Source organism: Tyto alba, unplaced genomic scaffold (genome assembly GCF_018691265.1).
Source record: "Tyto alba isolate M040663 unplaced genomic scaffold, T.alba_DEE_v4.0 Super-Scaffold_14, whole genome shotgun sequence".
Taxonomy (NCBI): Eukaryota; Metazoa; Chordata; class Aves; order Strigiformes; family Tytonidae; genus Tyto; species Tyto alba.
The window spans coordinates 4434414-4578592 of NW_024881276.1; the positions used below are offsets into that span (position 1 = coordinate 4434414).

The 144179-nt window shown below is 40.2% G+C and overlaps 3 protein-coding genes and 1 long non-coding RNA gene across 10 annotated transcripts; 1 reads left to right on the top strand and 3 right to left on the bottom strand.

Moving 5' to 3' along the window:
* Positions 1 to 4150: 4150 nt before the first annotated feature.
* LOC104356647 (arylsulfatase D) lies at positions 4151 to 29303 on the bottom strand. Of its 6 annotated transcripts, none has more exons than XM_042788976.1 (12): positions 28955 to 29303; positions 26704 to 26810; positions 23766 to 23835; positions 22734 to 22874; positions 21814 to 21935; positions 20769 to 20891; positions 18837 to 19260; positions 17639 to 17775; positions 15676 to 15810; positions 12486 to 12648; positions 11341 to 11462; positions 4151 to 4809 (listed from the first exon to the last, which is right to left on the bottom strand). In XM_042788976.1, exons 3-12 carry the CDS (start codon positions 23816 to 23818, stop codon positions 4439 to 4441), a joined length of 1791 nt encoding a protein of 596 aa, XP_042644910.1. In that variant the 5' UTR covers positions 23819 to 23835; positions 26704 to 26810; positions 28955 to 29303; the 3' UTR covers positions 4151 to 4438. The 6 variants fall into 6 exon arrangements, with proteins under 6 accessions (XP_042644910.1, XP_032856070.2, XP_032856068.2 ...); XM_033000179.2 differs by lacking the exon at positions 28955 to 29303 and adding an exon at positions 26894 to 27102 and having other exon boundaries at positions 20790 to 20891; XM_033000177.2 differs by lacking the exon at positions 28955 to 29303 and adding an exon at positions 26894 to 27102.
* A 716-nt stretch (positions 29304 to 30019) lies between these two features.
* Positions 30020 to 45814, bottom strand: LOC104361299 (arylsulfatase D). The gene is made up of 10 exons (XM_033000186.2): positions 45733 to 45814; positions 39304 to 39453; positions 37905 to 38026; positions 36865 to 36987; positions 34975 to 35398; positions 34097 to 34233; positions 33765 to 33899; positions 31726 to 31888; positions 30920 to 31041; positions 30020 to 30466 (listed from the first exon to the last, which is right to left on the bottom strand). The coding sequence occupies exons 1-10, from the start codon at positions 45735 to 45737 to the stop codon at positions 30099 to 30101; spliced, it is 1749 nt and encodes a 582-aa protein (XP_032856077.2). The 5' UTR covers positions 45738 to 45814; the 3' UTR covers positions 30020 to 30098.
* LOC116963448 lies at positions 45554 to 50117 on the top strand. The gene is made up of 3 exons (XR_004408175.2): positions 45554 to 45679; positions 48762 to 48860; positions 49409 to 50117. It is a non-coding gene; the product is annotated as an uncharacterized LOC116963448 (long non-coding RNA).
* A 2888-nt stretch (positions 50118 to 53005) lies between these two features.
* On the bottom strand, positions 53006 to 68299 carry LOC104355709 (arylsulfatase H). Of its 2 annotated transcripts, none has more exons than XM_033000185.2 (11): positions 68220 to 68299; positions 65974 to 66023; positions 64195 to 64344; positions 63043 to 63164; positions 61460 to 61582; positions 57903 to 58326; positions 57044 to 57180; positions 55638 to 55772; positions 54845 to 55007; positions 54432 to 54553; positions 53006 to 53792 (listed from the first exon to the last, which is right to left on the bottom strand). In XM_033000185.2, the coding sequence occupies exons 2-11, from the start codon at positions 65997 to 65999 to the stop codon at positions 53422 to 53424; spliced, it is 1773 nt and encodes a 590-aa protein (XP_032856076.1). In that variant the 5' UTR covers positions 66000 to 66023; positions 68220 to 68299; the 3' UTR covers positions 53006 to 53421. The 2 variants fall into 2 exon arrangements, with proteins under 2 accessions (XP_032856076.1, XP_032856075.1); XM_033000184.1 differs by lacking the exon at positions 68220 to 68299 and adding an exon at positions 66310 to 66346.
* Positions 68300 to 144179: the final 75880 nt, after the last annotated feature.

Consider the following 144179-nt stretch of genomic DNA (forward strand, 5'->3'; position numbering starts at 1 on the left):
GTACTAATTGCATGTGGTGGGTGGCTGCCTGTTTTATGTTTTGTTTAGTTTAAAGACCTTTTTTTTTTTTTTTTTTTAACCTCCATAAATTCCTCGTGTTTCCAAACCTTTTACTTACAGCTTTTAGACAAATGGCAGAACAGAAGTCAAGGTTGTTTGGAACCTGTAGTATCCCCATTTATCTCAGAAATATGGGCTTGTTTGTTTTGGGGTTAGTTTTTTTGTGTGTTGTTTTTGTTTTTTTTTTTTTTTTTTTAATATTTATTCTTGCTTTCAAAAGATCTTTGTAATACAGTAGTAGAGTAATTCAAAGAGAAACTAGTTTTTTAATAAATTTGATTTTTACAGAGTTGTTTAGATTTAACATTACAATCAAAACATTCTCCAGAAATCCTCCAATGCTTTTTCAGTTCAACACTATCTATCTATCTATCTATCTATCTATCTATCTATCTATCTATCTATCTATCTATCTATCTATCTATCTATCTATCTATCTATCTATCTATCTATCTATCTATCTATCTATCTATCTATCTATCTATCTATCTATCTATCTATGTGTGTGTGTGTGTGTGTTTTAATGTGCTGTGAGCAGAAGTTTTTTGGATATTTACTCCTTTTTTTTTGGTCATTGATGTAAGTGCTTCCCAAATATATTCAGAGTCCTCAGGAGTTTCAAGCCGGATAAATTTTGAGCTCAAATTGCTTTTCTCATTTTATCTATTACACAATTATTTTGCATCCTCAAATGATGGGATTTTGTGATTCATGTGCTGGCATTCCCTTGGGTCCCAGCAGGGAGCAAAGTGACACGTCTGCTATTTAAACACGGTAAAGTGAGATCTCTTAGAGGCTTATTGTCTTACTGCTGTGAGACTCACTAATTATTTTGTTGAGTCAATCTAATGCAGCAATTCCAAATGTTATTTAATAATGTTCCAACTAGATGCAAGTCAGCTTCGTACAACACAGATGTCAAACAGTTCAGCCACAGCTCCTTCAGTAAAAACAAATTTCATTTGTTAGAGTAATGCTTCCCTCTCGATGTTGTCTGTATTTAACCACGTGTAGGCCCTTTCTCCTATGGTTAGCCCTGGCTTGGAGATTTGCCAGTTGTCTCGGGTTTTCCCAACAAGCCATTTTATGTGGTGCTTGTTCCCTTCTACGAAGGGAGAGACGATGAGAAAAGAAGGGAGAAAACATATAATTTAGCTTTTATTCGTACATTCATATATTTTGCAAAAGATTATTATAGATGATTTTTCAAGCAAATCTAGGTGACTGACTTAATAATACTGAAAGAAATAAATTCTTCAAATGCAAACAGTTTTTCTAATAGCTTTTTAACCTATTAATGCATTTTATGTGGAAGTGTGGACCAGAACAGCGGTTAAGTGTGATGTTGGCTTCACCAGCCTTATGGGGGATATAATTTCCCAGGAGATCAGAATAATAGCTTGTGCAGAGCTTGCATGCTCTAGGTAGAGTGTATACAAAGAGAACAGGAACCACTCCATGGCTAGGATCTGCAGAAAACAGGTAAAACAATTTACCTCCTTCCCCTGCTTACCACGGTCTCCTCAAAAGTTGCATCTTTTAAGATACATTTAGCCTCAGATACAGTGAAAGGCATTTAGGACTGAAAATGGCATTGCCTCCTGCTCCCCCCGTGTTTTCTGCAGTGATGCTGTGCATCTTAGTCAGTGATTTCCCACTACTTGGTTCTCCTTGCCCCCTGCGGATTACCTCTGTGCGCAGTCTGCCCTTTTCCTTCCCTCCCCTCTCTCGGGGTAGGGAGAGCCCCTTTCCCTCTGCCTGGCTGAGGCCTCGGAACAGGCATTTGACAAAAAGCTGGTTGTTCTATGTTGCCGGGCCTGTTTGTTTCCTCCCCCTCCTGTCCAAAAGCCCCTCTGGCTTTCCACAGATGCCAGCCAAGATGAAATTACCTGTGTTTGGATGGCAGGAAGGCAGCAGATGCATTCATGAGTCCTTAATATCTGACCTCTGTGCAGCAGCTTACCGACTTTGCCTTTCAGAGGAGGGAGGCGTTGCACAAATGTTTAATGTTTACTTTTATACGGGGGGGATTTTTGTCCTGTGAGGTGAAGGGCAGGCTTGCGTGATGGATGCGGTGTAAGCCAATCCAAGCGCGCTTCGTTCACGTTGCTAGCTCTTAGCCTGGCTTTAAACTTGGGTCGATAGCGTGGTTGGAGATGGAGTTCGGGGGTTTTGCCAATGTGCTGGGCTTCCCAGTCTGTCAGCAGGAGCTTGGGCCTGTGTTTGCGTGCTGCGTGGGTGCTGGAACACCTTCCCATCCCCTGGGAAAGGCTCTAACCGTGGCCTTGTCTGTGACAGGGCATGTTCGTGTGTACGAACGGGGTGTGAGGAGGGGGGCAGTGAGGGGAGGTGACGAAAAGCTTATCCTCATGCTTAACTGGCAACTTAGGTGTTACTGAACTGACTGGCTTGACCCCGGGGAACAGCTTTCGGCTTTGTTCCCCAACTGAGCGATAAGATTCCTCTTCCATCTCTGAATCGCCGAACTGGCTTTAAAATGCACGGTCTTTTATGCTCTTTTCTTTCCGCACGAATCCAGCAAAATCCAGCTGCTCTGGTTTCAATCCCTGTCAGCCACAGAAAAATGTGAAATCTTGTGACAAGTTCTTAGCAATGCTGATGTGGATTTAAATGCTATCAAGCAGTAAGAACAAATGTGGTTTTAGATACTCCTGTCAAGTCTGACATTGATGTGTCCTATCAGTTCATTGTCAGATTAGCCCTTTGATTCACGTGGAATAATTTCCACCTGACTTGCTTGGTGACCTTTGAGAGGAAAGGTAAAACAGCAAATAACTTGAAGAAATGCCCGGTCAGCTTTTTGGAGACATGTTTGATGCTGCATCATGGTCACAACCCGTGCTGTTTAGAAGCGAAATAACAACAATTTATCACACTGATGACATACCATCGGGGGGGGGGGTGGGGGTGTATAAGCCAGGAGCTCTCTTGGAAGCACTGGGTTTATCAGCTCTGGGTTTATCAGCTGCCTTGGGCCACCTTATCTCCTCCTGTTTCTACGAGGCAAAAAATGACACATGGGGACAACCTCGGTACTGAAGAGAGCTGCAAGGCAGCTAGCTTTAAGGATACAAGTCACCTGAAGCACCTGCTATGCTGCTCTTACCATCCCTTGTTCCTTCTGAAATCTCGGTGACTTTTAGCTGTGTGGTAGAAGTGAATATACAGCATTCAGGAAGGCTTAGACGTTTGAGTCTGAGTCTCTGGCACACAACCTACTTTTTTTGAAGCATAAAACGCAGGAACCTTCACTTAAAAATCGGATTTGACACAAAAACCCTGCAAGAGCATGGTTAGGATTATATATTGAGAGATTAATTTAACTGGAGGGCAGCAAGAGAGGATTAGATATTTTAATTCCCTCCCTTTTCCTAATGACTGCACAGAGTGCTGACACACTTATTTGGCATGAAGAAGATGACATGTACACTGAAGTGATTAGTGTGTGTGGTGAATTTTTTAACACCTACTGAAAGCAAAGTGCTGTCTCACAAAACAAAACGCATTCTTCACAGAGCTTAATAGCACTCTTATGAAATCAGGGGCATTATCGCTCAAGTGGGACACGCAGCTTATGAATTGGTCTCACAGATCGGGCAATTTGGGATCTATCTTGTCAAGGCAGCTGGGTGATGATTTTCAGTGCTCTCGCCAGTGAAACAACGACACGGAAAATGTATGTCAGTAGGAATTGCTGTGGTTTAGTAGTTCATTTCAGAATAGCTAGATGCTTCACTGCCGAACTTGAGATGATCATTTTAGCTACCTAATTTTTAAAACATACTTGTCAGTTCAGTTTTTCCTGGGAATTCTTGCATGATAGATAAATGCATGTTCAGATGAATTAGTAAGGGTTTATTTCTTAGGGGCCAATGTGGTTTGGTAAGTTTCCAAATTAAATGTGCAATTGTGCTTTTAAACACAGGGCAGCTTTTTCATTAAAAAGATAAGAGATACCCTCTTGGGCTCAGCCCTGTTGCCTTAACAAGCATATTACCCGTTCAAACAGCTGCGATTAAATCTGGCTTTCCTGTCATTCATAATTTACTTGAGTTGAAAATCAGTAAGGAAAGAAATTTTGTTTTATTTATTTGGGTATTTGATTCAGAATTATGAACTTGCAGGATAGATTATACAGGTGAACCATAGGTGGAATATGTTTGGAGCATTTTTAATTTCTTTTAAACTTCAGGCTTATAAATTTCTGCAGGTAAGAGAAAAGGTTGAATAAAAGGCAACAATAAAATCCCTTTTGGTTATTCCAGCGTAATTTGACTCAGTATCTTTGTATGACTGCAGCCATGTGAATGTAAAAACTATCAGCTTTTTTAAAGCTAACCGTACTTTGATTTTGGTATTAAAGTATGCCATCTGCTTTGTTGTTTTCTTCATCACACCAACAGAACGGGAATGTGCCACAGCATGGCTGCAGCCATGGCTTCCATATATTCTTGTAAGGAGACAGCTGTTGTGGGACCGGAGTCAGTGTCTGGCGATGCTCTTCTACAGCTTTTCCTATTCTTGTTATTACCGTGTCGAACAAAGGCTCGGTGTCAGCTGATAGAGGATTTGCCTCAGCAGGATCTTGCGAGAGATTAAACAGCAGCGGAGGGTCATGCTGGGTTACACCATCCCCAAAGCACGGGCAAATTCCTCTCCCAAAACAGGCCCCAGAAGCTTCTGGTTGGAATACTGGAGTGGCGTAGTGAGCTTTCCATATGGTGCCACCTGTGGCAGAAGAAGCACATTTGAACAGCTTAATGGCATCAGGAGCAGGAAAGGTCTCACGTTTTAAGTGATAGTCTGGCTTGTTCCCAGGGCAAGCTTATGTCGTGGTTGTCATGCATGGGGGAAAGGGCCTTTTGGGAGCTGGCAGGGGTTCAGAATGGTTTTTGTGGCTCATGGGCACACCTGGGCTCTGGGTACGTGCAGAGCCATATATACTTTGTGGATGGTTAGGTCTAATATTTTGGGTGCAGAGGGAGTCCCTGCCACTTTCTGGGATCCTTTCAAAGCTCCACACACCTCTTGGCTGTGGGGGAAATGGAGACTGTAGCCCCCGATTTCTGGGTGCAGGTACTGGTAGGTGGTTCTTCTGTTGGCTCTCTACATCTGTGCCAAGAGGGCACCTGGGCAGAAACTGATCACAGCTCAGTTCCATGCTCACTTTCCAGCACGCTTTCAAATAATGCAGCAATTGCAGGCCATGAAAGCAATAAAATCTGCAGTCTAGTTTTTAAGTTAACGCGATGAAGGCAACTAGTTTGCAGCTTTAGAGCTTGTACTTTATCAAGTATTGACCGCTGGATAAGTGCAGGTCTGTAACTTGTAATGAAGAAATGACAAATGGCTAAGATTAAATCTGAATGCAGTTCAACAGATTTTCCTTCCTTTTCCCTCCTCCTCTTCCTCCCTATTCCTCACCTCACATTTAGAAAGCACTGTGCTGAACTCAGAGGGAAGGATGTGCCCAACAATAAGACAGAAGTTAGATACTGTATCTGAAAAAAGGAGAGGAGAAGAAAGGGGTCATTCAACACTTGGAGCCACTTCTGTAATGTACTGAGCACAAATAGCTGACCACTGCATTGTCCCTATACGGCATTTTCTTTTTGGTTCAGTGGAATCAGCTGAACTTTCCTTCTCTTGTCCTTGGAGCTGTTCTCCATGACTGGAGCCTGAAGCTTTATTATTCTGTCTCTGTCATGTCACTACTGCTAGAACATATTTTGTTAATAAATAAAATTTTAAAACATCTTAAAAGGTGAGGGGGAGCAAATAACGGATATTAAGGCTCAGGTAATCTTTTAGCTTAGAATCTCCAGTTGCTGGCTGGTTGGCTGGCTCTGTATCTATTTATTTTCACCCCACGGTTTCCACGACCTGCTAGGCTATGCTGCTGCACCTCAGTGGAGGGATGATGCCTCAATAGTTCTGAAATGTTTTGGCATAATACTTTTAGAAATGTTACAGATTTTGGATATCTCCATTTCTAAAATTGGGAGAGAAAGGATGTAGGAAGTAGACTTCTTAATGGAAATGGTCTCACTTCCTGAAGGCTTACTAAGGACAGGTATTCCTTGGGTCTGTTTGGGTGTGCTCTGTGCTGCTGGCTGGGATGTGCTCCACATCCTTCTACTTTTCCCTGCCTTGTGAATAAAACAGCATTTGCCTTGTGACACAAATGCGAGCATCCTCTGTCATATTCCCTGAGATTTGGGTCTTACATCTGCGGGTCAGGTAGCATAGGTACCTGTTAGGAGGAGTTAAATAAGTACTCTCTGGGCTATATCCATTTTTCTGATTAGCTGGCTCAAGTCCGAGTGCTACTGTGATATTGCTAAAATGACCATTTAATAAAGAAGTATGAGATGGACAAGTAGACTGGTCTATACGTAGGAATTTGTGATCGAGGTTCAGGAAAACCAAACTAAGGAGTCATTCTTTTCCATAAATAGTTGAGCTGAATTCTGCATAACTTCTACACTGTATGGCAATTTGGAGTGGTGAGTGTAGAGTGTCTGAGGAGAATTGTTCTGATTCTGCAAAATTTTAAATTCACTTTTCATAGCTGTAAATAATTACTTGAGCTGCAGATTGGGAGAGAGCCAGGTCCTTGTTAGTTCATTCTGAAGAATACAGTGAGGTTGATTGTAATTAACCTGTGTTGGTGTGAGCTGAGTAGGCAGCTGGATTACAGCAGGATAAAAGAAAAAAAAAAAAAAAAAAAAAGTGCTAGAAATCAGTGCTGGTGGAAGCAGCAGGGGGTTCACTCATCTCCAAGAGGCAAAGAGGGATATGCAATTTGCTACTGAAGTAGCTCTGACAGAATTTGAAGGATGTGTGTGAATTTTAGGGCAACATGTTAATATAGTATGTCCAAGGGAAAGGAAACCTGCTTCTTCAATCCAAACATCTCACAGACCCATCTGGTAACAATCAATCAGTTTAACAAGCAGAAAGAAATGGGCTGTCACTAATAAGCCTTATTGTGCTGTGGTAGAGGAAAGGACTCTAGCATACAGACAAAATATTCTTCTGGCTTCAGTGAAGGGCTTAATTGATGGGTCCTGCCTGGGTGACATCAAGACACAATGGCTTCATATCTAGCCTGTCCAACAGACAGAAGTAAACAGACAATAAATATGTAATATGAACGTGATATACTTGCAAATGAGCTAAACCAGAGTCTTTCTGTCAGCCCCATCAGAAGGGATGGCAGTTGGAGCAAAGAATCAGAATTTCTGGCTTGGCCGAAAGCCGAGCCGCACGGCAACACTTGATTAACCAGTCTTTCATAGTCAGAACATCCCACTGTTTTCAACCCCCCTTGCCATGAGCAGCTGTGGTTCAATGGGAAAAATTGTAGAAGGGCACTCATAGGAGATCTGGCTGTGCGTGTGGCTTCACAGGAACGCAAAATACACTTTGCATCTGCCTATTGTATCTGTGTCTATGTTACAGGTAGTGTGGCTTGTTAGCAACTGATGTGTAGAGCAGAACAGTTATTGATGGCTTGGCATCCATGCTGTGTTTGTCCGGGGGTGTTTTACTGGGGGCTAACTCTTGTCTGGTTCCACCTACATTATATCTTTTAGTGATTAGAGCATATTCAGTATGGTCCTGGAGCCTAATTTTCAGTTTAGTTGCAGCTAAACTATAGTCATGATCTCCGAGCCCATTCTACAACGTAGCCCGAAGCACAGTGGGTGGGTATGTTTGAGAAGCACGCTCCTGCTCTGAACTAAAATTGTGCCCTAGGAGAACAAGAAGTGAGAGGGAAGTGAGGAGAACAGCAGTCCTTTAACCCCAAAAGCAGTTCTTCAAACTCATCCCTCGATGGGGTATGCATTTAGCCTTTCACTAGGAAAGTGCAGTACGACTCCTCCAGTAGGAATTTTTTTCCAGGAGTCTCTGCAGTCAGACAAAGCTTTCTTTGTACGGAAAAAAAAATAGGTATTAAAAAGAAATGAAGAGAGATCTCTAAGGATAGTGATGGATTTAGACGCGTAAGAGATTTAAGTTTCTGACCACTGTTCCACTTTAGGTAACGTGGAGAGGCGAATGGGCTCAAGCTACCGGCAGTTCTGGGGTGGGACCAGCTTGGCACTGGTCTGCGTCAGGTGAACCGTGGTCTCTCTCCTCTTTGGGGGCAGCTCTAAGATCTGTGCTCCCCTGGTCAGTCTCGGACTCCCTGGTCTGCTGCGACACTGGGTACAGAGCCATTCAGTGACTCTGGGGTTCCTGCCAAGCGCAGGCCCTCGCGGGCTCCATGCCCAGCGCGCCCTGGGACACCGGCCTCGCTCCAAAGGCAAAAAAACCTTTGGTCGAGGAGCTCAGGGTATGCGGTTCAGGTGGCCACAGCGCTTTTTTTTTTGGCAACGCAGCCGCTGCCCAGGGCGAGGGCTCCCGGCGCCGGGGCAACACGCCCCCGTCCTCAGCCGGGGTGTGGGGGGGGGGGGGGGAGCGAGGGGGCCTGGCCGCGCTCCCTCTGCACCCCCACAGGCGCCGGGTAGCTTTGCACAACAGGGCACCCCGAGCTGTGAACACGGAAAGCGGAGCAGCTAGCTGCGCCGCAGAGCCCTGAGGGGGAAACCTTGATTTTATTTCACCTGGCGACAGCCGCGGCCTTCCGGAGCCTTCGGGCCGCGCGAGGCGGCCGGGGTGGCGGTTGGCGGTGCCGCGCTGCCCCCTGGCGGCGGCTTCCGCGGGCGGCCCCGCCCTCAGGCCCCGGGCCCTGCCCCGCCGCGGGCGGGAAGCGCCGGGCCCCGGGAGGTGGGGGCTGCCCCTGCTCTCCGGCGCTGGCCTACTGTGCTCACCAGGGAAGGGGCACGCCACTCCATCCTCCAGTGTTTTTTTTTTTTTTTTTTTTTTTTTTTTTTTTTTTCTCCTGTATTTTAATCATGTTAAAGTGCTGCTAAAAAAAAAAAAACACACCATGACAGCCACAGAAGGAGATACTCCCTAACTAAAACTGAGTGCTTAAAGTTAAAGCTAAAGGTTAGGAGGGTTGGTCCAACCAATCTTGATTGATAATTAGTGCAGAGGCCACATTTCCACAGGGAGAGCAAAGATACAGAGGGGTAATTTACACATGTCACTCACTTAAAGATGACATTTTTTGCTTGTGCCCAAACGCAGAAATGAATCGAGTCCTGGTCTCCTTAGATAAGAAATTAGTTGAGACAGCCAAAGTGTTGGCCTTGAGCACCTGAAGTGTGGTTCCCTCCCACAGCCAGGGTGGTATCGGGACACCCAACTCCCCAGCTCGGGGGAAGCAGCAAGGCCGAGGGAGCTCGGCCAAGCAAACCAACCCTTCCCTGGAAGGCTTGAAGATGCTCCACTCCGTAGAAGAACTGGATTCATGAAACACCCTTGTGCTTAGTATTTTCTGCCATAAACCTCCTTCAGCGGTGCATGGGATGCTCTGGGTCTCCCCAGAAGGGATTAGCTCCTCAGGTACTGTATGGCTTGTATAGCTTACACATTTCTCCTTCAGTGAAGTACCCAGGTTTATCTTTGGGGATCAGGAAACCAAAACCAAACTTTCACCACAGCACCTGGCATCACATTCCTCACACTTAGTCCTTAGTCCCTTTCCTCCCTCTTTCCTGCCAGCTGAGCTCAGTGACTTCCAGGAGCCATGCTGCTGTCAAACTGGGGTGCTGGTGAGGGCACTGACCTCAGGGTTAAACTGGCAGCATGACTAAAAGTTTGCTGTTGCAACTCTGCTATGTATTTATTCATGCCAACAAGAAAGAGAGCAAAGTTCTCAGCTGTTACCTTGGTACGCTTCATATCTCGATGTGTGTGTGTGTATCTAAGGGAACAGAGAATTCAATTTTGAAACATTTGCAAGTACAAGTTTTGTAGTCTTCACGTGTTCACTCAGCAAGTAGATTCTTAGCGTGATACTATCTGTACTTAATACTGTCATTGTATCGGAAAATATCATAAAGGAAATGTAAGGGGGCACGAGAACAATCACCCAGTTAACACTGTGACATAAAAATGATTTCCTGCGGGGCTGCCTAAGGTTATCTCACCCTACGGTCAGCACTCAAAGTGCTCTGTGAACAGCCAGCTCCTTGTCAGTGCACCAGCTGAGTGTGAACAGCTGCTGGTGGGGGAATGCCCTAGCATTTTTAGCTGTTCTCTAATTGCAGTCTCTCAAGAACTCTGTAATTCTCTCACTTCACAGGCAGGGAAAGCAAAACAGAAATTAGAGGATCATTCAAGTATCTAAAGGATGGGAAAATGAGTAGGCATAGTCTACTCCATTGACTTCTGTATTTCTCCAGGAAAAAAGAGAAAAGAAAAAGAAAAAAGAAAAAGAAAAAGAAAAAGAAAAAGAAAAAGAAAAAGAAAAAGAAAAAGAAAAAGAAAAAGAAAAAGAAAAAGAAAAAGAAAAAGAAAAAGAAAAAGAAAAAGAAAAAGAAAAAGAAAAAGAAAAAGAGGATAAAATGACATCACCACGATTTCATCAACTTTACACTTACTGTCACATCATCCAGTCACAGAAGGTGCAATTCAGATCAACTAACTTTAACATGAGGGTGATTTTTATATCTGATATGGTCAGTCTCAGCTCCCTTTTTAGTCAGTGGAGAGAAAGATGCCTGACTGATCTAGCCAAGATGTGCTAATCAGAAGGAGGTGAGTCGCACCCTGTAGACATCTGTCTCTTTCCAGTGACTGTAAAACAACAATCTCAGATCCAGGTATATGTGTTTGGTCACACAAATACCATCCTCCATTCTGAGCAGGAATAAGGACACAGCCACCAGTCACCAACCTCTTTTACACTGTAATGGAGGGTGACATCAGGAAAGATTAGGTGATTGTTGGAAAGCTCAGGAAAGCATTTCAGCTGCAGTCAGCTTGTCTAATGCCACAGCTGAAAAAAAAAATAAATAAGATAGCACTCTTGAAAACAAATTAACTACTGTTTAAGATAAATACCTTGTGCATGCAGTTCCTCCTTCCTCAATCTTATACTAAAGCTGATCCCAAACGCTTTTGCAGCAAAAGCAATAGAAACACCACAATGGCAGGGAGGTTCTTGAAGCTGTGCTACCCAGGAAGCGAACCCCTTCATCTCCAGCAAGGAAGGACAGCTAACTCACCTCGCAGAAGTGAGCATTTGAGGCAATAAACTTCCTCCATACGTGCACCCATGTTTTTACATGATACTCTGTTGGAAGCTAGAGGTCATCACATCACCTCTGATCTGCAGGGGAGGGGGATGTTTGTACTCACTGTCCTTTTGGTGCCACCGCACTGCATGCAGAAACACACCGCAGTAGTGAAACATGAACTCGTGCCCGGAGCGCTGAACTGTCCCCCTCAGCAGAGGCAGCAAGGTGCGCCCGTCGATTACCCTGATGGAGAGGACCGCAGTCACCAGGCTGCTTAGGAATTTCAGTCTGCAGCTGGAGCAGGAGCAGTACTCACTCTCCATGTATACGGCATTAGGTATTTCAAGTGTAATTTCTAAACCAAGCTACTGTTTAGCTAATGAGCCCTGAGATTTTTTAATTGAGTGGATGGGTGGAGACCGGTGATTAGCAGTTACTAGCAGTTTTTGCAATTATAGCTAGTTAACACATCCTGCCTGGGGAGGTAAGTTACCATCACTGTAATTTTCCTGAGAGTAAGTGGTAACCATAGTGAAGGCATGGTTCACAGCTTTTAATTTTGCTCCTTGAAATGGAAGTCACTGATAGCAATATGAGCTTGAGGATTCTATAAAAAGAAGACAAAAAAAAAAATAAACTAAACAAAAAACTCTGCTTGCTGCATTGACTAACAGTTTAGTTACACACCACCAGTACTTTTATGCTTTTTGCTCAAATGGCTTAACCACCCACCGTTTCTCATGTTCTTCAGAGGAGTCTAACATAGATGCTATAAATCATTTTCTTTGAGGAAGCTACTTCTCCAGTACTGGCAACCAAATGCAGGACGTGTGCCATTTTCTCCACCTTCTCTACTCATGAAAAAACAGGATTTCTAGTCTTGGAAAAGACCTGTGCTAGTACTCTAACAGGACCAACCAACGTTGTGAGTGTCTGTGGATTTTTCATAAAAAGTAAGATTAAAAGAGGGCTTTTTGTTTATTTTCTTACAGTCACGCCAGTGTCACAAATCAACCAGGTTGCCTTTTAGTGATTAGAAAACTGAATTAGCTAAATGACCCTCGATAAAATATACTGTTTTCCTTTGCCTTTTCCATTCGAGCAGCCAAGATGGGGAAAGCTACACAGAAAGCGAACTAGAGAATTGACTGGTTAAGAAACGAACACAATTTAACCTGTGGCTGTTAAGATGCACAACATATGTAGTCACCTTCTACCTAAATCAAGAAAGGGAAGCAAATATGGTTTATGAAACCACCCTTGTACCTGTCCTGAGGCACTGCTCCTCCAGCCAGGTGAACCACTGTTGGGAAGATGTCCATAAGGCTTGTCAGTTCATGGATAACTGTCCCTGCAGGCAACACTCCTGGCCATCTAACTATTCCTGGGACACGGATCCCTCCTTCCCAGCCTCCCATTCCTTTTCCACCTGTTAGAGAAGTAGGGGGGAAAAGTACCAAAAAATTTAAAGGAGTTAAAGATATTAGATGTTTATTATGCTTGCATAATAAAAGGTTTAAAAACTTGTAGAATATTTAAATAACTTTAATGAAAACACACTAAATCCTGGAGAACAGTAGAATGATTAAAGTGCAAATTCTGTTTTTCAAAAATAAATATTATTAAGCTCTTTATTTTACACTGCTTTCTTGGGTGGCACATACAGCAACCCAATACTAAGCAGTGTTTCTGGCAGAAGAGGAACAATTCCACCGTCTGACATTCTGACCCACAATTTTAATTGAATGTCAGGTCTAAGAATAATCTGCACACTCCCTAATAACAGGCCCAAGAAAAAAGTCTGTCATTAATACAAAGCAAAATCTGACTCGGTGTCAATGGAATAGAGGCTGCAGTCCCACTTGGTGCGCGACGAAGGGGGATTAACACAGGGCCAGCCTGGCTATCAGTTCACAGTCAGAGGCTGCAGGAACATTACAAAATGATTTGCAGTCCTGGAGAGCAGTGAGGGCAATTAGGATAATGTTTGATTGCCCTCCAGGAGTTTACAGTCCCAGGGATGCTCCGAGGGGGGGGTCCCGAATGGAATAGTGCAGAACCTGTGCAGTAAATAGGGGAGGGCTCTGAATATGCGGCAGTGATGAAGACTTTCCACCTACATTTCTGTTAAAATTGTCTTGAGATAATCCAAAGAGTCCTTCTTAGCTTGGTTTCTGTTATATTCCTTTAGTTTTCTTCTAAATTCTCTCCTCCATGCATTGGCTCTCTTGCAAGTCAAAATATTTTGAATAGTATATCAAACTGAGAACGATTAACTAATTACAGATATGAATTATAGGTGTCAAGGATAGGGATATTAATGAAACAATGTGGTTTAAAGCCAGAACTCCAAGTTGAGGGTCCAGTTAGAAAACAAAAATTGCAGAACGGCGAAGCTCAGGTACCTATATGACCTTTGGCCCTGATAGGAGCAATAAGAGAGCAGGAATGACAAGTCATTGCTGGAAAGTATTATAGGAAAGTTGGCAAAGAAAACTTGAAGCTAGCTTATCAGCTCAGCTAATAAATCAGCAGCTGAATAGTGGTTTATACTAGCCTGTGGCTTTGCTAAGTAATGCCAGACTTTGCTATGGAGGAGGTGTGCTCGTAGTTAGCGGAGAGGCAAGGTTCCAGAGCTTGGCGTTAAAGGCTGACAGGGTGGCGTGATGGATTATAAACAGGGCAAGTCCAGCTGCTTGTGCAATAATCTTTGTGCTATGTAAGATAACGGTATCTCGTGCTTTGTTATTCGCTAGTGGCTGCTCTCATTATTCATAAGCGTGGCTTATCCATATTGTTTTTTAATATCCTGTTAGCAATAGCAGCAGTGAGTTCTACAGATATTTCTGAATTAAACTAAATCTTTTAATCTTGGTAGTTAGCTTCACTGGGATGTCCCCTGTTCTGTTGTATGTGGATGTAAATGGGAATGCTTTTCTGTTATTAATATCTAAACTGATGTTTTATCTCCTTGTCTCCTCTTTAAGCAGGCATGACTTCATCATTGTCCTCTCATACAGAAATCTCTGCCTAATCACATCTACCTTTCCTCTCCAGGCTATCCTGCTACTAATAAACTTGTGTTAGGTGAGTAGAACCGAATTCCCTAAGTTAGGCTCTGAGTTATTGAAGTGAGCCCCTTGGCCTTTTTGCATCTGCTACTGGCATAGAAGCTTCATATCCAGAACTGAAGGCTAATTTAGCATTTAGGACTGTTCCTGAATGAGATCCCAGCTGTATCAAACATTGTTTGTTTGTGTGTCTCATCAAGTAACTTACTACTAGAAAATGTGCATTTTGGTGCTGAGCAAGGTCAAGGCACCTGAATCTTCTGTAGGGAAATAAGGGATGGGAGCTGTTTTCAGTCTTCATTATACAGTAAGTGCCGAGCTGCCCAAGCTGTCACAGTGGCTTTTTGAGGCTTGGCAGTCTGGAGGGAGCACATGCAAGAGATACCATAGATCTTCATTTCCACAGAATTTTTGACACTGTGTTGCAGGCCAGTCATATAGTGTCTAGAAACACCTGTATGACAGATGAGAAACTGGAAAACTAAATCAAGAAAATAATCATCATGATATCTGGCAGTGTTGACATAGATCATTGTCTACTATGGAAAACAGAAGGATGCTTCAAGTGGGACTCCAAACAGTGTATTCTGGATCTGTGGCAGGGGAAGTTCAAGTTGGACATTAGAAGAAAGCCAGCTGAGAGAGTGGTTGGTCACTGGAACAGGCTCCCCAGGGAAGTGGTCATGGCACCAAGCCTGTTGAAGCTCAAGGAGTGTCTGGACAACGCTCTTAGTCATATGGTTTAGTTTTAGATAGTTCTGTGAGGAGCAGGGAGTTGGGTTTGATGATCCCTATGGGTCCCTTCCAACATGAGATGTTCTATGATACTGCAACATTTTCAAGCAATGTTTCAGGTTATGGATTAGATAGTATGCTCACAATATTTAAAAGACAACATGGAACTAGAAGGGGCTACAAGTGTACTGGAGTCTAAAGAAAGGATGAATGAGGGTGGATCATAACAGCATTGAAATGCATGGTGACATGCAACAACTGTTGCAAGGAGGAAAGGAAGAATCTTTCCTCTGTAGATTAGAGAACAAGGCAAGATCTGTTGCTTAAACTGCGGCAAGGAAATCCAAGGTAGGCACCAGGAAAAAACCTCCAGTAGCACAGACAATGAAAATGGGATTATCTGGGGTATCACTGAAGGTCTTTAAGAATAGTTTAAACAATACAGCTGTCAGGAGTAGCTTTGGAGAAAGTGATCCTGTCTGGGTGCTGAAAGATGAATAGTGGATGTGTTGAATTTACTCCAGCCCTACAATCCAAGATTATCATCCCAGGGTATCTCTTGGTAAATATAGTCTATCTGGGTGTATTTTATTCTGTCATTTTCTTTGTAAGAAGAAGTCTTATGCATGTACACACTACCAAAATTTTACCTTTATAGATCCCATTCCATCCACCCAACTGAGCGTTTCCTCTGTGAGCCTCTAAGGATCCTCCATGATCAGATGCAAAATAAACGAATGTGGTATTCTTCAAGCCTTCTTTGTCAATAACATCCAGAAGCCTGCCTATAAACAAAAGCAAAATGTCATAACTATGTCTGGAGATGCAGTCAGATTTTTCAGGTCTTGACTCGAAATTCAGTGAAGACTGAGTCTCTGCATTTACCTGAATGAGTTCTGTTATGAGCTACTGCTAGCAAAGCAAAGAATAATCCTGCGTTATGGATACAATAAGAGCCCAATGGAAAGCTGCTGAACGTGTCCAAAATTTGTTTGTGGTGTCTAAAAAACCAGGAAAATAAAACCAATTGGAAAATAATTTAAATGAACGATCCTTTTATTCAAGCTATTCAGAATACTCTCTCAGCTTTTTGTTGTGAATTCTGAGTCAAGGTTCATCTCCATTGTGTAGCTTCAAGCACCTTGAAAAGCTTGAATAATAGTGCTGCCTAGATTCCTAATCACAGAAAACTGCTGTGTCTCACCAGGAGCTGAACAGGGACTCTGAGATCAGGCTGCATACTATCAACCAAAATCTTCTCCTGATGTCAGTGGTAAAAACTTCAGAGACCGTAATTCAAACCTAACTTCATAAGGAATGTTTTTGGTACCGATAGTACCAAATGCTTACACAGAATATGATTTATCTTTGATTGCTTGTCCTCATCACCTTCTGCATCAAATATATTCACCAAGAACAGCTTCCATAGCTACAGAAGCAGCAGCAAGAGCTGAAGTAAGAAAGCAAAAAGCATAAGCCAGTGATTGGCTCTTTTGTTCAGTCTCTTCTTTACAAACTTCTTGTGTCTCCTTGGTCAAACTACTTATTTACCTTACCTAAAAATAGACACCTTCTCCCCAAAAGAGTTTAGATTGAGTCTAGGCATGCTGGTTCTGAATTAGACTCCAAATCTCTTAGCTGTCCGTTGCTGGAAACTTCTGTCCTCACTAGCTGCCATCCTGTTTGGCCTATACAAGGCATGTTCCTTACACCAACGGACTCCTGCCATCCAGCTCTACTTGCGTAGCCTGTGCCTGAAGGTGTCTGGTGCCCAAAATCTGGAAGAGGAACATGGCAGCAGAGTCCTCTGGTTCAGCTGGATCTTGCAGGAGTTCTCAGCCTGCCCATCAGAAGCAATCAGGCTCCTCTCAAAATACAATTTTGTAAATATGGTTATTGCAGGAAGAAAAGATTCAGGAACTGAATCTTGGCCTGGACAGGAGGTGAGTATTTTGTCAATAAGGTCTTCACTTTTGACTAAATGCAAACAGTAGCTATCTCCCTCTCTCAACTGAAGCAGGAAGGAACAACTAAGTAAGGCTTAGGTCTAAATCTAGGTCTTTTTAAACCTAATTGGCACTTAGAGCCTAGATTTAGACCTAAGTGAGTCTTTAAGATGTACTGACTTCACACCGTTTATTAAGTGAAACTCCATAGCTTTTAAACTTGGCTTTTTGTGTAGGAGGGAGTTCTGGTTTCTGCTCCAAAGGTTATTCTTCAATAAAGACAAACAAGTACACAAAACAACCACGGTATAGTGTGACATTCAGCAGCAGCACCACTTACATCTTCTGAGACTAGACAGAACTGGAGAAATGTCATACATTTTGATTAATGACGTGATCAAGCACGTAGTTGATTATTTGACTGCATTTAACACTGCAGCACAGAAGCGTGTAAACTAAAAAAGAAAAAGAACAAATCCTCACAAGAGAAGTTTGAGCTTTCGTTTTAAAGAAAAAAAAGAAGTGTGGTAATGGTATGGCAATCTAACTGTGTATCCAAGGCAAGTTCACTGATTTCTGACATATGCAAAAAAGGGGGTTCTGTGATCACCCCTTTTCTTTCTTTTCCACTTTCAAATAAATGATTTTCTTCAAGAAGGCCACTTACCCACCATCCAGTCCATCTCCTCTACGTTATCTCCATATAGGCCATGCCTGCTCCTTCCCTGAAACTCCTCTGTGGTAATGAGAGGGGTGTGAACGTGTAGAAGGGAAACAAAGAGAAGAAATGGTCTATGCTTGTTTCTGAAAGAAAAGAAAACAGTAGTAATTTCTCTGCAAACTGTCACTCAACCCAAAATATAACAGTGGTATTGTAGTGACTATCTCAATAGAAATTATTATTATTGTGGTCTAAACCAAAAATTTTTGATTTTGACATCTTTGCATTTTTGAGGTTTTGAGAGACAGAGGGGATTAAAACACTCCTCAAAGATGTTGGTTCTGTATTAAGACCAAAATAGCAATGGGCCCTTTCTTTTTCTGGATCCAAATTAGACATGTGTAGGACATTAAATAACTGACTCGGAAAGTTCATAGACAAAAGACTGACACTCTCTCAGAGGCAAGGAGAATAGGACTGGCGTACTTAAACATGGATGTCACTGAGCATCTGAGACATCCTCATGGAAGAGGCAGATATGACACTGCACCCACAGGGTAACCATATCCCTTTAACATTAGGCCAGGCAGGATATCCTAGGAACCTGAGATTATCTGTGCTCAAAGTTTTACAGAAGGGATTTTTTTACCTCCAATTTCCCTTAAAAAAACAACCAACTGATCCCTAAACCCTGACAGAAATAGTATCATCTTATTCAAAGATATGCCCAGACTCCATGCATGAGTACTTTTAAAGACTTAGTGGTTTGTTCAGTTCCAGCTGAGGTTACTGATAGTGTTGTAAATGAAGGACACCTTTGGAAAACAAAATAAAACTCACTATCACCTTCCTGTTTGTAAAATACTAACTTCATATGACACTTTCTATGACAGTCCATTCATCATGCTAAGATAATTTATCTGTTCCTACTGGCAGAAGGCCCAGTCCTTGGCCAGTATTAGGTGAACAAAACATAAATACAAAAAAAATCATCTTCCTTTTCTGAGGAGCTGACAAGCTATGTGTAAGATGAAGGACTGCAGTCAGATGCTAACAAGTAGGAGAATGCCAGAAAACAAGAAATTACTGGCCAGCATCAGGACAGGTAGTTCAGCATGCCAGCTGCCTAACCTCGTGGTGTATGGCACAGTAATCACATTACTTTTAAAAATCTTTAAAACATGATACAACTTTTGTTGGTTACCTTTCAATGAATAAAACTGCCTCCTTCAGCATATTAGAAGTAGTTTTTTCTAGATTCATCGGTTGTTCAGTGATATCATGGTTTCTCATCAGGATACAGTTCCAGTACTTGGTGAAACCATAGCTGGAGAACCAGGAGATGAAATACAGGATACCACAGATGGCCAGACATACGATTATTTTCCATTTTACTGAAAATAAATTGGTAAGTTTTCCAATCAAAAGAGTAAGCACTGCAAGGATGATCATCTGCGTGTAAAGCCAATACGTATCTTGCAAAGACTTGGCCAGTTCAGGGTCATCTGTGCCTTGACACTCATTCAACAAGGTAAAAGGCATGCCGTAAAAATAATCAAAGCCATGATTTAAAGGATGGTGGCAGTGGTCACGGCGGGATTGGCAGTTCACACCCAAATGCCACTTCCCTGAAAATATAAAACAAAGATCTTACATCCCACATCGCTTCTCATGGGTGTATTTCTAATAGGTTGGCTGCACTGCTCGGTTAAGGTGCAGCCAAGGAAGGAGCTGGTGTGGAATGGGGACAGGTTCTCAGGCAGCAATCATGCATCGACACTTTATCTGGCTAGAACAGCTGGTTTTCCTCACGTATCTGTTAAAATTCCATGTAGGTCAGCGGTCCAGCTCAGACACCACCTTGAATAAGAACAAATAGGGTTGCAGTAGTTGGTGCTTATTATTTTTCACATGATAAAGTAGCCATTCATTAACAGGTAGACTGATGGGGAGAAACTGGAGAAACCCTTGTGCCAAAAGAAACAGCTAAATGCATAAATATTAACTAATTCACACAAAAGTTCTATCTGACCTTCACAGTCCAAGAACAAATTTCAGGAAGAAGGTGCTGTACATATTGGCTCTGTGTGTCTATATTCATCCTAAAATGAGTAGCAAAAATAGGCCATTCCAATTATCCCGTACAATTGGACATATCAGAATATGTCACACACCAATAATGAATTTTAATGTAGTCATATGACAGAGCAGTGTAATTATCCTGACACTGAAGGACAGACAGATTATAACCATGGGCCTAGGGGCTATTAGCTAGACAAATAACTTCTGAAAACTGCTAACCACCTCTGTGCCCCTGTATATGAGTGTAGTGCCCAGCATAAGCTCTACCAGACTGTAGTGAGCCAGGGAAAGGTTCACCCCTTTGCACAGCCTTGTGTGGAGCTGGTGCATCACTAAGGCTCACTTCAGTTTAGGAACTAAATGACACCTCAGTGTGCTGGAGCTGAGCAGAGGTGTGAAAACCACAGTAATTACAATTAAGCGCATGACACCTTTGACTACATCAAAAAGAGCTTAAAAATGAGAGGTGCTTGAAAGACACAGCCTTTAACTACTCTTCTGGCAACATCAGCAAAGAGTCAGTAGGATTTTATTTTTCTGGACGTGTATTCTGATCCAAAACCCACTGAAGTCAATGGGACTTTCAGCTTTTTTTGACAGTTTCTTTTCGCAGAAAATGAGGCACTTTTACAGTCTTAACTGCGATAATAAGCGAGATGAGTAAATAATAGAAAATCTAGCCACCAGATATAATTAAGACCACTGTGGTGTCTGGGTATCAACTGGCAGACAGCATTTTTCTACTTAATAGATCAGTGAATATATCTCTGTTAGTTCTTCCTAAATCAATCTGTACTGGGCAAACAAGATTCTTTCTTTTGCATTTACTTCTGTTTTCCGTGTATATCTATGTATTCCATACATCTTCATTTTGGATTTATCAGATATGTTGTGCTGATACTGGGGCTTGTGGATGGCCTTGTAAAAATCCTGCTGAGTTTGAAAGTTATGCATGCAAGAAACTCCAGTTTAACTGATCCTAGACATCTTGGCAAAGAAAAATATTTAGAGAAGCAGCCTTATTTGAAGAACGGCAAGCTGCTATGTCTCATACCAACAAGAGCTGTAGAATAACCTTGCTGGTGGAGTATTCTGGCAAAAGTAGTTTCATTTGGTGGGAGCCCACCGGAACATCCATTCCAGAAGAGAATCCGCTGTTGAGTGCCAGATGCCATGCCTAGAGGGGAATAACAGTCTTTAAGATAATACAAGCCAGTTTTCAGATTTTCAGTCTTCTCAGATTGTTCTTTCTAATGAACGGGACTTCGTTGCCTAAGCCTAGTGCATTTTTATAAGTGATTGAGTAAACCCTGGGATATTCTGACTGACCTCCAGAATGATGTCTACTCCAAGTCCCATGTCATTATCTTCTAGTCCAATTCAGATGCCTCAGCTACGCTGGGGTGTCTACAAATGACACTAAGATGCCCTGCTTGGACATTAGGCAACCTCTTACATCCAAAGTTCTATCACAATATAATATTTAAAAAAGAAAAGGGAAAAAGAAAATAACTTTTATGTAGAACAAAAGGCTTACAGAATCAGGGGTACACACTTCTGAAATGTACAGTTCCTGATTACATTTCTCCTTGAGAAAGTCAGAATCACATCAGAGGATCTACACCGATTATTACTGCCATATGTGGTGGCTGAAGCTGAAGTTTTGTCATGAATTTACATGGCTGAAGTAAATCTGTTTTAAAACATAATTGTTGAGAACTATTCCACAGTCTGACACATTTCACTATGAAAAAGTTTGCCAGGATATTAAAAATATTACACTTTACTTAATATAACCTTAATAATATTGAACATAGTATTTATACATTTTTTTTTCTTCATGATTCTGCCTCTGGGTGCTTTGTGCTGTTTGGATTTTCATCCATTTCTGTGTTGTCATTGAGCCACATCAAATATGCTTTATGTGGGGATTTTCCCATAGAAATCAATCACTAAATCTAGTCATCTTTATTTTTGCCCATCTCACTGAGACCCCAAATCCTTAGATTAACTAGTCTTTAAAATGGTTTATTTAAGGGGATTTTTAATAGCAACAATGGCTAGACAAACTCCACTGAACCATCAGGGAGAGGCCGGACCTGATCTGATGGGGTATCTGCCAGTCAGGAAAGCTGCTCTGCTTGGAGTACAGACAGCAGCTGCAGCAATGTGTTGAGTAAGTCTCACTCCATCCTTTGCCAGGCCATCAATGTTAGGGGTCCTAAAGAGAAAAATCCCATTTCTGATAAAAATGTATTACACAGAAGTTTATGGTATCCTGCTCCTCCTAGTTTTATCAAGGATATCACCATCAAATTTACAAAACTCTCTGTTTATCTACAACTCAACTAGGAAAAATCAGTGTTCTATGTTTTTTGAGCTATCTTGACCACCTAGAAAGGAATTTTCTGTGGATAGATGCATTTTTATTAATGACTAAAGAGTAAAAAAAAAGGTCTTTCAGCTCTATCCCATATCAAAAGCTCGTGCAACATAGTGAAAAAGATCCCATTAGTAGATACAGTACAACACAATTTCTAAGTCTATAATAGGTTAGAGCAAACACAGGATATAGATACAGTCATTCTATCAATCAATGTATATACAGATTGATAACTGCACTGTGGATAAATATAGCACACAGACTGAGCTTTCATTTCATAAGAAGCCTACTAGAGTTGTAAACTGATATTAAATCCTAATCTCAGTCCTTTACATTTGAACCCTGGAGTTGTAGAAACTTATAAATTGTCTGACAACCACAGTGCACAGACAGATTGGCAAAGTTCTTGAATGTATATGCTGAAGATTAGAAGAAAGTTGCTCAAGCATGCCTGTATAATTTTTACTCCGGGAGAAATTACTGTAGAACTTTTTTTTTTTTACATTGTTTGAAAATAAGTGTATCTAGATAAACTAATCCATTAATAATGAATTTTCTAATACTACGTGTCATCAGTGTTTTTTCCACTGAAATTCACCAGGAAGGGATAATTTATTTTATAGAATACATTCTTACCTTATTGTATCATTGCCATAACAACCCACATCTCCAATACCAAGATCATCAACCAGCATCAGTAAAAAATTGGGTTTCGAAGGACTTGATATACAGGTTCTTGGAAACAAGAATAAAACTAGCCAAATGTTTAGGCAGCTCCTGAAATTAAAATTAAAGAGGTAATATTACAAAAACACTTGTGAGCTTTACAATAGACTGAACATTTATTCTTAAAGTTTTATGAGGATGCAGTATAGATGCAAATACTGCCAGCAGATGGAGCTCCTGAAAATTTACAAAAGTTCTTGAGTTTTCTAAAACCAGTAATATATATATATATATATTTTTTTTTTACTTGCACAGCAATTCTGTGTGTGCACATCTTTATTGCGATTTGCACCGATCTCAGCAGATGTTTCCAGCAGAATGAGTGGTTGGATGCTTGCAAGTCTTCTGAGGCAGCACTTGTACAGGGGTGTAGGACACTCCTGTTAAGGCTCCTGGAACGGGTGGAACAGGAGCATGGAGGTGGTTGGTGCAGGAGCACACTGGTCATGATGGCAGCAGCTTTGTTGCATCCACTGCACCCAGTGCTACGTGCAGCATCTGGAAAGCGTTCCATCAGCCATGGCACCATCTGCAAAATCGAGGCTGCAACAACGGGCTTAAACTTGGTTGTCTTCTAAGAAGACCCTACGAATATCTCAGCACACATCTTTGTTGCTCAAGGTGGTTGCAAGAGGCAGTTTACAGGTGTTCACCTGAAGTAAAATATATATGCTAGAGCATATCTACTGACTGCTAGTTCATTAATAGATACTGCAGTGTGGTATGTATTATACTATATATTATATATACTCCTAAGCCTTCATGTCGCATAAAACTAGGGTAAAAGGCCTTGAAAAATCAATAGATCTAAGCATGTATTAGCTGCTCTAGATTCTCAGTGAGTTTGGGTCAGGGAGAGGGGGAAGAGAGAGATCTGTTTACATTTTCTTAAGCACAACACTTAAAAGCCAGGAAAGACCATCAGCCAATGTCTTTTCTTACCACTGTTTTCCCTGGTAAACTTCATGGTTTCCCCTTGTATGAAACAGGTACATAGCTGGTCACATAAATTCTGATAAAAAAGGAAAAAAAAAAAAAAAATCAAAAATCAGAGCCCAGTAGCTGTGGTGATCCTGCCTGCGAGGTTGGTGATTAGCTGCCCCGCGTTACCCCTGCGGCTGGCTACAGCGGAGGTGGGCTGAGCTGCTGGGGCTTGGTAACTCCGTCCCCACGTTCCCGAGCGTGTGCGCGTCTGCAGAGCCCCGCTGAACCGACGCTGCAAGGCAGAAGGAGCACTTCTGAGGGGGGGTAAGGCCAGAGGGCACAGCAGGCCGTTTTGCAAGACCTGGCCTGTTCCCGGCTGTCAATACCTCCAGGGGGACTTATGAATGTTTGGAAAGAAGGCTAAATGCTCACGGCTTTAAAAAAGTGTTAAAGGTGCCAGTTACTCAATACAGGCACACAACTGCTGGTGTTCACTGTTTTACAAACGAGGTAACGATAAGTAAAACTAGCACCTCACTTTACTTAACCTTGAATTATCTGTAATGTCCAGGAAAAAACCCTAAACCTTACTGTGAGCTTAGAAACTACAAAAAATGCCTCAAAGAAAAGCTATCCTGGAAACTAATATTTGCAGTGTAATTCACAGGGAAGTGACTGTAACGTTCTTATGTTTGGATGCCATCTAGTAGATTCAAGAAGGTGTTTCTATCTGAATGTTACTAAAACCTGTCCAGAAACATAAATATCATTATAAGTATTTCCATAAAGGACTTCAAAGCTTAATGCCATATATAAATTTAACAAGCCAGTTTTTCTGCCTGCCAACTCGGTGATCTCAACCTGGACTTTAAAAACCTAGAAATAGCCTTCTGGTTTCTAAATATTTATTTTTATCTGGCAAGTCAACTTTTATGAGTGGAAGCAATTTCCTATGCTTGCTGAAATAGAGAGCACACTTAGTTGTTTTGGACAAAGAATGGCGTGGGAAATACACTCCTTTTCCTTGTGAATGGCCACAGACTAAGGATCTGCAGAAAATGTTGCAATGGAATTGTGCAAACAGTCATGCAGAAGTGCATGGTAAAGCATCTCCATCAGGGACTGGCATATACTCATCTTGATATATGATGTATAAATCTTGATATATGATGTATATATCAAGATGATGAAGTATATTAGAGATAATATAATGATTACATTTCTCCTTGAGAAAGTCAGAATCACATCATAATGAAGTATATTAGAGATAATGAAGTATATTAGAGATAATATAATGAAGTATATTAGAGATAATATTCATTCCTTCACTGTGAAAATAATAAATCTGAAATATCCCATCCATGCAAAATCCCTACTTTTCCACACTTCTTTCCATTTCAAACCAGCACAAGAACAAAGATGTTGTTGGCTCTATTAAGGAACAGATTGAAGATAGTAAGACTATTTACTATCTGTAACAACTGAAAGTGCATTTGTAAACATAAAGTCACTTCTAAACACAGAGAACTGGAAAGTTCCATCTTCAATAATGAAAGACTTATGGGGTTTTTCCCTCCAAAATCAGCATGTTCTCCAGTGGGAAAATACAGCATTTTCTGAGATAACTTTCTGCTGCCTTTTTGGTACATAAGAATGTTACAATTACCTTGAATGCCTGAGGAATACTAAACTGGCCAGAGCAGAGTATAATCCTGCCCTATGCATTTCAAAGAATGAGCCATATGATAAAAAAATTTTCAGATGCTGTTATTCTGACCAGGAAAATAGTATAAAAAGAGTCAGAACCTGGAGTCCATTGACAATTTTTCCAAGTGACATCTAGGTACTTGTTTGGCTATAGCTGAGACAATACGGGAAATTAAAAAAGAAAAAAAAAAAATTAAAAAAGCTTGATCTCTATTAAATGTGGAATTTTCCATAGGGTTGATGACACTTTCCCCTCTCTCTTGGCAAGAAGTGGGAAGGCAGTGCTGGAAGCTCGTCCTGCCTGCCCACTGCCTGACTGGGAGATTAACGGGGTAGCAGGAAGATCCCTGCGACCCAACAGGCATTGCCTGTTTGAAGCAGGACCTTGCTGCAAATGCAAATGCCAGAAGCCTAACGTCATGATTTAAAAGACAGGCTGTACTGGTCTTAAGGAAAGGACTAACTACTATAAGCTAAAAACTTTTATTTGTATGGTAGTGGTGCCTCAGAATCAACCTGGTCGCAGTTCTCCGAAGCACGGATGAACTGTGGGGCCATAGGACAGAGCTGAGGTGGCAACCAGGAAAGTGCCCGAAGGCATTAATCTTCGAGAGGAAAGATCTAGCAGTGGCTCTGGTCCTTAGCTCTAAAGGGAACTTCTTTCTGGTGCTTTAACAACGGAGGCAGAGCTCTGCTTTCCCAGCAACTGGTAGGCAGTGTTGTGTTTAAAGGCCTTGGGGTACGTGGTTAAGCCACAACTATTGCAATGAAAATTTTCTCCGCCTATGCTGAGTAGCTGAGGATTGTCACAGCCCTTGTGAGCTGTAGTGGAGCAAAGGAACCAGACAGGTCTGGACATCTCAGAAATCCCTTGATTTCCCGTGGGTGTTGGCAAGCTTTCCAAGCTGGTGTCACAGCTCCGCCGCCTTCCACTTTCTCCCCAGGGGTTCATGCAGCACATCCAGCCGTTGATGGCAGGCACATTGGTATTTAGGCAGAGATTTTGTACAGTCCCTCAGGAAAGCTGTGAATTTCGAACCAGGGAGTTGCAGTGGTGGTATTAAAAGATATTTGAGTCTTAATAACCCTGGCGGTGGTATTAACATTAGTGCTTCCTGATTTACTGCAAGCAATTTTAGGAACACTAACCTTACTAAAGGACAAGAAGAAATATCAAACTTTTTTTTTTAAAAAAAAAAAAACCAAACAAACCACAATAATTTAAATATGTGTATATATATATATTCACCTTTTTCTGTTAGGGGCTGATTCCTTTTGAAAGCAGAGCTCTCACTGACATCTCTAGGAGTGTCATGAACTCAGTCCTGGGCCCTAAGGCTTGTCCAGTTTCCTTAGCTGTTAAATGAAAAAAAAAAAAAAAAAAATTACTTAATCCATTAATCTAACATCAGCCTCTAGCAATCAGCAGAATTACTTACAGAATTCCGAGAAAACAGCAGATAGTAGTTCCCTCTGTAAGCCAGTACGACACAATAAATGATCAAGACTAATAAAAAAGGCCAACCCCTTCTAACAATGTGGAAAACAAACCCTCTTCTCAATGATTCTTCTTGCCCTGAAATCCCTCTTGCTCCTTGGTGTGCTGAGCAGTCCTGATCCTCTAAGACGTGCGTGGGAGGAAGCTGACTGGGACTTGCTCCTTTTCCTCTTACTCTCCCTTCCCCAGAAACTGCCCGGGATCCCTGCCAGCAACCGCCAGCAAACTGGAACTGCCGCGCAGGTTTTACATGAATTCCAGGCCGAGGACAAAGTCCTTATTCTTTAAATACTGGCACAGCATGGCTACTGCCTTTGCTAGATTCCCTACCCAGTTCATTCTGTGCAGATTTGTATAAAGCCTGTCACTGCTCTACTTCAGTGCCTCAAGAGAAATGCTATAAATAATAACACAGCGCTTCGAGCCCCGGAGTTTTGTTTCTCCCACCCTGCTTTTCCAGCCTCCCAGGCAGGGTAACAGGACCAGCTTGTCCCCTTCCTTGTCTTCTGTCATGCTGTCTTTTCTTCTTTGTTGCATTTTCAGGAAAAGTAGACCTACCTGTGCTGAAGATATTAACTGCACTTTCTTCCCCCACCCCCAAGAACAGAAAGTTTAGCATTCTCCCCCCCACTCACACTTCTTTCACAACTTAACTCTGTTATAATACACTTTACCCTTCAAAAGGTCTTAACCAATTACTTAAAGAAGCTCTCATCTATTAGTTTGTTGACATTTCAGTTCTCTGAGTTACTTGAGTAAAATGAAGGCTGAATTCAAGACTGTGTTCTGGAGAAGTCAGTAGGAGTCAGTGAGGTGGAAGGATGAAGCAGCTTAAACTATCAGATTTGTATAATACACGGCAGGGATAATCATGGCTGGAATCAGTTTTTTTATTTGTTGACCTCCTTGCACTTATGTCTATGCTCAGTTATTTTTATAAAATATAAGTTTTCAAATTGGACTGCCTATTTGACTATACTACTTATTTTGTGTGATTATTTAACAGCTTGTAATGCTTCTGGTGCAAGCATTTTTACTGAAAAAGTATACATTTCTCAAAAATTATGTCATGCCTTGGATCTCTAAAAGTTGCCAGTAACATAAGTATTGATTTCCATTTGTCTTTGGTCCAAATTAGAACTAAACTTTTCTGTCAGCGTTTCTAGACTGTTTACATCTTTCTCACCATGTAATCACTAAAGATGTGACCATGCTGATGCTGACATGCCTTAAAAAAAAAACCAAAGAAAAAAATCCAACCAACCCAAAACCCCCACACCTTTAAATTCTTCCCCAATAATGAAACTCTGTCTGGAAGTGGAGGAGGCATTCTGCTAGCACAGACCTTGCATCCTGTTTCTCACTACTACATTCATTAGTGACCCAGTACAGAGGTAACAGCTGTGTTTACTTATTGTCTTCAACAGAATTAAGCTTTAAACCAAGAACTTTTTTTTTTTTTTTTTTTTTTTTGAGAAAGAGCTTTGTAACAATGAAGCAGAAAGGAGATTATTTTTATCTCTGTATTTTGAACCCTGCAGTATTTCCTCTTCTTGCACTAACTGTCTTTTCACTGTGCCTGAGCACAGGAAGCTGCTGTTTACTCACTGCTGCATACAGGCAAATTCTCTGCCAGCAAAAACTCAGTTTTTGAGTCATTGTGTGCTTTATACTGCCACTTTCTATCTGGCATTTTGCACATGTCTGAGTACTAAAAGCAAGCACTGACATTCATCTAGTCCCTTCTACCTTTGACAAATTTTCAGAGTGAACTTATAGTAGTGAAGAATATAAATACTGAAATGACACAAAAAGAAATTTGTAAAATTGTTTCTATGTCACTTATGACAAAAGACCAGAAGATAAAAAGAAAACTGTTAAACAACTAAACTGGCTAAGCAAGTAAAACATTTGCAGGGGTAGTCCTTGGAAGGGGTGGAAGGGGGACAGACACAGGATAACAACAACAAAAAACAAACTAATATAATCTGTTTCCACTTACCCACTTCAACCCCCAAGTCTTCTAGAGTTCTAGCAGCATGCTTATAATAACGTCTGACTTCATCCACTCCTGCAAAAAAAAACAGTCATTAATACAATTCAAAGCCCTAAAATCTGTGCAATTTCACTGCAAAGTTATGTCTCCTTAGAAAGTCTGGCTAGGGCCACACCACGGCAGGAGTTTTGTTTTGGTCGATTGCTTGGGATTTTTTTTGGTGGTGCATGGGGTGTATGTGCATGTGTGTGTGTTTTTGTTTAACTAGTATTGGCGTGACAAATTTTTCACAAGTTTTAGTTTGTAAGCCTGTGTATACTGCTACCAAATATTTCTGAGCATTATTTCTAATCTGACTCTTGAATGAGCCTTGTTTCCCTGGAACTGACATTGAAGCAGTACACGCTATTAAACCAAAACATTTTTACTGGCATCTTACATTCAATAAAATTACTGTTTGTCAAATTAGTATGCACCAGGACCTCTTTCTGTAGAGCAACAAGCTCCTTTCTCTTTAGTAACCGTTGCAGGGTTACACTGGACTTTAACATTTTGTACTTTGTGTTGTTTGCGATCAGTGTTACTGTTTCCCAGCTAAAGCTGCAGATCTGTTCAAAAAGCTATTCACAACTTGAGGACGATCCCTCACTACATCAGATTCATTGTCTCACGTGTTGCTCAACATCTCAACAATATTACTGCAGAGATAACAGAGAAGTACAGGAAGCAATAATGACACAAACTACTACGTTTGGATAGACTATGACCATGATTTGTGGGCTATAGTCCCACAACTGCGAACTACTGCTGCCTGCTCAGCACCATACACTGGGTTCTCTGCAGAGTTCTCCAACTGTCGTCTTTGAGCAGGATTAAATTAGGCAGAGTTTAGGCATATACCTCTACAGCCCTCTCCTGCAGGTGAATCTGCAAAAGCAGACTCCATTCAAGCCCTTTACCACACCAGAGAGGATTTCCTTAGACCTTTGGCTAGTGGTGAAGAATGAAGGAGAAAAATGTCTGATTAACATTCCTTTTCTTTATTTTCATCCGATTTGCTTCCCAGAGAGAGAAAGGACACCGAATCATTTTCAGAAAGCTTTTTCAGCAGAGGACTTGGTGCCACAGGACATGTCGGTAAACATCCATCTCACAAACTTTGTGTGCTGTCCCCTTCCTTATCACACCAACAGAAGGGGAACGTCCCACAGCAGGGCTGCAGCCACGGCTTCCACACCACGTTGTACACGGAGAGCTGCTCTGGGACTGGAGTCAGTGTCCTGCGATGCTCTTCTACGGCTCTTCCAATCTTCCTTATCACAGAGTCAAAGAGGGGCTCAGTGTCAGCCGACAGAGGTTTGGCTTCAGAAGGGTCTCGCGAGAGATCGAACAGCAACGGAGGGTCATGATGGGTCACACCTTCCCCAAAACACGGGCAAATTCCTTTTCCATAACAAGCCCCAGCCCCAGGTGGATGAAAGACAGGGGTCACATAATGAGCTTTCCAAATGGTCCCACCTGGTAGGAAAGAAATCTTATGGCACCACTGCAAGACAATAGAGGAAAATGGAAAGTGCCTTCAAATAATAGAACTGTAGCTATTTAATAAGGAGATCTCTTCTCATACATGCTGGCACCCCATCACCACAAATCAGATTCTTTGTGTGGAGTACTGACTTTGAAGATGGAAAACACTAGAAGTATGAAGAAAACCACATTAAATTTCCAGGGTGGTAGTAGCCTGTATTCCAACCCCACCTCCTGTAGGCTTGTTACTTACAAATATTTCTTTGATGTAAGACACAGCAGTGACTGGCTAGCTGGACATGTCATGCACAACAATTTCAAGAATCTCAGAGATCAGTACTGATAAACACCCATCATGAAATAAATTTGTCAATTAGCAAAATGGCTATCAAGAGGAGTAAACTCATGTTTTGCAGTTATCACAGAACAAACATTTTTACATACTGTCCTTTTGGTGCCACCGCACTGCATGCAAGTAGGACCCACAGTAGTGAAACAGGAACTCGTGCTCTGACTTTTGAGCTCTTCCTTGCAGTAAAGGCACCAAGCTTCGTCCATCAATAACCCTAATATAATAGGAAAAAGCATATTCAGGCGGGGAGAAACCTGACAGTGAACTGCATACTTATCACAGCCTTCACATTGGCTGCGCCAGTGCTTGAGACAGCATACAGAATAATTTGGTCATAGATTTAGAGCAGCCAGAAGACTGCCAAGCCTATATTTAAATCCCTAGATTTTTATGTTTGTTTGTTTGGGTTTTTTTGTTTTTTTTTTTTTTTTAATGGCTCGGTCAACTCATTCCATTTAGCAATATGTAAACAATATTTAGAACTTTGTCTAGTGGGAAAAATAATTTATTCAGGAAATCAATCCCAACATCATAATTGTTTACCAACTTTCAAAAGAGCTTAGAGAAATCTGTTGGGCAAGGATGGGTTTAATGACTTTAGGAGGTATTTCTAAGTGTCCATAAATCAAGTCAGTACCAAAACAACCTCAGCCACCAATTCTTTCCTGAATGAGGCTGAATCTGGGTTTGAAATTAGCACCTGTTTTTTGGCAGGAATGACTGCTCTGGAGACATGCACACCTGTGGGCATATGTGGGAGAGTTTGTTCACTGGTTTAAAATCTCAGACTAGGATTCAGGCTAAGGAATATTTGTGGGATCTCCAAGGGTAAGAAGCACAGTCATTTTTTAGAAATTAGCTCTCCTATCAGTCTCTCTCGTTGAAAACACCTCCATACCTGTCCTGTGGCAATATTCCTCCAGCCAAATGAACAACTGTGGGATAAATATCCATAAGACTTGTAGGTTCATCGATAACCATGCCTGCAGGCAATGCTCCTGGCCACCTAAATACTCCTGGCACGCGGATCCCTCCTTCCCAGCCTCCCATGCCTTTGCCACCTGCAGTGAAATGAATGAACATGTGGCAGTTCAGAGGCAAACACAAACCTCTTCACTGGCTCGCTGCATTCGAATGTATAGAAAAAGATGTGGTAACACACTGCTTATCCAACAGATTCAAGGCTTCATTTGCATTGGACTTCATACACTTCAGGTCTCAAAATGTGACTCGTAACACATCCAAACCTAGGAAAATGAGGGAAGGCAAACTTTGACCTCAGGTAAGGGCAGGAATAGTAAATCTACCTTTGAAAAGCTGATGTTCAGCAATAATAAAACAACTTCCACTTTGTTATCTTCCATTTCACAGGTCGCCTGCATTCACCTGTGTTATTGAAGAGCTTCCCAGCAACAGAAAAGAGGAGGAACTGGAAATTGGAAGAACTCACAAGACTGAAGAAATACCTGATGTTCGTTTTAAACCTACACAAGCCTTAATAATTAGTATCCTATTTTAATAAACTGCTGAAAAACCAAAACATAACCAAACATAACAACCTTCTCTTTCTAACCATGGATTCCCTTCAAAATATGTGTCCTTAACACTTGTATTTCTCTATGCCTTATGCCGCTCTTCCTTTTTGGAAATCAAGATTTGGATCTGACTCTCTCAATACTTAATGCAACACCTCCTAACTTGGAAGCAAAAAACATTAATCTATGATATAATATATGCTTTACTTCAAATGGCAGGAAAACACCTTTTCTCAGCTTACTACTAACAGAGACAAACCTAATAAAGCATGCTGTTGCTAGAGGTATGAAGACAATATTTATCTAGCTCCCAAAGCAGACACCTGGTTTAATTCATATATATAATATGAAAAAATCAATTGTCTTTGTTAGATCCCATCAGGCTTATGAATCAGTGTTATCATTCATAAAGAAAAACACTTTCTCAAGCAAAAGCAAGGAGTGAAAAGGAGGATGAAGAGACTAACTGAAAGTCCTCCTTGTTCATACAGGCCATCAACCTCCGTTGCTCAGCAGCAGAGCATCTACCCCACGGGAGCCAAAATTCCATGCCTTTGACATCTGTTGTGCCTTGTGGAACAACTCAAGAAGAGTTGGAATTGGAAGAAACCTGTTTGAGGAAAATAAAAACATCAAAATTTGCGCAAGAGGTGGCTGGTTCATTGGTGATAACAGATCCTAAGCCCTGACGCCTCCCCAAACACATATGGTCACACGTCGATGACATGTCACAGGATGAGGTGATCTGATGACACAGGGCTGTGTGAGAGAAAACGCAATGAATTCATATTCTTCTGGAATGAAAAAAGCCACTGTGCTGCTCAGCAGGTTGAATAATGATTCACAGCAGAAAAGGACAAGCAGGAGGTAAAGAGTGAGATCCTCTTAGACCACGAAGGCCATTTGGATTTTATGCCAATCACAAATTTTGAGTGGAAGATAAAAACACACTGGGGATAAATTGTTGCTGCAAGTCATGACACAACATTCCCTTGCTCTATTCTGTATTGATTAGCTGGGCAGCAATGATTTCTGGAACATAACAAGAGAAAGATACAAGCAAATCAGGAAGCAGTCTTATTGTGGAGAGAGGGGGAAAAAAGCCAGAGAGAAAGAGAGAGAGAATATTCAATATAGGGAACTATCACATTTTTTCCAGTGCCGTTCACTTGAAAACACCAAATAATTTACAGGTATCAAGCTAAACAATACCTTTGTCAAGGATGTGTAATAATGCTTGCAGTTTACTGAAAGAAAAGGTGACACTAAGATTAAAACACCTCTGTGTGTCACCTATATTTCAAGCTAAAAATGCAACTTATTCCAGCCTTGATAGCTTCAGCCAGGCAAACTCACTGTTTCTGATTCTAACCTTCATGGAAAGTCATAGTGGTTTTCCTACCTTTATAAATACCATTCCAGCCACCTAGCTGGGCAGATCCGTCACGAGCCTCCAAGTGTCCTCCATGATCAGAGGCAAAGTATGTGAATGTATGATTTTTCAAACCTTCTTTGTCAAGAGCATCCAGAATTTTGCCTTAAAATTAAGAATAGAGACAGCAAGGTTCCTATTAACCATTTAGAAAGATCAAGCCACATTTATAATACTAATAATTTATAAAAGAAGTTTTTAATAGGTTAGATTTCTGTAGGTATTTTGGCTTTATTAGTTTTCCTGCTCCAAAATACACAGGTGTGTGTGTCTGAAACAAATCTTTCATGAAGAATCCTTACCCACCATCCAGTCCATTTCTTCTACATTGTCTCCATATAAACCATGACGGCTCTTCCCAAGAAATTTTGATGTGGTAAAGAGTGGGGTGTGAACATGTAAAAAGGAAACAAAGAGGAGGAATGGTCCATGCCTGTTTCTTAAAAACAAACCAAAAATAAAAATAATTTTTGTTGTATGTTTGGAATATTTGAAAGTTTTCCTATTCATCCATGCACAGACACACACATTGGCTCTAGACTGTACCCACATCTAGTGCTTCCCCACTGATCACAGCTGACAGCTTTTTACAATTTTCAGTATATTTGTTTTCACAAAATTTAAAAAAAGAAAAGTTATTTTTCCTGTTTTACAAAAAGACACCTGACGCACAGAAATATTATAGAAGGCTGTGCAGACAGAACTTGAATCTAGAAAATGAATGATCTCACTTGGCTTCCTTCTCAACCCATAAAAATAGATTTAAACTGTTTTGAGAGTTCCACATATAATTGCACAAATAATTTTATGCATCACACACATTTTACCTGGGTGGTTTTTAGGGTTTATGAAAAAAAAAAAACCAAACAAAAACACAGACGAGGCTTGTAGAGTGAAGTATAAAAATTAACTGGTTAGTCTTGGAGCAAATATAATCATTACAGATTGCAGCTCATAGTGAGATGGTCATGTATCATTTGGTTAGAATCCATCTCATTTACTGTAGCTTCCAAAGTCAGGCAACTGCAATTAAAGTGCATTGGGTTTCTCAATAGAGAACTTGGATATGAGTTGCAAAGCAGTTCTCGTGATACAGCTATAGTTACTGGAGAAAAATACCCTATTCCAAGTGCCCAGAACATCCCGGATCCTTTAAAGAAAACTGGAGACAATCATTTACCTTTTGATAAATGATACTGCCTCCTTCAGCATGAGAGCAGCAGTTCTCTCTAACCTCATCGGCTGCTCAGTGACATCGTGGTTCCTCATCAGGACACAGTTCCAATACTGCACAAAGCCATAACTGGAGTACCAAGAAATGAAGAAAAGGCCGCCCACCAAAGTGAAACAGGCAATTCTCTTCCAGTCGATGGAAATCAAACCAATCAGTTTTCCAGCAGTGAGAGTGAGCACAGCAAGGATAATTATCTGACTGTAAAGCCAAAGCTTAGCTTGAAGGGCTACATCCAGCTCTGGAGGCTTGTTTTCTTGACAGTTGTTTAGCAGTGTGAAAGGCATGCCATAAAAATAGTCAAACCCATGATTGAGAGGATGGTGACAGTGATCGTTGAAGGACTCACAGTTTACACCTTGATGCCACTTCCCTGAAAGTTTTAAAGCATAAAAGAAATTAGAACATTAAGGTGGACAACTCAAAAGGAGCCCAAGGTAGCATCATGAGCATCCATTTGGGAATCAGGTGAGTCACTCCATTTTTCAACAGAGTGTTGACGCATTCTCCTTGTGCTCAAGGGTGCTGGGTTACACCAGTGAATGTCACAGCTAAATGACACCAGTGAATTATCAGGTGAATGTCACACCATAACGGGCAAAACCTGAACAATCATGGGATAAGCAGAGAAATTTTCAAAATGCTCAGCTGCTGGTCACATAAGGGTGGGATTTCATTACCTTTCAGTGAAGATCAGGGAATTAAGATACTCTCACTGGCTGCTTTAATACATTCTCTTTCTAACTTTCAATTGTTTACTTGCAACTTCATTTTATCACAACATCACAAATTTACTGGAAGATCCAGTGAACTTTTGGCCCATGTTAACAGGTATCTTGATCACCAGACTCTGGAAGATGAACCTCACACTCTGTCCCTGCCCAAAACATAGCAAGTAGACAGATGCTGTTGTCTGCTTAGAAAATGTGCTGGATCAAAAGACCCTGAGGTTTGCTGGGTTATGTGATTGCCAAGAAATTACGGACTCAGCCAGGAAGACTACACTTGATCAGCTCATGATTTAATGCAGCCACATCTATTTCCAGCACTTGAAGATGACAATGCCTTTAGCACAGGTTGCCCCAAGCCCCCTGGCTTGAGGGGACACAGTGCTTACCCCACCTACCCATTTATGCAAGGGGACCCATTGCAACAGTGCAATAATAGCAAATGGAAGGGAAAAGAGAGACTTTGCCAGTTCATTTCTGAGATATTTGCCAAAAGAATGATGAACCTTGAAACTGTTCAAGTCTGCTCAAAGCCACAGACAGGAGGGTGCTCTGGGGCAGCCTCAGTTTCCCTGATACCTTCGCATTTTGGGTTTATGTGAGGAAATAGCCACCATATCATGCCTCTGTGACCTGAACCTCATCTGCAAGACGTGTGCTTCATCTTCTCCTCTGCAGGTACAAAATTTGTTCCTTTCTTTCCTTATCCTCTTCTGTTTCTCTGCCCCTTGCCTCCAAAAGGTAGATGAAATACTTAAAGACATTGTTTTGTTTGGAACAATCTTTACATCAATAAAATTCTCACAGTGGACCAAGCTTTGAAAAACCTTAGGCCAAGTAAAATAAATGCTCACCCATTGTAATGAGACAGTTTTTAATTCTTCCTCTTTCAAATGCCCTGTACAGGCATTACCATTGTCGTAAAACTCTTTAGGTTGCAGTATTTTCAGTCATCTTGCAAATATGAAGGTTTCCCCCTGCCCTGCCTTCGGTCTTTTGGAGGGGGTTCATGTGTACGACTAATGGACCATTTTAGGCAAACGCAATCCCTAACTTCTCTTCATACAACTAGTTCAACTCTTCAAGGTCACGTTAAAACATTTCCCCTTACCTATCAGTGCAGTGGTGTAGCCTTGTTGCTGCAGCAGCCTGGCAAATGTCGTTTCATTAGCAGGGAGCCCTCCTGACCCGGCGTTCCACTGCAGCGCCCGGTATCGGTTGCTGGACGCCATCCCTGGCAGAAACAGCTCCGGTCATTCCGGCGGGATGTCTGCTCCTGCCAGCCTCAGCATCAGGAGCTCAGCCTGAAGCCAGAGTTCCTTACAGGGTGTAAAGCCAAGCACAGCTGGTGGGCAGTGATGTGACTACTTAAGTACTTCAGTTAGTCAAGATTTATATTTCAAAACAAATACTGCTGGACACCCGTTTTACCATCAAACTGATAATAAAATAGTGGCGAAAGTATATAGTAGGTTTTATTTTCCGCCGTTCTGAGCAACTGTGATCATTTAGTCTCTCTGCTTTTCATCTAAAATGAGAGGTGACAGCTGCATTTCCCTATGTGAGTGAGATGTTGTATCATGGGATACGGTTCACCCAACATACACACCAATTTTGCACTTAGCTCTCAAAGTAGTCATTTCATTTTCCCAGATAATTCCTGCTGAGAGATGAGTATCGATCAAGTGTCCTCCAAGAAGTGCCCTAAGTAGTCAGGGAATGGATCCAATACTCCATTTTCACCAGAGTTTTGTGACTTTCTCCACTATGTTGGCAATGAACTTGCCTGTTTCTCTCGGGAGCCCCGTTTGAACCCTTAACTTCTAACCATCATCATCATGAGGAATTCCATCAGTTTGCCTCAGGCTGCATTGCTCTAAGGAAGTGACAGATACTACTGTTGGCATTTCTCTATACTTACTTATTTTCATCATATAGATCTCCCACATCCTTTAAAGCCTGGCTAAAGCTGTGTCAGCTGGAGAGTCAGGGGTTCACTTCAGAATTTACTTATAAAAGCTTTGAGCCTCTAGCAGTGTGTTTTCTATCTCAGGTTAAGGAAATAGCTGCATTTTCTCGTTCCAATATTTATCATCTATTGTAGTACCTCAGCACCATGCATAGAAATTTGTAATTTAAAATGGATCCAACCTGATCTAATGGGATATCTGCCAGTGAGGAAAGCTGCTCTGCTCGGAGTGCAAAGTGGAGCTGCAGCAATGTGCTGAGTAAGTCTCACTCCTTCTCTTGCCAGGCGGTCAATGTTCGGAGTCCTAAAAAACATTTCCAAGTTTAAGAGGAACAAGGTAATATGAAATTTATTTTAATAAATTGCCAAGAAAAACTAGAGCTTTTGAACAGTTCCTAAAAAAAAAAAAAAAAAAAACCAAACGAACTCTTCTTGACATACTCCAGGACTGATATAATAACAAGTTTGACACAGTGGGTGAAGTGGGTTGTAGCCATTGGAGAATCCATTCTCAGGTCACAGCCACAGAGTGTACTTGGAAACGCTGAAAAGAAACCCAGGCATTGTTGGTACTGTTCAGTTGAAAATAAAACTGAAATGGAAAGAACTATCTAAGAAAGGCTGATATTTTTCTATTCCAATTCTTCCAGCAGATCACTTTTACCATCACATTTAGACCCCGAATTTCAAAGTTCATTGAACCATAGATTCTCACAGGGTGTCTGAAGCTCTTGGATCCAAGACTTTCTGTTCCATGTTTTTAACACATCCTATTTATTTCATAACATAATTATATCTTTATATAGTTACATTTGTATGGGAGTCTAGCTCTCCCAGAATAATGGACTACAACACCACAAAGAGTGAAAGAGGCCTCTCCCGTCTTCATCACCAGCAGATGAGGACAATGGAATTCCACAAGCACATTTCCATTTCTCTGTACAACCCCACCAACATCATGTGAGGGAGATGAACCCAAAGCATGCCAACAAAATGTCTGTGCTCCACTTGGAGGACACGATTTGAGGCTTCTAAGATGTGCTCCCAATGCCCATTCAGTTCTGCTTTGCTTTTTTAGTTTTGAAGAAATGTAATCACTAGTTTTGAAGGCACATAATCACATAATAAATTATGTGGGTCAGTCCACATGAGTCTGGATTTGAGTGTTTTGGAGGAAATGACAAGCAAGTGGATGAGCAATTCTGGAAAACCACTGGGTGGATAAATTAAGGCTCCACTATGCATGAAAAGAAACAAAGAAACTCATGCATGAGAAGGAGAGAAAACAGTAACTGTAATACTAAAACAAGTGGCTGGGGAGTTCGCATATGGAGAAGGGGGCAGGAGGAATTCCCAGAAAGAACTTCAAAACAAAAATGAAAACTCATAATTTCCCCCCCACCCCTCCTTTCACTGCACACTGTTTACTTAGGCTCCAATCCTATGTGCATATATACAAGTACTTAAATACACAATTACTAGAATTTTGGATTAAGAGTATTTCTTATTTTACAGTGAGGCTTAATTACCCAGGATAGGTGTTCTATAGTGTTAAATATATTGTACTGAGAGATCTTTTACCTTATGGTATTGTTCCCATAACAACCTATATCTCCGATGCCGAGGTCATCAGCCAGAAACAGAAGTATATTTGGTTTAGAGTCCGTAGCTACACTCAAACCAAACATGTTCCAGAATAAACATGAAGTCAGTGCCACTAGGAGGTACCTCCTGAAACACAACAAAATAACTTTTTACATACGTGACTTGTAAGGACTGGAGAGTGACGGGAGCCCTCTGGCAGCAGGTCTGAAGCATAAAACACAAAATAATGGGAAACTTCATTTCCCAGCTCCACTTTCAATGGGAAGGAGGACAGAGTTTTACTGGTTCCATTTCTTCCATCTCTACAACCTAAATCACTCTAGTCAGAGAGGCTACAGTAGCCTTTCTACAGCTCAAGAAGAAAGGCCATAAGTGAAAGCTGTCATCTTATTAATTTGGCCTAGGAATTTTCATCTTGAATCAGTTGCATAGGTTTGAAAATGTATCAAAAACTTCAAAAAACTCAGAGAAACCTTAGTGTTTTTAAGTTTCATAAACACTATGAAAATTCAGAGTTCAAAGTCACTCTGGCATTTTCTGAATATCTTGTCTCTAGTGGATGAAGCAGTTTTAATCATATTTAGATGGGAAGTGGAAAGACCTAAACAAACTCTCCCCTCCAACTCAAGAACACTTGAGCTTGAAGCCATCTCCTCTACCACCATTCTAAAGATACCAACCGAATCCCATACCAGCATCAACTATATTAAATATCTGCAGAAAAGAGAGCTTACATTTTCACACATATATACCATACTTTTTATATAAATATGCCTAGAACATTTGAAGCTATGTGTTCCTCCAAGTATTACTGTTCAATAGTCTTCAAACCTAATCATGGATTGATTTTTCACTTGGACAGAGTTATCATTTCAATAAGTACTAATTTTGCAGGACAAGAAGCAGCAGCAACTCTCTAGCATAGACTAAGAAAGCTCCTGCAAATCACTCCAGGATTAACAGTTTTGTTGTGAAGATCTTGTACACAAAAACATGGTTTTGAATGAACAAGTAACCATCACCTCTAGTAGGCAAACACAACACACAGGACTTTCTGTAAACATGACTGCGAATTCCCAGTTGTAAATAAGTAACCAGTGGCTATGGGGATTTAATCATCTAAGAGCAAAGTTCCAGCTGGGTTTCTTTGTACATTCTACTGCTAAGTTACAACAGTGACTTACAGAGTTGTGGTGAAACCTTGCTTCAGAAGCACTATGGGCAATTTCCACTTTTATACTTGGATTACTCATTCTGAGGAAAGGAGAATTTTCTATTTACTAATGTTATACCTCTTAAGAGTTATGGGGCATTATACTGGCATAATGAGTCCTTTCAGAGTGCTAATACATTCAGTTAGAACTGCAGGGGAAAGGTCTCTAAAGAACCCTGGAAATAAGCAGCCACCAACAGCCCACTTCAGTCACTTGGGCATTCTTCTTTCCAAGCTGGGGACAACAGTAGTGCTCCCCACCTCTTTCTGTTACATTAAAAAAAAGGAAAAGAAGAAGAACAAGAAGGAAAATTATGAAATCTGCTTTTACTGGTGTCTGCAGCCCCATCCCAGCACTCTGTTTTCTCACGGTGTTAAGTGCTGATCCCTGTGGTAATCCTGTTTGTGGATTAGGACAGGATCAAGGACAAATTCCATCTCCAGTAACCTACTGCTTATAGTTCCAAGTCTGTAACCTAAATTGTTATGTAGCATTATGGTTCATTGTAAAATAACCATGCTTAGAGCTCAAAGTTATCATCTTTCAGCAATACATAGAGGAAGAGGGCAAGAATGTTTAGCTAATAAACGCCAATAAATCTTCAAAGCAATAGGGTTGAAAGAAAGTAGTACATAAAACATGCACATAGATACGTATGTATAGATATAAACCTTTTCAGAATTACCTAGAAAGCTATTTCTGGAAATGGTAATGTTAAAGGCATAGTGAGAGACTTCCACTTGGGAGATAGATCTCATTGTTTAAAACCATAAAGACATTAAATAAGTATGTACTTAAGATGGTCCTAAAAATCATTTTGCAGCCAGTATTACTAAGTGATTTTACAACATCTGCTTAACGAACCAGATAAGTGCAAAACATTAGGAAAATACAGGCCACTTTTTATGTAACTTTTATTTACAAGATCTAATATGGGTTTACACCATAGTTGAACTCCCATAGCTTTATTGACAATAATTTTCTGAGGACAGGTTAGGAACCATTGGCACAGGTAATCAGATGTTGAAAAATAAAACAAAACAAACCACCTGCTGAACTATGAAATTTGGTGCCTATACTTGCCTTAGAATTATTTTCTAAGGTGATACTGCTGTGCTTAGTGCATCCAGAGAATTACAGCATTATGAGATTATAACATCCTTCTGGTCAAGAAATATGCTGCTCCTACAAGATTTCACAGGGAACTTATATCTGTGTAAGAGCTTAGAATCTTAGACTACTTCTCTAAAGGCTTGTGCAAAGGGAAACACAACTTCGGAACAGTGTGGGGTTCACAATCAGGGACAAATTAAAAAAAAAAATGGGGGGGGGAGGAGAGAACAATGACGACATAATTTTTAATGGAGTTGAATTTCCTATGTGGGCTTAAGGAAGGAAACAACAAAGACTTAAAGCAAACAAAACATCAGAAAAAATGATTCTTTTGAGCCCAGGGTTACTTGGGAAAAAAAGGTGGGTCGGTTCAAACAAGACAATTTTAATTCTGTCAAGTAGAAACAAATACATGCAGGGACGAGCCAGAAATCTGTTCACCTGAATAGAATATCAGCAATGGCTGTGCAAGGTGGAGGTACAGTCATCTCCTGGTAGGCAGAGATCCTGAAAGTAAGTTAAGCTTATAGTAAGCAGCAAATTGAACATATTGACCAGTGTGATGTTGGAGGAAAAAAGAACTCAATCATTTCTTATATATCCTTACAAAAGAGGGACTAGTGAGACCATTATACTTCAAAGATACAAGTACTATTGGGGTCATACTGTGTACTGACGAAAAGTGTACTGTTTTCAAAGTGAAGTTTAAGAACTAGAAGGGGGCAGAAAACCACATATAAACAATTTAAGAGTGGGAAAAGATGGTTTATTCTGAGAGAACAAGAGCTCAATCAAGAAGACAGCAAAAGATCAATTAGTGCATAAATTAATGGGGAGAAAACACAGATCTTAGAAAGCTCAACAGTTTTGCTGAGACAGCAAGTATTTTGAAGATGAAGTCAGACAAATAGAGCATGCATTTTCTGCAAACAGGGTGATTTATTATTCAATCATGTTTCCAAGAAGAGTGCAATATAATCATGATTGCATACTGCAAGTGGAGGAAAGAAAAGTATTGCAAAGAAACACAAGTCAGCTGAAATTTAACTGTCCACAGTAAACATGATCAGAGTAACAATCTGATACAAACTCCATAGTATCTTCCCCAGCAGCCACTTCATGAGACATCTTTTCCTAAGTTACCTAAAGGAGCTCAATTAAAGTTAATTTTAAGACTCTCTGCTAAAAAGTTCAAATAACCTGAAGAAAATGGCCCTCAATTTGAAGAGGCTGCTTCTCATCAAAACATTCCTTTTTCATTTCCAGGTTGCTCTTAGTTCTCACAGTAATAAACCTCTCCACTACGTAAATTCTTCTGGTTCATATAATTCCAAAGTAATCTTAAAATACTAATTCTATAGATTGCTTAGTCTTTGCATAGACAAAGGAGACTCTGAGTGGTGATACTGAGTTATTCTCAACAAGTGTCCCTAAGCAAAGAATCACTGAAAGCAACTGTGGATTCCCCAAAGTCTAACTGAGCGGATTATTTTCAAGCTGATAGCAAGTACAGACTTGCAATTTATCATTGCTATTCCTACTTAATTTCAACTGATGAGTTCTCAAATGTCATTATTAATTAAAAACATTGTTACTTCCTTTACAACCGGAAGTATACAGCATCAGTTATTCAGCCTCCTACCTCCACATGAAAAGTCACAGGACTCTATAATAATTCAGTCTAAACGTTTCTGCAAAATGAGGCCAAATCCTACAGAGCCACGAACAGCAGGAACTGGCCAGCACAACTTTGTGTGAATGTATTCCCTTAGTTAAACAATTTTAATTGTCTGTAAACCTTATCCAAAATTTACTGTCTTCTGTAGCTGATACTACACACCACTGCCTTACCCCCTTCTTCCTTCAAATTTGTCAGCCACTAACAAAGGCTTAATTGACTTATAATTCACTCAACCTGCCAGGAATTCCACAAAGCCTGCAGCTGCCTCAACAGTCACCACTTGAAGAGATTTACCAACAGAAGCTTGTGCTTGGTTTATTAAGTGGCTGAATTAGATAAACCTGACTCAAATGGATTTGTAACAATTCCAATCAATGTTATATAGCTTTTTCTACCCAGCTGCCTTGTGTAAACCCCAGTTTTTTTCATCTTCCTTTTACAGAAAGCAAGCTACAAACTTGGAACTCATAGAAAATTAGCCCCTTCTTCCCACACTGCAGCTTGGCTCCAGGCAGTTCCCTCCATCCTCCAAATATTTCAATTTTTGAACATTTTGCCAGATTAGAGTCTATCCTTCTTGAAGTTTTACACAGAAGAAAAAAGGCAAACCTTCACTTCAAAACTATTGGCTTATAGTCAAAATATTTATTGAAGCCAGGCATATCTGATGTTTCATGCTCATCCCGGTAAGACTGGCAACACCACCACTTGCTCTAGGAATTCAGCAGAGTTGAAAGGAACTTCTTATTCTTAAAAATGTTAAGAGAGGTATAGCTCCAAAAGAAAAATTTCAAATAAGCTCTTGTCAGTTAAGCTAAAAGTCAATAATAGGACACAGCAAAAGAACATACTTCCTTTTTGTTATCTTTGTCTAACTTCAGATGCTGAAAGAAATTATTTGCATTCTGAAGCAAAACCAAAACAAAACCCCAAACCCTTTACCACTTACTTAAATATAAAAAAATTGAACTATAAGTACTAGGATAAATGTTTTCAAATAACATGTGGAGGTATGTTGCTGTTTAGCTGTTAGCCAAAAACAAACACTTGTTTTCCACCTTCTATAAAAATACGCTATACAACAGGTTAATCACCTTCAACTGTATAGTAGAATGTATTTAAAAATGCTAATTTCAGCTTACATTATGGCTCTAGAAGAAACACATCCAACATATTGTTTCACTTTGTTCTCCCTCTCTCCCATAGCTTCTAGGCACCCAGATGTACAGGAAGGGAGAGAGAGGCAGCGAGTGAGGACCCAGCGAAAGAATGAAGAAAAAGCTCCCAGCTGGTGCAGTCACTTGCTCAGTACCTGCAGCTGGTGAGCCAGAAACAGGTGTTGCTCATCAGCCACAAAGCAAGGGATGTCCTCGTAAGAAAGGTATAAGCCAAATATCAGGAGCATCTCAGGGGTTCAGCTTTTTTCTTATCCATTCTGTACTGACTGCAACAGGGCTCCCCTGGGGGGATTTAGTTCTTACTGAGCTGGATAATATCAATACTCGTTCTCTGTTACCATGATTATGGCATTGTATTATCATTTAGTGTTGTGTATTGTCTATAATCAAAATTCTTGTGGCAAGCAACCAAGTGTTTTAATTTACTACGGCTGCCCTGTTCCAGCCTTGCTGGGGCACAGCAGCACCCAGCCTTCAGAGCAACAGCCGAAGGGAAAGGTCTGGCTCTTGACTTTAAATTAGCTCATGCGCTTTCACATCATGATTAGCAGTCTCTGGTCTAAATGATCTAATTGTGCCTCCTGGCTTCAAACTACTCATCTAGGAAGACGCAGCTTTCCCTACGGCCAGGACAAGAGCAATGCACAAAGGTGGAAAATGGGAGAGAGAAGTAGGGCAGACAAATGAGATGAAAGGCAGCGACTAGGAGCACAGATGCTAGAGAAACAGTGAAGATCATATGGAAGCAACCTGGAGGCAAAGGATGCTTTCTGCATGCCATTGTAAAGCTTCAGTAACTCTGGCAGTAATAGTAATAAAAGCAGAATACCTGCCATTCGCCACCTAACTCTCCAAAACCTGCAGTTTAGTTTGAACTGCCAAAGGGAAGGAAAACAGAGATTGTTAATTCTTGTAGCTCCCTCCCCCCGTGCACACACTCTGACCCTGCTCACACGATGTTTTTGCTCTTGATGAGCTGGTGGAAGGCAGGGGCCGGGCTGCCCCCGCAGCCAGAGCCGAGCTGGGGAAGATGCAGACAAGGGCAGAGGCAGGACAGGGTCCAGGGGCAGCACTGCTCCGTGGGGCAAAAGCTGCTGTTCCTGCCCAGCTTCCCCCTCAGACCCGCCAGGAAAGGGGCTGGATGCCTCCCAGGAGGTGACTCAGAGGTGACTTTTTACTTATTTATTTATTCCATAAAAAAACCCGATCATTTACTTACTCCATACTTGCTCCCTGGAGGAGGAGCTTTGCTCTCACTTTCCTTTTCTCCCCAGGCTTTCTGCTCTTTGCTTCTAAAGAGGGGCTTTCAAAAGCACGGCTTGACTATTCCTGTCGGAGCAATTAGTGGGTGTCGGTCTCCTTTAAAAATCTGGTCAAAGGCAATTCGTCCTGCTGGCTTCTGCCGCCGAGTGTGGGATAAGGCAGAAAAAAGTCGAAGCTGGAAATGCAGCTCCGGTATCAGCCAAGGCCAATAGATCTTTAGTGGCAACTGATTGGAAGATAATAAATCGTGGGCAGGGAGGCTGGAGGCTACATGGTGCTGTGTGGAGAACCACCTTATGGATGGAAGCAGGATAGTCGTGGCTAATGTGGAGGGTGAGCCCCTAGCCGCCTCGGGATCTAAGGAAATCAGTCCATCGTCACATTGGTGTATGTATACCAACTCTGGCAGCCTGGCTAATTCTCCATTATGTTAATTATAGTTCCTCTGTCTGTGTGTTCTCTCCCGTGCCAGTGCTAATACTCATGTGGGTTGCACAGTCTGGCTTGCCAGGCAATTTTTCAGGCCCGTGGGGGGAGCGGGCCCTTCTTTTTACTGGTTATGTGTGCTTGTCGTGGTTTAAAAAGAGGGTGCAAGTGTGTCATGCTGTAATCCACTGAATAAGGGTTTTATTCAGAAGACATAAAAAAGGATAGAGGTTCTTGGTGTAGCCATATTATTGCTCAGAGGCCAAAATAAATATTAATATGAAATACCATGGCAAAGTGGAGAAAACAATGAGAAGTTTTTAACGAGACCTTGATAAATACAGTGTATGGATACAATGAGATTCATAGTACCATCAGTGGGTGCAGTGTGTGAGTCTCAAGGAGAAAATTGGGGACCTAAATATTTATCTGGATATAGCAGTAGAAATTGCACTATTTTCCTCAAGAACCTCTGCCCAAAGAAATCACTGGTAGAAATAATTGAAGCTGGGGGAGGCTCATGGAGTGAGGCAAAGAAATGATAGTGCAAGGAAGGAGCATTCAGCTCAAATTAGGACAAAGATACTCCTGAGGAGAGAAGGATGCTTGCATGCATTAAGGACCAGATATTAAAATAAAGCTTCAGAAATACTAAAGAGAAAGAGATTTTTTGTGACGGACTTGGAGAGTACTGCGTGGAAATGGAACAACTCAGGAAGCAGCAGAAAGTTCCTGGGTTACAAACGAACGCTGACGGAAAGGATCCACTTTGCAAAGACACGATGAAGAGAGTAGGGATTTAATTTTAATTTTGGCCCTTTTACTCAAGTGTGGATCTGATCACACCATTCCTGACACTCACACCTGTGGAAATCTCACTAGAAAGGCTCTTCCATCTTGTGTCCCTGACCACCTGTCATATCAGAAGAAGGGTAAGACTTCTGATTTTTTAAACTCCTGTTTTTAAAACCCTTCTTGTTAACAGCATCTTCAGTTTGTCCTCCAGAGAAAGACTGGAATATAGTGAAATAAAACAACTTCGGTATTGCCTGATTCTGAATATTTTTTTTCTTGATTTCTCAAATTCTTTTATATAGATTGAACATGACTTTTTAAAAACACTTGCTATTTTTACATATTAATTTTGTGTTATTATTTTAGTATGCATTTTTGTTGATTTAACCAGGTTTAGTTAGCTTACATTATACATACTTGTTTGTTTGTGTTTTTTTTTTTTTTTTTTTTTTTTTTTTCCCCCCCCAGAATGGAAAAGTAGTTTTTAACGTTAGATACTATTTGACTTTTTTCTCCAGTGTTACTTGTCATGTCCTTATAGGTTATTTTGTCATTTTTGTGACTTTAATACCTTTAGCTTGGGGTTTACAGAAAGGCTGTTTTATTGTTAGTCCTTCAAGCCAATCTAGTTGGCAAGCTGAGTGATATAATCACTGTATATGACATGTGAATCCCCAACATATAGGAATAACCGAAGAGAGCAGCTTTAAATTCAGCCCCCCAGCCATCCAAACATAATGAATGGGTCAGTTGCACAGAGCCTGAACATCAGTGTTTGCAGGAGCTGTATTTTCAATCGCAGAAAAAGCCTGCAAGAAACAGCACTTTGTGAAGGGAGCTCTGTGTCAGCAGGGTCTTTGCTGCTGTGTATAGAGATCCAATTCCAGACCAAGACCCTGTCACGCAATGCAGAGACAGAGAACGGGCTGTGGCCCTGAGTGTTAAACATTAAAATTCATAAACATTTTTTTGTATTTGAAAACGTTCATCAACAGTCAGTGCGGTTCTGAATATTGAAGACTCACAGGTAATAGTAAGGTTAAAACGATGTTTATCAGCTGTATCAATATTTGAAATGTCCCACATGGCGCTATTTAAAATCAGAGCCTGCTGAATATACTTGCCTTGGTATGCTTGCATATTGTAACAACAGCCATTGTATTTAGACACTTATTTAAGACATTAGGTACTTTAAACAAAATTTATTAATGATACTAAACATCTGGTAAACACTAGATCACAGAAAGAGAAAGAATGAAAGCTCTAAGAATCTATTTGATCTCAGAAAGGAAGTAACGGAGCAGGAGGAACAGAGAGACGAGCAGACAGACTGAAGTTACAGTTGACACGTTAAATACTTTGCTTTTTCTCTTCGTTGTTCTTTTATAAGCAACTGCATTGTTCCTGTATATTTTGACCTATGTGGCATGTAGTTGAAGACATGCTTATTTGCCATGTTAGTTTAATCACCATCCAGTTCACCTTGTCTGCACAGTCTCCACACTAACCTCTGCTGCTCCTCTCAAGAAATTTCTCAGTGGTAAAGAGAAGGTTGTGGACACATGAAAGGGGTTAAAAGGGAAGAATGGCTGCACTGGTTTCCAAATAAAAAAATAATATCAAATGAAGGAATAACCTAGTTTACATACCTATTATTTCATTTGACATAGTCTTCTTCAAGGAGAGAGTTTAAATTATTAATTGTACAATCGTTAGAATAACAAATCAGCCTCTGCTCTTAGCAGATCTGTGTTGGTTTTTCAGCTATGGCTACAGAAGCTGTGGTAGCATTTTTTGGCATGTGACTGGAAGACAGAGGAGAAAAGTTTAAAACTTCAGAGCCACCTGTGATTTGCACAGCAGGTAAGATTCCCTGGCTTTTGATCCTTTACAGAGATTAGTGATATTTGTTATTGTAGCACCTGCCCTAAGCAGTACCGGCACAAGTGGGAAGACTGGAAGTTATGATGATCTCTTCATGCTGGGAAATGCTGGACAGAGAACAGAAAAAAGCCTTCCTGTAGTTCTTATACAAGTCAGTAGCTCAAATAAAGTACAGTCAGATGTGACTAATTTGTTGGGCCCATGACTGAAGTGAGCATTAAGTCCTTGCCACAGGATGTGCTGTTCTGGAAGGCTGGTCTGCTCCCGTCTTTGCCTGCAATCCTTTAAAAAGTTTTGGTCGCCCGAGCAAAAATAAATATTTATTTAAGTGTAGTCTGTACAATTCTGTTCCAAAATGTGAATGTTTTAAAAAATGTGCAGTGCTTAAAAAGGGTTAATGGTTGTAGAAAATTCAGGGCTACCTTAGCTTTTGGAATGAAGACATAATATTATCATTAATATAGAGTCAGTATTACTTTTGAAATCTTGTCTTAAAACAATTAACTTATTGATCATTCATTTCTCAGATATTCAAACAGAGAAGCAAGATGCTCTGGAAATGAAATTAAATTTGCAGGGAAATAATTTTCAATAGCTGATGCTTCCTCCTTGAAGATGAGAAATGGAGTCCTTTCCGTCACCACTGGTTGTGCTGGAATTTCATGGGCTCTCATCATAACCCTGTTTCTATGTCTTACACATCCATAATGAGAAGAAGGTGGCAAAGAACAAGAGATCAAAACCAGCAAGGCAGATGACAGCTGACTGAAATCAAATCAGTAAATCACCCAAAGGCAAAAGTAAGTGTAATGAGGCCAATCACCTTATTATAAAGCCAGACCTTCAAACTGAAGATTCTCATCAGTCCTGGAGGCTAAATTGTCTGTCAGATATTTACTAAGCTAAAAGGCAGTCCAGAAAAATAACCCAACCCACCATTTAAAAGGTGATGATGTTGGTCACTGTGGATTCACAATAAGCACCTTGATGGTGGCTTCCTGAAAATATGAATGTTTTTAAATGTGAAGAAACAATTTTTTAAATCGTTTCCTCACTTAAAAACTGCTTGCCCTTAACATTGCTGTTACTTTCCTTGGTAAGCTTCTACAGAAGTTGGAGGACCTCTGCATTGTCCTGTAACATAAATCACACACAAGAACGAGGTATAAACCAGAATCTTGAACTTGAAAAGCCCATGTTTTCAAGGCAAAACAGTGTATCTCTGGCCTTGTTAAAACTCTGCCTGCTTTAAGAAGTAGAAAAGAAAATACATAATAAACAGAGGATAAAATAACATTCTCGTCTTACCCTTATTGTTTAAAAAGAGCTTATGAGATTTCGTGGAGCCAATGAACATAAGTAATTGGTTTATAAATACTTTCATAATTGTAGCAATGGTTAATAGGGAATAAAGGAACTGCCTAATGGCAGAAAGTCAACTCTGTAATTAGTTCATGTGTTTGAGTCCTGGAAGTAACCCAGTCTTCTGCTGAGGCTAGTAAAGTCTCCTGAAATTGGAAGTTTTCACTGATTTAAATGAGCTTCCAAAAAGCTGAAAAAGATAAGTAATGGTAAACAAACAAACAAAAAGCTCAAAACACAGGTTGAAATATGTTAGCAAATATTAACTGTTAAATCTTTCAGTTTGCAAAATAAATCTGGATGTCTTCTTGACATAGAGAAAAGCTGGTAGCCCAGCTGTGCGAAACTGCAACTCTCACTGCCATAACAGCAGTATGGTAAATGGAAAAGGGGGAATAGCCTGAAGGTGAAAAATTACTCTGAGAAAAGACTTTCAAACAAATTGATGACAGTAAGAGGTTAAGAACAACAAAGAAACAGATGAGTTCCTGTGGTATTTATAGAATGCACAGGAGATAATACATTCTTTGTAAGTGAATAAGACTACTCTAAAGAAATACCTGACTTAATCATACACTTCAACTGGAAAACAGCCTGAAGGACTCCTAACAGTGACAAATTATCATTATACTTACTGTCACGGAGACTGTTTTGATGCACCACTTTGTTTTTGTCTAAAAAATACCAGTTTGAATCTATCAAAACTGCTTGTGAACCTATACCATGTTCCTCAGACTACACGGCGCATGTCAACATGACCTATGGAGACAGTGGCTGGCTGTGCCAGCACTCTGCACGTGTGTCTGTGTGTCAGTGTCTCTGGGACACACGCTCAGCTTCACCGCTGGTGGGACCTGCAAAGGGAAAAGCAGGAGCCGTGTCCCCCAGCCTGGGCAGAGACCCCGAGTCTCCGGGCACTGGGGTGGGCTCCAGCAGCTGGGCAGGAGGGTCCTGGGCCAGGGCGGCTGGAGGAGGCGGCTGTGCTCCTTACATCACTTAACATGGATGAATATCAGATTAGAATTCCCAAAGAAAAAGGAAATTAAACGAATTTAGTAGGGTTGGCTTTCTGCTGCAGCTGCACAAGAAAGCAGGATACCATCATTTGCTGACTACCCAAAAGAAAGACAGTATGGTTTTGTTAAGGCAGCTTTTATTATTGCCCACGATCATTCCACCTGTAATGTCTGTGTCACCAAGCCCTGAAACTCTGCTGATCCCATGGCACTTTGCACATCAGCTGGGCCTGGTGACTGTGCCCAGGACAATTCTAGCTCAGGTGTCTTCCTGTACCCTCTATCTCCAAATGGATGTCCTACGGTGCTTTGAAGTATTTCTGTGCAAGAAAAACTGGTTCAATCATATGAACAGCTATTGTACCCACGTATTTCTAAAGGTGTTGAAAAACTGAGAGGATATAAAATCCCAGATACTAAACTGGCTTGAGAATGGAAGTGATATCTTGGAAAATGACTGAGAAAATTGAAAAATGTCCGTCTGATTACAATAATTTTAGTAAAGAAAACACTGCATATTGCATATGAAAAGGTGTTTAAATCTAGTCAGTAAAGAACCACTGAAATAGAATACATTCAAATGAGAAATAAGGCACGCACTCCTAACAATGGAGCAAATTAAGCAACAATCCAATACACGTGAAATGATGGATTCACTTAATCATTTAAAGTTTTCACAGCAAGACTGAGTGCCTTTCTCATCAGTAGCACTGATGGAGCATCTGGGTGAATTATAAGTCTGTGAAATGTGTGAAGTCACAACATAAAATAAAACTGCTTTTAAGTTGTTTACTTGAAAATTTCCCAATGGCTGAATTGTGGGAAACAAGGGAGGAAATAAAACCCAAATAAACCAAACATTTATCAGAGGAGATGAACAAGAGGAATGGGACCTAGCACAATAGTTAGAACAATAGTAAAAAAGGTGAAATAAAGCGGTTGGGCAAATTATGCTCTCAGATGACTATATATTCAGATATGCTGGTGTAAACTTGTCTATGTGAACAGATATATCTTGTAACCTACAAAGAAAGGCGTTACCTACAAGACCACTTTCCTAAGCACAACTATTTTAACACAAAGAAGGAAAGAACTGAAGCTAAAGAAAGAGCAGCATCAAAGAAATAGATCTAAGTAACCCTAGTGGTTTGGTGGGATGAAAATGTAACTTGTGAAGCAAGAAATACCTTGATTCTGCATTTCTTTGTTTTTGTCATAGTAAATTAGTTTGTTTTCATAGTATTTGGCATCTTTCAAAGAGACTTTTCCGAACCTACTACTTGTTGGTATGAACCAGTTATGACTGAGATGTGGGCAGCAAGGTAACTTGTGCCATCCTGTGCCCAAATGTCTGAACTGGTTATCAGTGTGGCACTTCTGTGCCCATCAATGCCACTATGCCCTTCCTGGTGCTCCTTTGGGAGATGGGTGCAATGGGAGCTTTGGAAACAGAAAATCCTTTTTCTCTTTTGTGTGTTCTCCATCAAAAGAGGCTGACTCCAATCAGAGGAGTTACATCTTCCTCAGAAAGCACAGACAGCCGTTACCCAGCTTGTCATGTTTTCAAGCTTTTTGTCTCACAGGGGCAGTTTATCCTGATCCAGAAGCCCCAGGCTAATCAGCTGCCATCATCACTGCTGCTGAAGGGACTAGCTAAAAGGAGAGAAGGAAGCTATTTTTAAAGGAAGTTCTGTGAGGAACTGTGGGAGAAATGATTTTTGAATTATTCTGGAAACAGTAGTCTGCAAGAATTTATTATAGGGGAATCTTATGCATCACCAGTAAGGAAAACAAAATTAAGGGAGACCTCAGTCCGGGAATCACTATGAAATTCAGAGCAAAAATACAAAGCAAAGCTTCTAAGTATATATTCATAAACAACAAAACATAAATTATATCATTACTTGTACAGCTCTAATTGGCCTGCTTCAGTGCATTTGAACTATTCATTCAGTTGTCAGCACATGCAAGTTAAAACATGCTTTTCAGACCAGTCTGTCTTGATCCCTCCTGAGAGTGTCCAGTCTAAAGCCACCTTTACCAAATACTGTGCCATTCACTGGAACAATTCTCATATAAAGGCTCCAACCCACCAATCAACACCCCCAAAGAAAACGCTCTTGATCTAAAAACACTTTTGAGGAAGCAATTGTTTCCTTCCTTTATAGGTTGGCGACTTTATTATCACCTTCCTTATCACACCAACAGAAGGGGAACGTCCCACAGCAGGGCTGCAGCCACGGCTTCCACACCACGTTGTACACGGAGAGCTGCTCTGGGACTGGAGTCAGTGTCCTGCGATGCTCTTCTACGGCTCTTCCAATCTTCCTTATCACAGAGTCAAAGAGGGGCTCAGTGTCAGCCGACAGAGGTTTGGCTTCAGAAGGGTCTCGCGAGAGATCGAACAGCAACGGAGGGTCATGATGGGTCACACCTTCCCCAAAACACGGGCAAAATCCTCTGTCATAACAAGCCCCTGCTCCCAGAGGATGGAAGACAGGGGTCACATAATGAGCTTTCCAGACAGCTCCACCTGGTAGCAAAGAAAGAAGGCTTGCAGTGATACTGGTGGTTATTACAAGGCATTAGAAGAGTGAATGCTTTTCTGGAGTTCATTTCTGGTTTCACTTCAGCTCTACACTTATCAGTTGAGGTAGTACTGTAATTTCACTAAAAATTAAGTGCTACAAAATTAAGCCAATAATGTAAAATGATTTCTGATGTTTTGAAATTTTTCCAAAATTTTCAGCAAGTACCAGTTATTGTTCACTTTGTTTTTTATGAAGACATGAAAAAAAGGTTTGGAGTTGCCATGGCTTGCTTCCTTGTTAAGGTAGCAGAAGGGGACAGTCAAAGGGCTGAGGCAAGGACTTCTCCATGAGACAAGGAGGTCATGGACTCCCCAGGCCTTGCATTCAGATGGAGAGGTGGGTCTTGACCTGATGAGACCCATCCTGAGCTCCAGTAGCCTGCCTGGCATGCCATGTGCTTTGAAGCCATGAACAAACTCTTTGTGCTAGACAATACAGGCAATGCTAGTAAGCTCTTCGCCACCTTACAGCTGGAACTACTTGGAAAACTGTGGTCCCAGAAAAAAAAAAAAAAATGTGTTAGACAAATGTGCCCTCCCATAGATTGAACCTTGTTCTTGGAAAAGAAGTTCTGTACTCACTGTCCTTCTGGTGCCACCGCACAGCATGTAAGTGAATGCCACAGTAATGAAAGAGGAACTCGTGCTCTGAGTGCTCAGCTGTTCCTCTCAGCAAAGGCATCAGATCCCGGCCATCAATTACCCTAACAGAAAAACCAGACACCATCAGATGGGGGTAAGCCGTGCAGGACTGCATTCCTGCTGCACGCCTCTTGCTGGAACTGGCAACACTGAATGAGGAAGATGCTTGTAGAAGACTACAGATAGATAGTGAATCTCAAATGTAGAGAAGAGGTGAATGAGCTGTGATAACATTTATGCATCTAGAAAAGGAGCTGGAGTGAAAAAGAAAATACCAGACTCTTAAAGTGTGATTCCAAACCAGATTTCCCACTGTTCTGGGGGAGGAGGAATAAAGACACCTGCATTGGTACCTGTCCTGGGGAAGTGCCCCTCCAGCCAGATGAACTACTGTAGGATAGATGTCCATAAGGCTTGTAGGTTCATCAATAACTGTGTCTGCAGGTAACACTCCTGGCCACCTAAATATCCCTGGGACACGGATTCCTCCTTCCCAGCCTCCCATAGCTTTTCCACCTTTCATTAATAAAAAATAAACTTTCATTAAAAAAAAAAAAAAATCATTTCAAATAAAGAGAAATTTTAGACAAATGTTATTGTGTTTTCCTAAGCCAATGTTACCTTTACGAGCCTTCCTTACCCTTTTGTTTTTACTGCTAAGCTTCTCCTCAGCATCAGTGTAAGTGTGTTCACTATATCAGACCTCTCAAGTGACCTTACACACTCCCTTCTATTGTTTTACGAACACATTACCTCATCAGAACTCAGTGTAGATAAAATTTTCAGGAATTATGTGATTTCCCAGACTGGTTCTCCTCTTTATTTACAATCCTATAACTTACCTGTTGTAGTTAAAGCAAGGATTCAGATGTAAGATGCAACTATTATTTAGTGAGAAGTTATGCACAATCTTAATAAAAATTAACTTGTCATCAGTTTCCTCATGAGGAAATGCCAGTTTGAGAATTTATGCTGATAAAGAACACCTGCCCAGGCTAGAATTGTCTACATTTTTAAATGCTTAATTAGAATGAGAAAAAGTTGCTTCTCAATAAGAAAACACTGTTACTCTTACCTAAGCTTTAGAGGTGTCCTGACTACATTACTAGTTGCTGCTGGGCTGCCACTGTCCCTGACAGCTCTTACCTCTGTATATTCCATTCCAGCCACCCAGCTGCCTTTTGCCTTCTTGTCTTTCCAGCCATCCACCATGATCAGAGGCAAAGTAAACTAGAGTAGTATTTTTCAAGCCTTCCTTGTCAATAGCATCTAGAACTTGGCCTGTAAACACAGGATTATGTGTGTATTAAAAGCAAAAATATCACTTACACTACATAAATTTTAGCCTGTCACTTGTAAACCTTCATTAATGTAATTTCTCATCTATATAAGGCTGCTCATTGTTTAAAAGAAGAGTTTTTTCAGGTTGAGAGTTCTATTTGTGATTTCACTGTCTGTAAAAGCACAGAAAATTTGTGATGTGCTGTAAGCCCTTTATTATTGGTATTATAACAGTGGAGTACAAGAACCACGGTCACAGATCAGAAGCTTGTATTGTAAGGGGCAGAAGTGTCATGTGCTGTAAAATTATGGAAAGAAAGCATGATCCAAGGCTGCAGAAAGTTAGATTCCGGATCTATAGTGTCCATTGTGAGAAATGAGGAAAAAAATGTCATGTACCCTTATCTTATATTGTCTAGACCACAGTTAGTATTTGCAATAAATCATTGGCTGGATATAATATGCATTAATAATATATGTGGGTTTTTTAATTATTATTTAAAAGTTGTTCTTGAGCTGTTTCTGATTGTCTTAATTATACTTGTGGTGTGTAAGTGTTTGACAGGTAGGTTTGAAAATCAATTCCTTCTGTACGTGTACCTTATTCTTACCCCTTTTGCAAATGTGGCTACTTTTCTTCTGCCATGACTGGGTAATAAACAATTCTCCTTCCATTCCAAAAAACAGGCTGAACAAAAATATGAATCTAATTTCTGCAGGCATACCAATTAACATTTACAAACATTTCTGGATTTATGAATGGGGCTGAAAATATTCAGTAGTCTGCTGAATGCAGTAGTCACAGAGAAACAGCCTGCTGGTTTACACCTGCAATTAATTTGCTTATCAGTTTTATCATCTTCTGATGTGTCCTACTTAAAAATAGATAAAACATGACCATAAGAGGATGAAATTACTGATCTTTAGTAATTGCCGAAAACTAAATAACTATCACTTATTTAGTAAGAAGAGCAGGAAAGCTCCTTGACAGGAGCCAAGGGGACATGGTTGAAACTGGTAAACACTAGACAGAAAAAAAACAAGTGAACAGAAAGACTCATTTGGTCTAAGACTGGAGAAAATAAAAAGCTAACACTATAAGTCAACGGTGTTCATAGAGGACTGACAGATGTTTATGAAAAGCTCAGGACATTTTTCTGTCTTGTTTTTAAATATCTTCCTTGTTCTTTTAATAACACTGCATTTTTATTACATATTCAGACCTAGGTATTAGGTAGTTGGAGACATTCTTATTTGCTATGGTGACTTACCCACCATCCAGTCCATCTCCTCTACATTGTCTCCATACAAACCATGATGGCTCTTCCCAGCAAATTTCTCTGTGGTGATGAGAGGGGTGTGGGAGTGTAAAAAGGAAAGAAAGAGGAGGAATGGCTTGAGCTTATTTCTAAAAAACAGAAATCAGCACTTTGTTATTAGGGATGAAGGTTGTCAATACATACAGAGGTCAGTCATAATGGAGAAAGGTATGATTTGCTTATATGCATATTTCAACAATCATTTCAGAAACATCTTATATTGTAATGTATTAAAACTCAGTGATTAGGATATGGATGATTAAATAATGTTTGGCTTATATAAAATGACCCTTTTTATTTCCTGAGTCATAGATACATAGGAATGTTCCAGATTGAGACTCCACTTTCTGCTATTGCAAACCACTACTGTGCTACTGAAACAAAGGCAGCAGATTCCTCTCCTGCCCGCCACTGCCCACGTGTCAGGCCACAGATAAAGCTCTCCCCACAGCTCTACTTCTCCATCCCCAACCAACGCACACATTTCTGCCATCAGCTGCTATCCCTTAAAGCTGCAATGTTGATCTCATTGGTAGAAGTATGTATTTCCTCAAAATAGCCTAGAAATATTCAATCCAGCCCATGGAAATTTGGGAACATTGTGAGCTTTAATGAAGCTAGGAATAACAGACATCCTTAAGCAGCAACTAATTTTTCTGTTTAATAATATGATATCATTATTAATAATTAATAGGCATAATAGTACTTATAACCCTATATAATATAAAAATTAGCAAAAATCACATGGGAAAGTGCCATTGCAAGACATGCAAGAAGCGGAAAAATTGTAATCAAAGGAAACACACTTTACCTTTTAATAAAGAAAATGGACTCTCTCAAGATAAGGGGTGTAGTCCTGTCTGTCACCATTGGTTGCTCAGTAACTTCATGGTTTCTCATCATAATGCAGTTCCAGTATCGTACAAACCCATAACTTGAGAACCAGGATATGAAGAACAGGAGACTAAACCCAGCAAGGCAGGTCAGTGTTTTCCAGCAGACTGAAATCAAGCCAGTCAGTCTTCCCAGGACAGCAGTGAGTGTAACGAGGCCAATTATCTGACTGGAAAGCCAGAGTTTCCTTCTGAAGGCTCTGTCCATCTCTGGTGTTTCTGTTGGTTGGCAGTCACTTATTAGTGTAAAAGGCATCCCATAAAAATAGTCAAACCCGTGGTTTAAAGGGTGATGACAATGGTCATTGCGGGATTCACAGTTAACACCTTGATGCCACTTCCCTGAAAATACAGGTTATGAAAATGTAAAGAGATAATACTTAAAAATGAGCTTTTCCTCATACAAAATATTTCTCAAAAAATAGCTGTTTTTTTCCTACTTGTGATAACTTCTTCATCCTACATATAAATACCGAATATGGACTGATATAATGGGATATATCTTATGATTGATGAAAGTAAACCTCTACAAATTATAGACTTCCAACAGAGTTATTGTTGTTCTGTATACATATTCATGTCCTGTAGCTTTGATCAAATGTAAAAAGCTGGACTATAAAGGAAACTAGAAATTGAGGAGACATAACATTTTTTGGAACCAAGCAAAACTGTATGGCCTTTCTGCAGACCTATCAAGTATGAAATAGGAGGAAGAAATCCTTTTGAAAGCACAGGGCAAAATAACATTGTTCTGTTTTCTCTTTACCTTCAAGGTGCTATGCAGACTTGTTTCTGGAAGGTTTTGGACAGCCTGATGTAAGGACTATGGCAACACTCAGCAATGTGCTGGTACCAGAGTGCTAAAGGAAGCTATGGATAGTGTATCCACGTAGCTTGCAGCTCAACAGTGGGTTTGACAGACAAACCACCAGATCCAGAAGAACCTAAGCACAGGAGATCAGGATTTCTCATGAAACTATATGTACGTAAGTAACTTTGCAGATAATATCTCCATATACTGGGTGAGAACAAAAAGCCTTGTTTTATAAGTATTTTTGCCACGTATTTGCATTTCACCAAGTTTAAAAAGTCAAAGTTGCCTTTTTCTAAATTCTGAAGTCTTCATATATCAAAAGGAACATTTCCTGACCCTTTGCAATACCATTTGTTCTTTATTATGAACATATGTCCACTATTATGATGAATGGCGCCTCAAAACTATGTTTCTGCTTCTCCTCCAGTCTATTCAAACGGACTGATTAGACATTTACACAGAGACATAAAAAGCTGGCTCATTTAGCTTAAACACTGACACTTGTGAATATCTGAATCAAGTGACCAAAACCTACTTGTCATCAGAGAGATGCGGTTTAATCGCATAGTATGATCTCTGATGCAGTGCAGACCTCGGATACCAGATCTATAGATAAAAATGAACTTTCAGAATTTTACTTGAAAACTAATTCTTATTGTGAAGTAAGGAACTGTGTACTTACAGAAGGATTTTATCCTAAACAAACAGTTCACCCTTACCAACACATATACTAGCAGCCAGCCATGAGTAGATTTCAACAGAATTGATGTGCATCACAAGAGCAGAAAAAACTGCTTCAGAGGAAAAAAAAATGCTGCTTTTTGGGTATAAATATAAAGAAAGAGTGGAAGTTCTATTCTAGGTGGATTAATTGCTTTCAGCTAAAATCTCTACTCAGTTTACTTCTTGACATATTTAGAGTCAGCTATAGAATAAAACAGCTTTGTAATCAATACATAGGTACATTGGTCATAAATACAGGCGCAGCTAAAGTATCCTTGGACTTCAGATGCACTCCAACACCTAAATCTCCAGCTGAAGTCAATAAAGGCTTCTGACAAGCTACACAAATCTCCAGAAGAAAAACTAAATGTATAATTAAGATAAATTAGACTTTGAGGGCATATGTTATATAACACTGGCATTCTGACCTCAAAGAATCTGCAAAGCCTTTCCTAACAAAACGACTCGTTATCACATCAAGTTGCAGGTTATTAATAGGATTAACTTTGCAATTAAACTGGTTGTGTTCGGAGCAAAACAATCACAAACCATTCAGGTGAGATTATTTAGTGCTCATTCGGCTGCGGTGATGTGAATAGATGTTGTGTAAGATTTCTTGCTTCATGACCGGAAAGTAAAGTTGATCTTATGAGGTTTTTTGTGTCACTTATCACTAGTGCTTTACATCATCTCCTATGGTGCAATTAACCAGAATCTGTCAATTTGGTGTCCACTGAGTGATGATCTTGGTGACTATAGTGTGATTTTTAGCTGCGATGCCCAGAGGGAAAATGTCAGCCCATTTTGCTAGCTAGCTTCTAGGAGGTATGCAGCACTGCAGCACAACTTCCCTGCAGGTCAATTCCTTTGGCAAAGTGGAGATAAATCTGATTGTTTTCTTAGCGATTACATGCTGAAACCAAGCCGAAGCAGGTGGCTAACAGACATAGGCTTTTTACTGAGCTGATTAAAACAACTAAAATATCACTACAAAACTAAGAGGAGAAGAAGATTCAGTAATACAGAACTTAAAATGCTTGGAGGGCTTCATTTAGTATTGTCCTGTATGGTTTAGATTTATTCTGCTGAATGAATGCAAATCCATTCCGGCAGACACTTTTATTAGTATTTGAGTTTATCTGAGCAGCTGATATTTTTCTATGTCAGACATAGGTTTTGTATATTGATATTTAGATGCTCAGATGAGATAGGGCAATTAGCCGAAAATTCAGCTCAGCAACATTTGTGTTTTATCAGTCTTTGGAACTGTGTGACATATCTAAGATAAATATTTATTTGAAACTGGATCATGACTAAAAGTTACAACTCTATTAAAAAAAAAAAGTCCTATAAAATATGAAGTAAAAGAGTATTCATATTAATGCTGAAGGAGGCAATGTTTTGTGTGTTGTACTGAAATCTTAGTGAACTACAGTGGCATGCTGTAACTAAAGAAAAAATAATTGCTTTTTTTCTGGTTTTGAAAGGCCAAATCCTGTGATATTGTAAACTGACTCTATTGTTTTAAGTAGCAGCTGTTCCCTTTTGTTGTGAATCTGCTCTGAGCCGTGTAAAACATCGCCATGCATATCTAAATGGCTCTCATGTTTTTGTTTTTTTATGAAATAGCACTTGAATAATTATCATATACCTGGTAGAATAGTATCCAGGAAATATTAACATATTTTCCATCATATATTTTAACAACCACAGCTGCTCTTGAAAGCAAGTCAACAGTAAAGATTGTTCTCTTTATCAGATGTCTATTCTTTTAAGAGATATTCTTTTTGGTCAGGATTTCTTCTTATAAGGTATTCTTCAATCAGGAAATAAAATCATTACAACTGAGGTATGAGCAGTTGCTGACTAAAACAAATGGTTTGAGTGAGACACGCAGATGAAATGCATTCCAGGCCATCTTCAGGAGTGTCCCCATACCTATCAGTCCCGTGTGGTAGCCTTGCTGCTGCAGTATTTTGGCAAAAGTAGTTTCATTTGGAGGAAGCCCTCCCGAGCCTCCGTTCCAAAAAATAACACGGTAATCATTTATAGCATCCATCCCTAAAAAGTAGAGTAACAAACAATCTTAGTAAGTATAACTTGTAGAGTACTTTTATCAAGCATACTTTCTTGTTCCTGGTTTCACTGATATTATACTGTTAAATGTTTATTCTAATGCTGTTTTGGGAAATGAATCTAGGACTCTGGACAACATTAAGAAAGAATTCATCTCTCCATTATATAATGCCTATTCTTCTTTGTATCTCATACCGAGACATTTTATTTTATTTTATTTTATTTGGAATGACACAGTTGTAGAAGAGCTTTTATACGTCACAGTGGCATCCAGGCTCTGTGAAGGGTGGGTACTTAGTGTGACTGTAAGGGCAGGGAGGAGGGTAGGGAGAGTTCAGCCCTCTGTCAGCCCCAAACTCCAGCTTGCATAAGGCTTCTGGGAGCTCAAGATTTCCCTGCACAGGGGCATGGCTGGTATATGACTTCTGAAACCCACAGAGTAGCTGTCTAGCACCACAATCTTCTGCTCACCTGCAAGTTTACACCCTGTTATTTAGCATTATAAACTGGCATGACCCCATCACATAACGTTATGTGAAGTACAATGTGTCATGGAAATGTTGAACATCTCTGGCCCTGTTGTTATAGTGGGAGAGAGCCTGTACAAGCTCATGTGCATTTTCAAGCTATTTATCTCAGTGGGAGTTGTCATGATAAAAGTAGGATGACGTGTCAGCTTCAAAACCCCTTGGGAATGAAGACACTGAAGATCATTTGCAATAGGACAAGCATTATAGAGTTGCTGTTAGAAAGATGTAGAGCTATTTGTTTTTCAGACCTCTTCATCTCAGGGATGCAGCTTGACAGGATAGTATTTTTTCTTCAAAAACAGAACTGGGAAGAATAACATAGCTGTCAAACTGTTATTTCATAGGATGGATGAATTCTGACACATAGGTAACAAAGCTTTCCCATAAATGACTCGTTCTGCACCTCGACTGGAGGGAATGGACGCACATCTGCATAGATCTACTCTGCTCCCTGCAGGGCTGAGCTGTTTCTGATATCTGATGAGGAGTCACCCATGACAGAAATTAATGTAACTAGTGCTTTAGAAATGTGTTGTTATTATTATTCATGTTCTGTGTAATGACTTTTCTGAATGTAACTGCACTAACTCCATCCTGGCTGCAACCTGTGCAGTTGAGCACCAAACAGCAACCGCAGTTGTGAGCTGGAGACGGGGGGAGCAAGCTGCTAGGTAGAGATGGTTCTTCTCTGCTTTGCTTCCCCCCAGATTGGTTCATCGTACCCCAGAAATATAGATGCCACCTCAAAGGTGCTAGGCCTAGCTAGTGTGTCTTTGTGTGCCTCAGTGGGGGATGAACGTGTCAGGGGCACCCCTTCTATTTGCACACCCTCATTTCTTTTGTGCCTGTTGTATGACGTTGTTCCCGTCAGCAATAAAGCAATGTTTAAAGGCTGCTTGGTTTTGCAAGGCAAACCTGATCGAAGGGGATATCTGCCGGTGAGGAAAGCTGCTCTGCTGGGGGTGCAAAGTGGAGCCGCAGCGATGTGTTGGGTCAGTTTCACTCCTTCCTTTGCCAGGCGATCAATGTTTGGGGTCCTAAAAATGCAACCAACACTGTCAGATATCATTCAGGGAGTCTTCAAGGGAATGGGGATAAGGAATAATATACTTATCTTTATTTTGGGAAGTTTCTTCTATTTGAAGATGGCCAGGAAATATTTTATATTTTAATTTTATTTGAATTTTCTCAAGTGATGGGGAAATGCTTTTTTGGTTTTGTTTTCTTTTTTTTTTTTTTTTTTCTTTTTCATTTCTTCATTAACAATCACTGTCTGGATAAATTTCAAGCCAATCTTCCCTTCTTGTTTCCCAGGTCCTATGAAGGGCCTTGCAAAAATGTACCCCACTGGTCTTGAAAAGAAAACTCTTGCTTTGAGGATGAGGCTATGCTGAAGTGGAGGCCTGGCCATGCAGAGCCCCTTCAGCTACCTGTGACCATCAGGTACCTATCAGAAACTGGCTGGTGGTGCCAGCCAGGGTGAGATTCTGAGGACTTTGCTGGATGAGGGCAGTGACTTTACCAAAACTGGTTTTGTTCAAAGGAGTGATAAGCTTGTAGGAAGCCAGCAGGCAATACGGTGGCACAATTTTCAAAGAGAAGGCGAATTCTATGTCCTCGGGTCTGAAAAGAGAAGTATTTCCTAGTGACATAGCTCATTGCAGTGATTTATACTGTATTCTGATGTGAGACTGGGGAAGAGTGGCAAATCTGAGTTAAATGAGATAGATAGAGGTCTGATATGTTAAAAGATGGGACAACATTTCCATCTTCAGGTGTAAGAACTTAGCATTTCTCAGTGTCAAGTAATTAAGGAATATACAAGAACAGCTGACACATTCCCACAGTAAAGCAGCTCAGGATAGCAGAGTTGGCCCTGGGAATGCCCTCTAGGCTGTGAGGTAAGTCTGGTACTGCTTTACATTTACCATTAATGGCATGGGAAATCCTCCCATTTCTCAAGGAAATGAACTTGAAGACAGCTCAAATAGCAGAAGATGGGCAGAGGATTGTGGTCTTACATTAAATAACTCACCAGCTCTGTTCACTGTTGTGCTGTTTCCTTACCTGATAGTATCATTCCCGTAGCAACCTACATCCCCTATGCCGAGGTCATCAGCCATCAACAGGACAATGTTTGGCTGTGTGACAATGGAAAGCTGTGTCAGTGGCAGTTGCAGAAGCAGACCAAAAATCAGGGGTGTGACCAGGGACGTCCTGAAACACAGAAGGGAAGAAGCCAATGACGTGGCCATTCATCACTCCCACTGCAAGTGGGTGAAGACCCTCCCGTGTGAGCTTGGCTGCAGAGCAGACGACTCCGCCCAGATGTAGAGGGTATGTGAATGTCCTGGGTTGAGTGAGTGGTGGGTTTTTTTGGTGGCAGGGGAGGGGGCTATCGGGGCGGCCCCCTGTGAGAAGCTTCTCGAAGCTCCCCCAGCTCCACGTCAGCTCCACTTCTGTTTGGGAAATTGAGCCAATCAGCTGCGCCTCTGCAATAACGTATTTAAGAAGGGACGTGGTGACGGGCAGTCGGACTTGTGAGGAGGAGTTGCTGCAGCTGCGTGAGCACCAAGGTCAGTGGAGGAACGGAGGAAGAAAGGAGGGGGGAGGTGTGCCGGAGCAGAGACCCCCCTGTATCCTGTGGGGAGATGGCAGGGCGGCCCCCCCTGCCACCCATGAAGATCTACGGTGGAGCAGACATTGATTTACGGCCTGTTGTTCCTGCTCAGCTGATCAAGGTGCTGTGCCCGAAGAAGGCCGGGATCTCATGGGAAAAGGCAGCCCCACTGCTGTAATTCAGCGCTGGGAGGATTGCAGCATGCGGGGGAGTCCCACGCCGGAGCAGCTCGGGAAGGGCTGCAGCCGTGGGAGGGAATCCAGTCGGAGGAAGTTAGTGACCCATGACGGAGCAGTGTGGGGAACGCTGCGGCCCATGGGAGGAATTCAAGTCAGAGGAAGTTTGTGGAGGACTGTCTCCTGTGAGAGGGGGACCACGATGGAGCAGGGGGTAACAAGTTTTGGCCACTCCCCTCACCGAAGATGAAGGAAGTGGCAGCACTGACTGCACCCCCCATTCCCTGCCCCTGCGCCACTGGGGGAGGAGGTAGAGATATCGGGAGCAGAGCTGAGCCCGGGAAGAAGGGAGGGGTGGGGGGAAGGTGTTCTCAAGATGTGGCAATGCTTCTCACTGTCCTACTCTGTTATGTGTTGTGAGTGTCTGTAATAAATGTATGTTCTTTTTTTCTTCCCCTAACGAGTCTGCCTTTTGCTTGTGATCATAAAAGGGGGATTTTTCCCCATCCCAGTCCTACCTCAAACCCCAAGCCTGGCTCTCTGTCCCTTCTCATTGCTGGAGGGGAAGGGAGAGAGAGTTGCTGCATTGTGGTTGGCTGCCAATCAGGCCTAAACCACGACAGTGAAGTTTTGATCATTAACCCGAACAGATGTCATGAAAAGGAAAACGTGAGGACCATAACTTTAAAATCTCCTTTTCTGATTGTTTCCAAACTTCTTGTAGGCAGCCTCACTTGGGAATTTACACGTGGCAGATGACATTTAAGTGATTTTGCTTCAGTGGCTTTGGATGTTTTTTAGAAGTTGGTCTGGGAAACCTGAGAATGGGATCAACGTCCTCTGACATCCATCTCACCCAGACCAGGAGCTTTGTGTTATGAAAAAGTTATGAACAAGAAAAACAAACAAACAGTCAAACAATCATATTACAAGTATACTTTGTAGACAAAAAATGCTACTCTTTTATAATATAGTATTCTGGCATTATTAAACTTCACTCATTTTAGATTTAAGTATGATATAACAATAATTCATGAACTTCTTTCTTACCAATAAGATGTTAGTTGCCAAATCATTTCTGCATTTGTAGTGTACAGTTCCTGCAAAATCAAGAGAGAGCGCTTTGTCATGTTTGCATCTTCCTAGTAGTCACTGCAATACAGATAGATAAAAAACTTAATCAAAGCCTATCAGCGTTCTCTATTTACGTCAGTGCACCTCAGATCAGACTCTACATGAAGAAGAGTAAAGGCATTAATGTTATTTTTATTGCTAGCACTTCTTCACTTCTTAGAGGGATTTTTCTTTTCATGTAGAGGATTTTATCTCAAGATAGCAAAATAATTACCTTTTTTCACATAGCTGAGTTGTGTAACAAATACTTACTGTTCAGAAAGGAAGAGAAGAGCTTTTAAAAATCCAGACTTCAATATCATTTATTTTTCTGTAATCACAGAGACGGTAGCAGCCTGCTGCTTCTTCACATAAAGTGCCAAGTTTCCTTTCAGGCTTGTAAGAGATATCTTTAGCTGTAGAAATACTACTCATCCTCTTCCAACAATGACATTTTCTTAGAAGACATTGAATTTGTAACCTCTTGTTGTTTGACTCTGATCTGAGCCTTTTTCTTCTCTGCACGTGTCAGATTCTGGTGCACGATGCTCTTTTCTTTCCCCTCTGTACAGCTTTCTGCAAAAGTTTCTCTGCGGCTTTCTCTTTCACTGCCAGGGCAAGTAAAACTGTTTCAAGGCTTTGAAGGTAAGGGCCAAATGACCTTGGTTCAAAAGCTTTAAAATAGACTCCTTTCAAATTTATCCCATGTCTGGCTGAACTATCCTAAACATCTCAATTTTATAAATTATGTTGGTTTCGCATTTTGTTTTCCAGTAATGATAGTATTTAGCAGCTTAGTAATATCCATAGTTCTTATATTTTATTCATCAACACTGCAAGCCTCAATGGGAAAATTTACATTTCTGTGCTTAGAAAATTGGCATCCAAGCAGCTCTAAACACTTATTTACAAGCACCAAAGCAGAACCGGCCTCGCGACTTGCAGAGACACAGTCTCCTGCGTTTGGATTCGTGCCTTTCCCACACACTCAGTAGGTATAGGAAAGATACTGAAGGACACTTCACCCATCTTTTACATATATGGTTGAAATAAAAGGGAGTTGGTAATATTCAAATTTAATTGGATAATTGGTTGTCACTAACTGCCTGTGCTTCACAGAGATCCACCAATTTAAAGCACAGCCTGGAGCTCCAGACTGAGCTTCCCCAGAAGCCGCCTGTGAATAGCAGGAAAAATACAGAAAACAGCTACTGCAGTGACTGATCCTACCCCTGTCAAGCCACCTCCTTAGTGAAAGGTGATCGGAGTCCAGTCAGAGGAGCTTCAGCAGCTCTGGTGAGAGCAAGAGGGATAGTGAAAGCAGCTTGCCCTGTTTGCCCCCTTTCTGAGAATTCAGGGGGGACCCCCAGGTCCCCCCAAAGCAGCGCAGCGCCTTGCCTGGCCCCTGGCAGCTGGGGCACCAGCAAGCGTCTGCCTGATTCAGCCACGAGCAGTTCAGAAGGTGCCTTTTTTGGGGACCTCTTTGGGACCACTTTTGCCGAAGTTACACTTAGGCCATGCTGCAAGCAAACAGTCCCCTTTGCTGTCTGAACTGAATTCGGCTTAAAGCAAAACCCTTTCCTCCCTCTCCCAATATTTAATCCCCAAAAAGTAAATTCAGGTTTTATCTCTTTCTTCATCCATTTTAATAATCCAGGGCGGGTATAACTTGCATATCTTGCATATTTTACCAACTGTTTTCCTTTACCGGTTGAACTGTTTCAATCCATTTTTACATTTATATTAAAATACCTACAAGACACTGAAATCCCAACTCAATCCAGTTTGCATAAGAGAAAATATTAATATTTTCAAATGCACTCAGATGCACTTTCCATAAGAACAGTAATCATTTATGGCATCAGTTTGGCAACACTCAGTGAAAGGTCTTACGAGTAATTCCATTCAATTTGTTACTGTTTAGTCTGTGAAAATGTCTTAAAAATTCTTATTCCGTAGACTTGATATAGATAAAAGAAGCCAGGCTCATGATAACAAGTTGCCTGCAGCTCTCAGTTTATATACAGGCTTGTATGAGAATAATGTTGCTGCAAAGGGAAATGCCTTTTAAAAACTTCCTCGAGATATTTTTATCTACAGAAGCAAAAAAAAAAAAAAATTTCCAAATACCCATTAAAATTTTCCTGTGCATTTCCCAACATAGTAAGGGAGGAATACGGTACCTGGTCAAGTTATGCTCAAAGCAGGCAGCTGACAGACTGGAGCGTGAGCTTATTTTCAGTTCACTTAAAACCATTCCAAATTTTGCAGCACAACAACTGCTGCTGCAGCGCAGCATCTAACATCTGCTTCTGGAGGCAGTCCTTAAATCTGCCCCAGCTGCTCATGCGCACTTCACCACAGGAAAGCCGTGTTCTACCAGAGCTTGCAAGCAGCTGGATGGGCTGACTTATCCTGGAGTCCTTTAAGCTGCACGTCCCATTGACGTTTGCACAACAGTGACATTCATACAAGGCGTGAGGGTCGGGCTGGGGAACGCCACAGATGTAGCTAAAACGCTTTCTGCCCGACCACCAGTTTCCCAAGGGAAGGGAAGGGAGGGACGTCCTTCGAGTCTGAGGCATTCCCATGAGAGGCACTGTAAATAACAGCTCCCCATAAACAGCTCCTCTTTTCCACCAAAGAAAATAGAAAATTGCTGTACTTAAGAAGCAGCAATTCTTTGTCTGTAGTAATAGAAACTGAGCAAATATTTTCACTTTATGGCAGCCCTGAGTGCCTGCAATGATGACAAGTCATCTCAGCACACACAGTGAGAAAAAGTTTTAGAGTGAGGGCAGGAAATTCTGGCAAGAGACCTGAATATATTTTTTTTTCAGAAAATAAGTCATTTGGCTTCACCTTTGAGTACTGTGTGTTTTTTTATAGTCAGCACTCAAAGGGACCAATTAAGGTTACGTACTGGCTAATGCTTGCTTTCTTGATTTTTCTTGTTTGACCCCTGTTGTACCGAGTGTTTTGGGACAGCGTGAGATACTATCAAACATCAATCTTGCTTTACTGACAAAGACTTTCCTGTGTTTTCATATCTTAAAAGAGAAGGGAGGTGTGGATATGAGTTGGTGGTTCATCACCAGTTGCAGTGCTCAGGTTGGTTTGTTAGCGGAGCATCCCTGAGGCAAGTTACACCACCATAGGTGATCCCTCCCTCCCCTGCTCTCTCCCACCCCAACATTTCCACGCTGGAGCGGTTACAGCCAACACACTCGGGGGAAGCATTGTGTCTGCTTTTCCTTCCCTCAGTGCCTGCTTCCTTAAGCCCACCCATGCGATAGCATCTCAATCTGTACCTTTCCAGTTCCCATTCCCCTCCAAGGTGCCTTTAGCACTTCAGGATTCATTAACATGTATAGAATTTCTTGTTGGCTGATGCCCTCTGCTGATGTATATTTTCTAAAAAGAAAGCATCTTGTGAGGTGCTGGGATTTTCTGTCCAGGTTGCAATCAATCCCAGCCTGGCCCTGATGACTGGGAGAGCCCTTCTTGCAGCTGCGGTCTCCTCCACAGCTCTCCTATTCTCCTAGAGTTTTTCCAGGACTTCTTGAAAATACTATAGTATTTGTAATGGAGAACCACAAATGATAACTGCTATGTTATTTACTAAATTTAGAGTCTAGTGGAAAATTGAATGCATGTCTGCAGTTACGCCGCGGGAACTCAGCTTCATTGTTTTCTTCTATGTCACCAGCTCCTAACACAGAGAGAGCTAGGCCAGAGCACTGCTCTAAGTAGCACTCGTTGAAATCTGGATGCTGGAAATTACTGCCTGGGCACAGCTATGGTGTCATGAAGATAAAGGAGGGAGGGTAGTGCTTGTGGGCTAAGGACTTTCCTCTCACAGTGACAACTTGTCCTTATTTCGGTGTTTGATCTTTGAAGGAAGGAAAGGTGAATGCCCTCTCACCGGTGCCACTTAAAGATGGCATTTTTAAAAGGTCTAGGCAAAGTTAATTTTGTTCCCAGCCACTCTGCTAACTGGCTTTACCTGTTTCTCTGTGGTTGAAGTCTTTAGAAAGTCTGTATTTGTTCAGAATGTGGAATGAATGTGGAATTTTGCAGAAGCCTTGCACACTTTTGTCTTTTCCCCTCATTTTCTTGAAAAGAATACCGGAGGAAGTAGCACTCACTTTAAATGAGTGCTGGAGGAAGTAGCACTCACTGACCCTATTAAAGTACTTCAACATCTAAGTGTTGAAGGCCCAAGTTAGTAGTGGTTTGATACTAGGATATGATGATTAAGAGGCTCCCTCTAGCGACTAGTTTATTTTTGAAATCTTGTTACGTTTCAGAGAAGATTTAATTCACACTCTACCTTTCTAAAAGTCATTGCACAATGATGTAAAATGGTGTTATTTCGCTGAACTCTGATTTGCACTAGGTCTAAAGGCCTGAATGCCCAGGAGCAGTTGCAGAGCCTCAGCTGTTGTCCTGGAGCACGTAGTCCAGGTTTGCGATGCTGGGAAGGAACCTGGTTCCGCAACGTTAGCCAAAGTGCAGTGAGGTGGGGGCGAGTGTGAGAATCGCTTCAAAAGTGCACTGCAGGTGTGGGGTAAAGCTGTAATTCAGATGCCCCAATTCCTGCCTAAATGGAGGACATGTACCCATCCATGGCAGTCCGCATGGATACTGCTTTTTAGGAACAGTCACACGTAAGTTAAATGCTTGATAACAGGCAGGTAGTCTCTTGTCCTTTCTTCGACTGCAGTGAAGATAGTGATAGCTTAATGTGTGTGAATACATATGTACATGCCAGAATTTATAGAGTTTATTTCAAATATTTCTGTTTTTTTCTCATGGGAACGAAGAGCAAAATAGATTTAGAACAGTTTTTAGGCAGGAGGCTGCTAGACTAAAATTTACGCTGAAAATACTAGAAACCAAACCAAAACAAGAGTGTTTCACAGTAATAAGATCAATACAGAGTGGAGAGATCTGAAAAAAAAAACCCAACCAATCGATTTTTTCTGACAAGCTATAAAATACACAAAACAGATTTTTATTTTGTTAACTGGTAGAATTTATCAAACATGCACATATCTAGCATGTTCTTAAAACCCCTTCCCTTTTAAAACTGCTTAAATCTGTAAGAGCCTGGGATAAAGCACAATAGTGCATGAGGCTCTGAAGGTTTTACCTGATCCTATGATCTGCTGCATTATGAATTTTCTAGCACTGCAGCTGTTCTTGCAGATACCAAAAGCTATAGTCTCAGTGGGGTGCTATTCCAACTGCTGGGGATGGTTAAAAAATCTACAGTATTTCATTTCAGACTGTTTTCTGATGCTGAGACTAAATACATTCACATAGTCAGAGACTATTTAGAAGAATTCCTGCAAGAATTTTGCAAAATATTTTTACTAGCATGATAATTTATGAGATAACATAGTGAAAAACCACAAGCCACCAGTGTCACTAAGACTAGATAAAGCACTCACAGGGTGTCACAGATTTTCAATGTTTTTATAAGATCAAGTAGTATGAAGTCAGAAATGCCTTTGTGCTAATATACTTTATCAAAGATTTTCAAGATGGAGTATAGGAGGCCTTAGTTTCTATTTCTTATTAAGTAGCAATTAGTAATATTGGGTATTAATAATTGGACATTATATAAAATTCTAGTAAAATAAACAGCCTAACAATTTTGAGTATTTCATATTCAGGTCAATTTTCCTGTCTACTGGGAAGTGATCATTTAAACCCATGATAGAGGAAATCTATAATTCAGCATCCACAGAAGTACAGAAATTAAAGAGGTAAAAGGTTTTGAGACTCCTTAAAAAGTTGGGAGCCATATCATAGAGCAAGTGTTGCACACAGATGGCATATGACTTTCAGGGGACAGAGAAGCACTCATGTTTGTCTGCAAACAGACCCAATGGCAGAATCAAAAAGAAACCCTAGAGTACATTTTGGTAATGGCTAGTAATCTAGATTTATAGACAGGTTGCTCCTTGTTACTGCAGTTCACAAGTCAGCTTAAAACTATCATCTTCAATATTTTTCTACCAACTGCCACTAGAAGCAGTTGCTGAGTTTAGCATTTCAAAAGCCATGACATATTTTGATTTCAAGCCTACTAATTGTAATCGGCACCACTGAGAAAAACAGTGGAGAGAAAAAGGGAGAACATTGACCTGTAAATACAAAGTATTAAAAATAGTTCTTGTTAAAGCAAAGTCCTTTTAAATAGTATTTTTGTATTACAAGCTTGCAGAAGAGCACTTGTCTTTCAGAACTGAGGGTCAACTTCAGGGCAGATCCTCTTGCCTGTTTAAAATCCTAAACCACATAAATCAAATTGTCCATTGGAGTTACAGGGGTTGAGCACCCAAATGGCTCCAGCACTGCAGAAAGGAGAGGTGCAGGTCCATCACAGGGATATTGTTTGCACTCTCAGGGAATGCAACTCTGCTCCCGAAATCAATGATGGGAACATTCCTAATGAAGCCACAAAGAAACAGCTTTGCTGTGGTGGTCTGCACAGAACAAAAGCATGGATTAGGATGTCTGAAATGTTTTTATATCAACGGCATTCTTAAGTCAAGGTTGTACTACAGACTTCTGCTGTCATTGCTATGTTGGTCAAGGGTGTGAAATGCATTTTTGCCAGTGTATTGTGGGAAAGAAAGAGTTAAAACAAACTAAAATGCTAGAAATCCTTTATTTTTGGTACAAAACACATCTTCAACAGAACAGCTTGGCTGGTACCATATTCCAATGTGACATTTAAATGCTCCAGAAATGGATGTGGTCTCATGCTTTTCATTGATGAATGTGCTGGATCTTCTTCTAACATCTCACTTCAACATCTGTAGGCTTGGGGGGAGGTGAATAAATAAACGTATCAAAATACCCTTGGAATTTTCGCTTGTACCTTATGTGCTATGATCTAGAAGTAAAATACTATAGCATCTGCAGCCTTATAAAAATGCTGAGTACTATATTTTTCCCTCTCTACGCCGATTACCTATCAGTTTATGAAGTTATAGATTTAATTCTTTTTCCCCCATGTGTACATTTTATTTTAATACGTCTGATTTTCCTACCCATTCCTTTCCCCTTGGCTTTTTGTGGTTTATAATTAAGTACTGTAAACTCCCCTTTTTAAGGGCCAGTGAATTAAATTCTACTGCTAGTGTAGCTTGGGGAAAGTCACCACTACAGCATATACCTACAAATGTAATTAGAAAGTTTTATCTTTTGCTCTTTCTATATATATATACACTGAGTCATTAAGAATTGTATTTGAAATTGTGAATTCTCTTTCATTTTCTTGTTACAAAAGTTTAAGTAGTGACTTTACAACTGGGATTGTATTAAGCAGATTTTCAGAAGCAGAACTAGAATTCCCTTCTTTCATTTTTAAAACTAAAAAGACTCTAATATTTGTCAAAATACTTCTACAGAAAACAAGTAAAATTTCGTTGTGTTTTACATGTCATGTATTTACTAACTATAGCGCTCATTTAAAAATCTCTTTAGTTTTAGTTTTATCCTGGAATTTACCAGCTTGGATTTACCAACGAAGCAGATCAGATTTCCCACAATCTGCAGACTTCCTTCCTTCCCATATTGTGTTACAGGCACTGGCCAGTTTCAAAATATTAAACGCACCAAGAGTTTCCCCTGCAGTTTTATAACTTAGCTGTTCTCCAACCATAAGTGCTCAGAAATACCAGGTACTTTATTTCTGCTATGCTGCCAAAGTCAACGTTTGTCTCTGGGGGCTTTCCTAGCTTTTGATCATCAGCATTATGGGCTACATCTATGTCCAGGTTTGCCAACAACCAAGGGCTCCAGGCTCCTCGCTCATTCCCAGATTTCTTTCCCCTGCAAACCCTTTCCCCTCCTGCCTCACCGCAGCCCCACAGCACACCCTGACCCAAGCCCCCCCTGCTTCAAAGTCTTTACTAGCCCTAAATGCTGACTTTGCTGCAGAACACCTGGAGATGCATGTGCTCCCTGAGCAGAGTCTTGACTCTTCTCCAGCCCTCTGTTCCTACACGTACCCCTGTGTGGGGTCACCCTTTGGTGTTTCAGACAGCCTGGGCTGCCCACTCAGCTGCTGTCCCAGTGTTTGCTAAAATGCCTGGGACCTGACCCTGCTACGTCTCCTGACATGGGCTTCTGTCTCCGCTGGCACTGGGGCTGCGCTACATCTCTCCTTGCCCTCTCTGCCTTCATCCATTCTCTTCTAGGCTGGTTAAGAAGGAAGAGAATAGCACTGGGGTTTGAAGCTTAACTTCTTTCAGACAGACATAAAAATGCTGGGAAGGTCACTCTGAATTAAGCAGACTCAGCTCTGCAGTTCCCCATGTCATTTCTGGAGACTGCCCAGAAGGCTGCGGTCATTGTTAAAGGTGGAGATGGGATTTTGAATGACACGAGTATTCGCTTCTGTCCCTCACAGGCTCCGCATTAGGGAAATTACATTTTAGCAACTCTAAATTGATTTACATTTCTTATGCACTTATGAGAGTGAATTACTTTTCATATATATTTCATTATGGTACACGTGTACGCATAATATGTCTATCTATCAATCTATCTATGCATACAAGAAAATTAAAAGCAGAATATTAGCAGTGAAAACAAATCCAGATGCAATAATTAGGACAATATTTGTTATGCTACAGAATTAACTAGCTTATTAATAGGTATGGAAAATGTATCTGAAGAAACGCTAATTGCTATAGCCAAACACATTCCTATATTGAAGAGAAGGTTATATGAACAGTGTTTAGTATTACTTTTACATGCAAGTTTCAGGCATTCATTAATGCAGCAACCATGATCTGAAGTTTATTGACAGCTTCCGTATGCTCAGACCAATATGGAAGTCTTATTATTCATTACTTAGGCTCTGATATTGACAATCAGCTAAACTTTATTGTATTTACTGCATCATATGATAAATTCCAGGGCAGAAACTATCTCAAAGGGCAACAACTGAAGAAAGTGAAATAAAGGAGAAGTAGTTAAGATAAAAATATTTTTGTGCTCCTATACATTTTAAGTATTTTAACGCATTTCAAGTATACAACATGTGCATGGCAGTTATTTAATTTATCCCAGCTTGTTGGCTTAATTTAGCCAAAAAGTCAGGTAGGGATTTAATTATGCAAAATATATAATAAATCCAATTAGAATATACCCAGTACATCACAATTAATACCTTCAGTCTGATGAAGGGACAAAAACCTTGTACATAATCTTCAGGAAAACAAGTTTTTAAATATAAAAATCAAGTTTGCATTTTTCCATTTGTTGGGTTGAACAATTAACATATGCTCAAACTGGTTGGAAGCCACATGCCTTGCATAAACTTTAACTTTTTCTGCCTCTGCTAACAACATGTTGCATACGCATTACACTTTCAACCCGATATTCTTAGTTAAAATACTCTACGAAATAAGTAACAAGCAGTTATTTGAGTCATGCCCCATTTTCTATTACCAATGCACACTCTCACTCGCTGCAGCCCTCATTCCAGGCTGGGTTTGTTTATGTAGACACTTTGGAATTTATGGAACCCTCTTACATTTTTGTGTCTTGAGTGTTTTGGTATCCTATTTCAGCATAAAAAGTGATTTTATCTTTCATTAAGAACTTCCAAATGCTTAAATATCTCCTGGCTAAAATCTTGGTGATGTTTTTAAAACTTACTGAAGTTGTTTTCTGAGTGTGTTTTCACCACTAGAGGGTAGAGAAATACAGCATTGGCCAGCAAGTAAAAATGCCCTAACCTACAAGGAAAGTAACTGTGCTTCATTAATTTAGGATCCAGAGTCTCCTCCATTATTCTTTTCAACGTGATTGTTCAGATGGAGTAAAGGTAGCAGAATACATCTCCCAGGCAAGGGGTGGATCAAAACCAGATACTTACCTTGATTGCTTGCAAACATCCTTCCGACAATGCATTTGAATATCAGGGTTCACGTCAACCTGAGTATTAAGTTTGCAACACTGAGCCCAGGTATTCTCTAAGGCTGGAATGCTGAAGCCCAGCTATGCATTAGGTAGCCTAAACTATTTATTAAAGTACACAGGTGCTTTAATAAGCCTACTTTCATAAGGATGGTGGGATTTTTTGTAAGTACTTGTCCTCTGTAGCTCTACTTTGTAATACAAAACTCAGTGATCATGGTAGCCGTTTTTGTGGTGTGATTTAAAATCCTTTGAGAGAATTTATCTGTATGCAAGAGTGCAGCATCTGGGATAGGTAGGTGTTTAAAATACAGTCAGACTGGTTTCTAACCATCTGGTGATATAATTAAAATATGGTATGTGGAGTAGTATATCACTGCAGTGTCTCAAGGTTAAACTCAGTTTCTTGGTTAAACTTATCTGAAGGTTTATGCACTGTAAGTAAAGCATCTGTAAATTAAAAACTGGGCAATTAAATTCTAAGACAATTTACTTCAAAGGTATACAGCAGAAACAAAATGCACAAAATGGAGGATGGTTATGTATATCAGTCGCCACTCAGAAAATATTTATAACGTCATGCAATAAAATTTGTCATATACTGAAAACAGCCATGGGTCAAGAAAAGTTGTTGCAGATAGCTTAGATGCTTTCTAATGGGTTCTTTAGCTCTTTGGAGACATAGATGCTGCAAAGGGCTTTTGGTGGCATCCCTGGACACAGGGTTTGTTCTGTATGAATGTATTCTAATTTCAGCCTATATATGTTTCTGTGCATTCACCAATCTGAAGGGTACTAGTTCTGATGTACTAGGTATATTATAATTTGAATTATTATATATTTTGCAGAATTAAAATCCCTACCTGACCTTCTGGCTAAATTAATTCACTTTCCTAAAGCAGTTTGAAATGCCATACCACTTGCAAAAGAAAGCCTTTCCATGTTCCACAGGCTTTGTTTTACATTTCTCAGCGACACCACCTGCAGCCACCTAGTGCTAGGACACTTGTTATCATCACGGGGGTTTTGCAGCACTGCACTCCTCTGACAGAATTTGTAGTAGGATTCTCTGGCAGTGTTCCGGAGGGGATTTAGGGACTCCAGGGGAGCTCAACCTACCTCAGATGTGAGAATGTACTCTAAAAATGAAGAATAGGTATCAATGATTAAGCTATCAAGCAAAATTTATTAGGTCTTAATAAGATACAATAACTAGAGAGATTTTTTCTTTTCTGTTTTCTCTCATTAATTTGTTTTCTGTGGAGTAAAACCCTGATCAGAAAACAACATTTCCTCTTCCAGTATGTCATTAATTGCTATGTAATTCCTTAGGTAAGAGATGTTAGAAGCCAGTGCATCCTGTTTTAGAAGCACTCCTGTAATTAAAAGATAGAAAAAAAAAAAAATTGCCCAAATTATATGTAAAGTAAAAAAGAATCAGAAGATAAACACATCTTTTCACAAAGCTGAATTTTTATACATTCAGAATAGATTTTGACTTCCTTAGAGTTTGCTAAAAGCATTAGATGAAAAAACCTCACTTTATTTAAAAAACATCTGCTGTAAAGAATTCCTCCTTGAAACAGTCACCTTTCATTGCCTGCTGCCATACACATCAACAGCTTCCCTTCAGCTCAGGCTGAGGCAAAAAAAAAAAAACAAAATGGGACAGGCCCAGTGTGAAGGAATAGCCTGAACCCTGTTTATTCCTCATGTCTGATCATAGAATCATTTAAGTTGGAAAAGACCTTTAAGATCAAGTCTAACCCTTAAGCAAACACTGTCAAGTCCACCACTAAACAAACCCTGTACCTAAGTGCCACATGCTACATCTCTTTTAAATGTCCCCAGGGATGGTGACTCAAGCACTTCCCCAGGCAGCCTGTTCCAGTGTTTGACAGCCCTTTTAGTGAAGAAATTTTTCCTAATATCTAATATAAACCTCCTCCTTCGGCACAGGCTGTCTGATAAGAGTGGGAGGGGGAAATCTAACAGCCCAAACCTCTGTGTGTGGAGCACCTCCTATAGCCTGAGCACTTATAGCCCTGGCTCTAGGTGCTCTGGAGAAAAAAGGGTGACTTTAACCTACTGCAGCTGTGGGAAAAGGTTTATTCCCACCTGCTGGGTTTGACCAGCTACACTGATACCCGCTCAGTTCCTGAGCAGAGCCAGAGGCAAGAAGTTGTTCTGTGATGAGTGTGTTAATGCTGCTGGAGATGAAGCTGAGGGGCATGATACAGAGGCTATTTGGGAAGGCAGGCAAGAGTATTTTTGGCTTCCTTACAGTCTGACCCTGTGGGTAAGGAGGTGGACCTGGAGAAAGCTGAGTTCTTGCTTTGTGTTTTGTTTGCTGAGGGTACGTGTTCCCTGCAGGTACTATCTGGATGATTGGCATACAGCTCAGAGAGTGAGTATTAGTCTTTGCTTCAACTACTGTGGTATACACAACATTAATGGTATGTTGGCTTTGTGCTTTTTGTGGGTTTAGGCCTCTAGAAGACACATTTAATTCTCTGCGCTGCAGCTGATGAACTGATCCATGTGAATTGTGGGTGGGGGAAGTGCCCTTTTCTGAGCACACGCAGAAACTGTGGGAGATGCTGAAGGACCAACAGCTCTCTAGCACACCTTGTCTATGACCTTTTTATGAAGCAGGCAGCTTAATTATTACCCAAGCTGGATGAAATAAATATGCAGAGATGTCATACCTTCTGCCTGTTTTGAACTGAATCCTGCACTGACTACGTACTTGAATAGGTGGCAAAGGAAATCTTTGGCTGAATGCCATGCTTTTAAAATAAATGCTGATAATACCAGGGAAGCTTAAAAAAAGTAGGAGAGGAGAGTAGTGATGTGATGATGTTTAAAATGAACAGGAAGATTGATCTGAGCACGCCTAGGCTAGCTACACTAATATTACCTGTCAAACAAATCTGGTGTTTTCCTTTGCAATTACTGGTTTGGGAGACAATGGTAATTGCAGGATTGCAATCTACCTACAGCTTTGAAAGCCTTTATGTAACGTAGAATGAATTCTAATTTAAAAAGTAAATATTCCACAATATCCACGAAGCGTATATTACATGCGTTAAGAACAGACTAACTGGTATATCATGAATAGGCAGTTATTGGTGAGGAAATGTTATTCCAAGACTTGTTTATAAATATCTGCCTTAGATCTAGTGCAATTGACATTGCCTATGCGGCTTCGAGTAAAAAATTACTGCTGAACACATTTGCTCCAAGGACTGAAGAAGACTAAGTAATTCTCAGGATAGGACAGCCCTACACTGGCGTTTGGGTTGCTTGATAAACTGAGTCCATTCGACAAAGACAGGGCTTTCACATGCTGGACTGTGACAGGCGAGCTATCGGGTCGGGAGCATATCCTGGAAAGAGTGGCTGTGAAAAGGGGCTAGTGATAGTGTCCTTTTGACTTGGCATGAATTGCCAGAATAATAGTATAGAGGAAGGATTATGTGATCGTTGAGTTTATACACACAAAGGAGTGGCGGAGTGCTAGAAAGATGTTGTCCTGATATCTACTTTCTCAAGAGGACTTTTGAAACAATGGAAGAGGTACAGAAAAATCATCTGAGGATCACAGAACACAATTTAGATTGGGAGAGTTAAAATAGCTTGATTAAAGAATGTGCCAAGAGGGGATTCCTCACAAGTATGCAGGTTTCTCTGGGCGGCAGGGAGATAATGAATACTAGAGTCATTAATATGTTAATTGTGAAAGACTTGGCAAATATCAGTGGCCGGTAGCAGAATCTGGATAGATACCTGCAAACAGGAAATAATCGACCATTTTTGATCTCAGATTGGAGCAAACAACTGAAGAAGGCATAGATTACTCTCTTAACATGTTCAGCTCAAGCTTGGATGCCTTTTTAGAATAACAGTTTTAGCCAAATAGATTATTGGGCTTAATACAGAAATAAGTGGATGAAATGTAAGGTCTTTTGATATCTTGCAGGTCGGATTAGATGATGTAATTGTTCCTATTGACATACAACTCTATGAGTCTCTGAAAAGGCTGTTACCCAACGTTGTTCTAGCAGTTCAGTGTAGACAAGACAGTCTAGACTGAAGCACACACCAGGAACCAGAGCTATCAAGCAGTTTTGCAGAATTGCTTTTCATTATAAAATAAACCCCATTGGTTCAGTACAGGAGAAAAGCCAAACTGGCCTAAGATGAGGAATGACCCTCTTGGACCATTTGTCCTTGGCAGGCTCATAATAATGCCTAAATAACAAGTAAGGTGTTGTCTAGTCAGGGAGCAATTGAAAGCTACTGTTGCTCTTCTGAAATAGTTTTCATTTTGTTCTTCCAACTTACTGTACTTTTTTTCAGTCAAGTCAATTGTGGCTTGTTCCTGAGCATATGCAAAAACAATTATGCCATATTTCTCATGCCAATACAAAATGTTCACTATTAAAACAGTGTATATTTTGTTCTTCATTCATAAAATCTACCCTTTCCGTATGATTGATTCTGCAGATTAGTACAAGTATCTGCAGTTTTGGTTTCAAACAAATTTCTCATTTATTTCTTGCTTGTTCTTTTATATTAATATATGAATTTTAATAATATAGTGTAGAAAAAGCATAATGAATCTTTTCTTTCATGTGGCTCCTCTAATTATACATGTGTGACTTTGTGAACTATAAATCCTGTTACATTAGTTATCTTTTTAAAGTTATTTTGGCCATAGCTTTAAGGGGCCACTCGAGAACAGGATATACTGACTTTATAGAGTGCTTCTGCCTTAGGTATTCAGCAGTGCTGACTGCATCTTGTAAAATCTAAATTCTGAGGGCCTAGGACTTTCTTAATAAGGTCTTTTAATGGAATGCAATTTTTTTCAGGGGTTATAAGTCTAAATCCTCCATTTATTTTCTATGTAAGTATTAGACTTGTATGTGTAAATAGAGAAATTGACATAACCTTTCTGCCTTCCAACCATCTGCAGATATAAAATGCAAGCACAGTTACAGCTTTATGTATTGTGCTGGCATAAAGACATTGTACAAAGGGACTCCGTATTTCTTACGCTAATCTAGTTCTTATACTAATCCGTATTTGCCTAGATTTTGTGACTCTACTTAGGAATCTAACTTTCTGTGGACAAAATAATTCCTTGGCTTTCCTCCAGACTCTGACTCCTCTAACCAGTGTTTCTTTCTGCAAGCTTCATGCAGTATATTCTTTGGGCAAATCTGAGTGCACCAACAGAAACGCTGACTGATGTCAGTGAGCCATTACAGTCTGCTGGCATGGCTGAGCCATTTCACATGACTGCAAGTATCTGGTGGGTGGTTATTAGAGACCCCAAACAATCTTAAAATTTAAATGCTTGCAGACTGTAATGTCTGATTCTTTTTAGGCATGTGACTAAATAAACAGTTCAGTTGTCAGCAGGCAGGAGCTTTTACACCTCCAGTCGGTGTTAATGTGTCAAAACAAGCTTTCTGTAGTTTCAAAACAAGCCTTCAGTTCCTCTCCCATGCTGTTTATAGCAGCAATGCTCGCATACACTGGTTCTTCCACTTTTGGAAGCAGGAATTTCTATCACTGCAATGATGTTCTGAAGCAAAATTTATGCATAAATCTCAGCCAATGATCTAGTTAGCTGGGAGATCATATAAATGGTTTGACTGATTTAAACATTGTCTTGAAATAAGGCTTGGTGAGAAAATAATAATGCTCCCACACACACACACCAGGTTCTGCTATTCCGTCCAATGTTTTGCCAGGTGCTTTGCTATTTATTAACACTATTGAGCTGTAGCTCTCAGATCCCTGTGTGTTTTGCTGTTTTCTTTTTTCCCCCAAGGAAAATTTCGACCTCCAGAGGAGTTCTTAGTAGCAAAGTAAGGGGAATGTATTAAATTGCAAGGCTGTTCTTGCCATTTAAGTGCTTACACTGCATTAGCAGTACTCTTGCTGGAACCAAGCACACAGAGAGCTATCTTACAGTTTGGAAACAGTTACTCTCTGAATTTGAAATTTTCAAACTGTCTTTGCAGCCTACCAAATAGGTGCATTTTGCAAAGATTCCTGAAGACTGGCAATGGGCACAAGGTGAGGGGAGGTGGCCACCGGTCTCTCAGCCAAGCTAACGGAGACAAGTAACATGATGAGGTCTCTGTGCCTTATGAGTATAACCTTACTTGGGTGTACTGTCTTTTTCTCTATTTTCAAGAAAGGTAAACCTGGAATGACTCACATTCCATGCTCTTTGACACTAGTTCTCTTTTTTTTTGAGATCTTGTTTTTAAGTATCATGAAAATGGTGTCCCTGATTTTATTTCTCCTATATGCTGGTGCAATATACGTCATTTAGAAATACTGTACTTCATTTGCTTGTCACATATAATTATATGAGAAAAGAACAAAGATAAATGAGAGGCAGGGGAGATATGGCAGTAATTGAGCAACATTTATTTTCCTGCCTCAGTCTCATCAAGAGATGTGTTTTCCTCCCTACTAGGCATATTTTACTTCTCTCCATACAGTAGAATTTATGTTCACTCATTAAGAAAAATACATATATGACCTAGGGGTGTAGGTGGCAGCAAGTCAGAAATAATTTAGTCATGAGATCATATCTGAAGAGAAGTACATTGCCACTGGAAAGTCTTCTGGTGGTGTTATGAAAACACTGATGCATTAAAAGATGCTTTATTGTGATAATGCAGAGTAGTTAATATGTTAATGAGCATATGGATGAGAAATAACCAAAGCTAGGAAGCGACATGTTACCAACAGCTGATGATGAAGTTATACTTGGACTAAAACTCAAAATGACTTTGACAGCACATTTCATTTACATGAATGCTGAATTATTCACTGCCCTTAGCATCTAATGCATTTACCAGACTTTGTGACAACATGGATGAAACCTAGGTTCCTTTGTGTTTTTTTTTTTTTTTTTTCTTCCTTGCATTTACATGGAAAAATGTATTATGTCACCCTAAACTCTCAGCTCAGCCAGTCTGTGGTGCCAAAGGGCTTACAGAACATTCATCACGCCTTCTTCAGGAAGTTATCTACCAAACTTTAAATGCTGCCTTACTGATGAAAGTAATATGCTAGTTTTCTTGGTATGTTCTTGTTTGTAAATCTAGAAATACTATGAAGAATACTGGAAGAGATAGAAGATAAATACAGAGAGGGACCTAAAATGGGAAATAAGAGGACACGAATTGTGTTTTGTTTTTAAACAGCCATACGAGGTGGCAAAGCAGTAGACTATAGCATGGTGTAACGCCATTTTACAAGAGGAAAAATTACATATAACCTGCAATATCCTGAGTGGAAATATGGATATATAATGTTACATGATTCTGTATGAAAAGAATTTTTGCATCATTAAAATAAAGGGTGAAATTTGGTCAAAACCTCAACTGTAAAGTCGTATAGACTGTCTACATTAGCAACAAGCAGGGACCAATGCACACACTGCCTGCTGGATCTGCAGTGTGAGGCAGTTGGTGCTGCAACCTCACAACACACTTGAGGGATTTTTTTTTTTTTTTTTTTGCTTCAAACTAACTGCAGACTGGTCACAGAGACTGAATGCTGGATCTGCTGGAGTACATTAGGTGTGATCCTGCGGTTCATCTTTCAGTTTAATTTCACCTGAAAGAAATCCAGTTTCTGCATTCCAGCTCCACTGACTCCACTGTACAAACAAATGCACCATGTACATAATGGTACAGGGGGAATTACTTCAAAAGAATAGATGTATCCATTAAAAGTAAAAGCATGACTTGATTCATTTATGACTACAATACAGGGGAATGTAGTGCTTGCAAGTAGCAAAACTCTATATCCTCTAGCGTGCAGGAAGCATTTCTAAATCAATGCCAAACGTTATGATTTCAGCGCTACAACATACTTACAACTTCTGATGTGTTCAGTTAGTGACCTGGGGCTATGTGGAACAGACACTTGTTAAGGATTGCAATCTTTCGCTGTCAATTCTTCTGTCTGTTACAGAATTGCTTTTTGTGATGCTAATTAACTGAGCCTCAGTAAAATGTGCTTGTCTCTTAAATATATTAGTTCAGAAGTATCTACAAACCAGCTAAATGCTGAGCTATCCAACTTCAGGCCATAATTTATGGCAGGCATGCTTAGGTGGGGCTTGACGAACTCCAGCTTGTCCTCCATGCGCTCCAGGCTGCTGCACACCCACCTCGGAGGTAGGAAGCTTCCTCAGCTCAGGGCTGGGCTCTGGCGAGGCCACGTTCCTTCAACACAACTAGTCTGGACGGTTACAAACCTCTCCCGAACTGCACAGCCCTTGGGTCAAAACTGGCTCAAACGCAGCAGCCTGGGAGCGTGGGGTGGGCAGGTGCTTTAGGGCTTATCTGCGCCCAGGTGGGTGGGTACGCTCTTAGGCACAGGCATCAGGATTCCCAAAACTACCAATGAAAAACTAGTTTGCAAAAATAGCGCTGTTAGAGTGTTTTGTTTTGTTTTGTTTTGTTTTGTTTTTCCCTCTGAACAAAGGCTGTGCTGTGGTTGTCATGTCCTTGTCATCTCCCTGAGTGCCCTCATAGACCATCCTTGCCCAGCCCCCCGGGGCTCCCCCCACCCTGCCCATGTGTCATTGTTTAGGCCTGGTTGGCAGCCAACCACAATGCAGCAGCTCTCTCTCCCTTCCCCTCCGGCAATGAGAAGGGACAGAGAGCCAGGCTTGGGGTTCGAGATAGGACTGGGATGGGGAAAAATCCCCCTTTTATGATCAGGAGCAAAAGGCAGGCTCGTTAGGGGAAGAAAAAAAGAACATACATTTATTACAGACACTAACAACACATAACAGAGTAGGACAGTGAGAAGCATTGCCACATCCTGAGAACACCTTCCCCCCACCCCTCCCTTCTTCCCGGGCTCAGCTCTGCTCCCGATATCTCTACCTCCTCCCCCAGTGGCGCAGGGGCAGGGAATGGGGGGTGCAGTCAGCGCTGCCTCTTCCTTCATCTTCGGTGAGGGGAGTGTCCGAAACTTGTTCCTCCTGCTCCATCGTGGTCCCCCTCTCACAGGAGACAGTCCTCCACAAACTTTCTCCGACTTGAGTTGCTCCCATGGGCCGCAGCGTTCCCCGCACTGCTCCGTCATGGGTCACTAACTCCCTCCGACTGGATTCCCTCCCACGGCTGCAGCCCTTCCCGAGCTGCTCCAGCGTGGGACTCCCCCGCATGCTGCAATCCTCCCAGCACTGAATTACAGCAGCAGGGGCTGCCTTTTCCCACGACACCCCGGCCTTCTTCGGGCACAGAACCTTGATTAGGCGAGCAGGAGCAACAGGCCGTAAATCAATGTCTGCTCCACCGTAGATCTTCATGGGTGGCAGGGGGGCCGCCCTGCCATCTCACCACAGGATACAGGGGGGTCTCTGCTCCGGCACACCTCCCCCCTCCTTTCTTCCTCCGTTCCTCCACTGACCTTGGTGTTCATGCAGCTGCAGCGACTCCTCCTCACAAGTCCGACTGCCCGTCACCACGTCCCTTCTTAAATACGTTATTGCAGAGGCGCAGCCGACTGGCTCAATTTCCCAAACAGAAGTGGAGCTGACGTGGAGCTGGGGGAGCTTCAAGAAGCTTCTCACAGGGGGCCGCCCCGATAGCCCCCTCCCCTGCCACCAAAAAACTCCACCACTCACTCAACCCAGGACACCATGACCCAGCACCCCATGTCAGCCCCCGGGGCCGTCAGCCCCTGCCCCAGCGATCCCCCAGCAGGGCCGGTCTCCAGCTCCCCACAGCCCTGCCCTGCCCGGCCATGGGCCCCGCCGAGCCGGGCCCCCCCGCGGGCCCGTGACCCACTCCCATCCCCAGGGAGGTGCCCGATGCCGGGGCTGGGGATGCCCCGGTGCCCCCGGCTGCCCTGATCCAATGGGCCCCGGCTGCCAGGCCCTGCCCTGACCCACCATGGGGAGCCCCCACTGCCCCCAGGGAGCCCCTGGCCCCCACAGGGTCCTGACAGTGACGGTAAAATGAGCTGTAGCTCTGGATAATCTTTTCAAATCAGACTTTAATTGGACATTAAATACCTTCTTTCATCTAATTGAAAGGTAAAGAAATAATAGGAAAGGGTTGTAGAATTTTATGTGCCCCCATCTCTGCATGCAATGAATCTGAAGTGCAGGAAAGTGAGGGCAGCATGCTTCAACATTTCACTTGCATGCTATAAGGGTATGCAGCAATCTCCTTTTGGAAGGCAATTTGTGCTAGTCCCGGTAATCCTGCCCTCACTCCTTTCATTGTCCTCCAGTTCCTTCTATAACCTCAGCTGTCTTGTTCTGCTGGAAGTCTTAACCTGCTTTGCTACGGTCCTACCCTCCCTTATTCCCGGGAGGATATGCATCGATGACGAAGTGCTTCCTGCATACACAATATTTGTAAGTAGCTTTGGGATCCTTTAGAGTGGAAAAGGATATTTGAATGAGAGCTGTTTTAACTCTTCTGTAATCTGCTTCTTAAAAGGAAACACTTTGTCCTAGTCTGTGCAATGTTTTTGTAGACAAAAAGATTTTATGATAATCAAAGTAGATTACCTAATCAAGATTAATTACCTAAGGAGAATTAAAACAGTCTGCATTATTAAGTAACTAGATAAACTGTGCATATTCATTATTTGAAGTTACAGATAGTGTCTCTATGCAGTTCTCTAGGATTTTTTTAAATTTAAATTCTTATAATTCATTGTTCCTACACCAGTCTTCATTAAGCTCTTAAAAAAAAAAATGCATAAAATGATGAGTTACTCTAGAGTCAAAGCATTAAACATCCCAAGTTTACAGTAAGTTATTTCATATATCAGTTAGACATATGCAGAATCTCTGTGCAACTATAGAAAAACACAAACAAGTTGCACAAGCCAATATTCTGTTTCTCCACAAGATATCTGAACATCAAGTGGAAGATAAGTAACTTTAATATTTATTCAGAACTGAAAATATCTTTATCTGACTAACATTTTCCCATAGATAAAGCGTGGTTGAAGTTTTAAATGAAAATATTTTTGTTCAGGATCAAGATGACGAGGCCAATGAAACCTGATATTGACTGCTCAAGGAAGTCTTGGGCTGACAGAACCTCGTCCTCATGGGTGACTTCAGTTACCCAGACACTTGTCGGGAAAACAATATGGTGGTGCACAAGTTGTCCATCAGGTTCCTGGAACACACTGAGGACCAATTCCTCCCGCCAACAAGGAACAACGCATAGCTCGATTTACTGCTCACAAACCAAGAAGACTTACTTGACAACATAATCACCAATTGGATAATAACCGCCTTGGATACAGTGTTCACAGCACTGGGGAGTTTAAGATCCTTCTGAACACACTGAAGACCAGTATTAGGACAAAGACCCAGGATTTTAAAAGATACACTCAGAGTCCAGCTGCGAAGGGTTCCATGAGAAGCATCCCCTCTGAACCTAGGCTGTTCTATGGTCCTGTTTGTTAAACTTTGTCAGTGTAAGACACTGTATTCTATAATGCTATTTATGATAGACCAGCGCTTTGTTTTCTTCTGTACAGAAGAGACCATTTCTCTTTCCATATGCAAACTGGCAGGAAATTATATGTGATAGAAGGTGCGTTCTTTACTAGGTTAGCTGAATTTCTAGAACTTACAATAACGATAATGAAACAAAGAGTGGCATCATTCATAAATTCTGTCTCTATGTATTTTGGGTAGGTAAATGGAGAAAAAGAATTTCTAATTTAAGGGCAATGACGTCCCAGGACCAAATAGTTACAAGCTGGCTTTAGGAGGGTAGCTTCTGGAACTACCTTCCTACAGTAATGAGACCTGTAAGAAGTCTAAAGATATATTTAGGTAATTTTATTTATTTTTTTTTTTAAAAATTGTATGACATATCTGTCCATAAATGCGGAGAATCAGACTCTAGGACCCAGCAAGTTCTTTCCTTTCTCATTGTGCAAAATAAGCTAATATATTATTAAGGCTATCATATATTTTAAAGTTGAATTCAGAGCTATTAAAAAATCAGCCAAAAAATTAAGTCAAGTGTGAATACTGTCTAGCAGTAAAAAAATACATCAATTTCTCTAGTGTATGTCTGAGTATATGCCACTGAAGGAAGAAGTAATGATAAACTTAAGGGAGAAGATTTATCTATCTTCAGTGTCCTGTTTCTGCAGCATGAAGTAGCAGAAGGAACTCTCTTTGTCACAGACTAACTGACAGCTGCCACCACAGATGCCTAAAGGATCTATTTGTGGATTTTCCTTTGCTGAAGGGCACCTGAAAAAAAAAAAATTTGCAATTTGTGCCTTTGCTCTTTACAAATATATGTAACTGGCCAGAAAAAAAGGGTTTTTGATACCTCTAAAAATGCTCAGTTGATTGCAGATTCACATACATTCCCATGGATTCAAAATCAGCTTAACAGTTCTTAATGTTCTTTTAGGCACAGAGCACAAGCACCATTTTCCCTTTTTTCTTTGTCTCTCCAAAGCAAAGTAGAAAGAGGGACCATTATTCCAGAAGCATGCAGAGAATGGCTAGAGGATTTCCCTTGTAAGAAAATGTTTTCTCTCCCTGCTGTAGGCTTTCCTCTGTTTGGAACATAGTGTTGCTGTGGTAGAAGAGTTGCTGCAGGGAAACAGTGAGCGCTGAAAGCCTCTGCCTGGGCCTGGAGAGTGAGAGTCGGCCACAACCCAAACAAGAGGAAGCTCCCCTGCGTCCCGGGGGACTATTGCTGAAGGACATTACGTGCTAGCTAAAGGCGGCTACAATTGCTCATCGCAGTACTGGAGCAAATTGGTAACCTCTTGTGGCTGAGGAAAAATCACGCTCAAAAGAGAAATGCTGTGCTTTTGAGAACTGATACATCTATGGTTTGTCTTTCCCTGCCGTTTTATGTGCTTTAGCACTGTCTGATGTCAGTTAAATTAAAGCATGGGACGAGGGAGGGGAATGGTTATTTTACTTTATTTTAGGAGTGCCCAGTGAATGCTGTATCTGTGGTGATCAGTGAAGCATCTACAACTAAGATAAGAAGCAGTAAAATAAAGGAGCATGACATAAATAGGATTAAGGAATGGGCCTGTGAGAACCTCATGAGGTTCAACAAAGCCAAATGCAAGGTCCTGCACATAGGTTGGGACATTCCCAAGCACAAATACAGGTTGGGGGGATGAGTGGATTGAGAGCAGCCCTGTGGAGAAGGACTTTGGGGTACCGGTGGATGAAAAGCTGGACGTGTGCTGGCAGTGTGCACTTGCAGCCCAGAAAGCCAACTGTATCCTGGGCTGCATCAAGAGAAGTGTGGCCAGCAGGTCGAGGGAGGGGATTCTCCTCCTCTACTCTGCTCTCATGAGACCCCACCTGGAGTCCTGTGTCCTGGGGCCCCCAGCACAAGAAAGACCTGGACCCATTGGAGTGGGTCCAGAGAAGGCCACAAAAATGGTCAGAGAGCTGGAACACCTCTCCTGTAAGGCCAGGCTCGAGAGAGTTGGAGAAGAGAAGGCTCTGGGGAGACCTTATTGCAGCCTTTCAGTATATAAAGTGCGCTTATAAGAAAGATGGAGAGAGATTTTTTACCAAAGCCTGTAGTGGCAGAACAAGAGGCAACAGTTTAAAACTGACAGAGGGTAGATTTAGATTGAACATAAGGAAGATGTTTCTTGTGATGAAGGCGGTGAGACATTGGAACAGGTTGCCCAGAGAAGCTGTGGGTGCCCCATCCCTGGAAGTGTTTGACGTCAGGTTGGACGGGGCTTTGAGCTACTTGATCTAGTGAAAGATGTCCCTGTCCATGGCTGGAGGGTCAGACTAGATGACCTCTAAAGTTTCCTTCCAACCCAAACCATTCTTTGATTCTGTGATATATGACTTGACTCCTTCATTTATTTCATTACTATTTTGGAGAAGATCTACTTTTCAGCATTAAGAACTTTGAAGATTGTGTAGAAGAAGAAATCCAAGAAAAAGAATACTTTTACACAATAGACAAACCAGTATGGTAAATAGTAGACTACAAAGAAACAATAAAAATTTATTTCACTTATTAAATACTATGGGCACAAGTAATGAAGCGTGATATGTTTACATTGAAATTATATTAATTGTTAATATGATAATGATGAATATTAGTATTTTCTGCCTATTAATATAACGCAGAGTAATGCAAGTGTAATAATAGATGGGATAAAAGAACACCCATGTTCACTGGTACTCATGTAGAATGAGACCACAAACAATCTAATTGCAGCCTTGGCTGATTTCTGATGCTGATAAGCAGTGGTAGCCTCAGATGCAGAGGTAGCATCAGTCACAGTTACAGATGTTGTATTACAGTGAAAAGGGTAAGAGTGAATCAGAAAAATGATTGTGCAAGTTGCAGTGTGAAGGAGTGGCACTGAGCATCTGCCTTCCAAAGATAACTTTTGATCTATAAATTGAAAAGTTGCAAGTCTGTTGGGCTGAAAGGAGATGTTGCCCTATGGGCTATTTCTGCAGGTCTAGCAGCTGAGACATTTAAGTATCCTAAATGAAAGATACACAGCCAAAAATGGGATTTTCATAAGTAAATCTAGATGTTTTTATGAGAATTTATATTCTTTTTCTAAGCCATTTCCAACTTTATGAGAGTTTAACTTTGAGTTTGCTCTAGTGTGCTGTATCATTCTTTATCCATGCACTTGTATGATAGAACTGCGGCCAGGCAAAGATGAGGAATTAGGTTATATTGCCTATTTGGAGGGAAAAGATCCAAACTACAAGAATGTGTGCCAGCAGACCCTGTGGTTCTCACACATTGACACGTGTATAAATGCCTAGGGGCTACGGCACATTTCCTGCCAAGCCCAGGGAGCCAGGGTGCTGGTTGTGCCTGATTCTGGAAAGGCATCTCCTCTGTCCTGCCCAAATCAGTCCTGCCCTTGTAGGACACAGGTGGCAGTGAGAGGGCTAACTCTGGGCACGCTCCTCCCCTACCACACCTGGGTAACAGCTGTGGCTGCTGGAATCTCTACTGGCTGTAGATTCTCCAAATTAAAAATGAGACTGCTCCAAGGCAACCGAAGGCTTTGACTACCAAAGGTGTATGCCAATAAATACTATACAGTGAAAGAGGGATTTCTCCCCCTCCCCAAGAATTAAAAGGCTGTTTTACCACAGCTAATTTAAAGGAAAATTACTTCAAACTGCATCCCTTGGAGACAGACTTTAGAGGCCACATATTTACAAGATGGCACTAAAGAGTAATAGACAGTCTTACTTTTCATCTGAGGTCTGCTCAGAAAAAAATATAGATTTGGATAATTATGAATCATTCACTGAAAAGCTTGTATTTCATATGCGGCTGCACAACTTCACAGCCTTCTCACACAGAGATGCTACTAACTGTTTTGTTGGTTGTAGAGTTTGGCTTTCAACTTTGAATAGAGCAATTCTGGATAAGAAGTAAGCATTTATCCCTCCATTTGAGTCCTCTGCAGTTCTGTGGAAAAAAAAAAAAAAAAGCACCTCATGCTATTTTTAAAGAAAAGATACACAACTTCTGTGTCTGGAAAAGGCTATATGGTTCTTATTATCTCATAACCTGTAGCATTATTTTAAAGAAGAATAATAAACTCTTCACTGTAATATATTGTGGATAGTCTGGTTGTTACCTAAAATCCCCAAGTTACTTTAGACTCTGTTTGACTGGTTAGACTTTGAGTCTATTGCATTAGCAATGAAACAGTTACTTTAGCATTTCCTTTTGCAGCTTTCCATTACAATCTATGTGAAATCCAGATGTATTTGTTTTCTTCCAAAGAGTTACCTTGGGATACTAGATCATGGTTAATGAATCTGAATGTATTGGATCAGATCCCAGTCCAGCTCTTTGGGAAACCCAGATTCCATTACCTCAAAAAACTGAGCCCAAAATACATTAAAAACATTTTATATGCCAAATAACCATGCTTATTGATCATACCAAAATCTATTGGTTTTGCTTGACAGGAAGAGTTAACACAGTTGAGACAGTGGAATAATAAACTGACTGTATATCTCATCTTTAATTTTTTCTGCCTCTATATTTAAGAAATAAGAAAAAAATAGGCTCTCTCGGAATGAAGTTTTTGTAACTTGCGTTTTATCCCTTTATGCCCCAGAAAGATTTTTTCTCCCCACTGAGTTCTAGTATAGACATCTGAAAATAGATCCTAACAGTGGAAAACTTTACTAAATCCCAGCTGTGTTATGACACTGCCAATGTAGTATTATATTGAAATTAGTTTAAAAAACATAACAGTTGAAAACAGAGGTGCCGGAGGTAAAGCTAGAGATAAGTCACTTAATGCTTTCTGATCAAATTACACAGAGGTGCCCGCAAACTTGCTTCCTCCCCTTTTTCCTCAGCCAGCACAGAGGATGTACACTTGTCTCCTTTGTGACCATCAGTGAAATTTTTGCTATTGCTGATCTGATCACATTAATAACTCTGTTGCCTAGGCTATAGTACCGAAAGCCCTTTTCAAAGAAAAGCTGCCGAAGAATCAGCTGCTTGCAGTCAGCAGAGACAAAACCTCAGAGCATCATTAAACTCTGGCATGTACTCGGCACATAGAGTTGACCTGCTCCTCTGCTTCCCTTCCAATATTATTCTGTTTCCAAACTCTCTAGAGTCTGGGTTTTCCAAGTAATATTTTCCAGAGCAGAAACAGTAAACCAGCTAAAAAGGCATATTGAGCACCTTCTACAGCAGTCCTGGGGTATACAGTATCTTTCATTTCTTGATAGGAAGTGGTTCATGCTGAGCATCTCAATATCTTTCAGAACAAAAACCTTTGTTACTTTAATACCATATCTACAGTCATTGTTTGAGCAGCTGTCCAGTCAACTAGTCATTTCTTTATCTTCCAGTTCCATTAACCTGTTTGCCACCTTCCTATAGGGAACCATAGGATTTTAGTGTCTTAATATAAAACATATTAAAGTCACTGAAGATTTATTATTATCACTTCCAGTAAACTAGGAAGACTACAAGCTTGATCTTAATTTTCCTCAGTGATGCTGTACTATTTATTACACTCCTGTGGAAATCAAAAGCCAAAGACCAGATCTCCAGTGAGTATAAATGATCATACGCCAAGTAAATTTAGAGATCCAGAAGACTGTTCTACTTTCAAGTACAAAAAAGTACATACAAACTAAAAACCTTCTTTATAAATCTTATTTTCAGAACCAAATTACAATATTTTTCCACTTCTGGGATTGTAAGAATGATAATGGAAGCATGTGAATGTCCCAGGAAAAGAAGAGTTTACAGTATTTCACACAGGACTAGAAGCCAAAGGTAAAAATGCAATGAAACCAGTTTGATTTGACCAGATGACTTTCACAAAATTGCCCAACACTACAGTGTTAATTTTTTGACTCACAAAAGTGAAGTTGAACATGGAGACATCAATTTCCAGGAAATCCATTTGGGAAGAACAAGGTTTTTAATTTACATCCTAAAATAAAACCTTGATTTGTTTGGCAGGTGACTAACATGAGAGTGAAGGGAGCAAAAAATGATGAAAAGAATGGGAAAGAGAGAGAGTCTTTCCTGGTTTTAAAATCTTTGAAAGATTTGTTTCATTCTCTGTGTAGAATAGGAGGGTGGGTTTTTTTAAAGTTATTTGATTATACCCAGTTTGACTTCAGTGTGTGTTATTTTAAAATTAGGTGACATTATATTCAAGCTTTCGTCCTTCACACTGGAATTCTTCACAAACAAGATTAATATCCAAGACAGAGATGATTATCTGATAATTAAGAAAATATTTTCTGATTCTTTCCTCCTACCTTCTTTAGATTACTTCAAATTACTCTGTCAAGATGCTATGTTTCTTTTCCAAAGCAGAGAACATGAGTGCAGTATGATGAATGAATGACTGGCTTTTGGATAAGGGACTGTATTTTGTCATGCCCAGCAAATTGCTTTGAAATTACTTTCTTAGAGAGGAAGAAGTATATAAATTAGGAGCAGGAAATTAACATCAAGGTTGAAACAGAGCACTGGAAGGATTTAATAAACTAATATTAGGTTTATGATTGGTTAATTTTTTTGTGACTAATTAGTTGACCTAAATTAGACTCATTAATATGAAAGACTCTGGATTTGTTACCTAGTACCAGAAAAAAGGAGTTTTTATAATACAATGTTCACTATGTATCCTAAAGCTTAGTTTAATCTGAAATATCTGTTTGCAAATAGTTTTTTCCTAGAAGCAGTATATTGATTATTCCCCCAGCTAATTGGTACTAAAGGACTTTGTTCACATTATGACTTTTGACTGTCCAGTTAGTTTCATTTTCATACCTGTAATTGTCTTAGTATATTAGTATTCATTTCTCTTCATTAGTTCTTTTTTAGAGATGTGAATGTGTATTTCATCTGAGATGAGAAGGATATGTTGCACTAATGACACATACATTGTAATTTTTATAATGTATGTGTTAAACTTTTGCAGGACAAGTAGATCCTACTGTTGAAATAACTGGGAAAGAATGCAACTAGTTGAGGTTTTTAAGGTGAAGATTAGAAGAAAAAAGTTCACACTTTTTAGTTGAAATACACCTCTAAATGCTTGTTGATATGACCAAATTTTAGAGCTTTCAACGCTATAATTTCCTTTAAGAGAAATTCCTCAAAGTCTGAGGAGCATGAGAGATAGCATGGCTGTGTTGTAAGGTCTCAAGAGTGAAAAGACTTAGTATGGGTTGCTACACCTCCGGCTTTCAACCATCTGCACCCGTGCCTCGAGCTACCTGCCAGCTTGCCTTTGAGCAGCAGGGTGCAGGAGAGCATGGTTCGTTTTTAGCAGAATTTATGAGACATTCCTGACGAGACAAATAAAGGAACATCTAAGGTAGAAAAAAGAAGAAACTGTTGGGACTGCAGTCTGAATGCAGAAACACCCTCAGATGTCTTCTTCAGCTGCTGGGCCTTTCTCTGGAAAGGGATGAGAAAGTGAGCTGGTTTTGGCAGACATGAGGAGGAATAGAAAGAGCATAAGCTGACTTCATTTGTAGTGTGCTGCTACTTTTCTGCTCAGTCTCTAAATGCTGTTGTTTAGAGTAAAGTGGCTCTATTGAATTCCAGCATAAGACAGCCCTGTGGTAACTGGATGGAAATTTGTCAAGACTTTCTTTTTTAATTCTTAGAAATTTAGGGTCAGGGCGAGCCTGTCAGTAAATTCTCTGAGTTTAATTATTCTGGTCCAGAGTCCTGTGTCTGGCCCTTGCAAGAATCCCTGCAGCTCTGAGTTCCCTAACAGCTGGAGGAGAAACATGGCATTTGTAGTCTGGCAGAAGACCCTTGCTGGTTTTTCATTATAAGGCTCTAGGATTTCAAAGCAAACACTTCCATTTCTCTGTGTGGGTCATATACAGGGAATGGGCTTGTTGCCTGACACTTGGAAATAGCCTTGCAGTAGCAGCAGTGGGAAAATTCTTTCGGTTAAAGTTACAGATAAGAAAAACATTAATTTTATAAACTAAAAAGAATAAGCTGTAAAATTTAGTTTTAAACAAGAGCACTGATACTAGAGAACCTGATAACAAAATCTGCCTTTTTCACAAATTGGAATAGTACTCCTTAAGATAGTCCTTTCCAGTTGTTGAAGGCTCTCAAATGCTACTGCTCATCAGCATGCTTTCATGGAGGAGATACAGGCAGTTTAATGGCAAGTTTGCTTTGGGTCGGGATACTCCAAGGTAGGGAAGTAGGAAAGGAAGACTATTAGAGGTCTGTCACTACCTATATCATGACATTTCAACAATCATATTTTGAAGGAATTAATCCATTTGGGATTTCTTTTTCATTATTATTTTGGTGAGTGAAAGATCCCTTATTACTAGTATTGGACAGGTTTTCATCTGAGGCATGTGATACCTTTTTTCCAAAGCTTTACTGTTAGACTAGTATAGAAGTAGCATCTCTAAAATTGGTCAGAGACAATTTTCTTTAGCTGGGTGAGGTAGTGTTAATAACACCCGCATAATTTTCGTCTTAATTTCAAGTGCACTCTCCCCTCTCTTCCCTTACATCAGAAGGGCTCTGCCCAGTGAGGATTCACTGACAGTCTTTTTCATAATGAAACATGATGACTGAATTGTAACAAAACTAACACTGTAATGAATAACTTTATGCTCGATATGACACCACAATGAAAAGGCCTCTTGGCTTTATTGGCTGCCAAAAGTTGCACATTAGTGAAACCCTGATGTAGATTTTTTTTTGAATGAGCTAAAAAATGTAAGTTTTATTTACCACTTAAAGGGCTAAGAACTAAATGGAGAAATCAATCAAACATATATGTGTGGGAAGCAGAACAGAGTCCTGTCTTTTTCTCTAGGGAAATACTCATTTTCTTTACAGGCACAGGAGGTCCAAGGTCATGGCCTTCTAATCTCTTTCGCATTAGAGTACATGGTGATCTGGTTTGGAAATAGAGGGCAATTTCCACCGTGTTCCTTCTGTAAGTACAGTACACGTAGAGGGTGAAGTGATGAGATCATACAGAGGCACAAACCTATACAACAAAGATAATGGAGATGGTGGGAAAAAGTAAGCTTCTTTGGTCACACCAGCTGATGGGGTCTCAGGAAATTGCAGGCTTTGCCTCTGATAAGGACGCACAACTGGACATCCCAGATATTTGGTGTGAGTGGCGTGTCAGTGGGTCTACGGAAAACTTATGAGGGAGCGTGTAGGGGATGGGGAGGAGCAATGGGGTAAGAGACAGACAAGGCTGTATTTAAGAGGGTCCAGCTGTGTGCACACTGTGGTGGGTCAACACATGTGACTGACCCAGGTCTGTGCCTCATTGCCCTCAGCCTGGCCTGTCTTCTCCTTAAATCTTGTGGTAGTTCTCCCTGAACCACTTCACTCACTGTCCCATGGCGGTGTGAGTGCTGTAGGGACGATGTGCTGACTGCTGGGGTGGTGTGAGCAGATTTAGGGCCAGGCCCTGGAGTCAGACAGGGGTACAGGTGCCCTGTGCTGGTGGAGTCAGCAGCTGGAGCATGTGAGGTCTCAGGAACACTGACTGGAATGGGTAGGGGACTCGACTGCATCCCCTGGGGCAGGAAGAATGAGTGTCCCGAGTGATGGGCTCCGTGCTGGTGGCTGGAGTGGGGCTGTGGTCACAGCCCACGTGCCTGGTGTTGGCTGCTGGGGGGGGGTGAATGTCCTTATCTCCCACAAACTGGATGTGCGTGGGGTGTACAAGTGTCAATTGCAGCAAACTCCATGCTGGACCCACTGGTGAGCAAGAGGCTCTGGGTCTGGGCAGGGGAGGGGCACAGGAGCTGTGCTGGTATTTGGGGGATCTGTGAAATGTGCTTGTGACTCTGGAAAGTGTCTAGGTGTCTGTGTGTCCGTGTGTCAATGTGTGTGTCTCTGGGATACACGCTCAGCTTCACTACTAGTTGGACCTGCAAGGGGGAAAGCAGCAGCCTGGGCAGAGACCCCGAGTCCCTGGGCAGGAGGGGGCTCCCATGCCCTGGTGCTGTGAAAGGCAGCAGCCATTTATAACATCCCATAGCAATTTCTTGTATACAGAAGAATGCAATGCTTGGGGATTTTAAAAGTAATTTTCCTTCTTTCTAAGTATCCTTGGACTGACACCTGTGTAAAAAATAAGGTCAAAAAGGAACTTGTTTGGTAAAGTTATAAGCTAGAAAGCAGAGAGGAGATGTTGAGATTCAGCTTCAGTACAGATAACTACCATCCAACGTGCAGAACTGTAGGCAAATAAACCCATTAAACAAGTACTACAAATATAAACAAATATTTTTACTATTACTATTACTTGGCTTTGTCAGCCAAGCGCAGTCCCTTCATGTTTGACCTAAGCAGACCCACGGTGACAGCAGGAGTCCAGTGTCCCATAATGGGGTTTTGGAGTTATCAAAAAAAAAAAAAAAAAGCCTTCTGAGCCTTTGAAGATGAAACAATGTCTGCTTTTCAAACCTTTTTCCTATTTACTTTGTGGTGTGCGAGCATGATGAAAAGCGGAAGGTTCTGCAACAAACCGAGGAAGCACTTGAGCAGTTTGCAAGGAGTGAGAGAGTTAGGATTTCTGGGGAACGTGCCTGTTGTTATCCCAGTCACATCTGAAGAGCTGAACAACAGGCACAGCCCTTGGAAAAATAAGTTACTTTTCATGTATGTCAGTCTCAGTAACATTCCAGCTTTACAGCTAATGAAGGGTGCTCTTAATTCATAATTAAAAGACAATTGCACACATAAACCAGCTATGCAATACTTTTATTTATGAACAAAATAAAATGAGCTAGGTGGGGCAGCTTGCCTTTTAAGCTATATTAGGGACAAAGGTTTGATATTCTGGAGCCTAAAGTGGGCGTGTGTGTGTTGGGGAGCAAGATTCAAAATTTGGCCTGTTTTCCAGTCCAGCATCACTATATAATTACAGTAAAATAGTCTTTAGGGCACAGTCAGTGCTGAGGTGCTCACTGTATTAACTCACTTTGTGTGCCTGGGGACTGAGTTAAAGATATTGGAATTATGGAAATCAGATTTTCCAACTGTTTTAATGGTCAAGGCTGTGAGAACTGCTACTCAAAAGCTTGGTGTGGATGACAGAAAAGACATTTCTTCCCATTTTGGAACAAAAATCTTAGAGGAACTCATTCAGATTTTGATATCTTTGGCCCTAAGTTGGTTTACAAGTGGGTTGGGTTTTCATTAGAAAAGGATGTGAGACTATTGGATAGCTTAGGACCCACTTTTAAAATACTCAGGGCCTAATGCCATGAGGTTTTGAAATCAGTGAGAGTGGGGAATGCTTGGCATCCCTGGAGTTATGCAGTGCCTCAAAAATTATTTAAGTTACAATGTTTTCTTTGTTATGTTCTACATGTAAAGCATTAATTTCCACTAGAGTCCCTTTCTAAGGAAATGAATCATGGCATGGGCTGAAGTTTAAAAAAATACAAAAGGTATCCAGGTTTTGGGTTGGCTTTGTCTTTAAGTGCTTGTTTATTTCTGAATACTATGAATAGAGCAATGCATTTTTACCCCAAAACCCTATTAAAAGAAAAACAAAAAACCCAAGTTTTATGCTTTTAAAAACTTTGTCCAAAACTTCAAAATTCTTGAAAGCCAGTCCACCTCCCCGTCAATCTTCATGAGTGGCTCTTTCTCTGTTTTAAAGAAATGTGATCACTGCCTGTATTCATTTGTATTTAAACAAAACACTTCCAGGAGGAAAAAACTATACTTTGGAGAGAGTCTTATTTACATGGGAAACAGATCTAGCTGACAGCCATAGCTCAGTGACTGGCAAAGAGCCCTTCAAAGATTTGTCTCCTATAAAACCAAACTGTACTGCTTTCCAGAAAAAAACATTTTCTTCCTCGAATGACCTGTCGTTTGTACAAATTAGTGTCAAGGATGGATTTCAGCACTGAGATGACAGATTTGGAACACATACTGCAGTTTACATGTCAAATAAAATTATGTGAGCATTCTTCATTCTCACAGCAATCGTTCACAAAACTCAGGAACATCATTGGATTTATAGCCTGCAGAGTGTGAAAATGTTTTGATGAGCAGTGTCATGCTAGGTCATTCATCCTTAATAACACTGTTTCACATTTGTGCCACAAACAAAACTAGCTCAGGGCAAAATGAAATGTTACACTGACTGTTGCTGGCCTTCCAAAGTAGAAGGGCAAAGAGAAGTCACCAGACCCTCTAGCTGTCCTCATTTGAAAAGTAGTCAATAAAAATTAAAGATTATTAAAGATCCCCCGCAGAATGGGAAATGTGCTTAAACACCATGATGCTCCCACAGTGAAAATAATTTTTCATCCTTAGTCTAGTGGTTTCCTGTTTTAAATTTGGAGGGCAGCAGTGATTTTCTGTCACAGGGCATCCCTAATAGAGGAAGCAAGAGTTCAGTGGAAATGCAACGTTACACTGTTCTTTCATAAGACATACTCATCTGCTTTTAACTATTTTGTTCATTGAATCATTTAGGTTGGATAAGACCCTTAAGATCATGAAGTCTAACCGTTAACTTAACACTACCAAGTCCAGTGCTAAACCGTGTCCCCAAGCACCACGTAAATCAGTACACACTTTAGGCTGAAACACAGTGTTTCCCAGGTTAGGTGGGTCTCACCGCTGTGGGATTTGTCCCCCCTCCCAGCCTCACATGCAACCCCTTCTCCTTCCCAGTCCCCAGGTCATTCCTGTCACTCCTCGGGCTCTGCAGCAGTCGCCCGGCCACACTGCTGGCTCAGGTCCCACTTTTCATGTCAGCAGCCTCAGGCTGCTAAGATGGGAACCAGTGGTGCAGGGCTTACCTCCAGTAAGGCTTTTTCTTTCATTTAAACAGCATCTCCCCATTCTCTAAATAGGGAAATATAAACCCCAAGTTATCATATTCTAATTTAATTATAAAAGTGCACAGTTAAGTTACAAAATGATCACTGCTGTTTTATGCATTTAGTGATGTGGGGTACTACCCTCAGTTGGATGAGTTTGAGGAACTGGATTGATTCTTGTGGAACCCAAGTCTTCCCTTCCTTTCTTCCAGCACTGGAATCGGTCTTTTGTTACCAGTCATTCCACTGTCAAGAAGGGTAATATGAATACCCTTGGTGTGCCTTTACATTTCTTTGCTGGATCATTATTAAACAACTCCTCAGCAGCTAATTTTAGAACATTAAATTGTTCATTCATTTGTTAAGCTTAAAAAGGACTTCTGCTTCATGTCTCTTTTTTGTCCTTGTAGTGCTCAGAGACAGATGTCCTGTACTGCAAGGGACCACACTCCTCCAAAATCTTATATTTTCTAACCAGGGAGTTAATTTTCCCAAGAGAAAATGCATGAATCCGTGGTTGATTCTTGCTGTTTATTGTGAAGACTCATGAGTTATATCATGGTTTGAGCCTGGTCGGCAGTCAAACACCATGCAGCCACCCTCTCCCGCTTCTCTTCTGGCAATGAGAAGGGAAAAATCAGCCAGGTTTGGGATTCAAGATAGGACTGGGAGGGGAAAATCATCCATTATGGTCATGGGCAAAAGGCAGACTCGTTGGGGGAAGGAAAAAAAAAGAACATAGATTTATTACAGACACTAAAAACAACACTTAACAGAGTAGGACAGTGAGAAGCATTGCCACATCTTCAGAACACCTTCCCCCCACCCCTCCCTTCTTCCCGGGCTCAGCTCTGCTCCCAATACCTCTCCCTCCTCCCCCCAACAGCGCAGGGGCAGAGAATGGGGGGTGCAGTCAGTGCTGCCGCTTCTTCAGTCTTCAGTGGGGGCATCTTCTGGAACTTGTTCCCCCTGCTCCATCATGGTCCCCCTCTCACAGGAGACAGACCTCCACAAACTTTCTCTGACATGAGTTCCTCCCATGGGCCACAGCATTTCCTTATGCTGCTCCAGCGTGGGACACCTACTTTCTCCAACTGGAGTCCCTCCCACAGCTGCAGCCCTTCCCAAGCTGCTCCAGAGTGGGACACCCCCGCATGCTGCAATACTCCCAGAGATGAACTACAACAATGGGGGCTGTTTCTTCCCACAAGACCCCCGCCTTCTTTGGGCACAGCATCTTGATCATCCAGGTGAAAAACACTGTCCATAAATCAGTGTCTGCTCCACCATCGATCTACATGGGTGGCGGGGGGGGCCGCCCTGCTGTCTCCCCATAGGATACAGGGGGGTCTCTGCTCCGGCACACCTCCCCCCTCCTTTCTTCCTCCGTTCCTCCACTGATCTTGGTGTTCATGCAGCTGCAACGACTCCTCCTCACCAGTCCCACTGCTCCTCACCACGTCCCTTCTTAAATACGTTCTCGCAGAGGCGCAGCCAATGGGCTCAGTTTTGGTGCAGGGGTGGAGCTGACTTGGAGCTGGGGGAGCTTCGAGAAGCTTCTCACAGGCAGCCACCTCTATAGCCCCCTCCCCTGCTACCAAAAATTCCCTCCACTCACTCAAACCCAGGACAGTAAATTAAGAAGTTGAACAAAACAACATGAATACAGTACAGAAAAGTACATAAATTACATGAGATTACATTTTGCATGAAAGATAGACATTGTTAACACATTGAAGCTGACATTCCAGTGTGCATTCATGAGGACTTCTTTTTTGTGTAACGTCAGCAGCTTCTGCAAACAATTGGGAGGTCAGCTTCAGCCTAGAGCTGAGGGTTTGCAGCCATCACTGCCTGAGAGCCATGTGGCATTATTTTTGTGAAATCATAGCCACCTTTTCACGTACCCAGCCTCAGCAACGAGAGATATCTTTTCCCACATACTCCTGGAATTGCAGATAGCAGGTCTGATGCCACCATTTTGAGAGTCCCAATTTTGAGGCTAAAATAATATTTAAAATGTGCATTTGTTTACCAGTTCATAACCATTTTTTGAAAACTTGGAAATGTTACCGGAGATCAATATTTATTACGCTTAATCAAGGGGTGTCAAGAGGTATGACCATATATTTATAATTCTTCTCAAGACAGCTCACTATCCTTCTTTACTTACCACCCTGCCAATTTTAAAATGTCATTTAATCCTATATCCCAGTTTGTAGGTGGAGGAGTAGTAAAGCAATCATGCTGTATTGTTACCTCATAAAACAATTTTATCTGCATGAGATTGCTCTTGAATCACCACTAGGCTTTACAAGAAACATGAAGGCCAGATGAAAAAACATACCCTATAAAAATTGACTTACATGAGATTCTTATTCACCAGTGACAAAATATATTTCTTTTTTATGCAAAAAGAAAGCAATTGTGGAAAGGGCAAAAATTTTGTGAGAGGTTTTTTGCATGAATAAAAGATTTATTTGTACCTCTAGGCTGGATTTATTTTAAAGGAAACATACTTCATTTTATGTATTATCAGCTAACTCATCATATACTTGGAATTAAATATTTATGTAGATAGCTTGTATGAGCAGGCAGGCACTCACAAATATTCTGGCCTTCTGCTATACTAGACCTTTCAGATGCAATAGTCCTTGGAGAGCCTAAACCCTACCATACACATAGAAAATACACACACCATTTGGTTGAAATATCACACGTAGCCTACTTGACTTTCTACTATCCCTCTTAGGCCAGCTGTTCCTCCAGGGCACTGACTCCAAAAAAGATACAACAGTTATAGATCAGCCTGCTCTGTCAGGAAGAATACATCAGATGGTCTCATTTTCTTGCTGTTTTGAGACCTATAAGAGCGTACATGTCATGGGGGCTGGAGATTTCTCTGGCAGCCAAGCAGATTTGCCTTTTCTTACGTTTGTTTATTTTGGATGGGTAGGAGAATGAGTAGGACTATAAATCAGTCCCTTCCCACCCAGCTCATTCTGTTTGTTCTTGGCCCCATCTGGGCCCCATTAGTTGCAAAGCACCAGGGCTGCAATCAGCAAAACATGGGGTACTGCTGAGCTCCTTACTGCTCAGTCTTAGAACAAATGCTGTTGGGGGAAATTAGGTCATAAAATAATTTCCTGAACCTGTATTGTATAAGAAACTGGAAGCAAGCATGTGTTTCAAAATAGAGCTCTGTTATGATGTTTCACTTTTTTTTTTTTTTTTTTCTGTCTCTTTGGTAAAATAGTGTTGAATTCATTATATTTTAAATCCCATAATTTATATCAGGGCTATATTATAGTAGTGCTTTGTAATTGGGTTTGAAAAGCCTTGTTATTGTCCACAGTCATATTAATGATCTAATCAGATGTTGTTGGTGTCATAGGCATATGTGTATTGTATAGCTGGATTTGTAATCAGATGCATTAGCTAAGAGTACAAAAATCTTATTCAACTTAAATACAAAAAGAAGTGCAGAATGGTTAATACTAATATTCATATATAGTGTTTCATCTAATTGAACGGAAACTATAATATTATTATTGAAACTAATCAACTGAACTGGGTATTAAAAGCCTGGGGTCAGTCAAGATTTTGAGGAAGGACACTGTTCTACAAAATGCACATAGTCACTGTAAGTTGCATTTGCATGAAAATCAGTGTAAGCTGTTGTATGATTTCAGACCTTGTAAGTGTGTCTGCAGTTCTTATGATATGCATTTGAGCAAGAGCATTAGATCTTGTAGACAACTGTAGAGTCAGTTGGAATGAAACCTTGGAGGACACCTAGTCCAACCTACCACAAATCTAGCACCAACACTACATGAGGTTAGCCATAGCTTTGTCTAATCAAACCTTGAAAATTACCAGTGGTGGTGAATCCTCAATCTCTTCAAATACCCTCTTTCCAATGCTGAATATTTCATTCATGTGAATGAAATTTTTTATTCTAATATTTGACTTGAACCTACCAAACCTTCTAAAGTCTCTCTTGCAGATAGGGCTCGGATACAAAAATCTGAAGCAGAAATCTAGTATTCTGATTTTCAGTGTACTGAGACTGTGCTGGTACTGTATGGCAGGTACATACACTTTATGTTGTTTCATTTATCTGTGATGTATCACAGTTTGTTTTACTAAAACATTCTGAAAAAGAGTATCATGATACAAATGTCTTGCATTTTGTCCTAGAAGAGCTGAAAATAATTTGTTTATGAATCAGACATAAAGAATCAGGTGAACAAAATTGGAGTTTGAACTAAATTGGATTCTCAATTAGGCAACTCTTATGTCTGCACAGAAATATGGGTGTTTGTTGTCAAGTTGTATCCAAATAAAACATAACCTAGGAACATAGAATCATTTAGGTTGGAAAAAAACTTCAAAAACTTTAATTCCAACAGTTAACCTAACACTGCTAAGTCCACCACTAAACCATGTCCCTAAGCACCACATGCTACACGTCTTTTAAGTGCCTCCAGGCATAGTGACTTTACCACTTCCTTGGGCAGCATGTTCCAAGGCTTGATAACCCTTTCAGTGAAGAAATTTTTCCTAATATCCAATCTAAACTTCCCCTGGTGCAATTTAAGACCATTTCCTCTTTTCTTATCACTTGTTACTTGGGAGAAGACCAACACACACCTTCCTACAACCTCCTTTCAGGTAGCTGTAGAGAGGAATAAGGTCTCCCTTGATCTTCCTTGTCTCTAGGCTAACCAACCCCAGTTCCCTCAGCCGTTCCTCATAAGACTTGTGCTCTGACCCTTCACCAGCCTCACTGCTCTTCTCTGGACACGCTCCAGCACCTCAATATCTTTCTTGTAGTGAGGAGCCCAAACCTGAACACGGTATTTGAGGTGCAGCATCCCCGGTGCCGAGTACAGGGGGACGATCACTTCCCTCGTCCTGCTGGCCACACTATTGCTGACACAAGCCAGGATGCTGTTGGCCTTCTTGGCCACCTGGGCACACTGCCGGCTCATATTCAGCTGGCTGCCAACCAACCTCCCCAGGTCCTTTTCTGCTGGGCAGCTTTCCAGCCTCTCTTCCCCAAGCCTGTAGTGTTGCGTGAGGTTCTTGTTACCCAAGTGCCGGACCTGGCACTCAGCAGTGTTGAACCTCATACAGTTGGCCTTGGCCCATTGATCCAGCCTGACCAGATCCCTCTGTAGAGCCTTCCTGCCCTCAAGCAGATCAACCCTCCACCCAGCTTGGTGCTGTCTGCCAACTCACTGAGGGTGCACTCGACCCCCTCATCCAGATCATTGATAAAGACATTAAGCAGAGCTGGCCCCGATACTGAGCCCTGGGGAACACCACTTGTGACTGGCCACCAACTGGATTTAGCTGCATTCACCACCACCTTTTTGGCCATTCAGCCATCTGACCAGTTTTTTACCCTGTGAAGAGTACACCCATCCAAGCCATGCCAGTTTAAATATAGAAAAAAAATGCAAAATTACAAATTTAGAAATGTTGTCACAGGAATATCAAATATTTTAGCGATTTAGCCAAAAACTTTAATGTTCTCTACCTGTTAAGTATGTGTGATTTTTCCAAGGAAAATGAAGCACTTAATTTAGCATCTTATTATAAACATTAGCAAATACTTGGGTGAAAAGCATTATTAACCAAAAAAATTCAGACACCTTAAACAATTCAATATGATTTCCTAAAATAACATGAGAAATAATACAGCGAGAAATAAGACATTCTTTAATGATGACAAAATTTATTTCTTCATGCATTTGCTGATTTGTGTCATGATCACTGCAGAGTTTGAAAACCTGTGCAATGAATGAAATAATGTTTTGACTATTGTGTTGTAATAAATAAATAGTCTACTTTAAAATGTAAATGATAGACTATTATTCAAATTTCTTTTCTATCACAACAATCTTTAGCAGCCTTTAAAAAAATGAGATAAGAGTATTTTAAGCAAATCATTGGGAGTAAACGTTAGAAACTGGAAATTTTCATGCTAGACTTACATTGATAGCTAAAGCTGTAAGAGGAATAAAATAGTTTAAAAATCCATCCTGGTTCTATCTTTTCAACAGAAAAACAATAAATTCCCCTCCCCATGCTTTCTGATCTAAAACTAGCAAATAAAAAAATGTATTTATTCCGTCTGAAGTGCTTTCTGTTAATTTCCTTGTTATTCCAAATGGCTATCTTAATTTTATTGGAAACAATGACAGCTATCATGTCAGTAATAGAATAGCTGTAACTATGACAGATATTCTGTCCATAAAAATCTCTCAGCTCTGACTATTATATCAAAGAGCTCCATGACAGGACCAGAGTCAACTAACATGTTGTTTTTAAAGTATCCCATTCCAATGGTCAGAAAGATCTGACCTGTGTGTTGTTAAAATGGAATGGAAAAGTGAAGTGTATTAATATCTATTTATGGTAATGGAAAGACTGAAAGTAGGACAAGGTCATTTTGTCCATAAAAAGAGGGTTGTGTGGAAATGCACAAGACAGAAGGCACAAGACAGAAGGCTCTGAACAGCCTGTAGAACTGGCACGTGCTACCTGCAAAGCTGGGATGCATTAAACTTTTAGACTCAGCTCTTCTTGCCCAGTTTTCTATCCCGCATGTATATCTGTCACATGAAGTGTTATTTTTGGAGGTAGCTCTATGTATCTGTGTAATGAAACTACTTTTTTAAAGTTTGAATTAGCTGGCACTTTTTAGAATTAATCTCTCTTTTTTTTTTTAATTCTACACATATTTTCACAAGTATGTTTTTCTGCTTTCTCTAACAACATGAGCACTACTGGAAAATGGTTACGGGCATGAGCTAAAAGGGCATGCTAGGTAATGACATGCACACACACACGTTCCCAAATTCAGTACTGTTATGCAAGTTAACTCTTTAAATTTAAAATTATCTGGGTCAGGCAAACTAGTAAGAATCGCTTACTAGAAGATTTAGAACCAGCAATCACATGATAAAAGCTTTGAAAGCATACGAGGAGAGTAGGGGTATCTGCTTTGCCAGTACCAAAACTGTCCATGATGCACTGATTGCTCACATGGTCTGTGAGTAAAAAATATGAAAAGCTCTCCTTAATACTGGGTACAAACGTAGGCCAAATCCTCACATTAGGGTGAGGTTTTGATCTCACAGGAATTCAGTCTTTGGATGTTTAAGGATAACTCTTTAATATAAAATCAGATATGGGAACAAGGGTGTCCTGGGTTTGAGTGAGTGGTGGGGTTTTTTGGTACTAGGGGATGGGGCTATAGAGGTGGCTGCCTGTGAGAAGCTTCTCGAAGCTCCCCCAGCTCCAAGTCAGCTCCACCTCTGCACCAAAACTGAGCCCATTGGCTGCGCCTCTGTGAGAACGTATTTAAGAAGGGACGTGGTGAGGAGCAGTGGGACTTGTGAGGAGGAGTTTCTGCAGCTGCGTGAACACCAAGGTCAGTGGAGGAAAGGAGGAAGAAAGGAGGGGGGAGGTGTGCCGGAGCAGAGACCCCCCTGTATCCTATGGAGAGACGGCAGGGCGGCCCCCCCCGCCACCCACGTAGATCGATGGTGGAGCAGACACTGATTTATGGACAGTGTTTTTCGCCTGGTTGATCAAGATGCTGTGCCCAAAGAAGGCTGGGGTCTTGTGGGAAGAAACAGCCCCCACTTTTGTAGTTCATCTCTGGGAGTATTGCAGCATGCGGGGGTGTCCCACTCTGGAGCAGCTTGGGAAGGGCTGCAGCTGTGGGAGGGACTCCAGTTGGAGAAAGTAGGTGTCCCACGCTGGAGCAGCATAAGGAAATGCTGTGGCCCATGGGAGGAACTCATGTCAGAGAAAGTTTGTGGAGGACTGTCTGCTGTGAGAGAGGGACCATGATGGAGCAGGGGGAACAAGTTCCAGAAGATGCCCCCACTGAAGACTGAAGAAGCGGCATCACTGACTGCACCCCCCATTCCCTGCCCCTGCGCTGTTGGGGGGAGGAGGGAGAGATATTGGGAGCAGAGCTGAGCCCGGGAAGAAGTGAGGGGTGGGGGGAAGGTGTTCTGAAGATGTGGCAATGCTTCTCACTGTCCTACTCTGTTAAGTGTTGTTTTTAGTGTCTGTAATAAATCTATGTTCTTTTTTTTTCCTTCCCTCAACGAGTCTGCCTTTTGCCCATGACCATAATGGATGATTTTCCCCTCCCGGTCCTATCTTGAATCCCAAACCTGGCTCATTTGTTCCTTCTCATAGCTGAGGGAGAAGGGACGAGTGAGCAGCTGTGTGGTACTCAGTTGCCCTCTGAGCTCAAAGTACAACAAAGTGTCAGTGATAATTAATATCTCCATGTGAAAGTGAATTGATTAAAGCCTGAAAATATTTTATTTTGATTACTTGGAATATTTATATTTGATTTTTTTTTTTTTTTCTGCAGTCTTTCTTTTCTTAGATTCAAACGTTGCTTATTTATACCCTCTTTTAAAGAAAGATAGTGTAATGAATGCTTTGTCTTCTCTCACTCTTTTCCACAAATGGCATTTAGTTCTTGTATTAATTTCTTTTGCTTTTCTTGTTTAATTAACGGTATTTAGGTAGGGTTACACTGCTTTACAGAAGCCCACAAAGGAGTAGCAATAAGAATAGTCCTGAAGAGAAACTGGCAGTCATGTGGTTTTTTGAAAACTGGTAGCAATCAGATGATGTGCTCTTGAAATGACAAGTTCATAAATGGTCCCAGTCCACTGACAACAAAGCATCTGAGGAAGAGAGCAAGCACTAGAGTTCAATGAAATTGGTACCACAGTGTCCTGGGTTGAGTGAGTGGTGGAGTTTTTTGGTGGCAGGGGAGGGGGCTATCGGGGCGGCCCCCTGTGAGAAGCTTCTCGAAGCTCCCCCAGCTCCATGTCAGCTCCACTTCTGTTTGGGAAATTGAGCCAATCGGCTGCGCCTCTGTGATAACGTATTTAAGAAGGGACGTGGTGAGGAGCAGTGGGACTGGTGAGGAGGAGTCGCTGCAGCTGCGTGAACACCAAGGTCAGTGGAGGAACGGAGGAAGAAAGGAGGGGGGAGGTGTGCCGGAGCAGAGACCCCCCTGTATCCTGTGGGGAGACGGCAGGGTGGCCCCCCCTGCCACCCATGAAGATCTACAGTGGAGCAGACATTGATTTACGGCCTGTTGTTCCTTCTCGGCTGATCAAGGTTCTGTGCCCGAAGAAGGCCGGGGTCTCGTGGGAAAAGGCAGCCCCGCTGCTGTAATTCAGCACTGGGAGGATTGCAGCATGTGGGGGAGTCCCACACTGGAGCAGCTCGGGAAGGGCTGCAGCCGTGGGAGAGAATCTGGTCGGAGGAAGTTAGTGACCCATGACGGAGCAGTGTGGGGAACGCTGCGGCCCGTGGGAGGAATTCATGTCGGAGAAAGTTTGTGGAGGACTGTCTGCTGTGAGACGGGGACCACGATGGAGCAGGGGGGAATAAGTTTTGGACACCCCCCTCACCGAAGATGAAGGAAGTGGCAGCACTGACTGCACCCCCCATTCCCTGCCCCTGCGCTGCTGCAGGGAGGAGGTAGAGATATCGGGAGCAGAGCTGAGCCCGGAAAGGAGGGAGGGGTGGGGGGAAGGTGTTCTCAAGATGTGGCAATGCTTCTCACTGTCCTACTCTGTTATGTGTTGTTAGTGTCTGTAATAAATGTATGTTATTTTTTTCTTCCCCTAACGAGTCTGCCTTTTGCTCGTGATCATAAAGGGGGATTTTCCCCCATCCCAGTCCTATCTTGAACCCCAAGCCTGGCTCTCTGTCCCTTCTCATTGCCGGAGGGGAAGGGAGAGAGAGGTGCTGCATTGTGGTTGGCTGCCAATCAGGCCTAAACCACGACACACAGAAAGGAAGAGTGGAAGGCGTAAGCCTGACACAGGACAACAGGGAAGAAGAAAAGCAGAGAAGTGCTGACAACATATAGCAGTTTGGTCTAACTAAACCCAGATGGGTGTATTGAGCAAAATACACTTAAATGTCGCTCTTCTTTTTTTTTTTTTATTTTTACGTTGTTTTTTGTTTGTTTGTTTTTTTATTTCCCCAAGGCTTAACCGAGAGATCCTGAGTTTAAACCAGATCTCCTGAGTTTGACATTCAAATTGCATGTATCATATAATCAGAGGATGATGTGATTCATAGCTAAAATGTCATTTCAATTTCATTCTGATTTTCCACAGTTTTGTTGGAGCAACACAGGCCCTTCTGCCTAAAGTGTTATTTGAACACATATCTTCTCAGTGTTTTAATATACACGGTTTCTTCGTTTGAAATGGGTCCATTTTTAGAACATGTTTCTGCATTTAGGAAACTCTCCCGTGTATTAATTTTTGCATTATGATCACAGACCTCTTAGTCAATAAATGGAGCCATGTGGTGTTGCAAAGGTAGCATCAATGAACCTCATTTAACAGGGGCTTGCAGTAGCCACAGACTGCCAGGGTGTAAGGCTGGCCCTCCTGCCTCCATCCCACTCTCTGACAGCAGGAAAAAAAAAAAAAAAAAAGTCTTTCTGATTCTTTCTACTCTGGTTTGGGATCTCTAAGCAGACTGCATTTTGGAGGTACTCTTAAATGTTGTGCAGATTCTCTCTGATCCCAAGACTACATCTATGATTAGCTAAATAAATCTGATCCTAAGCACCCACCCTTTTAGCAGAATCCTGTGGCACTACCTAGGCACTCCTGAGCTTTTTGTTTCCCTGAGCGTATCAGTCAGATCCATCAGATTTTCTTATGATTTTACAAGGCTTTGTTTTGCAAATCCCGGGAGCAGGGGTTTTTTTAACCCATTTTCTCTATGTCTTTAATTGAGAGTAGGGTTTAAAATACCTTTTATGGAAAATATGGTTAATGTTAAATGCTACACTGGAAAAAAACACAAAATCTTATTGAACAGTATTAGCAAAAGATCCACTTGTATAACTCTCTTCCAACTGGACAGAATTAGACAATTTTATTTGCAAGTAATTCTTAGCAGTTGAAAATTTCAACTTGTTTAGAGATTTTCTTTCAGAGATACTTGTGATAGTTCCAGTGCTGCTTTCTTGTTATTATAACTGACCTCAAACTACTAAAGAATGCAAAGTTTATTTCAGGAAGTTAGTTCTACTGTAAGAATTTCCTTATAGTCTTGTTAATTGTAGCTTAGAAATAATGTTGGATTTTTGGTTACTTTCGGCTATTTTCTTGCAGAATTTTTAACCTTGCTTTAATGCTAGTTATGACCTTGAGCACAGCCACAAAGTGTTGCAAAGATCCACTGTCAATTGCAATATCTGGCCACCCTGTAAAAGAAGCCCACATGTGTTTGAACGGCTCTAACAATGGCAGAAATATATCCGCTTGATAAGAGGTCAGGCTCTAGTAGATGGCTCACACCATTGAACATTTTGGGGAGAGATAGCAACTTTTCAGTCTGTGCATACATGAAGTAAAAACTGCTTCCCAGGCTTTTAATCTGTGCGAAGGACTGAGCCACGAGCCACTTCTCCCATATGTGTCCTCTGTGTGCCATGTGCAGCAGGCACCAAGAACGAGGATTTTTGTTATTCCAATGAGTCACTGGCCTGTAAGTATCAGCCTGTACGTCAAGACTTATTTAAATGAAAAAAATGAAGTTTAGGGTATTAGAAATGAGGGGTTTCTTTCAGATGCGTATCTGGAGAATTATAGGCATGTTGCAACTGCAATCTTAATGCAGGCTAATGGAAAATTTTCTATACACATTGTTTTTTACAGTAATATGATTTGTAATGGAATTGTTACTAAAAAAACATTAGTTTTAAGCCATCTGGTAAGTTTATAATTCAACTTTATGGGTTACTATATAGCATAATGGATGAAATACCATCATCAGTAAATATTTATGCAGAAAGAAGATAGAAAATTTTAGGCTACTGTTCACATCAGTGATGTAATATGTAAACGTCCTCAACATACATAGACATCAACATACGAGGGGAGGGGAGGTAATTTTATGAAACTTGAGTAAACAACTTCAGCACTTAATTCCCATTTTTGTAATGTAGTGTATGCAGATGGGGCTTGATGCCTCGGTGGATTTAGTCATCAGAACAAAAACAAACTTTTTTGATTCACCATAGCACGCAAGACCTGCAGTAAAATATTTTGGCACCTCTTACAGCACAGGTAGGAAAATGGAGAGCAAAAGAAAAGAACCCACAAAATTTGACAGAAAATAAAGCACTTTCGGTGAGTGAGTCTTCAATATTTTTTTTTTTTTTAGTTATTGTGGTGGGATGACTCTGGCTGACAGTTAAGCTCCTACGCAGTCATTTGCTCACTCCCCTGCAGTCAGATGGGAGAGAGAATTGGAAGGGAAAAAGCAAGAAAAACTCATGGATCAAGATTAAGACAGTTTAGTAAGTGAAGAAAGAAAAACAAAGCAAAAAAACCCCCAAGTAATGCAAAGGCAGTCACTGCCTCTTACCAGCTGACCGATACCCAGCCAGGCTCTGAACAATGGCTGCCTTGGAATAACTACACTACCCACACTCCCAATTTTATTGCTGAGCATGATGTCATATGATGTGTAATATGTCTTTGGCTAGTTTGGGTCATCAATTCCATCTGTGTCTCCTCCCAGTCTCTTTTCCACCCCTAGCCTACTCACTGATGGGGTAGAATGGGAAAAGGAGAAGACATTGACACTGTGCAAACACTGCTCAACAATAGCTAAAGCGCTGCTGCATCATCAGCATTGTTTCGGTCACAAATCCAAAACACACCACCATATGGGTTACTATAAAGAAAATTAACTCCATCCCAGTCAGGCCCAGTACAGGTGTTAAGGTACCTCCCCTGTGCTCTGTGTTTTCTGTGATATACAGACCTGACCCCGTTCCTAAAGGTCCCATGTCCTCTTTCCAAATCAGACCAGAAGTAATTCCTGAAAAATCAACTTATGCTGAGAGGTTTTAAAGTAACAGCGGATGAGTTGTTAACCTCTATTATAGCTGAACAGAATGGTACAGTATAATTACTGGGAAACCAAACCAAATCACCACACAACTGCAGTCAAGAGCCAGGATGCATGCATGAATGAAAATCCTTACTGGATTTGCGCCTAAACCCAAAGCCTGCTCAAGAAATTTGGAAGAAGACACAAGGAAGTCATTGCAGGTGTTTAGTGTTATACTTAGTTTCTTGCATTACCTAAAGTGAAAATGAATACATTTGGAAACCTTGTGAGGCCTGCAGGTCTATCTTCTGCAATTACTGTAAGTAACTGAGTAGATAAATTATAAAACCAAAGGTATTCCTAACAGCAGACCTCTGGAAGTGGCTTATTTAAGCTATTGATAGTTAAGTCAGAAAGTTGTACTTATGTGGGGGAGTGATAGTCTGTTTTCCATGAAAAATGTGAGACTGGATGAGTAGAAGTAGTGATGTTGTAGAACTGACTCTGAAGATATAAACAAGGCAATTTTGGAGGGTGAAATCATGGCTTTTATTTAGCTAACATATATCTTGAAAAAGCAGTTAAGTTTTTCAGCCCACAAGACTTCTCCGTATCTCAAACAGAAGCAGTAGCAATTCTTTCAAGCCTAGCCTCAGCTAAGCAGAAAGCTTGAGAGGCCACTTGCCGTGCTGGAGGGAGCAGCTTCAGATAACCTGTGCCCTGTGTGGTGGATCTCAAATAGCTTGCTGGTCAGGTGTCAATGGCAGGTATTGGGCTGGGGCTCTGGAACCCTTCAAAATAGAGTGAAGTACTTTTGAATGTAACCCATTATTGTGAATTGCTTTTAGCTTCATAAAAAAATCTGATCTGTACTCAAATTTTAATTACTGTAACTTCGTTTATGTGAAAAGTCTGTGTTTATCACTGAGAAACAAACTCTACTCTGAGCTATATTACCACAAAAAAAAACGTTAATTGTGGAACTTCCAAAGTGAATTAAAGTGCATGGCGAAGAATAATTAGTTAGCCCTAGATTTATGATACCTTCTATGGACTAATATATCTACTCCATATGGTAGACTAAGGACATCTTTGGATTTTTGTTGTTGTTTTGGTTTTTGTTAAAGTATTAGTATATATGTATGTGGTATACAGAGGGAAGGGCTGTTTAATCTCATTTAACTGTAGCTGTAAGAAAGTAAGGCACTCAGACTCCTCTGTGGTCAACAGTGAGAGAAATGCTCCTTTGCACTGTGATTCACCCCCTCTGTGTTGGACTCAAATCCCCAGAGAGAAGAGATCTCTGACTCCTGAAGCCTGGTTTAGAGGGTAGGTGAAAAGGCTAAAGTTAGTTGAAGCCCACTGTAAATGCACAGGTGTAACTTGTGTTTTCTTAATGTCTCTTCCATAGAATTAATCTCTTTTCCTGACTTACACGTATCCATCTGTTTGTGTTTATCTCAGGAAAAAAAGTCCAATGAAGAATGTAGCTCATTTCATATTGAAGGTAATGAATAGAGTGGTGCTAAGACATTATAAGAAATGAAAGAACTAAGTTCTGGTTTGATGTTCTGATTCATAAATATATGCTATTAAAACCTCTCTAGACTTCTGTGAAAAAAATGTGGGTTTATTGTACTGTCTTATATTTTCCTTAGCACTGATGAATGATTTTGTAGATGTCATTACATACTTTTTGTTTAGAATTAAAATCCAAAGCTGATTTACAGTAAAAATCAAGATGAATTTCACTCTCATATTTTTAAATTTTAGAAAGATTATACCATAATCCCATCAAGATGTTTGTATGCATATGTGCAGAGTCCTTTGTTCCCTCGTCCAGGCTGGATAAGAAGTAGAAGAACTTAATTAATATACATGAGACAGCATTCTCTACAACAAAACAAAATTATGATGACAGCACACACTGGCATCCTTGTGTAAACGTAATCAATAGGGAGCAGTAGTAATAACCCACATATCTTTGTCATGTACTAGCAATCTGGTTTCAAACTCTATAAATGCATATTCTACTTCTTAGTTTGAGCTAAAACATTTACAACTTCATAGCTATTACCTACTGAACAAGGTATATTATGCTAGTGTACACTAAAATTGCACCTTCATTTTATAGATATAATATTAATATACAAAACCTAGAAAGATCTGTGATTTTCTTCATCCCAGCTATTCATGAATATGAGTCAAGCTCTCAAAATCATGGGATTCCTTTAAATATAGTCAGTTCTAAGGATAAGATATTCTGGGCTCTTTTTCCTACCTTCTAGTTTTTGAGGACTAGAATTTGTATTTCCAGACTGTTCTTCAGTCATGAGAAAGAGAAATGAATTGTTACTTTTTATGAACACTGAGATATGTAATTGCATCGCTTTAAGGAAGTGATTATTTAGCAGGAGTTTCAGGAGACGTTTAAGATCTGATTTCAAAGAATAGTGAATTTAAAAGCCTGAGAGGTTGGTTAACATAAATAAATTACAGCTGGATTATTAAATGTCTGGACACTAATTACCTTTGAAAACTCTATGGGTTCTGCAGAAGAGCAATCTAATAATGGTTGGTTTTGTACATTATTATTTGGACATTACATATTCCTAACCTGTTATCTTTTAAATTAACCTTAACCGTGCTTTAATTTAAATACATTTGTTAAGGTGTATTTTGAAACAACATATGACCACATCAGCATTTATTGGATTGTACAGGGGTTATAAATGATTGATCATACTGCTTTAATCAACACCCACTCTCTTTCTGTAGGGAGACTGTGACATAAATTTAGAATGGACATTAGAGAGATAAGGAAGGAATTTAGTGTAAACTGTAGTCACAGGATGTGGTAAGGAATATGGCTGCCCCAAAATAAAGTCCACATCTGTTCAGGTAATATTGGCAGAGGGAGAGGGAGGGAGAAGAATTCAGGATTGCTTCCCTAGTTACTTTAACAGGAAACTCTGGGTCTGTTTTTGTTGTTAATTCAGGAAGTGCTGATATATGAGGAGCTGTGACAGAACTTTAAACAAGAGAGCGCTCTGATTTTTGTAGTGACATTTGAATTTTCACGGCAGTGAGCAAGCAACCTTCCAAACACCCTGGGAGCAGGACAGAGTGGAATTTCAACAGATTAAACATTGTGTATGACAGCTATGAATGCTGTCAGTGGAGTATTTTCATATACCAGAAATAGTGATGAAGAACTAAAAGACTTACTCAATGCAAGAAATATTACTTCTTTGGAATTTGCAAACTGTATGCTGCTATGGACTAACATTATCTCTAGTAGTGACATTTTGGGAATTTTATTTTTTTTTCATTAGCATTATCCATCAGCACTGACTTGAATCTTCATTGAAATCCAAAGGACTTTTACTATTGATTTTAGTATTAATCCTGTTGTATCAAAAGCATGTGTTGTTGATTATTACACTCTCCTAAGATTCCTTGTGTGGTTTTCATTAGATTGGAAGGTCCATTTAATTACTGACATGAGCAAAATATTTTCTATGAATTGCTATTGCTTTCTTCAAAATATAGATAAGAACATATAAACAGCCGTAATGAATCAGACTAAAGATGATCTAATTTTTCCTGTTTATATAAGTGATAGTAACAGCTGTATAGGAAAAAGTGTATGAACAGGGAATAAATAGCACCACACTTTTTCACCTACAATGGGGATTTCCTGAGCTTTATAGTTAATAGCCCTGAATAGGTTCTACTTCAAAAATAGATCAAACTAATGGTATTCATGTAAGCTATTAGCATCCACAAAAAATTATCTAATTATATTAGTTTCACTTGTTGGTTTTGGGGCTGACTCTGACTTTAACTGCTAGCAGAACTGTATTAACTTGTTCTTATCTGCAGAACGTATCCCAGATGACATAGAGAATTTGGTCTCAAGAGCACATATTAAGTAAAAACATATTCAATGTTAATACTGCAATAATATACCCTGGCTTCCAAAGAACTTGGTGATATCATAGACATCTGCGCTCAATCAAGTTAGACGTCTGAGCTGTGAACTATTCAAATATGAAGATTCAAAAGCCTCAGAGTTATGACACCTATGCATGGAATTTCATGGATGACTTGTTTATATATATTTTTATTCTCTGAGTGACAGTAAAACAAATAAAGAAGAAAGGTGCAGGTTTCCAGAACAGATTTTCCTGGAAGCAACACTGTAACCTCTTTATTACGGAGATGAGGCAGTCTTTAGGCTGATTTAAGACCCATAGTAAAGCAGGTTGCAAAAGCAATTAAGTAAAGATCTACAATACTGCACTTGTCTTTATGAGCATGTAAATCTCAAAGATGGAAATGTCATTTCAACATAGCTGTTTACCAGAGGTAAAATATGCTTATTCCATGCACGGACTTTGATCTAACTTTGTGGTTCCTCGGGATTCAAATTCAAGAGATGTCTTTCTGACAATTGGCACTGAAGAGTGAAAGGTATGGAAGACTCAAGTGTTTATTACTGCCAAAATAAACAGACCAAAATTTTTTAACTGGAATATATTCTAGAAAATGAAATGGTCAAAGACCCAGGCAAAATAAGAATGTGAGAAATAGACTAGACTCTTGTCTATAGGAAGAGCGGACTATGATATGCATCTTTTTTATTAGTATATTTGCTGTATTCTGGATAATTACCCAAGTAGCTTTCAATATGAAGTAGTGAAATATTTCACTGAAAGCATTCTATTTACAGCTGATTAGAGCCTCAAATTCTGTGTTGCTGAAGGTTTGAAGTATAAACCCAAAATCAGAACTGTGCAATTTCATAAGGAAATTAAAGAAAAAAACTGTTGAAAGATTGTTCTGGTTCCTTTCTTTTTACATCAGAAAACTAGCATGTAGCCAGCTGTTTCATTAGTGAAGCAGTGTCCTAGAGTCAGCGCACTGTGTGGGGCAGCCCTGTGGGACCAGAGGCAGCCTGAGGAGTTTCACAGAGCCAGAAACTGGCTGCCTAACAAACCTGGGAACCATGGTTTAAACTAGGAGACTTTTGGAGAAATCCCTAAAGGAATACAAGCCTGCAAAGTCTCACTGGAGTATTCCTGTGACTTGTAGCATTTTTTATATCATTACCATACTTATGTAGCATATAGATATTGGTTGCACAGTGGAGGATGGTTTGAAGTTGGTGTCACTTACAAATAGCATAACATGCAGCTGCAAATACACATGTAGAAGCAGATTTTCATGAGCATTTAGCAGCTAAACACAAGCAAATACTCACAGATTTTCAGCAGCTCATTGAAACATTCTGATTTCAAAAAAAAGTACCAAGCTTAATCAAATGCTTTTGAAAGCCACGCGGGCGACAGAACCCCAGCTTTAAAGACATGAATGACTCTAACAGTGTCCTCTCTGCTTCTCTTGAGGGACCAAAAAGGAAAGTGACAAGCTCAGGTGTGAGACTGGTGTAAAGGAAAGTGCTTTGGAGTGGCCTGGTCAGGCATAGGTGAAGGCAGGTCATGAAATTCATGCCAGGTAGAGAGGGTCTTAAACGCGTTTCCCATTGACATGATCTCCCTAAATAGTGAATCTGAAGCCATAAAAACCTCAGGGGCTGCTGTGCTCCTCAAGGTCTTTACAGAGATACAAAAATGTTTCCTTCACTAAGTGATGGATCCACGGACTTTTGCACATCTCTCCTCCTCAGTCGAGTAATAAGCCATGAACTACTTGCTGAACTACTGAAGATGGTGGAGCACATTGAATCTTTCTAGATTAATTAAATTATTTTCCAGGCTTACATCATGACAAATCAAAATCTACTGACTCCTCCCATCCCTCAAAAATCTGTTCCTTCCATCAAATTAGTGAAATTGGTGGGGGTATATGCAGACTGCAATATATATTTATATGAGTGCTAACAGCCAGATTCAAGCACACAGCTTGTGTAAGTTAAGTCATGGGTCAGTAGGCCCCATGGCAACCTGAACAAGTTACGTGAATTCATTCAGTAGTGTGCAGTATGAGGAGCTTAAATAGGGATAAAACTGGACCCCTTAAACAAACCTTACTGTGTTTTTTCTTTTTTTTTTTTTTAAAAAAAAAAAAAACCAAACGTTTCAATTATCTTGTTTCCTTTAACATACATTTATTTCCATTTTGTGTAGTTACTTGGAGATAAAAGTAGTATGTTACAGAACACCTTATTCTCAACTCTCAGATGTAGAAGCCAGGAATCTCATGCACCTCTACTGAGTATTTCTGTTACAAATCATTACAAAAGTTTGTTTAGATTACAACTTTCAAGTCAAAGAGCCACTGAAATTTACATTTATTAACTATGGACTTTTGATCCTAACCTTTGCAGTAAAACAGCAGAGAATGTAACTGTCTCCCTCCCCTAAAAACCCCTGTATTTCATCAACTTTGATGATTTGGGGATTTAACTGTATTTAAGAAGCTCACCTGGTGTTTAATAGCAAGACTTAGTCAACATTTGCTCTATAAAAATTTTCCCTCATCTCTTCTTTTTAAAACAAACAAATAAAACCCATATATTTTATAGTAAACATTTTAACGGCCTTACCTTTTATCTATAATCACAACTTTCCAATGAAACTTAAATGGGAAAACCCGTTGCATCATTTCAAAATGGCAGTAAGGACATGATGAGATTATTTCTCAAGTAGAGAATGAGAGGATGAAGATTATGTCAGTAAATTCTTGTTTTATATAATTCACAGTGTTTCCAGTCAGGCATGCTGCCAATGATACCATTTTTAGGTCATATTTATAATGTGAGTCAAAAGACAAAGAAAATTCAGGTCCCAGAAATAAAATCCAAGACAGTTAAACAAACTTTAAAACAAAATAGCAAATGATCAGCACATGAACAACCCCGAATCTCCATGAACACACCTGAACATTCATGCCTGAGTAAAACCACAAATTAATGACAGGTGTCAGTACTGCGGTTGGTGGTATTAATGTGGCTGCTACAATTGTATTTATGACCCCAGGAAGACTGTGCAGTCTTCAAGCCTATGGGTTTCTGGCAAGGTTTTGCATTGCAGTTAAGCCCCTTGCTGCTGTCTTAAATTACACGGTCAGACAGCTTAAAGCTGATCTTTACACAGCTGCAGTGCTGCTGGCGCTTGGCGTAGGGATGGTTCCCTTCGGTCCTGGGAGATTTTCCTGTGAGGTGCTCTATGTTATGCCAGATTGCAGTGAAGACAAGGAAACAAACCTGGACTGGCTTAACACAGGTGCATCAGCTGCACGCTCTAAAATGTAATAGAATAAAGGATCTGGTCTGCTCATTTCTGTTATTAAATGATTGCATTTTTTACTATTTGAGTCCTTTCTTCTGAAATGAAATGAACTGAAGTTCAAATATGTTTCAGTGTATGAATTAATTAAATCTGTTTTAATTCCAACTTTGAAAGACAGAAAAAAGACTCCCTTCTTGAAAAGGTGGAGGGCTTCAGAGCATTGCTAGGAGTTTTGCCATTCATCTCTCGAGCTGCTGAATTTTTGCTTCAAAAACTCTCACAGTTTGCAATTGACAGGAGTAATAAGTCTCAAAAAGCTTGCCAAAAATTACCCTGCTCCTTTATATATTTTTTTAAAGTAATATTTGGACCAAAGTATGCAGTCCTCCTAGGTGAGGCAGTTGTTTCTTTAAGCTTATGGACTAGAAAGCTGTTGGGGAGTGTGTTACTCATGTCTGAGCTGGTTCTGGTTACGGGAATCCAGTGTACTGAAACTTTGGGCATAACAGCATCTGGAGCTCACAGAAGTGCTGCTGAGGTTTGGCCAACTCACAAGAAAAAAGAGCAGATCTTTCCTTAATAATATATAAAAGTTTTTAAGATATCCCTGCCTGAAAACCTGCACAACCTGATGAAGAGGCACAACTTGTACTTGGTATTTCCTTAAAAGACACTGATATTAGAACAGCAAGACCTTCCTACCCAAATGGAAGGTATGTCTTCATTTTAAAGGTCCAGATCCAGTCACCTTTACCTTATGAACAGTCCCAATGAAACTACTGAAAGTTAACTGAGGAGTAAGACAGGATCCAACTTGAGTAAAGGTACCAGAATACAGACCCAAGCTTTAAGTATGGAGTCACAATCTGTGTTTGAAATATGGAAACTGGAGAAAGATCCTTAAAAAAACCCTCTGAAACTTAATAAGAGCATAGATGTAGGGTAGCTCCTTATGTAATCTGAATGCCCAATTACATTTGATCAAACATTTTTCAAGTATCATAGTTATCTAAAAACATTCACTTTGGGTTTGCTTTTTGCTTTTTTTTTTTTTTTTTTTTTTTTTTTTTTCCTAGTGTGTTCATTTAAAAGCTTTTGTTCCATGATCCTGTTGTTTTTGGTTTTGTTTTGCTTTTTTTTTTTTTATTTTATTTTTTTTTTTTTTTTTAATATCAGATTTATAGCCTTATATGCTACAGATTTGGCATATCCAGACCTAATTCTTCAGTATTGATCTTGTCAATTAATATAAAAACCATACAGGGGAAGAGGAGAGCAAGTGTCACATGCTGCTAGATGCAATAGCCTATCTAATCTACTGCCTATGTGTAGCATTAGTATTAACTAGAGTATCAATTACTGCTTTTCTATTCTTCAAGAATGACCTATAGTGGGAAAAGTTCTGCTCAGTTCCTTAGACCTTCCTCTCAGTCCCTCATACTCTGGCCAAACTGTTGTGCTAATCCTGACAGAAATCTGTGTCTCCATTGCCTCATACTGTGGGTGGTCATTACCAGCAGAACGTTTTTTTTTCCAATTAAGCTAATGCTTTGTAAACATATCTGAATTTTTTTATCTGCTGTAGGTAAATCTACAAGGCACAGAGCAATGAGCAGTCTATCATTTATTCACTAGAAATGTGACATATCATCATCTCTATCACACATACCAGTGAGGCATCAGAGGGCAGCAGTATTCACCCTTTGGCCAGAGGTAGCCAGCCTAAATCATCATATCTGTAGCTAAAAGTCAGATGAAAATAGTTTTCTTTCTTTGGTTGGTTGGTTGGTTTGGGTTTTGTGTGTGTGTGTGTAGGTTTGTTTTGTTTTGTTTTGGTTTTTTTTTGGGGGGGTGTTGTTTTTTTGTTTTGTTTTTTTCCCATGGCAGAGGCTCTGAATGTAGGAAAGATTCTCATTCTGGTCCAAAATCCAGCCCCTCAAATTTGGAGATCAGTATTCTAGTTCAGTGAAGCTGGAAACACAAAACATTGCTCATCATATGCTTTACATACAAGGGTGATCTGGTGGGGCTACAACTATACACAGAATCAAATGTATGCCTATAAATCAGCAGATGTGCAGACTCAGCATGTGTTTTTATTGCTGAACAGAGTGGTTTGGAAATTGTGATATAAATAAAGGGCTAGCAAGATCTCAGAATAAGACCCACTAATTATTATTGCTAATTCTAAGCAGTTTTGCAATCCTTCACTTCAAGAACACAAAAAATATTAAATGAAGAAATAATTATTGGTATAACTGTATTAGAAGTACTAGAGTATTTTTGAGGATTATTTTAAAATGTAATCTGTGGACACAATAGTCTAATTATTAGGTCTCATTATTGATGTAGCAAATAATATGACTTCCAGTGTCCTATCATGGAACAGCTCGTTTTCAGTTATTTTCAAGCAAAAGCAGGCTTAAATAAATTTTATAACAATTTTTTGGGGGGCTCAGTCATTCAGATAAAAAGATACTATTAAAGGTTTATCATGGACTAGGAAAAAAATGACAAGCAATACATACAAAACATCAAGGTGTAAGTTTACTAAATTTTGATATTTTTAAAATATGAGATTACTGTTACATGGGGGCTACAAACACTGTAAAACAGTAAGTTGACTGAAGGTGAAAGGAGCACTGTAGTAGACACTCATTAACTTCCCTTCTATGGTGAAAAAAAATTTCAACAAATTAGTTTTGAGTCTGCAGGCTCCACTGAAAACGAAAAACATCTGCTCAAGGGCTGCTGAAATGCCACCAATGAATTAATTTTATCTGGAGAGAAAAATACCTATGTAGTGGTTAGGAATGGTTTTGAAAGGACAAGCTAATATAAATTTGAAAGAACTGAACTGAAAAATGACGGAAATATTGGAAAAGACTACTTCACTTTTATTTTTTTTTTATGCTCACTTGTTTGACTGTGCTAACAGGACACAATGTCAGTATTTAGATTTCATCATTCACAATTGACACTGATGTTCCTCCTTACCTATAAGACTAATATTTTTCTGTTTTCTTTGATGGGAATTTTGAAACAATGAATCTCTTTGGATATCTGTTGGCACGTTTTATCACATGGTAAGCAAACTGGCAAATTGAGCAATCTGAGCATAACTGTGTGTTGTCACTTACATATGCTAAGACACAGGTGTTTAAAAAAATCTTTTAGATACCTGCTGGAAAGAAGTCACTTAGAAGAACTGGAAATATTTAAGGTTTGTCATAGTGCTCTCGGGCAGACTATAGTCTAGTAACAGAAATGTGCCCATCTTTTGCAGTCAGATCTAAGGTATTTCTATAGAACCTTTTTCCTGTGCAAAAGGTCTGTATAGAGACCACACTTGAGATTTGAGCCTATCACTACCATTAATGTATTTTTGCAAGCGTTGAACACTCGTAGGTAAATACTCATAGATCAAGGGAGCAACAAAAATCTAACTTTCATCTGTTTGTTTGTTACAACTGATGGCTAAGAAAATCACTGGTGTTTCCAACACAAAGCCCAGAAATTTTTTAAAAGGTGTAAATTGTCATTAACAATGTATTACCATTGTAAATTTTGAGCCTATACTCCACCATTCCTGAGGATATTATGCTTAACCAATACCACTTGTTCAGAAAGGTTGCCTTTTCCAAGGAAACTTTCTTAATTTCCTGAGTAGATGTAATTTTGCACCTCGTTGTACCTTGCAAGATATCCTAGGCTGCTTTCTTGCAAGGGCATATTGTGGTGATTTAGCTGAAACTAAGCTTAAACAACTTAAGCAATCTGTTTCAGTGGTATATTTCTGTCTGAGATATGGTTGACTTAGATTTTGTGCTGGCCTTCACAGCCTTGCCTTGGAATTTGATTTGTTTCAGTGATGTGAACACAAAATCACATCTGTGGGCTGTAAAAGGGTTTTTAAAAAACTCAGCTACATGAGAGTGACATCAGTGAGTCAAGTGGTGAAGCATGTTGCTGATGGCAGAATAATGTTTACATTTACCTGGTGTCTACTCTGTTCAGTGTAACATCCTCATTCTCGCTTCTGTTTCCTGAAATGAAAAATAACACTCATGCAGAAATAAGGAGATGAGATGGGAAGATTTGTTTCTTTTTGTGTGACTTCTGACTCAGAAGGCAACATAATCACATGTAGAAATATAAAATTTTCCTGAAAAATCTCATTAATTTCCTAGAAATTGCAAGAACCAAAATGTTTTTAACGATCATATTTTTATTCTATTTAGATATTACCCATCAGAGCAGCTTATTTCTATTTCTAGTGTCTCATGACCTTTAGTCCTTCTCTGGGTCTGACAGCATTTCAGCTTGATGCATGGTGCTCTCATGGATCATTAGCATGTGAGTCTGAAAGCACTGAGTCCAGGAAAACACTCACTGAGTCTATTGAAACTAAAATTCTGGAAGCTCACATTCACAAACCAGAGGTATCAAGCACCTCTTAATACTCACTAGGGTGCCTGCCTTAAGTTCTCCAAATGGAAAGTTATTCAAGAACTCCACTTTCCCTCTCATTTCAAGCCTAATGGGTTTATGAGCCTTTTGGTGAGCCACTGTTCTGCATCATGGGATTACAGAGTCAAGCTGGATCACAAAAGATAATGAAGCAGCTGAGGCACAGATATAGCATTGCTAAATAAAGATGCTCTGGGTTTTTAGTTCTCAGTCTAGAAGTAGGAAAGGTCTTGATTTTCAAAGCATTTGATTTTTCAGTAATAAGCAACAAACTTCAGCAAGGAAACTGAATTTCCCTTTTTTTATGATCTCATTCACCTTTTGACTCTGTTCCTTCCTAAACTCCACTGTGGCCCTTTCTTGTTCCATCCCAATCTCAAATTCAGACATTTTCTGCCCCAATCCCTACCATTTTCTCATGTCAAGTACTTTGGTTTTGCAGACTGCAGCTCTTTAATAAGAAAAGTTGTCGTTTGACTTGCCATCACTTTCTTCGCTGACACTGCACTTGCTTTCCCAATTCAAGGTTCAGAAAGCCCCCTCTCCCATAGATTACAAATCTGTTTTAACTTGATTCCAGCTGCTCACCCCTAAATTCTTGATACACCACACATCTCCAAGTTGTAATACATGCCTTACAAGAACTGCTCCCATTTGTCTGCAGTCTGTGTGCTTTTCAGGTCTCTGTTCACACAGCACTGTTTATTTAGCTGCAGCTAAGCCTGCATTTCTTCTGCAGCCCTGCCTCTGCCTGAAGCCTGTGCTCTGTAAACAGAGATATACAAAGCATATTAAGCATCTACAAAGCATTTACTCTGAATAGCAGAGAGGTGGGGATGACAGAAGTGCTGAGGTGACACAAGGAGTGTCATGTGGGAGTGGAGTCTGGCCGTGTATGCACTGGTATGTGTGCAAGTGTATAAACTTATAAAAGTAAAATGGGGAGACAAGCAAAATCTGATCAGAGGGTTAACCGTTTACCTCCCTTGTAAGATTTAGCAAACCAAATGGTGCACCCAATTTGCCTAAGAATTTCTTATCTCAGTTTTTATTGGATGCATACTCTGGCTGTGATTATGGACTGTTGGTAAAAGGTGCCTAGCTGAGCGGCTAGGATGGTGGTACTGGAACACAGCCTCGGCCCCCTGAGCATCTGTAGATTAACTACATATGTGGAACAAGCCAGATGCAGGATGCTTTGGATAAGCTGTTCAACACCTTGCAGGTGATTTGTACATTTCCTGCAACCTTTGTCATGCCCAGATATGCTGAACTGACTGCACACTTGCAGTTCAATTTACATAGGACAGTCTTGTCAGAGCTGCAGCGTCACAGAGTTTAAGTGCATGTGCTCAGCAAACATGTCTAAAAGGTGGCTGGATTTTCTTCTCCAGGCAGGTAGCTAACACACTGCCTGTTGCCCACAGTATTCTCCTGGAGAAACTGGCTGCTCATGGTTTGGACAAGCGTACTCTTCGCAGGGTAAAAAACTGGCTGGATGGCCAGGCCCAAAGAGTTGTGGTGAATGCAGCTAAATCCACATACTTAACAGGTAGAGAACATTAAAGTTTTTGGCTAAATCACTAAAATATTTGATATTCCTGTGACAACATTTCTAAATTTGTAATTTTGCATTTTTTTCTATATTTAAACTGACATGGCTTGGATGGGTGTACTCTTCACAGGGTAAAAAACTGGTCAGATGGCTGAATGTCCAAAAAGGTGGTGGTGAATGCAGCTAAATCCGGTTGGTGGCCAGACACAAGTGGTGTTCCCCAGGGCTCAGTATCGGGGCCAGCTCTGCTTAATGTCTTTATCAATGATCTGGATGAGGGGGTCGAGTGCACCCTCAGTGAGTTGGCAGACAGCACCAAGCTGGGAGGAGGGTTGATCTGCTTGAGGGCAGGAAGGCTCTACAGAGGGATCTGGTCAGGCTGGATCAATGGGCCAAGGCCAACTGTATGAGGTTCAACACTGCTGAGTGCCAGGTCCTGCACTTGGGTAACAAGAACCTCACGCAACACTACAGGCTTGGGGAAGAGAGGCTGGAAAGCTGCCCAGCAGAAAAGGACCTGGGGAGGTTGGTTGGCAGCCAGCTGAATATGAGCCGGCAGTGTGCCCAGGTGGCCAAGAAGGCCAACAGCATCCTGGCTTGTGTCAGCAATAGTGTGGCCAGCAGGACGAGGGAAGTGATCGTCCCCCTGTACTCGGCACCGGGGAGGCTGCACCTCAAATACCGTGTTCAGGTTTGGGCTCCTCACTACAAGAAAGATATTGAGGTGCTGGAGCGTGTCCAGAGAAGAGCAGCGAGGCTGCTGAAGGGTCAGAGCACAAGTCTTATGAGGAACGGCTGAGGGAACTGGGGTTGGTTAGCCTAGAGACAAGGAAGATCAAGGGAGACCTTATTCCTCTCTACAGCTACCTGAAAGGAGGTTGTAGGAAGGTCGAGTGTTGGTCTTCTCCCAAGTAACAAGTGATAAGAAAAGAGGAAATGGTCTTAAATTGCACCAGGGGAAGTTTAGATTGGATATTAGGAAAAAATTCTTCACTGAAGGGGTTATCAAGCGTTGGAACAGGCTGCCCAGGGAAGTGGTAGAGTCACTATGCCTGGAGGCACTTAAAAGACGTGTAGCATGTGGTGCTTAGGGACATGGTTTAGTGGTGGACTTAGCAGTGTTAGGTTAACTGTTGGAATTAAAGTTTTTAAAGGTTTTTTTCCAAACTAAATGATTCTATGGCTCTATGATTCTATGCATAACAACCATTTTAGCTGATAGCATTAGACATAAACCTCTCACAGATTTACCAGAGCACCAATATCTTACAAGGGATCAGTTTATGGTCAGACTACTCAGGAGAGGGAGTAGGAGAGCTTTTAGCATGTTCCATCTTGCAGTTTGTTCAATATGTGTATTTCCATACACTTCTAAATGCGACCTAACTTCTTGTTCCACCAAGTTCTTAAGAAAGTCATTATGTAATCATCCAGTTAGATGAAGTCATTAGTGAGCATCCAAAAAGGAAGAGTTGGGAGTTCTTTGTGCATTACTTCATCTATGGCTCCCAGCCCCGGGTGGGGAAAGCCACTTCTACAAGGGAGCTGGGACTCATGTAAGTGGTTACTGGAGGGTCCTCGCCATGCCTGCTCATAGCTCATCCATCAAGTTACCCCTGGGATCCCCACTGTATGATGCAGACATGTTCCTGATATCACCCGTCCCTTTGAGGTAGGTCAAACAGCAAATGCTTCATTTTGGCACTTTCCAGTGGTTTTCACATCCTGGACCCTTCGCTGAGCCAGCAAAGGCTCAGAGTTTCTGGATGCCTCAAACTGAAAAGTTCTCAGACTCTACAATGTGCAATACGTGCTGTTGACTTATTTAGAAATAGGAACATACACACAGGAGGTGTAACATCTTGTTTTATAAAAAGAGCTCATTATGTGCAAAATATTTGATTTATGCAATTCCTTAAAATACCCTACTGCTTTGATTTCACTCATCACTGGCATATCAACTCAGCAGACTGGAGTCACAGGAGGAAAAGATAATAAACACCTACAGATCTGTGAAACAAAGCAAAGAAAAAAACCAAGGCAAAATGTATCATATAAAAAGATTTCTGGCAGCTGTTGAGAGTTGAGTGAAACAGCCTGATCCAATGGAAGACCCAAATACTGAATGTTTAAACAGATTTCAGACATATAGGCCCAAGATTATACTTCTAAAAAATCACACTCAATTGCTCATCCAGGCTGGAGATATCCCAACTTCATTTTTTTTTGTTGTTTTGTTTTGTTTTGTTTTAATTTCTTTTTTTTTTTTTTTTTTTTTTTTTTAATTTTGTTTTAACTTTGGGGAATTATTCAGCATCATGCCTTTTTGTGCTCCCAGAATTACCTTGCTCTTACAACTTGTGGAGGTTTTCCTGTGTGCCATTGTGCCTGTACGATTTGTCTTCAGATATTTATTCTTTATAAATGCATGCTGCTCATGGATATTTATTTATTTAATAGTTAGCTTGACAGAACAGTTATATCTAGACTGAATATTTTCCTCTGCAAATTTTTATGTTTTCTATGCAGTTTGTTACATATCCCTTTTTACTAATTATTTTGATAGTTCATATTTTTTCTCATTTATTAAAATGAACAATGTATAATGGAAGTAGAAAATTGTTTGTTTGGTCTGCAGATTTCAGTAGCCATTACACTGTACTCTTTGCACACAGGTTGTTCTTGGCTTCTTTTAGTTCATCTTCTCTACCCCTCACAGTTGCATTGGGTTTTTTTGTATTGTGGTTGTTCAATCCCCTGCAATTTCTTCGCATTATTTGATGAGCATTAAATTTAGGGTATTTCCTGACCTTGTTTTTCTTCTCTGAGTTTCAGCTGCTTCTTTTGACTTGCGGCATGTCTGTTACTTCTACATTTCCATAATCATGCTTTATTTTGTTGTTGTTTAGTTGTTTTTTTGTTTGTGTTTGTTTTGTTTTGTTTTTTTTTTTTCTCAACACGGCAATTTCTCTGGAGAAGCAGTACAAATTTTAGCCTTTAATTTTTATATTATTTAAATCAAAACAATAGAAATATAAAGAAAAATGTGTCAGGAGAGGACTGGAGAGTTTAAGGGTTTGTATTATTTCAATATCACTATGGTGATATGTTTATATTTAAAGATACAGATTTTGAATTGGACCTACATTTTCATTAGATAGGATTCACAATCTCAGCTGTGGTCCTCCTCTGTTCAGGTGTTGATGTTATGTTAATATCAAATTATTTTACAGAATCTTGCACATTGTTTCTTTCTTGCTCTTTATATCATTTTTTCAAATAATATTTCATAAGACTAGGAATGAAGTTAGGAAAACAGAAAGTTTCCTAACTTCTAAATTAGATCTGCACCACAGTTTTTGCTTTTCAGATAATGTTTTGGTTGCAAAATGTCATTGCTTCCACATCAGGATGTCATGTAAAAGCCCACTGCTGCAGAGGAAATTGTTACTGTGCCATTGGTGTGCTATGATTTTCCATCACCCTCCACATTGCAGAGCGCCAGCCAAAAAATTAGTTAAAAACACAACAGAATTCCAATGCTTTTATTCCATTTAACAAGTACTAGTGTTTATTGTTAAGCTGAATATCATTTAATCCGATCTTGCTAAAAATAGCATCACATACATTAGCAATGCAGCGTGCTGCAGGCCTAACGGTTTAAACACCGAAGACATTCAGTTTTGCACATACACTGAAAAACTGCAGACACATTAAACCACTTATATGTTGACTCATGAGACAGATATTTTGGGGATTGTGCCAAATGCACAGGGACACAGCCCTCGAGCTCACAGTCTGCTGTGGCTTTGGCCACAGAGGGTTTTGACAGACAAATGGGAAGGTCGTGAGGAAGAGGAGGGAGGTGGAGACACCACACCACAAAGGGGGAGATGCAGGCATTGGAGTAATGATTTGGGGTGGGAGGCAATAGACCAGTTCTCACATTCAGAGTATGGGATTTGGTGGTCTCAAACAACAAAAATACGTGTTTATCCAGGCATGCTCCCAATACAATGACTTTTGATGGACGTGACTTGGAATGAGAGTTCAGTTCTGCTAAACTGCATAACCAGCACTGTGCGGTGCTGTGTGGACCTGGATTTTGCGTTTCATTGGATCCATTACCTCCAAAAGTCAGGTCCTTGCTGAATGCACACTATTTTCTTGACAGCTGTGGAATTCAGTTTTGGAAGACAAAAATAACTGTGAATGTTAAAGCTGGACAAAATCTTTGCTATAATCCACTCTGCTGCATAAAAGAAGATGTAAGCCATAAAAAAGAACTTTACTATGTTACCCACGAACCCTGCATAAAACCTGTGGTTCAGTTTAGCTAATTAACCTTGGTTTAAAAGTTTGGACAACAATAAGTTCACTGTATTCTTTACTATATTTCAGCATGAGAACTTTTGAGATAAAGTGTAACTCCTTTCATTTCACGTTTGCTCAGAAGAACGACAAAATTTGAAACATTTAGATATTTCTTGGGAAAGAAAGAGCAGGCGTTCTATCAGGTCTGGGATGATGAGAACCATGACTAGGTCAGAAAAGTTAGATAGAAAGTAACAGTTATTACACATTTTGTTTCTGAAAGGCAGGATTTTCTTCAAAAGAAAGATTATGATCAAAGATACGACCCTCTACTAAAGCCAAACACATAAATTTATATTATATTAATCTCTACCAGTGAGATTGTGGAAATTTTGATTGTAAAGGTAATACTGCTAAAATAGTCCCCATTTCTGTTATTTTAATTTTGCTCTGGCAGCATTTGTCAGAAAGCAATGTAATTTGTGGTGAAACTAAGTTGGCCAGTGCATAATTGAATGCTTGTTTAAGATTTAGGTTGATGTGCAGTTTGACTGCAGTCTCCGATGTGGCCATTTTCAGAGTTCAAGCATGGAAAATGAAGTCACCTTCTGTTTTACAACAAAACAAGAAATACATCTACAAAAATAACTGTTCTGTCATGATTTCATAATAAAATTTAATTTCAACAAATTAAAATGTATGTTACAATTTAGAGCTCACCAAAAGTTTGTTTTTCCATTCAGCTTTTAAGTATATTTTATACTGAAATAAAAGCCTATAAGACATCAAGACCAATTTTCCTCTGAATGTGAGTGAAGAAAATTAGGCCTGTGAATCCACTACTGAATGTTGGATGTAGTTTTAATAGTTGTTGAACACTGTTTTCCAGATTTCAGGCATCAACATTTGATAATGTCCCAAGGAACTCTACCTTGAATTTTGGATTCAAGTAAGATGAGTTTATTTTTTCTGGACACATATATACACGTGCATAAAAACGTATACAAAGAAAGTGAAATACATAAATTTTTAATGGGTACCTCGGAGCAATTATATGTAGTTAATATCTAATTGCATAGCTGTTAAACATCACAGTGTCAGTTGTACTCTTGAGAGACTGGTGTTCTCTTCCAAGCCTGGGTTAGGATTAGAAAGGGTTGCAGTTTGTCATACAGTGCTATTACTCAGTAACCATGGTTGATATCATTACACCGTCTGTCTTTAATGTTGATTTGCCTTTCATCTTGGTAAATCTAAACAGGTGAACTTTCCTGCAACAACGTTTGGTGTATAAATAATCCTCAGTAATTAATTTTTGCATGGATTTGTTGACAGTGATGACGTTGCATTTATTAGGATACACATTATAGACTGTAAAATTGATTAATATTCATGTTTGAACAAAAGGTGGTTATTTTCCTTGGAAATTGAGATACCTGGATAGTTTCTGTGCTGCACAGAGGGGAGCTGCTAGCAGGGGATGCCATGAGAGATGTCCTGCACTCAGCTTACACTTCAGCTTCTCAGCGCAATTACTCAAAAAATTAAAGATTCCTACTCCACATGATTTATGTGTTGTTCTGTCTGTCACTGAGTTACTATGGGCAGGGAGAGGAAGCATTGTTCAAATATGAGGAGTTAAAGTGGGAGGTAAGCTGCTGCTGAGAGCCCACCATTCCTCTGTGAAAGGTAGCCTCAAGGAAAGGCAAGGCACAAAGTAGCACAGGGAGGCTTTGACACTAATCTGACATTAGCTATGGTTTTCCTCTGGCAGAATTATTTTATTGAACTAGCAGATAATTTTTTCCCCTTTTTGTTTATCCATTAAATCACATGCAGGAATTACCATCTTCATTTTGCCAAAGAGTATGTCTTTGGAAAAAAAAATAAAATTTGAAGAAATTTGATATAATTTCAATATTATATTCCTGAGGAGAAAAGTGCTACATGATAATTAACAGCAGAATGCCTTAAGAATTCTACAACTGATTTTACATTTTGTTTCTTAGTTTTTCAGATGTGGCAAAGCTCCTGGAATAATGAATTGATGACACGAATCATTCAAAATTAATCAAAACTCAAGATGACTGAAAACCCTCTCAAAGTAGTGAGAAAGTTCAGGCTGGGAAATGAACTGATTTGCAATAACATTTGTCTAATGCCAGACAAACCTGGTAAGAATAAAATCAGTCTGTGAAAGGGAAGAGATTACAGTACCACTGGATAAATAAATAAGGTTTTCCTAGCTAGAATATTATTCACAGTTCTAGTCATGACATTTTGTGTAATACTCACAGAGATAAGATTATACAAAGGCGTGTGACACTGCTGTTAAAGTCCAATGCGGTTTCTTTAGAGTTTTTTAAGTGAAGGAAATATCAAAGCGATTGGACCTATTTCCTGTTATCATACATACATTAGGTGAGACTGAAGAAAAACATATGAAATCTTCTAGAAGAAGTAAGTAAGATGTGTATTTCCTCTTGTATTACAGTGGTAATTCTAATGATCCTGAGAGCAAATGGATTAAAAAACATTTAAAAAGTAAGAAATAATCAACCAACAGAACTGTGAGCCACCACGTTAAGACCATAAAACTGTCAAGCTTTAAAATGTAAGTCCACTCCTTGGTGGCCAGAGCCAGGGGAAAGTTCTCAATAGGTTCATATGTCTGATTGCCCATTGTGTTTTTGTCAGATGCACCCATAGCTGGCTGCTCTTAGAGACAAGATATGGTATCACTGCTCTGATGTGGGATGAGAAAATCTATGCTTCACTGTTTTCTTAAGAGGAAGAAAGGGTCCATTAACACTCAGGAATCTGTTTTTGAATCACTCTTTGCTGAAATGAACTTTTAAGCCCTCCAGTAGCTGTTCCAAAGGAAGGAGTTATCCACTTAATATGAAACAGGTCTTGGAAAATACAGCCAGATAAAGCAAAAGAATAGCAGAATTACTGAGATGAACTGAACAGATAATAGGATCCAGTTATCTTGTTGTTTTCAATAAGGAATGTTGGGATAAATTAAGTACACAATTGAAACTCAGATCTCAAAATACATGTGAGCTCTAAAGGCCTTTTGGGTGTCCAAAATAGATATTTTCATGGGAATTAACAAAAAGGGAGAAATTTTAAATTCTAAAACCACAATATCCTGTGTTTAAGACTTCACAGTGTTTATTGCTTCAGAAGGTATAAGATTGCTTCTTGTTTTTTGTACTGCTTCTTGTGATTCTTTTTTGTCTTTTTTTTAGATTTTTCATATTGTCAATGAAGTTATTTATAAATCAGCACTATGAACAGAACTCTGCAGTCTACAGCCTGGAGACAAGAATAATCTTTACACTGCTCTTCTCTCTCTCTCTCTTTTTTGAATAAATTGTTTGGCTTGCAGTTCATCCTTTCCTATTTAAAATAAACTTTTAAGATTTCTCAAGCACTGCTGCAGAGTCTGATCCTAAAACCAGCAGAAGCCAAAGGAAAGAATCTCATCAACCTCAGTAAGCTTTGGATTAGCCGTACAATACACTATCAATCACTTTTTCCTTTTACACAGGCCTGCAACCACTTTTCTACCATGTGGAGGATATTGATGTGAAAATACTTTGCAGGGAGAATTAGCAAAGAATGTAGACGGTCTTACAGTAGTACCCAATTAAAAAAAAAAAAAAAAAAGAAGAAAAAAAATAGTGGACAAGTTATTATAGCAATTGCTTTATGTATTGTTACATTTAGTGACTAGATGTGTAATAGTGTAACATAACAGAGAACGAGTTTGCTTCCACATTTCTTCTCCTACATAATTACATTTAGTCTTTGGGAAATTTTGAACCTGTGAGAAGATACATTTATTATGTAAATACATCACATGAACATCATGTGTTATAATTGTTTAATTCCATTGTAATTTCCTTGACACTTTTCAGGAGGGAAGATCAAGCTAAAAATGAAAACTGAGGAAAGGACAGAAAGATCAAAATGTAGTACAAGAACCCTATTTTTGGCAAGTTTTCCAGCACAGCACCCAAGGGGTTGATCCCAGCCAGAAGAACACTTTGGCAAACAGAAGTCTTAAATAGCAGACACATCTGCTGTGAAATTTTGGCTGTTGATAAGCCAGAGAGACCTGGTTAAGGACCAAGTAATTTTAATGTCTGCTGAAAGACATATATTTCTGAGCTGGTTTGGGATTTGGGGTATTTCACTGTCAAACTGATGATCTAACAGTGAGGCTGTACAAGAGACAGAGATTTCCAGCATTACTGTAACTTACCGAACATTGTAGTATAATTATTAATAAAACAAAGTGTCGTGATGACTTGTGAAATAATGTATTCTCAGTTACCATAACACCCCGGGGTCATTTAACAAACACAGTATTATTCAATATTCGTCTGGAAAAAATTCCGAACTATTCCAATTGCTTATTTTGCAACAGCTACATGTGCTATGTAATTTCTTTACAATGCTTATTTTGCTCTGGAGGGAAACTCTACGTATTACTTTATACTTCTTTAGTACCCTGCACCTTAAAAGTCAAGCACTTGTCAAACATGTATGAACTGCATTTCCTAGCCTCAAAATACATACTAGGAAGCAGTGTTATTTTCTCTATTTTTCATGGAAGATAAAGTGAAATATTCACAATTAAGCCCAAGAACATTGTTGACATGACGAACTTAGCCCCTTTGGTGCATGAATCATCTTTTTCTTGAATATGCTGCACCTAAATTAACTCCTGCCTGGGGGTCTTACTGGGCTATAAATAACAACAGTTGAGAAAGAAATCTGTAACAGAAACTGAAATATAGGCCTTGGGATTTTCAGCATCCAATGTTCCCTTGAACAAGATGACCCATCTTCATTTTATTGGATAGTTATTCAGGCCTGTTTAATTTTTAAATACAAAAGTATGGTTCTTTCTTGGAAGGTACCTTGAGGTTCGAGAGTAGACATTGTTGCAGGAGGTACAGACACTCCCTTTTAAAACCACCATTCATGACTTTGCTGGACATAACTCAGTACAGCGTAGAGCTGTGGGTCAAAGGGTACTCTGTTCTGATCACACTTCTGCTGTTCTCTTTAGTGAATGCAAAAATAGCTGGGATGCTCGGGGATTTTTTGTTTAGGTGACCAGTGTCAAATAGACATGAAAAGATACAGTTCTCCTCGGTTTCATTAGCAGAATGAAAAAGGAGCTTACATAGTTCCCCTGTTGGGAAGGGCAGAGAAAGTGCATAAGGCCACCCTGCAGTTCCTGCCCATGATTTTTTGGCCAGTTTTTTTTCAGTAAACACAAATTTTTGGAGTGGTTTCACTGCTCAGTAGGCTTCTTTCACTAATGAGGGAGTCTTAATAGGCAGGAAATCTAGAAAAAGAAGTAAAACATGTCCTCCAGCATTCAGCCAAGGTGAAGGGACCCCTAACCTTGAGAAAGAAGGGCCTGCTTTTGCCTTGCTTTGTTTGCTGTATCCTGGACCTTAGTTATTTCTAGGGGATTTCATTCCATGAGCATTTGAAAGGAAATTACTTTTTGTATGCTTGGGAAAGTCTTGCTCTTGACCATGTATAGCTTTGCCAAGGTGTATTAAGAAGTAAATAACATAACAGGGTGTAATTATGAGCTTTTGAAAATTAAGGCAGAGTTCAAGTAGTGTTATCATGTTGGTGGGGGATGGGAGAGCTGACGAGAGATGATCAAAGGGCTCAACTGCTTTGGGCAAATCCAGTTTGTTCCTGTAGGATTACACATTTAAGTATTTTTGAGAAAACTTTGTTTCCTAAAGAAATAGGTAAATTTAAAGTATTTAACTAGCCTGGCATCAGTAACATCTTTTTGGCTCTTGCTACATCTATGACCACTATGATATGTTTTTCCCCATTCCCAGGAACTGACACTTTGTACTTTAGTCCCAGTTAGATACACTGTAGCCTATCTCAATAAATTTGCATAAAATTCTGGGCGATCACAAGACAGAATTTCTATCACCTCCACAGCTGAAATAACTGTAATAATCCCTTTGAGATTCTGTACCTGCTGTATACCTCTAAGTTTCTAACAGGGCGTTTCAAAAAGAGGCTTTGAAGCAGAAAATACTCTAATCATGATCTGGAAGAATAAAAACCTGCACCTGACCACTGCCTGTGACCATCCCCAGTAGGGTTGCAACAGGTAAAACTACAAGGCTACCCTCTCACGCTCATGAGAAACTAGCTGAAGACAAAAGATGCCTGAGGACTCCACCCGTTCTTATTGTATAAGCCATCCTAGTACATCACACAGCTTTCTGCCAAGTCAGAGAGGACATTTCTGATGTGATATTTCTGCAGCCATTGAGGATTTCACAGTCAGCACTACATGCCATGTGTTGGCTGCCCAGATCTTCTGAAACATTTGTAGGGGCAAGGGCTCCTCCCTGAATGAACAGTCCCAATGATGTAACAGTTTGTTCATGCATTTGGTAGTCAGAATTTTTCTACAATGTCTTGCCCACTATTCCTTAAAATCTTGCCCACTATTCCTTAAAACACAAGTATCTTTTACAGAGACAGTATTAATGGAGCAATAAAAGTAGAGTATGTGCTCAAATGCCTCATAGCTGTTTATTGACCCAGTTGTCAGTGCTGTTTTCCAAAAGAAGATGGCTGAAATGCTGCTGGAGCTGCTGCAGTCCATCTGGTGAGTGGGGAGTTTCAGAGAAACACCACCCTTCGCTGCAAAGATTAGTAGATGCAGTATTCCAGTGTAATTGATAAAGCAGTGCCTGGCCAGTTCCTCTGGGCTATTTCATCAGCATGACAATGTTCGCCTGACTGAAATAAGGCAAGCCTACTTAATGAGGATCTTCATGAGGCACTGGACCTGTGCCTGTCAGGAGGATTAAGTCAAAGAAAAGAACTTGGGCAAACTGCTGACCTGTGCTTTGACAGAGGCTCATTAGAAATTTGAAGCAGGAGAGAAAGAGCCCAGCAGCACTTTCAAGCTCTGGAAAAAAAGAACCACAAGCAGAAAACACTTGCATTTTATTTGGCCCTCAGGTGCTTGGAGGAGGCCATACAGTGGAACGAGAAGGAGGAGAATGAGTTCATTCTCTCTGAAGGGGCAGAAATCATGACTCTTCATAGATGGAAAGGAGGAGCTTTTATTTTAACTTGCCGAGAATAGCCAAGGAATCTAGTAATTATACTGGCCAGGTTGATGCTAGACGGACATAGTCAAGTACTTTATAAAACAGATTATAAAAGTCTTCAGCACTTTCTCTTAAATGCATGAAAATAATTCTTCTGTTACCAGTTGCAGCCTTCACCATTTGGAAGCAATCTGTTCCTCCTCCCCACTTTAATTTATATTTAAAAAATGCCATTACACATACATTACACATTGAATCTGTTTTTCAGTAGCTTGTAAATTCACCTCTGCCTATCTGCTCCACGGAGAACCAAGTTACACCATGAAGTTATTACAGCTAAATGAAGGGAGGAAAAAAAGTGGTAAAGGGAGAGGAAATTAAAATGTTGGTAACAGAATTGCATCTGTTTGAATATTCCTTTAGCCATGATCATTACAAAAGCTGACATGATGCAGGAAAGATCATTGCTTAAATTACATGCTTTATACCTCTGAAGGACAGGTTGTCAGAATCACATTTAGCAAACAATAACTTCAGCCACAGGAGCTAATGAGAGGGAGAGGATTGATGACAGGGCCACACGATGATTAGGAAGCATCTATAAATGGAGGAGAGTTTGTCTTCCATAATGAGTGTGTCCTATGGCAATGTCTATGTGTCTGGGTGCATGTTTATGTAAGGGGGCTTGAAAAGGTGGGGTGCAGCTCCGTTAAACTCTTCTAGTAAATCTGTCACCTCTAAGTGAATTGAAAATGAACTTTTGGTAAAAGGGCAACTCCAGAAAAGGGACGGTTATCTCTTTATTACCAAAGCCCCTCACCCTATTTTAATCCAGACATGCTACTTTATCATAGTTTCCCGATACAGGGATCAATTCCATGTTCCTTTTCACTGTTGTGAATTCAGTTGATGTGTTCTTTCCGACCCTGCCATAGATCCAGGGAGACTGCACTGGGTCCCCTCTCTGGTCTGCAGGAATGGTATCCTTCGAGACATTGGAGGGCAAGCCTTTACTTCTCCCAGTGTAGAAAAGACTGATTCTTTCAATATTTTAGTCAGTCTTGGTTTTACGAGTCTGCACAGCAGTTCTTGAGTTTCTCCTGGGAGTGGGTGGCATTTTTTCTTCAGGCGAGGTATTTATTAGGAACAAACACAGGGTGGGGAAGGGCTGGCTAGACAGCGGCTTTCTAACAACAGCAACAAAGGATCTGTGCTTATTGTGGAGCACAAGCTGAATGTGAGCCAATAGTTTTGCGAAAAAGGCATTCTAGGAGGCATATTGTCTGCACAACACATTAAGTGGTCCTTCAAGTCTTCTTGAAGTTCTTGAAGCCTCAGCTGGAGCACTAAGTCTTATTTGGGGTACTGTAATTAAGAAAGGATGTGAACCAGTTGGACAGAGACCAGAGAACATTGAGAATGATCAGATCTTGGGGGGAAAAAAAAAAAGGACTTTCAGAAGGGTGACTGAACAGGGGTGGCTTAGCCTAGAAAGCAAGAAAACTAAGAGGAACATGATGATTGCCTTCATTGTATCTGTCAAATATGGAAGGAAATGAAAAAAAATTTTTATATGCTACCTATAAGAAACAACAGGTCTGTATTGCAGAAGGTGATATTAATTGAGACAAGAGCAAAAACATTGCCAACAGTCAAAAGTCTGTGGAATAATTTCCTCTAAGTGTGTAAAGTCTTCCTCAACACACGTATGTATAAACAAACATGTTAAACAGATGCTGATGAGAATGACATTATTTACAGATGATGGAATAAATGACATCTCGAATTTCCTTCTATTCCTATTTCCTATGTGTCTTTGTTTTTTTCATCTTAGCTGTAAGAACAAAGCACAGCAAAAAGTAGGGCTTTTCAAAAAGTCCATATATGCATTTCACATTACTGTCTGCCCACGCTGTGTTGGAAAGGAAGGTATGTCCAAATTCTTCAGACTGCTCCAGCATGGATCATTGTATACCAGTCTGAAAGCCTTCCTATTGGAAAGAGAGAAAGACTTTTTATCTGACCTGGGTCATTAGTTCTCCAAGTTCTTACATTTTGAAATGAGTTTGGTAGGCTGAATGAAAAGTCAATTTAAAATATAGCTCTCCCAGGATTTTCTTGTAACCTGCAAGTTTTCCCTGCTGTCTTCTCCTCAACTTGTGATGAATTGTAAGGTCTGCTAGAAAACACACAGGAAAGGAAAACAATGACCCTTCTTTCCTGTATTTTTTGCTTGATTATTTATATATAAGCTGTACAGGAAATCTCCTACTGACCGAAACAACACACTCTGCATATAAATTACAAAACATATCCACATCTTTCCCTAAAGATTTTTGAAATGTAAAGATTTTTGAGTGTTATTACACAACACACACCATTTTACATCTGACAGAAACTGCAGACTAATCTGTTAATTTCTGCCTTATTTCCTCTCTCTAAATATGTCCTGTTTTATTGAATAAAGAGTACCCTGAAGGAAAGCAAGCTATGAGGGTAAATTTTTCCTCTCAGAATAATTTCTCAATTTAGCCTTTAAAATGTAGCGACGTAAATGAATAAATATAACATCTCTTCAAATTAATTTAATCTATAGGAATTAAATCAAATGGATTAGAGGGTTACTGTCAGGTCAGTTCAGGCTTACTGTTTAGCTTTTGTGGAAAAACTAAATGTGACAGGTGTACCGAACCTGTTGCAAGTTGAAACACTGTGATATCTCTATTTAGTTCTGATGGTAGCATGTCTCCTCTAAGCCTTAAAACCATATTTTGCAATTGAATTATGCGGTGTGCAAGTCACTTAGCTTCATAGAAATAACACTTGTGATTTACCTTGGTTTTAACATACAATTTTTAGAGCAAAGAAGATCAATGAAGTTATAGAAAATTAAATTTCAAAATATGTTGCTAGGTTCTACATACCTTTAAGGCCAATACAATTGAAAGTTCATTTAAAATATGCATTGATTTCTTAATCCATTTTCTGCAAATCAGTCCACCCAGAGGACAGATGTCAGTCAGGTCCCACATAAGAGCTTGCATGTAGTCAGTGGAAAGAACAGGGTATGTCCAGGCTTGCCTTCCGTGCTCTGGTGTGACAAATCTCCTTCCAAATCTTGCCAGTTTCCCTCATTTTCTACAAAAGGTAAGCTTCCAATTCTGAGTTACTTATCTTTCAGATGTCCTAAATCAGGTGAGAACAAATATTTTGAATTGGTACCAAGCAGTCTGATTTTCAGGAACTAATTATGAAGCAAAAAATATTAACTATTAGAAATATTTTTTTTACTAGGAAAAATAAAGTAGTCAGAGTCAGATTTTACCCAGTGGTGCCCAGTGACAGGGCAAGAGGCAATGGACACAAACTGAAACACCTGATATTCCAGCTAAACACAAGGAAAAAGTATTTTACTCTAGGCTATAGTTAATCAATCAAGGAATTTTTTTCTTTTTTTACTTTACCTAGAGTGTGTGATATATTTTAAACTTCATGCAGAATTCATACTATTAAGAGTGAAGCTATTATATTTACCTACTCTGCAAAAGTAATAGAACCATAAAACCACAGAATGGTTTGGGTTGGAAGGGACCTTACAGATCATCTAGTTCCCATTCCCCTGCCACGGGCAGGGACACCCTCTGTCAGCACTTCACCACTCCCACAGTAAAGAATTTCTTCCTTACATCTAATCTAGATCTACCCTCTTTCAGTTTTAAACCATTGTCCCTCATCTTATCACTACGGTCCCTTGTAGAAGAGAAAAATTTAAAGTCCAAAGAGGTAAATATAACTCTTCGCAGAACATTTCCTTTAAAAGTAAACAATTAAAGTACCCACCAGAACTGAATCATACTGGAATTGTAGTAAACGTGTTTCTAGTAATTTCCTACATAGAAAGGATTATTTATACTTCCCAGTCTAGAGGCATCTTTAATTAATATTATGTATGTGCGTTTTGGTAGACAGGGGAAATTTAAATGAGAATCCAAATATTTACTTCATAATTTTTGTTTCCCAGTATCTATTATGAAAAAAAGCTTGAATTTTTTTAAGTCTTGGAAAACTATTTTGCGTAGAAGGTAAATACTTCTAATGCAGTCCCTTAAAATTATACTTGTTTAAAGTAAATTAAATATGGTCAAAATTTCAGGCTGAAGTTTCCAATTGATATACATACATGCCAGAAACATCATGCAACATTTATTTCTACTCTGTCCAGTACAGTGCATGTACTTTTTCTATTTTGGGAAATCTAAGATAAATGTTTATATAAAAAAACCCAAACTATTAACCTCCAGGCACTTTAATTCAAAGGAAACAATGAGCACTTTATCAAAATCGGGTATTAAAAGGCTACTGGAAGTTCATGTTGATGCATTTCTCTGTAATAGGAGACAGTTACTAAACTTGTTATGTACCACAGAGAAGTGAAATGACATGGAAGACTTCTAAAGTTTGAATTAAATTTTAGACATGTTATGTGACCTTTTCAGATTTCCCAGTTACAGTATTTCAAAGAGTAATTACAGAGGTAGACAGGACAATTGTTCTTATAGGAGAGATTCAAAAGAAAAAATATGGCCTCTTAGGAAGCTAGTAATTCACACGCTGTAAACACAGATGAAATCTGTGCAAGGGTTCAGATATAAATCTCTGAAGACAGCATCAAGGATTGGCTCAAGATGATGTAAAACAACAATCTGGAAGGAATATTTACTATGAGGATGTAAAATGTTTGTGTGTTTGGTCAAAAGTGCATATATTTGACAATCTGACAAGATGATCCTCAAACACGCAAATTTGGATCCTACAGTGTTTATTTATAGTGTATATCTCAACCATATTTAGTACGACAACTCACATATGTAAAATTTGCAGGATAACTGCAGGATGTGCATTTCCTAAGACAGCCTGAGAACACACTAGTTTCACCCTTGATTTCCTGACCTCTTCCTTAAGCTTTAATAGTTCTTGCTGCTTTTGATTTATCACCTTCCAAATCTGCAACATGATTCAGTCACAAAAATAATTTTGGAATGCAGTCATTTATTTAAAAAGACAGTGTAAAGGAAACAGATATTTCATTAATGGTACTTATCTGTAACATTTTGCCATGAAGGAGTACTCTATTTATTTAAAGTGCCCTGTCTTGGAGTAGTACATTCCAAAAGATCATGCAGTATTCCTACATGGTTCCTTCTGTGATCATGTCTGACTAATCATAATTATACGGCATTTAATTATCTAAATTGTTAAAAGATTTACTTGAGTTACTTAAATATATATAAAATTAAAAATAGCAAGAGAGGTTGCTTCTACTCATTCTTAGTATATAGCTGCATCCATATTGTTTATTTCCATCATCTTATAAGAGTATTCACTAGTACTGTTAATAAGCGCTAGAAGTACATGTCTTCACAAAGGGAAAATTGTGTCTGACTGGTCTAGTGGCCTTCTACAATGGAGTGACTGCATCAGTGGGCAAGGGAAGAGCTGCAGAAGTCAACTACGTAGATTTCTATAAGGCCTTTTATACGGTTCCCTACAACATTCTGGCCACTAACTTGGAGAGATATGGGTTTGATGGATCAGCTGTTAGATGGATAAGGAACAGGATGGATGGCCCCATTCAGAGAATTATAGACAATGGCTCTGAGTCTAAGTGCAAACCAGTAACAAGTGCTGTCCTTCAAGGGACTGAACTGGAACCAATCTTATTTAACTTATTCATCAGTGAAATAGACAGTAGAATTGAGTGCACCCTCAACAAGTTTGCAGATGACACCAAGATGTTGATATGCTTGAGGGAAGAGATACTACCCAGAGGGAGCTTGACGAGATTCTATGATTCTAACTACTTATAGCCTTAATTTTCAAACATGCTCCTTAGCTTACTCCATTTGACACTTGTGCCATCTTAAAAAACACTTGTCAGAGACTGGGGAACAACCTTGGGTGTCTCTCTTGTTTATATGCAGATGGCACATGCCCTAACTCATACTTAGGAAGAGTGGAACAAGTTTTAGAAAAGCAGAAAATGTTCCAACAGAGCAAAAGGTCTGGGTAGAAGACAGAGAAGGGGACAAAAAGAAAATGTTAATTCTTGGCATAGTAAGAGTTAAGTAACTTGCATCAGTTATGCCTTTTTG

What these genes read in the sequence shown, in the direction of transcription:
- LOC104356647 (XM_042788976.1), bottom strand. Translation starts at nt 23,818, where the DNA reads ATGTACCTGTTTCATACAAGGGGAAACCATGAAGTTTACCAGGGAAAA. An exon ending in GTTTACCAGGGAAAACAGTG is followed by an intron (nt 22,875 to 23,765) that starts GTAAGAAAAGAC and finishes TTTTAATTTCAG; the next exon opens with GAGCTGCCTAAACATTTGGC. An exon ending in TATGGCAATGATACAATAAG is followed by an intron (nt 21,936 to 22,733) that starts GTAAGAATGTAT and finishes TTTTCTCTTTAG; the next exon opens with GACCCCTAACATTGATGGCC.
- LOC104361299 (XM_033000186.2), bottom strand. An exon ending in CAGATATCCCATTAGATCAG is followed by an intron (nt 36,988 to 37,904) that starts GTTGGATCCATT and finishes TGTTTCTGCCAG; the next exon opens with GGATGGCGTCCAGCAACCGA. An exon ending in CTACACCACTGCACTGATAG is followed by an intron (nt 35,399 to 36,864) that starts GTAAGGGGAAAT and finishes TAAAACTTTCAG; the next exon opens with GGAAGTGGCATCAAGGTGTA.
- LOC104355709 (XM_033000185.2), bottom strand. Translation starts at nt 65,999, where the DNA reads ATGATTTGGCAACTAACATCTTATTG. An exon ending in TCCATTTTCTTTATTAAAAG is followed by an intron (nt 57,181 to 57,902) that starts GTAAAGTGTGTT and finishes TCTGTTTTTTAG; the next exon opens with AAATAAGCTCAAGCCATTCC. An exon ending in GGAGATGGACTGGATGGTGG is followed by an intron (nt 55,773 to 57,043) that starts GTAAGTCACCAT and finishes CTGTGTTTACAG; the next exon opens with GCCAAGTTCTAGATGCTATT.